The sequence below is a fragment of the Osmerus eperlanus genome, chromosome 15 (genome assembly GCF_963692335.1).
Source record: "Osmerus eperlanus chromosome 15, fOsmEpe2.1, whole genome shotgun sequence".
In the NCBI taxonomy this organism is placed as follows: domain Eukaryota; kingdom Metazoa; phylum Chordata; class Actinopteri; order Osmeriformes; family Osmeridae; genus Osmerus; species Osmerus eperlanus.
In genome coordinates, this window is record NC_085032.1 from 6,627,276 (window position 1) to 6,767,340 (window position 140,065).

General features: G+C 47.5%; 9 protein-coding genes across 20 annotated transcripts in view; 4 read left to right on the forward strand and 5 right to left on the reverse strand.

Moving 5' to 3' along the window:
- olfm3a (olfactomedin 3a) overlaps positions 1-1,668 on the forward strand; it is an 11,440-nt gene extending 9,772 nt beyond the window's left edge. Inside the window, exon 6 of the mRNA XM_062480266.1 lies at positions 1-1,668. This exon is cut by the window's left edge and continues 151 nt beyond it. Within this exon, the coding sequence (XP_062336250.1) occupies positions 1-527 (527 nt within the window). The 3' untranslated portion in view covers positions 528-1,668.
- A 12,524-nt stretch (positions 1,669-14,192) lies between these two features.
- tecrl2a (trans-2,3-enoyl-CoA reductase-like 2a) lies at positions 14,193-22,596 on the forward strand. Its single transcript, XM_062479397.1, has 13 exons — positions 14,193-14,559; positions 17,918-17,968; positions 18,067-18,118; positions 18,311-18,355; positions 19,030-19,133; positions 19,242-19,357; positions 19,643-19,748; positions 20,046-20,118; positions 20,216-20,259; positions 20,363-20,420; positions 20,541-20,629; positions 20,828-20,873; positions 21,001-22,596. The coding sequence occupies exons 1-13, from the start codon at positions 14,536-14,538 to the stop codon at positions 21,126-21,128; spliced, it is 936 nt and encodes a 311-aa protein (XP_062335381.1). The 5' UTR covers positions 14,193-14,535; the 3' UTR covers positions 21,129-22,596.
- On the reverse strand, positions 22,216-53,662 carry LOC134034784 (retinal-specific phospholipid-transporting ATPase ABCA4-like). 3 transcript variants are annotated; one of them, XM_062479392.1, is made up of 51 exons: positions 53,510-53,662; positions 52,390-52,500; positions 52,105-52,198; positions 51,812-51,953; positions 51,223-51,362; positions 50,063-50,190; positions 48,237-48,434; positions 45,921-46,010; positions 44,563-44,812; positions 44,115-44,254; positions 41,773-41,889; positions 40,810-41,007; positions 38,765-38,970; positions 38,444-38,620; positions 37,929-38,151; positions 37,334-37,555; positions 36,828-37,032; positions 36,565-36,642; positions 36,289-36,441; positions 35,181-35,358; positions 34,874-35,005; positions 34,539-34,678; positions 34,314-34,451; positions 33,946-34,130; positions 33,639-33,729; positions 33,270-33,475; positions 33,056-33,110; positions 32,672-32,728; positions 32,045-32,202; positions 31,763-31,887; positions 31,220-31,318; positions 30,442-30,631; positions 30,225-30,319; positions 29,826-29,858; positions 29,485-29,590; positions 29,283-29,357; positions 28,780-28,949; positions 28,371-28,548; positions 28,108-28,223; positions 27,796-27,943; positions 27,399-27,522; positions 26,623-26,752; positions 26,129-26,249; positions 25,834-25,896; positions 25,323-25,429; positions 24,983-25,124; positions 24,569-24,703; positions 24,359-24,462; positions 24,109-24,201; positions 23,668-23,917; positions 22,216-23,132 (listed from the first exon to the last, which is right to left on the reverse strand). In XM_062479392.1, exons 2-51 carry the CDS (start codon positions 52,453-52,455, stop codon positions 23,013-23,015), a joined length of 6,891 nt encoding a protein of 2,296 aa, XP_062335376.1. In that variant the 5' UTR covers positions 52,456-52,500; positions 53,510-53,662; the 3' UTR covers positions 22,216-23,012. The 3 variants fall into 3 exon arrangements, with proteins under 3 accessions (XP_062335376.1, XP_062335378.1, XP_062335379.1); XM_062479394.1 differs by lacking the exon at positions 53,510-53,662 and adding an exon at positions 53,265-53,465; XM_062479395.1 differs by lacking the exon at positions 32,672-32,728.
- A 295-nt stretch (positions 53,663-53,957) lies between these two features.
- Positions 53,958-87,906, reverse strand: arhgap29a (Rho GTPase activating protein 29a). 6 transcript variants are annotated; one of them, XM_062479130.1, is made up of 23 exons: positions 87,742-87,906; positions 86,533-86,932; positions 70,619-70,762; positions 66,869-66,965; positions 66,612-66,684; positions 66,354-66,414; positions 65,839-65,979; positions 65,184-65,248; positions 64,960-65,070; positions 64,751-64,831; positions 64,175-64,333; positions 63,767-63,904; positions 63,368-63,558; positions 62,291-62,454; positions 60,894-61,022; positions 59,671-59,769; positions 59,225-59,388; positions 58,411-58,599; positions 58,058-58,195; positions 57,565-57,797; positions 57,031-57,358; positions 56,602-56,707; positions 53,958-56,124 (listed from the first exon to the last, which is right to left on the reverse strand). In XM_062479130.1, exons 2-23 carry the CDS (start codon positions 86,849-86,851, stop codon positions 55,154-55,156), a joined length of 4,101 nt encoding a protein of 1,366 aa, XP_062335114.1. In that variant the 5' UTR covers positions 86,852-86,932; positions 87,742-87,906; the 3' UTR covers positions 53,958-55,153. The 6 variants fall into 6 exon arrangements, with proteins under 6 accessions (XP_062335114.1, XP_062335113.1, XP_062335116.1 ...); XM_062479129.1 differs by having other exon boundaries at positions 56,602-56,710; XM_062479132.1 differs by lacking the exon at positions 70,619-70,762 and having other exon boundaries at positions 56,602-56,710; positions 87,742-87,905.
- An 837-nt stretch (positions 87,907-88,743) lies between these two features.
- On the forward strand, positions 88,744-98,634 carry abcd3a (ATP-binding cassette, sub-family D (ALD), member 3a). Of its 2 annotated transcripts, none has more exons than XM_062479593.1 (23): positions 88,744-88,938; positions 89,399-89,435; positions 89,524-89,622; positions 90,140-90,228; positions 90,973-91,042; positions 92,151-92,248; positions 92,387-92,510; positions 92,716-92,772; positions 93,101-93,243; positions 93,353-93,422; positions 93,530-93,599; positions 93,785-93,882; positions 94,764-94,855; positions 95,042-95,133; positions 95,253-95,328; positions 95,462-95,525; positions 95,781-95,858; positions 96,154-96,219; positions 96,363-96,452; positions 96,556-96,675; positions 96,934-97,038; positions 97,212-97,268; positions 97,491-98,634. In XM_062479593.1, exons 1-23 carry the CDS (start codon positions 88,829-88,831, stop codon positions 97,566-97,568), a joined length of 1,983 nt encoding a protein of 660 aa, XP_062335577.1. In that variant the 5' UTR covers positions 88,744-88,828; the 3' UTR covers positions 97,569-98,634. The 2 variants fall into 2 exon arrangements, with proteins under 2 accessions (XP_062335577.1, XP_062335576.1); XM_062479592.1 differs by lacking the exon at positions 90,973-91,042 and adding an exon at positions 91,549-91,618 and having other exon boundaries at positions 88,746-88,938.
- Positions 98,635-100,313: 1,679 nt separating this feature from the next.
- Positions 100,314-103,956, forward strand: acp5b (acid phosphatase 5b, tartrate resistant). Of its 2 annotated transcripts, none has more exons than XM_062479318.1 (6): positions 100,314-100,605; positions 100,861-101,051; positions 101,523-101,650; positions 101,829-102,020; positions 102,820-102,967; positions 103,241-103,420. In XM_062479318.1, the coding sequence occupies exons 1-6, from the start codon at positions 100,539-100,541 to the stop codon at positions 103,268-103,270; spliced, it is 756 nt and encodes a 251-aa protein (XP_062335302.1). In that variant the 5' UTR covers positions 100,314-100,538; the 3' UTR covers positions 103,271-103,420. The 2 variants fall into 2 exon arrangements, with proteins under 2 accessions (XP_062335302.1, XP_062335301.1); XM_062479317.1 differs by having other exon boundaries at positions 100,342-100,605; positions 103,254-103,956.
- On the reverse strand, positions 103,953-108,157 carry f3a (coagulation factor IIIa). Of its 3 annotated transcripts, XR_009932265.1 has the most exons (7): positions 107,784-108,156; positions 107,530-107,638; positions 106,864-107,057; positions 106,537-106,718; positions 105,963-106,137; positions 105,175-105,382; positions 104,526-104,994 (listed from the first exon to the last, which is right to left on the reverse strand). XR_009932265.1 is itself a non-coding variant. In XM_062479320.1 (6 exons), exons 1-6 carry the CDS (start codon positions 107,854-107,856, stop codon positions 104,082-104,084), a joined length of 804 nt encoding a protein of 267 aa, XP_062335304.1. In that variant the 5' UTR covers positions 107,857-108,157; the 3' UTR covers positions 103,953-104,081. The 3 variants fall into 3 exon arrangements, 2 of the variants coding, with proteins under 2 accessions (XP_062335304.1, XP_062335303.1); XM_062479320.1 differs by lacking the exons at positions 104,526-104,994; positions 105,175-105,382 and adding an exon at positions 103,953-104,152 and having other exon boundaries at positions 107,784-108,157; XM_062479319.1 differs by having other exon boundaries at positions 104,526-105,382.
- Positions 108,158-126,848: 18,691 nt separating this feature from the next.
- On the reverse strand, positions 126,849-136,841 carry cnn3a (calponin 3, acidic a). Its single transcript, XM_062479403.1, has 7 exons — positions 136,591-136,841; positions 129,739-129,860; positions 129,299-129,365; positions 128,905-129,042; positions 128,647-128,763; positions 128,401-128,547; positions 126,849-128,035 (listed from the first exon to the last, which is right to left on the reverse strand). The coding sequence occupies exons 1-7, from the start codon at positions 136,645-136,647 to the stop codon at positions 127,694-127,696; spliced, it is 990 nt and encodes a 329-aa protein (XP_062335387.1). The 5' UTR covers positions 136,648-136,841; the 3' UTR covers positions 126,849-127,693.
- A 1,342-nt stretch (positions 136,842-138,183) lies between these two features.
- Positions 138,184-140,065, reverse strand: part of alg14 (ALG14 UDP-N-acetylglucosaminyltransferase subunit) — an 8,457-nt gene continuing 6,575 nt past the window's right edge. Inside the window, exon 4 of the mRNA XM_062480080.1 lies at positions 138,184-139,488. Within this exon, the coding sequence (XP_062336064.1) occupies positions 139,258-139,488 (231 nt within the window). The 3' untranslated portion in view covers positions 138,184-139,257. The remainder of the gene's footprint in view (positions 139,489-140,065) is intronic.

A 140,065-nucleotide genomic window follows, 5' to 3' on the forward strand; every position in this document is an offset into this window, starting at 1 on the left:
ACAACAAGTACCAGAGCAACATCATCGTCCGGTACAACTTTGAGACGGGCCAGGTGTCGGCGCAGCGCGCCTTGGATCACGCAGGCTTCCACAACTCGTATCCGTACACGTGGGGCGGATACTCCGACATCGACGTCATGGCCGACGAGCTGGGCTTGTGGGTGGTGTATGCGACCAATCAGAACGCGGGGAATATCGTCATCTCCCAGATCGATCCCGAAACCCTGGAGGTGCTGAAGACCTGGAACACGGAATATTCCAAGCGCAACGCGGGGGAGTCTTTTATGATCTGCGGTACCCTCTACATAACTAACTCTCACGTCACCGGAGCCAAGGTCTACTACTCGTACTCCACGAAGACCTCGAGTTACGAGTACACTGATATCCCCTTCCACAACCAGTACTTTCACATCTCCATGCTGGACTACAACGCTCGAGAGAGGGCGCTCTACGCCTGGAACAACGGCCATCAGGTGCTTTTCAACGTCACTCTTTATCACGTCGTCAAAACCGATGACGACTCTTAGGCACTGGAGGATGGGGGACTTGACACGACAACCAAGCACTGTCGTTGGAGATTTAAAAAAAAAGGACCTCTCGCTCATGTTTTGTTTCCTATACGTCCTTGTGACATCTTTCAATGACCACGACTTAAAAATAAATTGCCTTCTTTTCGTTTCAAATGTTTTCGGAGGTGTATTCTGAGGGGGGGGGGCAGGAGTGAACCTAAGAAGGGGAGGTAGAGAAAGTATATATTAATTGGATGGAAAATTGTTATTCCATTTATATATATTTATACATATATTTTACTTTTCCATTGCTGCTAACATGACAAGGGAATGCCTTATTTACTATTTTGTTGTTTTAAAAGCCAAAGGTATACAAAAGCCTTGGTGCATGAATGTCTGTCATTTTTGTCTGTAATTCATGATGAAACAGCTGTGCTTTGGTTGAGAACATGTTTCCCTCAAAGTGTTGTCAATGACGTCTGTTTAAGAGTATTTCAATCTTCAGAGTGATATCTTCTCTATGTATTTGCTGCCATGTATCGCTGGTTTATTACCGAAAAATCCTTGTGGACATCATTTCAGAAAAAGTATGTAAAATATCAGAAACAAAACCAAACATTGTATGTCTTTATGTGAGAATTAAGTTCATATTTTTTATAAAAAATGTGACCCTAAAAGGCTGACTGTGGTTTTTCCCTCCTTCGGTTCATGTTCTTAGTTGTTTTTTCAGATTCACTTTGGATTTAATCATCCGAAATGTAATTGAAAAAAAATCGAGCTCAAAATCATGCATCACACCCACACAGACTCAGTAACTCTGCGCCCAAATGAAAATGGCCTGGATGATGGAGAAAGATCACAAGGACACATTTCTGAATGATGAAGATGATGATGATGATCGAAGATTGGAGCAATTGGAATTCTCCGGCAGCAGTTGTACATTTCCCCCATCTGAAGGGTTGAGTACCGTCCTTTGGCATTTCAATCAGGTTGTGGTGAGGGTGGAATGATTCGACGGGCTCGCGGCAATCTGCTCCCCGCCTCACGCCCAGCCATCACATCCCGCAAACTCTCTTTTTGCGTCACCTGATGGGGACTCTCTAATGCATATCAATGCATGTCTTTATTGTTTGAATGCATCAACGGAAAAACACAGATGTGCATGTGCACTTCCCAGCGGCCTCCTCAGACCCCATTTGGCTTCTATGCCCCCCTGGCAGGACGTCACACAAGCCCCCCCCTCCCTGTTCCATCCCCCTCTCCTTTACCGGTTTAAGGAACAAAACCAGTAAACGGCCTCTTCACCGTCATAAATCCTTACTGATTTTCTCTCAGGTCCCAAAACGTCAAGTGTTGCCTTGTGTGACCCCCCCCCCCCCTTCCCCCTCCCCCCTCAGACCCCTGCCACCCCTTGAACAAAGAAAGAAAGAAATCTCATCAGCAAAGGCTGTATTAAATCAGAAATAACTCTTCCAGGAAACTTAATTAGCATTGATTTTCCCACAATTTTCACCCTCTCTGCCTACACACTGCTGGCTGTCTGGTTTGGTTAAAGGAGAGCGATTGCTTGCGGCGTAACCTCCAACACTGTCTGTCTGCTTTCGTCTCTGCTCTCCACACATCCAGATACTTCCTGGCAACTTAGACAGCTGATACAGGTGTCATATGAAGAGGAAATATTGATTCAGGCTGGATTTAGAGAGAGAAAGAGAGATTCATTTCATGACACTCCACTGCCATGCACAGTTGGGACGCTACATAGTTGTGGAAAAACGAATATGTTTTCAAAACAGACTTTTTTTGTTGTTACTTAGTGATTCCCTTTCACCATTTGTGACATACATTCCAGTAGAAGCCAAGTTAAGCTGGTATTGTTTTATTGTTAGAAAGCTAATCCTTGTTATTGCCATGGTCCAGGATTTAAAAAGTGTTCTTTCAACACACATTGTAGACAGGTCCTATTGTGGCTAGCATGGAATGAAGTTTGAGGGGAATATCAGTCTTGATTTATCTTTTCGTTATTTCCCCTGGTTTTAGAGGTGCCTTTGAAGTCAGAGTTCAATCTTATCTCAGCTGTATTAAAAGTTACTGCGATGAAAAACACATTTTGTCCACTTGTGGCTACGAGTATCTAGTATCTGTCACAGACATACCATCTTCATGATTCACCTTGATAAAACATCGCATTCCGAAGAAGCTGAAGTTCCTACCAAACTTAAATCCACCCCAAAAACCTCCAGATAGCATATGTGATAGTTCTTTCATCAAAGAGCTATGTGGATTATTTAACTGTATTAGATGCACACAGTCAATTGCTTTAGGGCCTCTGGTTGTTTAGCAGTTCAATCTAAAGTGAGAGAACCACAGTAAATTTTTGGTGCTTTCGTGAGAGTGTTATCTTCTTGAGGCGAAGAAGAGGATATACTGTACTCAACACCTGGCGAGAGAAAAAGATTCTCTTTAATGACAAACTCCCACTCCCTGAGAGAGAAGCAAAATGAAGCAACGGAGAGTAGGATCCAGGGTTTCTGTGATAAAGACTAATCCTATTTTGAATCTCTCTCCTCATCCCCAAAGCCCTAATGTAATACACACTTTATTACTGGAGTATCCAGCTCTGCCAGCCTCACAATCTGTCTTTGAAAACCACCAACAGAGAGTGCAAATCCTTAATTTCTTTTTGTTGGGCTTCTTAAATATTACCTCATTCCCCTTTTGTAATGACTTGAGTTCTCCTGCCATAGACAACACGCTGCGAAATTACCTGAGGCCCCGAGAAATTACCGGAATACATGGTGGCGCTTTGTGCCGTGTGATTACTGTGTAATTTGACAGAGTCATGTCTCTTCCTTGACTGTGGCAGGTTGGTCGTGCTTAATGAGACAGGAGAGGCTGTCGGAACCTTGGAGAGCGGACAGAACTGTGGGTCAGAAGACAGGAGAACTTCTTTAGCAGAAATACATCTTAATATAGAATCTGGATCGATCCCGGTGTCATGCAGAGTGGTAACAAATTGTATTGTTCATGGAGTTTACCTGTGTTCAATGTCTGTTATTTCCGCGATCCTTTTGTTGTGAACGTAATCGCCCACCAGCTTCAGTTTGACGTTGGTAATAACAACCTTTCAAGCCTATCAATCATGTTCTTGTTTAGCAGGCTATGGAGATAGGACACTTTGTAATTTGCCCAGCTATCACAGTTCTTCAGAGTTCTGCAGCACTTCCTGTTTTTAGCCACAAAAATGTTATTGGAATATTGAATATTAGTTTATTGTATCAAGGTTGGTAGGGGCGCCGCTAAAGATGTTGGACCCCATGAGATGAGATTGCAATTTGGACCCCCTCCCCTTCCACATTTTGGTTCGGTCCGTTTTTTCATTCAACACATTTTCATTCCAAGCTTTTCTAGGACGTTGAAGTGGGGGGGAAAAGAAGGACTGACTACCCCCCCCCCCCACACACACACACACACATACGCACTTCGATGTCCCTGAAGGTTGGCCAATGAGCACCACGGAAAGTGGTGCTCATGAAAACTACATTTTCAAGCCGTGCCTCTATATTTGATCAATATTGTTAGTTCAGCGTCTATATGCGCACTCATTCCTGACAGGCCCAATTCTATTAAGTCGCGCACAACCCCCCGCGAGCAGCCCTTGTTCAGAATATGTCCCCGTGATTTAACAAACCTCTCGTGTGTATGGAAGGATGTATAGGAGCGGTATTAAATCATACTGCTTCCCCTTTAATACACTACCTAGCTAAAACCTTAACCCTGACAGGCGACAACTCACACGCCCAAGTGAGACTGCACAAGGCCCCTTGAGAGGGATGCAGCCCTGCGAAGGATTAGACTCTTGTTTGTTGTACTTGCCGGTGATCAAAGAAAACGCTGATCACGTCAGGGTAGTCTTTCGATCTGGTCCTGCACTTCATTCATGTCAATATATTCCCCCGACCTCATCCAGTGTGATATTCATCTACAATGATAAACCCCAGCAGAGACCTGTTTTCCAGATATCTCCCTGTTCTCTCCCAACCTCATCTGCCCTCTGTGGTGGCTGCTGAGGCTGTCCCTGAGATTCAATCACACAGTCTAACCAAGAGCCCAAACACATCCAACCTAAATCAACAACTTGTCTGTGGTTTCATTTCGGGTTGAACGGCCGTTTGACAATCCCATGCTGATTTCCATATTTATCACAGGACCTTGTTATTCTTCTTTCAGAGAAACCTATTTGAAAGTTGGAATTGCTGTTTGTATTATTCTCTGTGACACGGACCTTTCAACATGCCCCTCTACCATATCTGGGGTTTTTACTTGAACAGGGAAGATATGAAGTCCACGGGAATTGAAACGTCTTGCCTTCGCTGAAATGTAATTTGGCCAGATGGTACGATACCTGAATGATACAAGTCGTCACATTTAGGTTTTTGGTGATCCTGAAGACCAGGATTAGCATTTTCCAGATTAGTCGTAGTCATCAAGACTTCTCCCCATTGGACAGCGTCTTTCGTCACTGTCCAGCGTGCCGTTGTCAATGTTCCCCCTTTTGCGTGAGAGTGTGGAGGGCGCGTGAGAGGAGGTGAATGTGGCCCATGTCAACGTTTCAGGGCAGGGTTTACGTCACCATGCATCTGTAGGCAGGATTTAATTAAAATGACACAGCAACTGTAAATCACTGAGGAAACATCATGGACACGAGGTGCATCTGAAACGACACCCACACTGAAAGGAACCAGCCTGCACCAGCTGGCTACCTTCACAAGGACCACACTGCAGTCGTTCAAGATCACACCAGGGGCATAGGTTTCATGATACATATCCCAGCCAATTTTTGAAAACGACCAATCTGTGTGTGCCCCCCCCCCCCCCCCCAGACACACACCTTGTTATGAAGAAGATTATATAACGGCTGCATCTTTAGCTATTAAGAAAAACTGTTCCACCCACATTTGAAAACAGATCCACACCCCTGAATCCCACGGAAGAGGAAACATGAGCTGTGTTAATGATTGTGTTTCCGCTGTGACCTGTTCAAGCGAGAAGAAATACAAGCATTCAACTCCCCCCCCAACAAGTTGAAACTTCCTGTAAAAAAAAGACATATAATCACAGTAAAAAAAGATATATAATCACAGGTCACCGTAATCACGAATGTCACCGTCCATGAAGTGAAATGAATTAACGATTAATTTCGAACCAACGTGCAGTTGATTTTACCAGCCTCTCCAGCAGGACACTCTGAAGTCTCCCCGCCCACCCCCCCCCCCCCCCAGAGTTTTGTGGGGCTCTGGAGGCAGGGAAACATGTGGCCGGCAGCCAGCTAGCTGGGGGTGTCACAGTGTATTGACAATTGACAGAGGTGTTGGCTCCACAGGGATCCAGAAGGACGCTGGCCAACGGAGCAATCGATAGCAGGACCCCGGGGTCAGTGCTGTTCACTTACGTTGTGGCTAACCCACTAGCACAGAGCCACTCAGGCTACAGAGAGAGAGAGAGAGAGAGAGAGAGAGAGAGAGAGAGAGAGAGAGAGAGAGAGAGAGAGAGAGAGAGAGAGAGAGAGAGAGAGAGAGAGAGAGAGAAGATAAAAAACGCTTCCAACTTTCTTGTGTCATCTTCCCCAGACAATGTTTCCTTTTATTTCAGCAACATGACAAAGGAAATATGTGTGTTACTGTAACCACATGTGTGTATATTTCCTAATGTTCTCCTGTCGTTTCAAGGTAGTAAAGGTAGCGTAGGTCAACATGTAGTGTGACTTTTGCCATCTGATTAGAAAAGTCAGGCCACGTCAATCCAGGTATCTGGATTAACTCATCCCTCTTATGGACAGTCCTTATCGCTCCAGTAATAACCAGGTGGAGAGTAATACCATTAGTAATGAAATCTGACTCTGTTTATTCCCAGCCTCCACTTGGCATTCTGCACACACTTTCAGGGCTTCTCCCTCACGCAAACAAACATATCAGCTGTTATTCACCTTCCGTTCATTAAGAGTTGCTTTCCTGAAACGTTCTCACACAACATTCCTCATGATGGGGCTTTCCTCAAGGTTTTGGCCGGGCACAGGCTTGATAACCAAATCTTCTCCTTTCGGTCTTTTCATCCAAATCCCGGCTGCTGAGATGGTAGTCCCTCTCTTCATTGTTTTACTTTCCCTCGCTCCAGACAAAAAATACAGCCCTTTGTTGTCTTTTTTTTCTTCCTTCTCTTTCTTGAAATGCTTTGGTTGATATCGTGCAGTCCTAAACACGTCTAAATAACCCTACTGAATCACTATAAATGCAAATGGATATAGAGATGCAAATGCCATCGCATTTACATCCAAAAGGCGTATTCTGTCTCTTGTCTTAATTGGAAAAGAGTGGCCTGGGCTTCTTTCAAATTGGTTGGAATCAAAAGACGATTGTTGAGAGAGAAACGACTGACTACTTCAGGTCGCTTCATACAGGATTGTGAGGAAGGTCAGTTGAAAGCAGTTTTCTGGCAACATGTATACCGTACAGTGATGTATTCTTAGTAATTGAGTCACTGGTCACTCAAAGGTTACTAACAGTATTCTGCCTTTGGGGTGTGCAGTAGATGTGTGATATACATATGGGGATTACTGTCAGGAACACAGCAATAGGGACAGACCCACCATGTTGTTATGCATCCTATGATCCTGCTAGTTCTGGTCTGTCTGTCTGTCTTTCCTCCAGTCTGTCTGTCTGTCTGTCTTTCCTCCAGTCTGTCTGTCTGTCTGTCTGTCTTTCCTCCAGTCTGGCTATCTGTCTGTCTTTCCTCCAGTCTGTCTGTCTGTCTGTCTGTCTGTCTTTCCTCCAGTCTGGCTATCTCTCTCTCTCTCTGTCTGTCTGTCTGTCTGTCTGTCTGCAGGACTGGGGCAAGTCCAGGATGGACTGCTATCTCACCTCCCAACATGGCCGGGATCCCTAGGGGGCGACGTCAGAAGCTACGATGTAGTACAGATGTGCCAAATGTATGTGTATTTGTGTTGGTCTGTGTGTGTTTGTGTATGTGCGTGTGTGTGTGTAAGTGTGTGTGTGCGTGCGTGCGTGCGTGTGTGTGTGTGAAAGACAGCGAGAGACAGACAGTGCCAGGCTTCTTGTCTTTCTGGAACACGACTCTATAATCCCCTCGTTGGCAATTATTTATCCAAGTGCCAAGGCAATAACGGGGCCCTTGAAAATGTCACTTCCAAAAAAAGAAGAAAGTGCTGAAAGGCTGTCTGAAAAGGGCTTTGCTTAGTGGTGGGTTATGTTTGTGGTGTGTGCATGTGTGTATGTGCGTGTGTGTGTGGGTGTGTGTGCAGGTGTGTTGGTATGTGTGTGTTTGTGTGCGGGTGTTTAGGTGTGCACGCGTGTGTGACCGTGTGTGCACGTATTTGGCACAAACATTTGCCAAAAGATTTCGATTTAGCTAATCTCCCACTTCACCTGTGAGGTCTCTATTTTCCTATTTAATCCATGTCATGTTCAAATAAATCGATATTGATAGAATGGGGTGGGGATGGAAAAGAGTAAACACTGAGTTAATCAAGGCAAGTAAACTGAAGCAGCCCTAAATAAGTTAATACGTCCCAAAGAAGCATAAACTAGATGACTGTGGGTCGTTTATCTGGAAATCTGGGCTTCTAATCATGTTTACTCTCTTCAGCGTCCCTTAGCCCAACGTAATTACCCTTCACCGGACTGTGACTGTGCATCTGGGAGGGCCGCTGGAGGCTCAATATGACCTGAATACATTAGCTCATCGATGTGTTGTTGGGGCGACAGTCTCGTGTCTCAGTCGAAGGCTACTGGAACCGTTGAAAGGGGGGAAAGACTTTGTTGGTCGCCATGATATTTTCAGGGTCGAAGTCAATGAGAAGGGGAGTGCAGAGACAGAGAAACGTCATTATGGTCCCTGTTCGCGTCCGCTTATCTTTCACCAACAGCCTTGGAGAATGTGTGTGTGTGTGTGGGGGGGGGGGTCTGTGTGTGTGTGCATATGTGAGCATAAATATGTGTGTGTGTGTGTGAGAAAGAGAGAGAGAGAGAGAGAGAGAGAGAGAGAGAGAGAGAGAGAGAGAGAGAGAGAGAGAGAGAGAGAGAGAGAGAGAGCGAGAGCGAGAGAGAGAGGAAGGATGTATTTACTGTCTTTACTTAGAGGGCGTCTGTATTTCTTGCTAGATTCCAGAACACATTACGCTGTTGTTCCCTTTAGCAAATAAATACCTATTTCAAGTTTACTCAATTCCATTACCATCAGACCCACTACCAAAATGAGTTCAGCAGTAAACCAGAAAAACTGATATGATCCCACTGTCACTTCAGTCTGGACCAGAATAAATCACAATGCCTCTTCTGCCTTTCATTAATAAAGGGAGTCTTTACCTAGAATTAATGTGTGGCGTTCATCTTGTGGCAATTAATTTCCTCTCCAGGCTGAGTTAATGAAACCAATTTACCCCAAGTTACAAGGCCATTACAGGCGGTAAAATAATGGAAAAACGCACCCTCCCCCCCAAAAAAAATCTAACGTGAGTGCACCTTCCGGAAACAAGGTTCAGCGATGTTGATTACAAAGCACATACGATGGCACGCTCCTGCGTCGGTCGAGCGCCGGCGCCTACGCTGTGTGGAGACGCCACTGCAGCCGCGGTGGAAGTGAAGTAGCACACTACTGTGCATAACATATATACCAGTGTGTGTCCTACCTCCAGTCCTGGGGAGCCTCCCTGGGGCGGTGGCTCCACAGCGATCTCGTACCACCATTCTGGTTCTGTTCAAGGGAACCCGCCTCCAGGGGACCTAAGCGAGTCTCTCTTCCTGGTCGGGGATGTGCGGAGTGTGCTGACGTGCATAACAAAGGCAAAGAAAGAACTTGATGTTCTTGCCTTCCGCGGCAGCGCTTCCTCTACCTTTAAGCCGCTCTTTGACTGGCTCGTCTGTTCTCCCTCCGTCTGCCGTCCTCTGGGATTGGGGGAGCACACCGAAAAAGTGAGGGACCCCGTTGAACTCCGGCACTGCCATGGTAACGCTCTGCTTTTCCTACGCGTATACGCGTGAACACACGCGCACACACACACACACACACATGAACACACACACACCGATCCATTTGCGGATCCACACATGCACACACACACACACATACACACACATACACACACACAGGCAGGCAGGAATAGTGAGGGGGAGGCCAAGTGAGCAGCAGTCCTGCTGGCTATAAACACTGAAAGAGACACTGGCCTAACGATGCATCATAGCCACTGACGACGACACCATTACAGATCCACTCCACCTCCGAGCGGAATATTTCCCAATGGGGTAGTCACCGAGAAGCAGATTTACGGTGTCGACACACAAGCGGTTTTAGCTCAGGCTTCTTGTGCAGCATTTTCTGCTCATTCGACGCAGGAAATAACCAACCCCTTTGAGGAAGGGGATACAGGAGGGTTTGAGGCTGTTTAGGTTCATCCCAGTTAACTTAGCAGTGGTTTGCCTTCGACTGAATTCGATCGAAAGTGTGGGTTGATCGGTGCGATTCTGGGTCGAACTGCGGTCATTACGCCAACAGCAAGGTTCTGCAGGAGACATTGCAGGAGACAACTGCATCATCTCAACTGACGAAAAAGACTGCCTATCAGTACAGCAATATATCGTCGAGAATGAAAACAGTTTCTAAAAACCACAGATAGAAAAAAAGTTTTATTTCATTTTTATTTATTTTTTTACATAAAAATGTACACGTCTCAAACGATGTCACCTGTAGTGGATTGATTTGTATTCAGAACCTGTGCTGGGTGAGATGGAACAGCCTGAGGCTAAATGCTCTGTAATGGAGGTTCTCTGTAGGGTTCCCTTTGCACACACAAACACACAAGTGAACAAGCTGCACAGTTTACACATGGACACACACACCCACACGGACTGCCTGCTTTCAAGAGGGTCCACACACACTCCTGATCCATGTTGGGGAATGATGAAATGATGTATGGGTATGGATCGGATTCAATCAGTCAAAAGATAAAAATCTATCTCATCCCTGAACTTCTTTGATTTGAGTGAACTCGTACACCCACAATGCACCAGTCCTGCAGCTGCCTCTCCCGTCAGGAAAGACTGCCTGAGGCCACCATCAACCCCCCCCCCCCCCCATGACCATCAGAACCCCTACCCCCCGCCATCACAACCCCACTCCCCCCGGGGCTATCGCAGCACGCCCCTCTTCATCACAACCCCACCTCCCCCCACCCCCCCACCCCACCCCCCATAGAGTGCCGATTGCATTTAGTGATAGCCTCCGGTCCCTTCCATCTGCAATTCCCCTCTCAACTCTTCCAAACCTCAGCCAGCCTGCCTTCGGTGGGGAGGAGAGGAGAGGGAAAAGTAGAGGAGGGTGAGGAGGGCGAGGAGGGTGAGGCGAGGGAGAGGAGAGAGAGAAGAGGGAGCCGAGGGAAGTGATGGTTCATGGTCTCCAACAGTACTGTTGAATCTAGTTACACCTGGATAGTTTTGCAAACTTGCTGTTATGGAGGAAGGTCTAGATTAAAGACTGGGTGGGGGGGGGGGGGGGAGGAGGCCCCAAGACTGCGTCACGTGACACCTTGGGAGGGTTGAGGATGAAGCCAGCTGATGGGGCAGATGCGACCGGCTGTGTAGGCCTTGCGTAGACAAGTCTGGGGCAGAGGAGGCCTCTCAAAAGTTAGATGGTGACAGGCAGTTTGAACCTCCACTCAACACCTTCTTCGTCTCTATGGAAACCTAGGGATTTCTCTACTCCCCTCTTCCCTCCACCCCCTCCCACCCTCCCCCCTCTCCCATCCCCAACCTTGACATTCAAATTCAAATGATGTTAATTGGTCTAAATGAAGGGCCCTCTAGCTTTCAGCTTTCTACTCATTGGTAATTATCCCAACTGCCTCTTCATTTGATTAGTCATTTGAAACAGCGAGAAAAGCTTGGGTGGAAAAGGCAGCATTTGGACAAGTGGTTTAGCCGTACCAAAGATATATAAATCACAGCAAGATATGTTATTTAAAACATCCAATCGATTATTTTACCTAAATCGGAAGCTTGAGCAAAGCACGCCAATATTCCTCCAAGTCCTCCAATCCCAGCAGAGGGTGCTGTAATCCCATGTGGTTTCTACCAACCTTGTCTCAGGCCTCCGGGGCAACGTCAACCTTCACCCACGGTACTGATCACAGATCTGAATAAACACACATAACCTGTCGTCACAAACAGGGAAGGGGCAGAACGTGAAACTGATCCAAGAGCAGAGGGCACATGCCCAGGCTAGTTATCCTCTTATTGGAGAGTTGATAAGCGACGTGTGACAGGAAAGGCAGGGAGAGAGAGAGAGAGAGAGAGAGAGAGAGAGAGAGAGAGAGAGAGAGAGGGGAAGACATGCAGCACAGGGCCAAGGCTGGATTCAAACCCAGGTCACCAAGGTTATGATCTGCACACTCATCGGGTGAGCTACCAGAGCGCCCCTGAGGCCGGACAAGGCTGTCCCCACAACCCCCCCCCCCTGTCCTTCAGTGCTGCACCCCGGGGGGTCCGGGGCGGGCCGGGGGAGGGCGTGACGGCGACAGGCTGACAGGCTGACAGCCTTGAGTGCTGCCTCTGCCACCACCCTGCTCACACTCATCTCTCTCTCTTACTTCCACCGGGCTGAGTCTTCAAGAGCATCCGGTCTTCACATCCCTCCACACACAGGTGACCCTGGAGCACACACGCTCACTCTCGCACACAAACACACACACACCTCCACTGAGACAGATGCATTGGGTTGTGTACAAGTCAGCATCCGCCGGGGTTTCTCTCCACTGTGAGAGGTACACACACTGTTCTCATTAGAAGTTCACTGTCCCCAACAGCATGAGGGAGCTAACCAGCTCCGGGGCACCACACACACACACACCCGCATACTCATAAGTAAAGGCTCTTTCATGCCCTCACGTGGCCAGTGGGTGGCGTTAGTGCTTAAAATATGGTTCTCAAGAGATAAACAACACAGGTGGAGAAAGAGAGAGAGAGAGAGAGAGAGAGAGAGAGAGAGAGAGAGAGAGAGAAGGAGAGAGAGCGCAAGAAGGAAAGAGAAGGATTTACGCTAATGAAGGCAAAGCGGCACACTCTTTTTTCGTCCCGCATGGCGGAGAAGGAATCGATTGTCATCGACGCGACCCGCTTTGTCGCGCTCGATAGCAAACCACGTTACTCTCTCTCTGCATGATTTCCCTCATCGCGCTCAGAAAATGGACACCGTCATAAATCGTAGAGCGCAAGTGGTGTGAGCTCCCTGCTACGAATAGCCCCCACCTGTTTGAGTATTCCACATGCTCTGTTGGCCTGCTAACGAGACAGCCCTGGGTGCTAGCTTAGCTGCCCGCTAGCTTAGCTGCCCGCTAGCTTAGCTGTCCGCTAGCTTAGCTGCCCGCTAGCTTAGCTTCCCGCTAGCTAAGCTACCCGCTAGCTTAGCTGCCCGCTAGCTTAGCTGCCTGCTAGCTTAGCTCATGGCCTATCCTCCCCTGGTTGGCCGGTGCCTGGAGAGGTGTATAAGGCACGGGAAAGCATGTGGGGGGGGGACTGTGAACACGGCTGTCACCGCCTCCCCCCCTCGCGGCCAGTCCAAACCCCCCCCCCCAGCCCCTGCTCGCGTTGCGCAACACACACACACGTAAACACGGGGGAAACTAGAGACGGAGGGGAGAGACGGGGGTCTGTGTCTCTGTCACCTGCTGCTCCCTGCTCCCCCGGCTCAGCCCCCCCTCTCACACACACACACACGTGGTAACGTTAGCTTCATGATCCCTGTGCTACAGACAGTGATTGATATGGTTCCAGGACAAGGTAGCCTGCTTCTACAAGTACAAGTTGTACAGAGCCTCAAACACATGTGGACTGTTCTTTGTCTGTGTGCATAAAACCAAAAAATTCCACTCAGAAATGCTGTGTCTGTGTCTTATTAGTTAAAGAATAAGTGTGTATGCAGTTCTACACCCAGGCCAGGTCCTCGTCCATAAATGTGCAGTGCTAGACCCTGGCCTTGTCCTCGGCCTGGTGCAGATTTGTCTTCTGCTGCAGAGCTGCAGAGAAGTAAAGACCGCTGTTCTACACCGCCCCTCTCTCTCCCTGGGAAGATCCACAGGGATGTTCTGGAAGGAGCCAGATTATTTTAGGTTTCTCCAGTAGGGAATTCACTCTGTCTTTCTGGCTGTGTCGGCTGTCTGTGTCTCTCCCTGTCTTTCTCTCTGTCTTCATCTCCATCTCTGTCTTTCTCTGTGTGTGCAACAAGCTCTCTGTCTCTCACTCTGTTTATCTGTCTCTGTCCATCTCTCTCTTTTTCTCTCACACTGTTTGTGAGAGAAAAAGAGCCATTCTTTCTCCATATCTATTTATTGATCCATCTTTCTCTCTCCCTCTCCACGATGTTCCTAATACGCCAGACTGTTTCCTGTTTCAGCCAGCCTAGGCCATGCCAAGGGCTTCCCCCGAGCCACCCTGGCAGATTGAGAGGGGGGGGGGAGAGAGAGGGGAGAGGGGGGAGAGAGGGAGGCAGGTGGAAGAGGGGTGGAAGAGGGGTGAGGGTATAGGGTTTCTGAGGAGCTTGTGGTACCCTGCCCATTCCCTTCAGCACATAGGGAAGAGAGAGAAATGGGGAGAGAGAGAGTGAGAGTGAGAGTGAGAGATTGAGAGGGAGAGAGAGAGAGAGAAAGACTGAGAGAGCGAAAGACGGCGATAGAAAGAATGAGGGAGAGGTAAAAGGGAGAATGAGAGAGAGAGAATGAGAGCAGGAAAGAGATAGAATGAGAGAGAAAGAAAGAGAGAGAGAGAGAATAAGAAAGGGGGGATGATTGGAGAGGGGGAGAGAGGGGATAGGGAGAGAGATGTGAGGATAGAGAGGAGGGGGTCATTGCTGAATTGCTGAGATGGTTTCTGGGGCGGCAGGGCTTGCGGTGTGTGTGTGAGAGAGTGCATGTGTGTGAGAGCTTTCTCTCTCATTGAGAACAGAAGAACAGGACAAACAAGCCAAGATGAGCAGAACTACCTTCTTTGAGGTAAGACTTTATGTGCTTATTATGTTATGTATTATGTTGCCTATTTTGGTGTTAAAATCTAGGTAGGATATAAATCAGTGACAGGATTTCTTTTTTTTTATGCATAGGTTCATAAGGCCAATGTACAGTGACACATTGAAAAAACAAGTCAAAACTTATTACTTTGAGTAATATTGGGTCACATCCTTCCTTTACTGTAATGACATTTAAATTGAATGTGTGTTTGTGATTGTGAGAACTGGCTAAAGCGAATTCAATATTTTAAAAGTGTTCCTCGATGAGAAAATAGGTGGATTTTCAAAAAGTCCTCTTGTTTCAGTTTGTTTGAATATAAATCAGTTGTTTGATATGTAGCCGTCAAGACCAACCTATTGCCACGGGAAGTGATTGTTTCAGCATTTAGCTTTTGATTAATTAAAAAACTTTGCATTGGTTCTCCTGGAGGACATTTCTCGAATTGTTAAAAACTCTGCATTGGTGCGTTTGTGATGATGGAAGCTCAACTTATTTTAAGATGGGGGGGGACCCAATTATGTCTCTCTGAAATCCAAACCTGAACTACAACTCCTCCCTTTCCTCTCAGAAACTTAACCCCTTTTTTCCCAATTTCTGACTCAAATTCTTCATATTACATCACATCATAATGCTACTGGCCATTTTCCTTATTGCCCGTCTTGTTTTTGATGTGTGTGAGTACTGGGCAGCACGTGGTTCTATCCGTAGGGCCTAATCGTAAACAAGTTGATGTGTAATTCGGTACAAGAGCAACAGGCCTGCTTTCCGAGGTTGATTTACAGCCAGCATTTTTTCAGTGCAATGGAGCTGGAAGCCAGCTCACATTCCACCCTTGAGCTGAACAGGCTACTATTTGAAACCATCAAATATTAATTTTGGATCATGCAAATGAAGGAATAAACTGAATTGAAACATTCAAGAAAGGGGATTCAGAAAGTAGATTTTTTTTTGTACCTGTTTGTCGGTGCACCATTTGGGGTGCTCAGGCATTTTTCTGAGCAGAGAAACACAAGGTGGTTGCAGCTAACTAGCATGATAGCGCTCGAGTCTCCTGTCAGAACTGTCAGTCATCACTTTGAGCATCATGCTGGGAAGGTCTTGTCTATCACTCATCATTACTGGTGTATTTACAACAGTGAAGGGAAGGTTCTGACTAAATTAAGAAATCAACTGAGTGCTTTTATCGATTACTCCTCCCGATTGAAAAAAGAGCAGATTTACTGTGTGTTCTAGTTCAGGCCACAGAGGCTCTTAATGCGAGAGCAGACACACCTCAATCATCTATCTGTGTCTGTGGAGGATTCGGTAAACTGGGCATGCAAAAAGCCATTTAGAAAATTGGTCAGTTCATCTTATGGACATGTTGATGAAGACGTAAGCAAACGTATTGGTGTGTTCTTTGTGGATTTTTTCTGGTGAATAAACAACAACTTCAGTTCAAACTTTCACTACTCTCCAAGTCAAACCTCTCCTCGGTATTTCCTCCCTCAGAACAAAAACAAGAAGTTGTAAAATATTTGTTTACATTTGCAAACCCACTTAAGTACCTGGATATGTTATAATGAGTAGGCCTACATGTTTTTTTTATCATAACTTCAGTACGTCAGCTCTCTCTCTTTCTATCTCTCTTTTCTCTCTTTCTTTCTCTCTCTCTCTCTGCCTCTCCCCTTCCTCCATAACAGCAAATTTACAAAACGGTCTCAGTGTAATTAGATGTGTCAGTATTGTTGCAGACTTGCACCATGAACTATCACTTCCCTCACCTCCCTCTCCTTTCACTCTCCTCTCCCTCCTCTCCTCTTCATCCCTCTCCTTCCCCTGTCCTCCCTACCCCTCCTTCGTCCTCTCCTCTCCCTCATCTCCTCTCCCTCCTCTTCTCCTTCATCCTCTCCCTCTCCTCTTCTCCCCCTGTCCTCCCTACCCCTCCCTCCTCCTCTCTCTACCTCTCAAAGTGCGTCATCAGCAGGCTTCTGTGGTTCCCTGAGGGAGGGAGGCAGACATCTTGGATAATGAGATTTACAAGGGCACAGCGACACAGGGTACAAACAGCATTACAAGACACAGGTCTGATGACACCCCTGGCGATCTGCTGGCTTTGTAGGACAAACAAAAGCCCCCATAATGCAGCTGGGGTGGGCAGAAAACAAAACACCCAAGATGTCTCTGGTGACACAGCAGTGTCAGGAAAAACAGAAGAGGAAGACAGCTTCCGTCCACTATGGAAACAGACCTCTCCATTTATCTCTTCTCCTTGCTTTTACGCTCTCTCTCTCTCTCTCTCTCTCTCTCTCTCTCTCTCTCTCTCTCTCTCTCTCTCTCTCTCTCTCTCTCTCTCTCTCTCTCTCCCTCTCCCTCTCCCTCTCTCTCTCTCTCTCTCTCTCTCTCTTTCTCTCTCTTCAGCTGTGTATTCAGCAGATCTTCAGGTGTCCATTAAGGGGTTATTACACTCTCCAGTAAAGGGCCCATTTAGATAAGACAGCTATGCTGAGCAGAACAGTTCAGAGTGCTTTCAGGGCAAATTGCGTCGGCCAACCACCTAATCCCATCTATGCATGCTGTAGATCACAACTGACACAACATAATTAAGATTAAAAAGATCAGCGTTGCAACCTGGGGATGGGACTTAATAATATCTATCTTGGAGCAGCCAATGATTCACCCCCTGTACCCACCCAACCTGACTTGAAGGGGTGCAATAACACACACACACACACACACACAGAAAGGTGGTTCTTTTGAATGGTACGAGTAGAGTTGGTTTACCACAGCTGTGATACTGTACATTAAGATAACATTGATATTGGTGTCTGCAGAGATTCAAGGCACAATCTAATGCTTGAAAATAATGAATAGACAATTTTTATGAGAAGAAGTACAGGTCATTTTTAAATGAAGTGAATGAAAGTCTAAATGAAATTAGAGTTAAACTGTGGTGGATTTGATGTAGCTGTCAGGTTTGCTTGTTAGTTATTTCATGTACTACACCAGACACAATACAGAGGACTGCTACATCTATTTATAGGCTGTGTTGAAGCCCGTTCGTCTTCAAGTACACCTTCAAGTCCATGCTCAAGTACATCACGAAGGCGCTCCTCTCAGGATGGAGAGCTGTGCTGCTGCAGTAGCATGTAAAGGGTGAGGCAGACTGCCTATCAGGAGATTTGAAAGCTGACATGCTGATTTATCACTGGAAGAACATTTGAAGGCTCAGTGAACTGGACTCACGAGCCAGTTCCTTCTTTTACCGGAGACTCTGCCCCAAAGGCAGCCTGCAGTCTTCATGATCAGGCTTGTGAGTTCACTAGGAAGCCATCTTGACTCATGGTGGCTTTGTCACCCACAGGTGGAGATACTGGACGCCAAGACAAGGGAGCAACTTTGTTTCCTAGACAAGGTACAGCCTCTGGAGTGAAGATGTCCAGTTATTTACCAATAGATATATAAATAGATCTAGAATTGTTAACATCCCTGATTCTTGAATTTCCATCCCAGGTGGAGCCCCACTCAACAATTGGAGAGATCAAAAGTCTTTTTTCCAAATCATGTAAGAATTCATTCATTACACAGAATGTCCCGTGAACATAGAAACTTTATACCAATTGTTTCATGAAATTGATAAAGAAATATGAAGAGTACTACATAGTGATTAATTACTATCAGGCCTGAAGCCAGTGTGTGTGTGTGCGTGTGTGTATGTGTGTGTGTGTGTGCGTGGGTGTGTGTGTGTTTTCAACAGATCCTCAATGGTACCCAGCCAGACAAGCCCTTAAACTCGACCCTAGTAAGTCAAACATTTTCTGTATATTCCCTGAGATATCTCCCCTTATCAATGTGTAAACATGTTAGGTACATCTATAAATAGAATGACACAGAGTCGTGGGGTTCAAAGAAAGTCCAATAGTAAAAAGTTTACCAGCAAGGAGACAAGTTTGGTTGCGATACAAAGTTGTCTGAGTCTCTAATCATCATGTAAGACCATTTATACCCATTGGTGGAAGTTCCCCTCCACTGCATTGCAGCTGTCTCGGTGATCGATCCCAGAGTTTTCGCGCGCGTGTGTCCCTTGCAGTGGAAATTTACAACGTTTCTGACCCTTCTAGGCTGACCAACTGGCTTACTTAGTACAGATGAGCTAAGCATGTTTATAGCATCCCTAGAAAGATAAGGGTCAGCCTAGGTCAGCTTTTTTATGTAAGCCTAGTGTTACCTAGAGTTCATGTTGGAGAGCAAAAGACTGTTGAATAGCCTAATTAAAACAATTTTAAAAATACCAGAATATGGGTCAGTCTCTAAAAATGTCTTTCAATTACTGCTTGTCCTGTCCTACAAGACATAGTAAGGAGCAAGGTCACTTTGACCTCCTAGAAATAATTTGAAATTAAAAATGGATGAAAGCATAAGAGGCCTGTCCCTTAAAGAAGGTAAACATACTTCATTTCCTAAAACATTTTTCAGAGGGAAAACCTCTGAGAGATGATGAAATACTACAGAACCTGCCTGTAGGAACCACAGCAATGATGTACTTCAGAGACCTCGGGCCACAGTTAGGTTGGACCATGGTCTGTACACCTGGCCATACACTTCTCCAGTCATGATGAAAATCAACTGAAATTTCAGTTGGAGTGCTCCTTACTCAAAGTCAAACCATGTTCTGTCTCGACTGGCAGGTGTTTCTGGCTGAGTACATGGGGCCTCTGTTTATCTACCTGCTCTTCTATTTCCGTATTCCGTATATCTACACGCACAAATATGCCTTCACCTCCAGCCCCTTCCCTGTCGTCACGTAAGTTCAACATCTGAATCCCCAACAAATCGCAAAAACATCAGCTGTGATTCAAACAGTTGTTAAACCCCATCTCTCCCTCTCTCTTCCTTTCCATCTTTCACTCTCTCTTTCCTTTTCCATATCTCCGTCTTTCTCTCCCTTTCCATCTCTCCTGCTCTCTCTTCCCATCCCTCCCTCTCTCTCTCTCCCTTTCCATCTCTCCCTCATTCTCTCTCTTTCCCTTTCATCTCCCTCCCCCCCTCTCTCTCCCTCTCCATCTTACCCTCCCTCCCTGTCTCTCAGACTCGCCTGTGCCTGTCATAGTTGCCACTATGTTAAGAGGTTGATTGAGACTATCTTTGTACATCGTTTCTCTCACGGGACGATGCCACTCAAGACTATAGTCAGAGTAAGTATAAAACACAATACGCGCTGTCTGCACTTTCACGGTGTTGATAGACAGAGCTGTCCAACCCTGTTCCCGGAGAGATACCCTCTTGAAGGAACAAGGTGACACAGCCACGGTATTCAACATGACCTTTAATCATCCACTGTTTCACTCAAAACAAGGATTTCTGCTTTTTGAAACACACCAGGGTGAAGTTCTTCTTCAGCGAAAGAATACATATTAAAGTCCGATTTTTGGGGGAGGTTGGCTGGATATGTGCATTGATGCGAAACAAACGGAAACAATGTTTTCTTTCAGAACTGCTTGTATTACTGGGGCTTTGCAGCATGGCTAGCCTACTACATCAACCACCCTCTCTACACGCCCCCCTGTAAGTTTCACACAGCATCACTGCCTTTCACTGGCTCGTTGACAGACTCAAACAGACCAATGGCGTATTTACTACTCTGCTGTGTGTCTCCCTTCAGCCTACGGGGAGACGCAAGTGAACTATGCTCTGGCCATATACGTGGTATGTACCGATGACAGCTCTGTTCATAAACTCATAAACATGTTTTGAACGGGCGTATCTTTGAAGCGCTGGCCGTGTGCTGTTTGTGTTTTGGCGTTGACAGTTGTGCGAAGCTGGGAACTTCTCCATTCATCTGGCCCTCAATAACCTGCGAGGGGAAGGTCGGTTCGCGTCACTAGTTTAGGAGCGTATACTTTCTTCCTCGATACGTTTGGGTGTTTGGTATCCAAGTGTAGTATTTTGTGCTTCATCAGAAGTTGGTTTTGTGTGTTACCTCACAGGACCCAAGTGCAGAAAGTTTCCACATCCGACTAAGAACCCTTTCACCTGGCTGTTCTTCTTCGTCTCCTGTCCCAACTACACCTATGAGGTGACGCACCGTCACAGAAATAAGGATACAACAGTTGGTGTGGTGCCGGTTGTTGTGATTTAAGATGTTTTACACGGTTTAAACTGTGTGTGTGCTTGTGTGTGCTTTTATTTGTTTGTGTGTGCGAATGTATGCGTATATGTGTGTGTGTGTGTGTGGTATGTATGCGTGCCCTCGTGTGGGTGTGTGTGTGTGTAGGTAGGAGCCTGGGTGAGTCTCTCAGTCATGACCCAGTGTCTACCAGGTCAGTCACTCGCTTTCCACCTTCCTGTCACACATGTATGCACTTTAATACATGCCCTTATAAAGCATAACCCATGTCAACCACTTTGACTATCACCTTGCAGTATAACCGATCTCCCTCCCAACAGTGGCCTTGTTCAGCTTCCTGGGTTTCATCCAGATGACCATCTGGGCTAAAGGGAAGCATCACACCTACGCCAAGGAGTTTAAGGACTACCCCAGCCTCCGAAGCGCTATCCTCCCTCTTCTTCTCTGACACGAAGGAGTGAGGGCGACAGGAATGGTCTCCAGTCCTCCTGGAACCGTTCATGTTTAATTGGAGATAGGAATGATCTAGGGCCCAGGATCCGATGGTGGATGAGACACGTTCGTTGATTACCCCTGAGCCTTTGCGTATTTTGTGGAAGTAAATTGCTAATAGACACAGACATGCTAGCTTTGGCTGGCTGAATGCATAATGGTGGATGGCAACATTAGCTCAATTTGACCTTAAGGTGTATTGACTGGTGGTGACTGTATGTGTCACATTTAGAGTTATCCAGACGGCTCTCTCACCTGCCATCATGGTATGGTAGATACCATAGCCTACTCTACGACTTTGCACAGGTAAACAGTTTCATTGGTCTTGAGGGTGTGGACTCAACCACCAGTGTCTGTGTGTGGATGTGATTTTTAAATGGAGGTTTCATGGGAGTCATAACATTTTATGTTTTTTGAGTTGATAATACTCAATATATTTGTTGAAATACAACTTTGCAGTTCTCCTCATAAGAAAATATTAAACGTTATTATGTTCAGGGCTTGATGGCATTGATCTGGTAACTGATGGAGGTAAAGAAGTAATGAATGTTAAATATAGTCCCTCTCTGGGTCCTCGTAACATTTAAAAGGAGTAATTGAGGTCACTCTATGGCACATCATTATGACGTACCCATGACCTAGGGAGTCCTTGGAAAGAGTTTGATAGACCGAGTTGTGTGTGGGGGGCTTGTTTGAAAAAGAAAGTGGGTGCTAAACTGTTCAGAAAAGATGTATTATGACAGCATCATTTCACATGATGGTGTTATTTCTCTGTATCAGTCCCTTCTCCACATGTCAGCTGTTGCTACTATGAGTGGGCCTGCTACGGAACAATGTTGTGGGACAGTAATTACACAATAAATGTGTCTAATTCAATTTGTCACAATTAATTAATAAGACACTATTTGCCAATTCTCAGGTGTTTACCTATAACCTTCTGTATTGAAAGTGTATATATCAGTAAAAAGCCTACTTTTAATAATTTAAATAGCTTAAAGAAGTTATTTTTGTTTTCCAAAAACAGACAATTTGTACAAAGGTGACCGAAATTTAAAAAATATAGTACATTTAATTTACATAAAGCTCAAAATGGAGAAAATTTTACAATTTTGTCAACATTCTCTGTGTGGCCGACTAGTCAGAAAACCAAAGCACAAGTGATTATATTTTTCATTTGGTACAACTTCAGTTTGCACACATGATTAAGCGCAGAGTTACAGTACATTAAAAGCGTACAAAACACGTCATCATATCCATATGAATTTCATAGCAGCAAATGCAAACATCTATATTGCACTAATAGATTTGATCAAAAACCTTTGTAAAAAGTAAAGAAAGTGATGCAGGCATTAATAAAGTGCCACGACTACACCTTGCTCTAAGAGTATGCTTATTGTACACTTCTAATAAAAGGCCAAACAAAATGGATTGTCTTTCTTGGCATATAAAGCAGATACAGGTATATCTCTGCTTTTAACCTTCGACTGCACCTTACATTGCGAAGTCTACGCAACTCAGCCATATTCATCAGCAGTCATAATTAGTGGTAGGCTAGCACATGGTCAGGAAATACTTCAAAAGTAAAAGTTGTCTTTACGAACGTCAGTTGACCTCATCACAGCCGGTTCAGCTCAATGTTCACATTCCTTAAATACCGCACCGCAACTAACCTGCTTATTTATTTCGGAACATTCACATTCTCTTTTTACTTTACAAGACATGCCAAGTGGGTGGAGTCCCAAAATCGTTTTTCACCTTCTGCACCTAATAAGCAAACACAAGCATGTGCTCTATCACAATTTGCCAAATCACATGTCAATCAAAGCAGATGTATTGACGCTCACTTCCCCAGGCATGTCATGGGCTTGACCTTGATGTCCCGCCTCGCCCCGGCGGCTCGCGGGTGCAAAACGATGGAGTCGTCCTCGCATGACTGCTGCTTGGCAAAGTTGACAAACACCTGTGTAGACAGAAACCAGAGAGTGGGTACAGACCCAAGATGGCCAAGACAGCATGAGGCAGGGGTATTCTGGGTACGAGACGACAGCAGATGTGGAGTTTGAGGATGACCCCAGAGTGTAGCTGTCACCTGAGGAGGGGGGCTGAGTTTGAGTAAGGGTCAAGGGTCAGATTACAGAGGGGTTTTCTCACCCGTATAATTCCCGTGGCCTTCTGAGTATATTTAGTCATTTAGCAGCAGAGTATATGATGCTGAATGCGAGAGTAGACATATGCAGGGAGAGGACTCTCAAGTCTGTTCTAGTTATTTGGTGTAACATGATATGTGTAGGTCAGTTTTAAAAGCGCTGGTCAGTGGAAGTTCACCAACAAACGAAACTAGTGTCTAACTTCCCTGGTTCAACTAACTTCCAGACTTCTCATTTCATGTGAAGCAATCCTAGATTTCCTGATTCATCCCGTGTCAGAAGCACTTCCTGTCTCTCCCGGCCTCCCTCGTGCTCACCCTGGGAGGGGGGGGGGGGGGGGGGGCATACCTGGTCCAGGGTCGTCTGGGAGACGGAGTAGTCCTCAATATCCAGCCTCTCCTTGTTGGTCAGGACCAGCTGGAAGATGCGGGCCAGCGAGGAGGAGCAGATCTCGTACTGCAGGGTGTTGTGGTGCTTCTCCCTCTGGACGCACCCGGGGAACGTGCTCTCCATGAAGGCCTCGGCAGGGTTCAGGTCCGGGGGCAGGCCGGGCCTGGACGTGCCGATCTTCATGGTCACCACGTAGCCATCTCCGAACCTGAGGTGGGGGTGAGGGGAGGGGGGGTGAGGGGGAAGGGGGGGGACGATGGACAGGAGGGCAGATTTGCATGACCACCTGGTTGTGTGTTACAGGGTTAGTAGGTGGATAGGGAACAGAGGTGCCCCTCTAGCAACAACACCACGACACGAGGGTTTCGGACTGAAGGAAGAGTGGAACTGAGACCGTACTTGTATTTGAGGTGCTGGATGGTGCCCAGACACTTGAAGGTGCCGTTCACCATGATGGCCAGCCTGGTGCACAAAGCCTCGCACTCCTCCATACTGAGACACACACACACACACAGTGCTGTTAGAACATTGGGCTGAGACAACACACAAAGATGTACACACGCCTAGACACAAACACACACACATATGTAAACACAGAGATGTACACACACGTTCACACATCCACACACTCGCACACGTGCACACTTGCCTGTGTGAGGTGAGGACCACAGCTCTCCCGTCATCGATCACACTCATGATGGAGTTCCACAGGAAGCGTCGGGAGTGCGGGTCCATCCCTGTGGTGGGCTCGTCCTGGAGGATCCCACACACACACACATCACACAAATATACACACACACACGTTACACATATACACACACCCACGTCAATGTGCGTGCATCAACGCCCGTGCCCTCACCAGCAGAACCAGGGCTGGGCAGCCAATCATGGAGATGGCAGTGGAGAGCTTCCTGCGGTTTCCTCCGCTGTAGGTGCCGGTGCCGAGGCCAGCGTACTCCGACAGGCCCAGTTTGTAGATGGCCCACTCTGCCACCTGGAGGAGAGGACAGGGACCACACTGACCCCCGCTGGTGTGGAGGACTCGGTACAGCTGGGAGGTGCCTGGGTAATATCACTACGTGAGACTGAACGCTATTGTGACCCACAGTAAGGCAGGTAATATTCATTCTAGCTCTGACCCCTGCTGGTCTGGAGGACTCATTACAGCTGGGGATACACAGTTGAACTGTGCCAGTTACTGTGCAAACGTCTCTGGCACCCAAGATCCTTCACATGAATATTGTCTCCCCTTTTACCCCTGGCACCGTCTCACCCTGCTGATCTCGCACTCGGGCACCCCTCGCAGGCGGGCGTACAGGTGGAGGTGCTCTCTGCCCGTCAGAAGATCGTCCATGGCGTCAAACTGAGGGCAGTAGCCCATGTTCTGGTGCACGTCCAGGATGTTGGTCAGAACGCTGCACAGACAGGCAGATAGACAGGACGACAGAGAGGCAGACAGACAGGCCGCCAGACAGGCAGGCAGACAGACAGACAGACAGATGTAAGTGGTAGGCTCTGGCCTGTGATAACCCTGTGATCCCTCCTCCTTCTGGGATGCCCATGCACATTAGGCGCACTGGATATGCACTGCTTGTGCAGCCGGCCTGCTGTACCTGTGACCTGCTACAGAGGCTTCTCCCGACGTCACGTCGATGTCTCCGGTCAGCATCTTGAAGGTGGTGGTCTTCCCTGCTCCGTTCACCCCCAGCAGACCAAAACACTGAGGAGGAGCGGAGAAGAGGAGGAGAGGAGAGGAAGAGAAGAGGAGGAGAGGGGAGGACAGGAGGAGGAGAGGGGAGGAAAGAGGAGAGGAAGTTAGGGAGGAGATGAGACACGTCTACATGGTTCTACTTTCTCAACCCTGATCCTCGGTACCGTCAGCCATGCATGTTCTAGAAGTTTCCCTCTTCCCCAGTGTGGTCTCACACATCTGATTCATTGACATGGACTTTATCAAGCTCTGCAGAACCCTAAAAATACATAAATACCACTTCATCTGAACAGGGTGTTTTGGAAGAGTGAAACATCTAGAAACTTGCAGGGAGGGGTCCTGAGGACTAGGGTTGAGGCAGGCTGGTCTGCATCACATCTGATAGGCCTGTACGTGCGACAGGCCACACCTACCTCTCCAGGAGCCACGCCCACACAGATCCTGTCTACTGCCGGTGAGGCCGCGTGTGTATAGGTCTGGAGTGAGAGAGAGAGGGGAGAGAGGAGGAGAGGGGAGAGAGAGATAGGGAAGGACAGGGAGAGGGAAGATAGAGTGAGTGAGGCGGGAGAGAGAGAGGAGTGATAGAATAAAGATAAGATGACATCTATGTATGTACAGATGAAAAAGAAAAAAAAAAGAGAGCAATCCATCCGTGCTGTGTGTCCCGCAGGATTACCCACGATGCCTCAGGAGGGGCGGCGGCCTCACCTTGGACAGGTCTCGTATCTGAAGGATGTCCCTGCTGCTGTCGCCGTGGGTGACACGCTCTCGCTCCTCGGCTACATCCACGTCCTCCTCCACCACCAGGGGCTTCTGGAAGTCCGGCATCCTGTCACAGGTCAGGGGTCAAGGGTCAAGGGTCAGCTGTGGTAAGCGGAAGTCAACAGCTACCTGGCGAGTATTGTTGGGTCGTTTGTGAGGAAGTGTATGGTGATATCAGTCGGTCATGGGTAATCTTCAAACAGGTTCAAGCCCAGGCCACTGCGGTAAGGTAAAGGCCTCAGGGTGGTGAGGGAGGTAAAGGCCTCAGGGTGGTGAGGGAGGTAAAGGCCTCAGGGTGGTGAGGGAGGTAAAGGCCTCAGGGTGGTGAGGGAGGTAAAGGCCTCAGGGTGGTGAGGGAGGTAAAGGCCTCAGGGTGGTGAGGGAGATGTGGCGTGAGGAGAGGAGGGCTGAGGGGTGAGGGGGGAGGAGGAGTTACGTACCAGTGGTCCATGAAGAAGCGGTACTGGATGAGGACGTTGATGAAGAAATACACAAAGCCCTCGGCAGCCATGAAAACCAGGTTCTTCCCCAGAAAGTCCCAGCTGTAAGGGTCTGGACTGTACTCCTCTCCTGCGATACACACACACACACACACACACACACACAGACATGCACACACAGACAAATACACAGGCACAGACACACACACACACACACATTGATTAATCGTCCAATCTGACAGACATGAGAGAGAGCGTGATACAGCATCAGAACAGCAGCATTCTTCATCCCTCTGCTTCTCCTCACAGACAGCTGTGACATCCATGCAGATGAGAAACTCAAATTCATCTCCAGACCCCAAGCACCAGCACTGTGACCAGGCTTCTGCCACACGAACCACCGCAGGTTAAAGAGGTGTTATCAGATTATGGAGGCTGGTTCAGACCCTCAGCCTGTTCCCGGAGGGTGCTGGAGGCGAAAGTCTGACTAAATGCCCTGCAGGGTCAGGTTTCTGTCACTGCCTGGCTGACTGGGGGAGGATTAGACCTTCCCTCCACGGAATTCCCAGGAGAGTCCTGACCCTCCAAAGATGTGGGGGAGGGAGGAGGGCGAGGGTTGGAGGAGGGGGAGAGGGGTAGGGAGGAAGGCTAGGGTTGCTACAACTGGTATGTGGTGTGCGACCATTCAGGGAGAGGCCTTTAGGCCACACAACAAGGTTGAGTAGGACTGTGGGTTTAAAAATAAGTGTGTGTATGTGTGTGTGTGTGTGACTTACCGAAGCGGGCGTAGACCTCGGTCACAGCGTGGTTCATGGCCATGTCGATGAGGCCCCTGCCCAGACAATAGTGGGGGAACACTAGCAGGATTCTCTTCAGGAGCTGGTTACACTTGTACAGAGGCTGACACACAAAGGAACGCACACGGGTCATCACCTTCCAGAAGCTCCCGGTCAAGGCCCAGTGTGTGTGTGTGTGTAAGCATGTATGTGTGTGTGTGTGTGTGTGTGTGTGTGTGTGGGGGGGGGGGTGTTAGTGTGTGTGTGAGCATGAATGTGCGACCGTGCATGTGTGTGTGTGTGTGTGTGTGTGTGTGTAAGCATGTATGTGTGTGTGGGTGTGTGAGTGTGTGTGTGAGTGAGTCCATGCACCCGAGTGTTTCCGTGTGTGTCTTACGGTGGTGCTCTCAAACAGGTCCAGGATGAAGGTGATGGTGCTGCTGTTGATGCCGATGAAGAGGTTGATGCAGGACAGGGAAACGTAGGCTGTGCTGGGGACACTGAACACGTAGGACAGGGGGTACATCATCGGCGTTACCGACCACCTGAAACACACACACACACAGACACAGTCTAAATTGACCACTTCTACAGGCCAAAGAGAAGTTCAACTGTACATCTCACAGTAGAACGGAAATGACCGTTCAAGCCTCCAGGGCTGTGACGGGACCCCCCCCCCCCCCAGAGAGGTGAAAGGTCACCTACTCACCCGTACAGCATGAGTAGGGCCACCAGGGGCTCCAGGTTCCTGGGGGAGCTGTAGCACTTCTTATCGAACACCATGAAGATCCCCACCACCATCGCCACACTCGCAGAGTAGTTCACCTGACCAGGTCAAAACGCGAGTTGTTTACGTAGGAATACACAATCCGACCCGTACACGAGATAGAGGACATGAGCAAAACGGGAGGAAATGCTGGAGGACGTCAAGAAACATGGGAGGAGGACAGGAGGTAGCGTGTACACACTGACCATGTCCCACAGGAAGTTGGCCAGCCAGTAGACCAGGGGGCTGACCCCGCTGACGAACTGCAGGTGCTTGGCCTGGGTGACGCGCTCCTGGATGAGGTAGAGGAGGAAGCTGGCCGGCACGAAGGACATGGCGAAGATCACGCAGACGGCCACCATGGCGTCCACTGACGTGCTCAGACTGGGAGGGAGGGAGGGAGGGAGTGAAAGAGAGAGGGGGGAGAGGGAGAGAGGAAGGGAGGGAGAGAGAGAGAGAGAGAGAGAGAGAGAGGGAGAGAGAGAGAGAGAGAGAGAGAGAGAGAGAGAGAGAGAGAGAGAGAGAGACATTAACGGGGTCTTCCAGTAGAGAATGCGCCCTGACCCCAGATGAAGACCCCGACCAGGACAGGATCCCTGGAGCCTGATCACTCACATGGTGATCTCAGACAGCTGCTCCTTGGTGAGGTTCAGAGGGTGGTTAATGGCCGTGATGCCATACTCGTCCAGGCTGGTTCCCCTGGGCAGGCTGGCTCTCAGGATGGCGTTGTTGGCCACATTCATGAAGGCTACCATGGCATGCCAGCCCTTGTTGTTGAACCACACCTGTCAGAGGTGAACCAACATCCCACTTCAACACCAGAGTGGTTGTGGATTCGGGAGTGCAAGTTCTGCACAGTACTGTATTTTTTTAAACATTGTTCATGCTTTATTGGAGAGTTAAAGTGAAGTGACAGGAAAGCTAGGGAGAGAGAGAGAGAGAGAGAGAGAGAGAGAGAGAGAGAGAGAGAGAGAGAGAGAGAGAGAGAGAGAGAGAGAGAGAAGGGCCAAGCGGCAAAGGGCCAAGGCTAGATTCATGTTGCAGTACTACTATAAATAAACATTAGCTTAGTAACTGTAGATTCCATGTTCTGTGTTGGCTGTTAAACATCTACTTGCCTTGACATTGTTTTCTGTCTCCATGTACTTCAGGAACTCTCCTACCTCCTTCAACGTCTGCTTGGAGTGTTTACCCTGCGTTGAGGATGGGAAGAATGACCCGAGAAAGAGAAAGTTAACTGGAACGCACAAGCACACACACTCGCACACAAGCACATGCACACACACTCACAGACACACACACACACACTCCGAAACGTACCCCAGTGACATTGAGTAGGCTCCCCAGCTGTGAAGCAACATCCTGGATGGTCTTGGGCTGGATGTCCAGAACAGGGAGCTGGCCGCCAACAGATATCCCTCCATACCTGGACACCAGAGAGGGGTTAAAGGACAGACAGATCACAGGGCTCCACAACTCTGCTGTACTGCTGCCTCCCAGCCACTAGAGGGAGATACACCACCACTGTCCAGCAGGGTGTGCGGGTGTGGGACGTTTTAAAGGTACAAAAGGTAACATACCGACTGTGAAAATGACTGTGATTTACTCAAAACGAATTTAAATACTTCTAAACTATAACATGGTATTAAATAGAAACATACCTTTGTTCATTCACCCAGTATTTGCTCTTCAGACTGGAAAAGAGAGTTAACAAGACGTCATGTCTTTCGCTCATGTAGTTTGAGTGCAGCAGACTGGGATTAAGATGTTACTGTAGTTTCGGTGTTAATAGGAGTGTTAATAGGAGTGTTAATAGGAGTGTTAATAGGAGTGTTAATAGGAGTGCACACAGGGAGAACCGCTTCACAGCTCGATAAGCGATATTGCTGTGCGTCCAGCTGTGTGTCTTTGGGTCCTGAGCTATACATATCACCTGTCAACTAGCTTCATACAGTGCCTGGTACGCAAGGTAATCCAGCCACAAACAGACAGAGATTCATGATAACACTGCTGTTTTCCAAGCAGCCATGTTTGAGATTGCGTAGGTAGGCCCGCGGTACCTGGTTCTGATGAGGGCGGGGTAGGTTTTCACAAGGTAGTCCGAGGTATTCCTGCCTGTCAGGTCCATCAGAACATCCCCAGTGGATTGGATCCTCTACGAAGCACAAACACACATATTTAATTGTGAGGAGTGTGTGTGTGTCCACATGTACACTTGTGTGTATCTGTGTTCGTGTGTCCTTGTCCATGTGTGTGTGTGTGTGTGTGTGTGTGTACCTGAGGTGGCGGTAGCCCCCCAGCTCCGTCGGGGCAGACAGGCAGCATGGTGAGCTTCCTGGGGGTGCTGCACTGACAGCTGGGGGAGGGATGAACGAACGTCCACTCAGGGCCGGCCAGCATGTCGATGAGGGCCGGGTTCACCAGGGGCATCTCCCACTCTGTGGTCAGGTTGTTACAGGGGAAGTCCCTGTCAGGGCAACACACACACATTTATACACAAACACATGTATATACACACACATGCATGCATAGATATGCACACACACATATTTATACACACATGTATGTACATACTGTATATACACACACATTAGAGGGTCATGACAATCAAAACTAATAAACCCTCATTAACAACTTTAGCTGTGCCTGTATACTGGTCCTGTATTCTGGTGTACTGGTCATGTGTGCTTGTGTACTGGTCATGTGTGCTGGTTCTGGTGTACTGGTCATGTGTGCTGGTGTACTGGTCATGTGTGCTGGTTCTGGTGTACTGGTCATGTGTACTGGTGTACTGGTCATGTGTGCTGGTTCTGGTGTACTGGTCATGTGTGTGGTGTACTGGTCATGTGTGCTGGTTCTGGTGTACTGGTCATGTGTACTGGTCATGTGTGCTGGTTCTGGTGTACTGGTCATGTGTGCTGGTGTACTGGTCATCTGTGCTGGTTCTGGTGTACTGGTCATGTGTACTGGTGTACTGGTCATGTGTGCTGGTGTACTGGTCATGTGTGCTGGTTCTGGTGTACTGGTCATGTGTACTGGTGTACTGGTGACTTACTCCAGAGGTTCATCCACCATGCAGCGTGTCCCGAAGCCAGGCTTGTTCAGCAGCACCTCCCCAAAGTACCTCATCTCTGCCGTCAGAGGGCGCTCGTTACTGCAGGACCACAAGCATAGGGAGTCAGGTGGCTGAGCGGTTAGAGAATCGGGCTAGTAATCAGAAGGTTGCCGGTTCGATTCTGGCTGTGCACAATGACATTGTGTCCTTGGGCAAGGCACTTCACCAGGAAACTGAACATCACTTATTGTTTAGTCACAGCTAAACAGAACGTTTTACATTGTCAAAACTGAACAGAACTAATTACACCATCGAAACTGAACTCGACTTATTGCGTAGCCAAAACTAAACGGGCGTTTTTGACTCATCAAAACTAAACATAACTTCTCGCATCATCAAAACTAGGCAGCTAGTCCACACAGCCTGGTACGCTGCTAAATGAAAACACCACCAACTAACCCTTCACATGGTTTTAACCACGCTCACAACCAAACCATCAGCCGTCTGGTGATCAGGGATCTGGCCCAGTGGGGCGATGCCCACCTGAAGAAGGTGAACTGTCGTCCGTACATCCAGGGGCTGAGGGTGATACTGGGGTACTCCCCGAACGGAGGCACCAGGGTGGTGATCAGCAGGGCCAGGAACACAAAACTGGCAGGCAGCACGATCTGCACACCCAAGAGAACAGCAAAAAAGAGAAATTGTCCTGTTCAAATCAATGAAAAATAAGTAAGGTACCTAACGAAACAGACACAAGATTATACAACCAAAATATCCAGATACACAAAACAACATTGGAAAACTACACTTTGAGGGTGCGTTTACCTGAGCACAGAAGTCTTTGTGTGAGCGCGTGGCGTGATGAAACCTCTTGATGAGCAGAGCGAAGAACTGCTTCATGATCAGACACACCCCCTTGACCTGGTAGGAGCCCCGCCCACTTCCGTCCAGCCCACACGGCCCCTGGCCGTTAGCGTCCGGTTCTGCAACACAAACCAGACACACCCTGGGGTCACAACTACACACAGTTCAACACAAGATTCTCCTCTGAAATGCACGTTGTCACACGAAGCACAGAAAGCTCTCCTGTGAGGGGAACGGCCGCGAGCATGGCTTGGCGTGGTTCAGGCTGGCTAGTAGAGGGCAGAGGCATGTTCCAGGCTGGCTAGTTGATGGCAGAGGCATGTTCCAGGCTGGCTAGTCGAGGGCAGAGGCATGGTCCAGGCTGGCTAGTCGAGGGCAGAAGCATGTTTCAGGCTGGCTAATAGAGGGCAGAGGCATGCTCCAGGCTGGCTAATAGCCTGGCTAATAGTCTTGACTAGCCAGGCTGGCTAGTCAAGGGCAGAGGCATCTCCCAGGCTGGCTAGCCTAGAGTGGGGGCCCTAGCTGCAGCTATAGGGGTGGAGCAGAGCTGAAGCAGCTGGCAGGAGGAGAGTATATCTGGAGTGTCACCTTGGGCCACTTTCCTGTCTCCTAGGAAACTAGCTCGAGATTGCAGGAGTCTAGGGTCTGGGGAGTCAGGATTTACACAGGTCAGATTTACAATATGACACACTCGGGGACACACATTTACACACGGACACACACATTAACAAACATTAACACAGGCACACACACGGTGACACAGACATTAACACACGGATACACACATTAACACACATGGATACACACACAGACACACACACAATGAAACGCACGGATACACACACATTAACGGAAACACACTTAGACAAACAGGATGGCGCCCCCCAAAACAAATCTTCCAATCCTGACGACTGCTCTACAAGAACAATTAATGGCGCTTGACTCTTCAGATATTGTTCGTTCTTTTCTCACCTGCTGCACATTTGCGAATTGTTAATTCCCCACCAGCTGTGACTTTCAGGAATATCTGCCGGAAAACAAAAATAAGGATTTGAATAAACAACATTTTCACATCAGTGAAAATGCATTATCCTGGGTGAGTGTGCGCGTGTGCATGTGTGTCTGTGTGGTTCTCATCCTCTATGTGTGTGTGTGTGTGTGTGTGTGTGTGTGTGTGAGGACCCACCTCCTCCAGGGAGGTGTCTGAGACCCCGAAGCTGCTGAGGCCTATGTCGGCCAGCGTCTCCTCCAGCTCCCTGAACAGGCTGGCGTACGCCCGCGGACGGAAGCCCTGATTGGGCAGCAGGTACGTCAGCTCCTGGCCAATCACCTCGATCAGACGGGCCTCCGGAACGTGGTGGTGGACCAATCCCGTGATGGTCTCCAGGTCACCTGATCAAAGGTCATAGGTTAGGAGGTCAACTGTCGCTAGGAAAACACTGAGATCCCAGAGACTGTTTTTTTTCAGCCCAGGCATGATTAGTCGAAGCAGATCTGGATTCAGACGAGCCGCGGTTAAACAGGCTCCTCCTCTTCCTCCTCTGCCTCATCTTACCCTCCAGCTGTCTGTCTGGGGCTGGGGGCGTGTCCTGCTTGACCTTGGTGCAGTTGGAGCCCTTACAGGAGCACCCCTCTTTACAGTCACACTGGGGGAAAACACACACACACACATTACACACTGGTAAAGGGTTAGAATGTATTAGGCACACACACACTTAGACCCACTTACACCCTGTCACAGGGTTTAGTATGTATTAGACACACACACACACACACACATACAGACCCACTCATACCCTGTCACAGGGTTAGTATTCGACACACACTCAGACCCCCTTCCAGGTCCGCTGTCTGGCGCCTACCTCGGTGTTGGGCTGGCGGGTGGCCATGCGGCGGACCAGCGTGAGGTAGAAGCCGGCGCTTAAGCAGTTCTTAAGGAAGAGAGGAGAGCCGCAGCAGAGCAGACGACCCCGGGAGATGATGGCCACCCGGTCGCTCAGCAGGTCCGCCTCGTCCATATGGTGGGTGGACAGGATCACTGTCCTCCCTGGAGGTGGAGAGGGGGGGAGGGGGGGGAGAGGGAGAAAGAGAGAGGGGGCGTGGAGGGAGAGGAGGGAGGGAGGGAATACCAGTAATGATGAGAGAGAGAAAGAGAGAGAGGGAGAGAGAGACTGGACACAGTGTCTGTGATGGTGTAGTTGTTGCAGCCTGGGCCTGCAGGGGGTGGTACCTGCGCGGTACTTGAGCAGCAGGTCCCAGATGGACCTCCTGGAGTAGGGGTCCACCCCTGAGGTGGGCTCATCCAGGATCACCACCTTGGCTCCTCCCACAAACGCCATGGCGACAGACAACTTCCTCTGCATGCCCCCTGTGAACAGAGCATTGAGGCCTGGTACTCTTTGAGTGTGTGCATGTGCGCGTGTGTGTGTGCGTGCGTGTGTGTGTGTGTGTGTACCAGACAGGTTCTGGGCCTCCTCATCTCTCTTGTGGGGCAGTCCCAGGTCCTGAAGCAGGTTCTCTACCTCCTCCTCCGCCTCGCGCCACGCCCGTCCCTTCAGCAGCGAGTAGAACAGGATGTGCTCCGCCACCGTCATGCTGGGGGGGGGGGGGGGGATGGGGGGGGGCGAAAATATGACGACGAAACGAAGACACTGCACCTTTTGATGTGTCGACTCCACACAAACACAAGTAAGCGGACGTGCCCTTACGCACACACACATACGCGGCACACAGAAACATACATCAAAATATACACACACACACACACACAGCAGGCGGGAGAGGTCGTACTGCCTGAAGAGGATGTTGTGCTGGGGGCACATGCCCAGAGACATGCGGATGGAGTCCATGTCTGTCCTGATGTCCTTCCCATACACGGTGGCTGTCCCCGATGTGGGGGGGAACATGCCTGTCAGGATGGACCTGGCACACACACACACAAACACACACTGAGGACGGAGGCACCACTTGTGTGCTTAAGCTTGTGTATGCACATGTATGTATAGTTGTGCGTGTGTGTGTGCGTGTGCGTGTGTGTGTGTGTGTGTGCGTGGTGTTTGTGCCTGTGTGTGTTCTGGAGCGTGTGTGTGTGACGTACAGAGTGGTGGTCTTCCCGGCCCCGTTGTGTCCCAGGAAGGCTGTGATCTGGCTCTCGTAGAAGGTGATGCTCAGCCCGTCCACGGCTGGCTTGGAGCCGCGGCTGAACACCTTGGCCAGGTCCCGGACACACACCCCCTCCACCAGGCCCTCCGGCGCCGCCTCGAACAACGACTGGTCTGGGGGTCACACAGGTCACCAGAGGTCACCAGAGGTCACCACAGAAGTCTGTTGGAAATATTTATTTTATGATGCAGATCTCTCTCGAATGGATTGATGCTGATAAGGTGGTGATAACCGATGTGCATGACAGGAAAAATACTGCAACAATCATTCAATGACCTACCAACCCGTTTTAATACACACAGAATCCAATGAACATCTCCTTACTTGACGTGACCCCGAAGGGCAACACTGTTTCAATTCGGTGTGAGCCGTTATAAAGAGAGAGAGAGAGAGAGAGAGAGAGAGAGAGAGAGAGAGAGAGAGAGAGAGAGAGAGAGAGAGAGAGAGAGAGGAGAGAGAGAGAGAGAGAGAGAGAGAGAGAGAGAGAGAGAGAGAGAGAGAGAGAGAGAGAGAGTGATTAAAAGAGTAAAGAGTGTCGGTGACATCAGGGGAAGAATGCTGTCGCAGTGAATGAGAGCGCACGTGTCTCCATCACATATTAACTAGCTCTGCCAGGGGGACATGTGGCCAGGGCGTTCGCTCAGAGCTGCCAGACAGAGCAACACACACGCAAGGGCACCGAGTTCCCACTCACCATGGAGGACCGAGACAGGAGGGGGAGAGAGAGGGCGGGGGGGGGGGGGGGAGTGCGGGAGGGATGAGATAGAGAGGGAGGGAGGGAGAGAGAGAGAGATATGGAGAGAGAGATAGGGAGAGAGAGAGGGAGGGAGGGGGAAATATAGTTATTGTTTAGAAGTTCTAGGAAAAAGCTTGAAGAAACTTCAAGCATGACCAGAGAGAGAGGGTATGAGTGAGAGAGAGATAGCGGGAATGGAAAGGAAAAGGAGGGAGAGAGCCGTCTAAATCTAAAACAAGGATTTGAATCCCCCGTGATGTGCATGGTTAAGATGTAGACCAGAGGCTGTGTTCTCCTCTCTGTTTACCATCCTGAATCTCCTCCTTGTCGTTCACCTCCTCCTCTTGAGGAGCTGGCTCCCCCTCCAGCTTCTTCTTCTCCTCCTCCTTCTTCTGCTCCTTCTCGTTCTGCTCCTGGTTAGCCAAGCTGTCAAAACCTGGTTTGTCCGGTTTGGGCGTCTCTGTTCCAGTAATGAATACACGTGTGTAAATATACACTTCTTAAACGGGGGTAGATATAAGATTACAAAGCATTTTACATTTTATTACGGAACACTTTCACTCTGTGAGAATTCCTGGCTCACCAGACGCAGGAGCCCCAGGTCCTCGCCAGTAGGATATCTGGATGGGAAAATAAAACGGCCGACCAATCCCATACTGCCCTGCAGGACGACAGGGAGGTCAGAGGTTAAAGAGAGGAAACGAAACCCTCAGCCTTTCGAAGTTAATCGTTTACAAAAGTGGGGCCTGCCTCGGGAATTTACGACATTGCTATTGTTATTTCAAGAAGGTCACTACATATCTCTACTAAGAAACGCCTGGTCATTGCGTGTGGGCGCAGGGTCACCTGGAAAGACGTGGTCAAGGTACCAGGCGAGCAGAGCGTAGACCACGGTGTCCAGAGCCATCAGGCAGATGGAGGACCGGAAGGAGAACTCGTCGCCCTCCAGAGGGCTGGTCTGGATGTTGTCCCACTGCAGGCCCAGACCCTGCTCCTCGTAGCGGGAGAGATACTCGGTCCCGAAGCCAAACGCTACCTGGGACAGCAGACTCTGAGAAGGAGAGGGAGAGGAGGAGAAGGTGAAGAGGAGGGAAAAGATGGAGAACGATGAAAGAGAGGAAGTAGAAGGAGGAGGAGGAGGAGGAAGAGAAGGAAATCGAGAAAGAAAGAGAAAGAGATTTAGTCTTGTAGCGGTTAGTCAACAGTTAGCATCGAGGCTGTGGGAAACATCTCCACACATCGACGCTTCTAAGTTTGGCTTGGTTTGAAAACTGCCCCAAAGTGGAACCACAGGGTATGTATGTGTATACTTTACAAGAGGAAGGGGGGGGACACATTTGAGTGCAACACACCGCCAGGATCTTCATGTCCTTGGTGATGCGGTCCTGCCAGGCGAAGCAGAGGACGTGAGGCAGGTAGAGGCTGAAGTAGAGGATTCCACAGCAGGCGGACGCCTGGTTGGCCTTGTTGAAGAACACGCTGAGCAGGAAACACTGCATGATGGTGGCCGTGGTGAAGGTGAGGAGGAACAGGAACAGGATGAGAGGGTTGCTGTAGTTGAGTACCTGTCCTCCCTGGAGGAGACATGGAGAAGGAGAGGAAGGTTGAGGTGTTTGGTTGAAAGTCCTTCCTGTTCCTGGAGAGATACCCTCCACCCCTGCTCCCGGAGATTCCCTCCTGTAGGTTTACACTCCATCCCTGGTCCCGGAGAGATACCCTCATGAACTGCTCCCTGCCTATTTCGCTTCGGAACGGGGATTGAAATACATTCTACATACCTTCTATCTCTCTCTACCACCAGGGGTCACAACAGTCCATTCCAACTGAGCTGCTGAGTCAGAGAGGATCAGGTCAACCAGGGTGAGTTGACCCCTGCAGACATGGGCCACCCCCCGCAACCCGCCCACGACCCCAGCCCCCCACCCTCCCCCCGCCAGCGTCCCTCACCATGATGATGGCGGTGAGGAGGGCGGTGCTGGTCGCCATGACGATGAAGCTGTCAATGAACCAGGTGACCCAGAGGACCTCGTTGGTGACCCCCATGGCCTTCAGGGTCTCCTTGAGCCGGAGCTCCTTCTCCAGCACGATGCTCTTCACCGTCATGGACACGGAATAGACCCAGGCCAGCACCATGAACACCGGGAAGCAGCGGTTTAACGTCAGCATGAAGCTGGGGGGAGGGAGGAGAGGAGGAGGAGGAGGAGGAGGAGGAGGAGGAGAGGGGATGGAGGGAGGGAGGGAGGGAGGGAGGAGGGTGGAAGAGAGAGAGAAGAAGAGAAGAGAAGGAGGGTGGGAGAGAGAGAAAAAGAAAATAGGACAAGGGTGGGGGAGGGGTCGTGGAAGGAGGAGGGCGGGACAAGACAGAAAGCGTGGAGGAGACAGAAGCAGAGACACGTTGATTGACACATTGACCGGCCAGTCGGAGGAGTGACAAAGCGATGCCGTAGGTGGGCTTCACTCACAGGTCGTCCACATAGCAGGGGTAGGGCATCTGCTGCAGGTACACCCCCAGAGGAGACTCCTTCCCTGTGTGGGTCCTGATGATCCCATGCTCCACCATGTCCTGGAGGTAGGCAAAGCCCCCCCAAATGTAGCGGAGGTCATCCATGGGGTCAGCTCTGGGGCCTGGGTCCCAGTACCTTAGCCAGGAAGGGGAGTTGGGATGGTGAGGGGAAGGGAAGAGGGTAGATCAGAGCGTTGTGTAACTTTCTACTTACATTTAGTCTCACGAATGGGTTGCACTTGGGGCACTGTGAATATGCCTCTAGCGGCCAGACACCAACCTGTCCTTGATCTTGTTGGTGCGCTCCACGACGTCGATGTCCATGCGGATCTTGAACTTGACGTGGGGCGGTACCTTGGTGGTCCAGGGGAACATGTCTACGAACACCAGGCCCGCCCAGAAGCGCCCCTCCTCGATCAGGCTCAGGGCGCGGTGGGTGAGCTGGTTCTCGTCAGACACGCCCACAAACTTATCCAGGACCAAACACTGGGGGGGGGGGGGAGGGGGGAGAGGGCGGCCGTTCAGCACGTTGGGTTAGACCAATCCACGATCCCAGGCGAGTGAGTCTGGGCTGATTCGATAAGGTGTTACAGAAGAGTGTGTGTGTGTGTGTGTGTGGGCATCAACACAGGGGCAGAGCGCAGGGCTCAGGTCAGTGTTGTTTTGGCGGCCCCTGGTAGGAGGTTCAGCCAGACGCTCATCTGCTGTGACACCCACACTGGGGCCTCCTTCTGCAGGGTGTGTGTGTGTGTGTCTGGGCTGTAGGCAGAGTGTGTGGGTGTGTTTGTGTGTGTGTGTGTGTTTCTGAGCTGTAGGCAGAGTGTGTCTGATCAAGCCTTTCAGAGCTGCCTGGAGCCAGGAAAGGCCTGAGATGACACACACAGACTTCCATTATCACCCTCGAACCTAAAAACGACCCCCCCCCGTCCCCTCTACTGATGCAGAGCCCGCTAGACCACCACGCTGCCAAACAGCCATCCCTCTCCTCTCTTTGTTCCTGCTCCGAGCAGCCGAGAGGCTGGACTGACAGCTGTAGCTAATCCAGCTCAATCGCTCCGGGCCTGCCCTGTCACCACCAAGTGCTGTAAGCTTCGTCCAGGACAAAGACCCGGGGCACCCACCGCCCTGGCCCCTGTTGCCGCCCTCACCCCCCCCCCCCTCTTCCCACCCTCGCCGGCCCGAGGGGGCCTCTCACCCCCATTAGGATCGAGGAGGTGGAGGGTGAGTTTAGGCGCCTGGCCCCTCTCGTATGGAGGGCCCTCGGTTTTCGGAGAGAGGCTGGGGGTGTTTTTGTACACGCCACTAGATCAGACGGGTGTAAAAGGGAGCTGACAGCTAGTTTGTTGTGCCCCCCCCCACCCCCCCCACCCCCACCCCCCCCAAACCCCCACCGCGGTGGATTTACATGTCTTTGGGGGCCGGGGACAAATTGGGGGGCCGTTGGTGGATTAGACACCATGCTATGGTGCTGTTGAGTGTGAGGTGTTTTTTGAGCACGTTAACATCTATTGTGGGCGACGACAACGAGTTGGAGAGCTGTCCTACGATGGATGTTTGGGAGGGGGGGGGGAGGTGGGACTCATGAGAAAACAGCACGGGTCCATGTTGGTGGTTTGGGTTTTGCATAACAAGTATCAAGCAAACAGCCATTCCCAATGATAAGATAACTTACAATACCTTAAAAAGACTAAAAGAAAGAACCTAGGACTGAAATGGTTCGGCTCACCTTTCCATACTGGTTCACCTCTCCATACTGGTTCACCTCTATATACTGGTTCACCTTTCTATACTGGTTCACCTATTCATACTGGTTCACCTATTCATACTGGTTCACCTCTATATACTGGTTCACCTCTATATACTGGTTCACCTATTCATACTGGTTCACCTATTCATACTGGTTCACCTCTATATACTGGTTCACCTATTCATACTGGTTCACCTATTCATACTGGTTCACCTCTATATACTGGTTCACCTCTATATACTGGTTCACCTATTCATACTGGTTCACCTATTCATACTGGTTCACCTCTATATACTGGTTCACCTATTCATACTGGTTCACCTATTCATACTGGTTCACCTCTATATACTGGTTCACCTCTATATACTGGTTCACCTCTATATACTGGTTTACCTCTCCATACTGGTTCACCTCTATATACTGGTTCACCTCTATATACTGGTTCACCTCTATATACTGGTTCACCTCTATATACTGGTTTACCTCTCCATACTGGTTCACCTCTATATACTGGTTCACCTCTATATACTGGTTCACCTTTCTATACTGGCTCACCTCTCTATACTGGTTGGGCTCACCTCTCCATACTGGTTGATCATGCGGATGACTCTGTCCGTGAGGTTGAACACGTTCCTCCAGTCAAAGTCGTCCATGTCCTGGTCTCGGTCCTCTGGCGGCCCGCTGAACAGGAAGTTGATGATGTGCTTGGAGGAGAAGGGCGCTTCCGCCAGGATCCTGTCTATGTAGTCCATCACGGTGGGGTTACGGAGGGTGTTCTGATGGGGGGGGTATATGGAAGAAGGAAGGGGGAGTGGGAAGAGATGGGGGGAAGAAAAGGGGGAGAGAAAGAGGGGGAGTGAGGGGGGACAGATGGGAGAGAGAGAAAGAGAGAGTGGAGGGAGAGAGAGAGAGAGAGAGAGAGAGAGAGAGAGAGAGAGAGAGAGAGAGAGAGAGAGAGAGAGAGAGAGAGAGGGGCAAAGAGATAAGGCAGAGAGATAAGAACTATTGAGTCAAGATAAGGCCTTGCATTACGACAGGAAACTTCAGCCCTGGTCTTCTTTAGACAGCGTGTGAACCCCAGACCCAGCGGAGACATATTAGTCAGGAAACAAGCACACAGGCATCATTCTGTTCAGAGAGACCAGAACGAGGACGTTATTCCCGGTTCTCTTAAGCAGACATTGTTTTACCAGCCAATAATGTTAAACTACAATTAAAATCACAAATGGATCTAAACACAGCAGAGGTGGGTGAACCTTAACTGTGCTCAGTTTTTTAGGGTAACCTGGTGTTTGTACTTGTATGACACACCGCATGGATGGTGTCCCTTTTCATAACTTGGCAGGGTGTCATATCCACCATTAATCCTTGTTGGTTTCTACACTGGCAGTTGTCAACCTTGGAATGTTTAGTATCTGATATGAACTGTAGTCTTGGGTTTGTATCCATGGAGCCACGGAGAGCAGTTGATAAACACTGCAGTGTGGGGTTTGTAGTTTTGGATAGTAGTTGATATGGGGTTTGTAGTTGTTTTATCTCACCCGGATCATGTTGATCTGGACTCCATCTTGGAAGAAGGCCCAGATCTGAGGGGCCACCTCTTCCCAGGCCCTCCCCATCGTCCTCAACCTCTCCAGCTCCTTAAATGTGGTGTTGGCCTGTCCCACACACACACAGAAACAAAACACACACCGTTTGTTCGTATTCATGACACACACACACACTGATGGTTTCTATACGCGCGTCTTTCTCTCTCTGAGTCTCTCTCTCACACACACACACACACTGATGGTTTCTATACGCGCGTCTTTCTCTCTCTGAGTCTCTCTCTCACACACACACACACTCCCTCTCACACACACACACACACTCCCTCTCTTACTAATCTCCGGTCACATACCGTTCCCACATCACAGTGCCTGTGAAAACAAGCTCTACAAAGACAACAGCTCCACACAGAGAATTCCCATAGGCCTGCTACCGCACCGGAGCGCGCACCAAATCTGCTCCGTAACAAATGCGCAAACACACTGGCTTGTTTGCTCCTCGCGATAACCTTGTACACAGCCTGCGTACAGCATCGCTACAGACACAGAGATAGAGGACAGACATAGGTGTGGAAAAGCACACCCAATTAAACACCTTCCTCTTGTACCCGGTCAGATCTTGGGTGACAAAGCGGACAATGGCAGGGGGGGGGGGGGATGACGAGGGTCGTTGGTGACAACTGGCCGAACTCTTTCAGCGTGCTTACTGAATCTATCAGTTCCCACAGAACCAGCGCTCCCCAGTCCTTCAAGCAGACAAACAGAGATAAAGAAGGTGAAACCAGAGTCGTTCCGGCCCTTGGGGCGAGCGAAGGGGATGTGGTCCAGTGCCCGGGGGTGAGGGACCTGAGGCAGGCCCCCGTACCCAGGAATCCGGCCCTTTCTCTGGGGGAGGGGGTGGGGATGGACCTGCATGTTTCCCCCCTCCCTGTCCTTCACCTCTGGGTGACTTCTAAGTCCCTTACAGGCTGTAGCGTTCACAAGCGGGGGTCTCGATCGTGGGGCTCAGATTAGACTGGAATACTATACTGAATAGTCTTCAGGAGGCTACGCTAGCTTGTTGGGCAATGCTGTGCGTCGCTACTTTAACTGACACTAAGCTGGCTGTGTAATGGGGGTTCCAGAGGGAATTGACACGCGACCGCGCTGAGGTCAGGAAAACAGTGGTTTCAAGGCGGAGACCAGCTGGAGCGCAGAGAGAGGCCATGTTTTTGGTGTCGCTGAATAATGGCCTAACCTTTTACCTCTCCCCCGTCTCAGCCATGAACATCCTGCTCTGTGGGAAGAATGTTCCGGCTCTGGAGAGAGGAAGCTGGCGTGTGAGTGTGTGGGTGTGCGTGTGTGTGTGTGCAGGTGCGTGTGTGGGTATGTATGTGTGTGTGAGGGTGTGTGTGTGTGTGTGTGTGCATGTGTAAGAGTGTGTGCATGCATGCACGTATGTGTGTGTGTACAGGCGTGCGTGAGCTTCACGGCCTGCTTGCGTCCTGAGAAAGAATCCGAAACAGCAGAGCCTGACAAGACACTACGTGAGGCGATCCAGGTATTTGCTTCCGTTACGACACAGTCACCCACGACTGTTAGCCCCTGCAGGCATTTCACCAACAGGTCCATACACTTACAGGGCAGAGTCATACCGAGGTCTTAACCGGGAGAACAAGTCGACCACGTCACCAAGCAGTGAACCACAAACAGACGCTTAAGACACAATCCCTCCATTCTGTACCTCCAGTCATCTGCTGGTCCTTCCTGGAACACTAATCTGACCACATGACCAGCAGCGATGGTGAAACTGCCTCCAGTCCATTATCCGTTTGGTATTATCAGTTTAGTGAGGCCCAGCTCCAACCAGGAGTGGGAACAGGAGGATTCCAAGGAATCAGCCTCTAGGGTTAGGGTGTGGAGGGTCAGGGTTAGGGTGTGGAGGGTCAGGGTTAGGGTGTGGAGGGTTAGGGTGTGGAGGGTCAGGGTTAGGGTGTGGAGGGTCAGGGTTAGGGTGTGGAGGGTTAGGGTGTGGAGGGTCAGGGTTAAGGTGTGGAGGGTCAGGGTTAAGGTGTGGAGGGTCAGGGTTAAGGTGTGGAGGGTCAGGGTTAAGGTGTGGAGGGTCAGGGTTAGGGTGTGGAGGGTCAGGGTTAGGGTGTGGAGGGTCAGGGTTATGGTGTGGAGGGTCAGGGTGTGGAGGGTCAGGGTTAGTGTCAGGAGGGTTAGGGTTAAGGTGTGGAGGGTTAGGGTTAGTGTGAGGAGGGTCAGGGTTAGGGTGACGAGTGTCAGGGTTAGTGTCAGGAGGGTCAGGGTTAGGGTGTGGAGGGCTAGGGTTAGGGTGAGGTAGGCCATCTTACGTTGCGTACGATCTGTCGTACGGAGGGCGAGTCGGGCGAGTAGAGGATCTGTCCCATCAGCATGGGCTTGACGGAGCTCCACACCACCTTGGTGATGGGGTTAGACTCCATCACCTCCATCAGCTCATTACAGAACGGCGCTGAACACACAGGAGAAGAGAGGAGAGGAGAGAGGGAGAGGGAGAGGAGAGGAGGGGGGAGGAGAGGAGAGGAGGGGGGAGGAGTGGAGAGGGGAGGAGAGGAGAAGAGAGGAGAGGAGAGAGGGAGAGGGAGAGAAGAGGAGAGGAGGGGGGAGGAGAGGAGAGGAGGGGGGAGGAGTGGAGAGGAGTGGAGAGGAGAGGAGAGAACATTTAGAGAACTGACTGGAATCTGATGACAGGGCCACGTTGTGAACGCCTGGCGAAGAACACCACAGTCCGACTGCGGCACGGAGGGAGCCCAGACTCACTGGCGGCGTGGTCGTAGGAGTACTCTCCCTGCTTCGTGGTGCTGTTCACCCCCAGGAAGGCCTTGTAGTTGTTGTCCTCGTACCAGTTGAAGGAGGTCACCCTGGAGAAGGCTCCCTCGGTGTACCCACACACCAGGCTGGAGGCTGCAGCCATGATGTGGCTGAAGGACAGGCTCTCCTGGCTGCTCTGAGCCTGGAACAGGTGGGACAGGACGTGGAGCAGGTCTCTGGAGCTGTTTCTCCCCGCAAACTGCAGGCACGACCACGACAACAACAACAACAGCGTTAGCAAGCATGAAGGCATTGAGTTGAATTGCATTATGTGTAGTGTTGGTGGTGGCTTGGGAGGGGAGGGCGTGGTGATAATAACAGAGCGCTGTCGCCAACAATAATCACGCCTGGATCTTTTCCTCTCGTGCTTTCTGGAAACACATTTGTTTATTTGTCACTCTGCAGCGTTCCGAGTAATTAACGAACCATCTGAGGTATGATATCCACCGGACCACCCTGCGTTTCCTACAAGCTGAACGACAACAAACAAATCAAGCCGCGGCCCCGCTGGTGAAGAGTGTTGAGTGTGGGGCCGGTATTCCTCCCTCAGGGGCCATTAAGAGAGAGAGAGAGAAAGAGGGTGCTGAAAGCACGCAAAGTGATTTGACTCACCACTCCTTAACCACTCCCTCAGCCAATTAGCAGTGGCTTCCAGTACTGTAGGCATTTCTATAGTCGACAGAGGAAAATATATACCTATATTCTGTTTTTAATGCCTCTTTGGGGTTTTACCAGATCTGCGAGAGAGAAGCAGCACTTCCGCTAATGATTCTGAACTGTCACAGCTTATTTTCAGTGTCCGTGGTGATGCATAATCCGGCAGAAGTGGAATTTGGGAAATGACTAGCAGGCGTCACGGTATTCTGACAGACAAGAATCCTCCCCCGCCAACAGGATGTCACCTCAATAGACTGTCCCGCCCTCCCCCCCCCCCCCCCCCCCCCCCCCCCCCACACACACACACACCCTGTAATCAACATCAGTAAGGGTCAGTAAGGGTCATAAACCTCCCCAGTTAACCTTTGACCCTGGAGCCTCACCTGTGTTCAGGCCCTTCCTCACGGCTGGCCGTACAGACCGCCTGATCATTTATCTGGACTGGGACTAAAAAGAGAACCGGCTGCATTTAGCCTTCCTCATACGCACAACATGATCCCCATGCCGTCCTGTGCGTGCGTAAAGGCCGGCGCTGGGGGGAAGCGACGGCTTCCTGAGCTAAAAATACAGGATGGGCGACCGTTGAGGGGAGGGAGGGAGGGGGGGGAGGGGGGAGGGAGGGAGGGAGGGAGGGAGGATTCGGACGGTACCTCTTGCAGTTTCTCGGAGGCCGCAGAGAGGACTCGGCCCCAGAACAGAATGTCGATGCCGTTGGAGTGGTTGTCCAGCACACGCGGAAGCTGTAGACGCCAAGAAGAGAATCAGATGTCGGACATCCCAGTCTTACAGTGGTGCATCCATAACCCCTTCATCTAAACAGATAGTTAACTCCAAAAAGCTGGAAAAACACACAAAGCACGGTTGGAGCTTTTCGTTGACTTGGGTTTTAGGTTCACAGAAGTGAACCAGGATTTAGCAATGTGCCAACTTACACTTTTCACCTGGGGTGGCAAGGGGGTGGCAGTTGTAGAGGGGCATAGAGGCATGGAGGGACAGTGTGACTCCATCCCAAATTGTTGTACCATTGTAGTTTATATGATGCCAATATAAATAAAATCTATATTAATGAATGAAATGTACTATGCATGTACATGTACAGTACTATAATATACCCTTGCCACTCCTTGTATCCACCAGCAGTGCCAACTGATGATATCTGTGAGTAAAGGAAAAACTATCCATGTCATTCGTTTCGACACAAAAGGCCTGGAAATGTGCTGAGTCGTCCTTTGCCGTCACACAGCAAAGCTGCTGCTTCCTGGAGTCCGGTATCTCCTGGAACAGCTACTTCCAAGGACGGCTCGTTCAGCGAGGGATCTTCCTGGCAGCCCGCTACACAATGGGCTGGCGAAGCAGGAAATGGAGCCGGGCAGACACCTCAATCCTGAACAAGACGTGCTTCCTCCCTGACATTCCTCTCTTTCTCCTGAGATACGGACGTGCGTGCGAGTGTGTGTGTGTGGACGCGTGTGTGCATGTGTATGCGTGCGTGTGTACATATGAGTGTGTGTTTATGTGTGTGTATGTACGTGTGTGTTTGGACGTGTGTGAGTGTGTGTGTTTGTGTATGTGTGGGTTTATGTACGTGTGAGTGTGGGCTCATGTGTGTCTTTAAGTTTGTGTGTGTGTGTGTGTGTGTACCACTGACTCGGCTAAACGGCCCTGAAGCACAATCTCGTTCCCTGTCCTTTCAACTTCAGTGTCCGGTGGGGTTTGTGTGCCTGTGAGCGAGGCCTTCATCCCGGCCTGCTGTGCCTGCCAGCCAGCCGGTTGCAGAGTCAGCGCTGAGTCATGCTGGAGCAGCCCACACCGGCTGCGCTGGCTCTCTCCTCCTGGTCGGGATGAGCGGGAAGGAAGAGGCCGCTCGGAGCTCTCCCCTGAACGTTAAACACACTCCCAGGGTGGAGATTACCAGCTCTCCTTCACTTCAGTCTGGCAGGGGGAGGCGTGTCTGCGGCTCTAAGCTTCTTATCGAACAAGGCCAAGTCTGCCTGCTGAGACCGTGAGGTGGACAAATGCCGAGCCTCCCTTCTCTCTGCCGCCTCAGTCGCAGCCAGATTCGCAGAGTGGCATTGTGGGTATTGTAGTACGACAGGGGCACAGGCAGTTTTCGGCTCTCGTGTCACTGTGTTGGAAGCCCCCGTAGTTCGGCTCTCTGTTGTGGGCTACTTGAGCCTGTGTCCACGGACCTTTGAGACGTTGTTTCCCAGCAAAATCACCCCTCCCCTCTCGTGCCAACGTCCCCCCCAGCTTCCCCTGGGGTCCTCCAGGGTGTGCCAGGCAGTCGTCAGGATTCCTGCCAGCTCTGCTCCACCCAGGCCTAAATGTGACAGACACAGTGCTGCTCCCTCGACAGCCCTTTCAGACAGCGTATCCCTGTGCTCAGCATGTTATGAAAGTCTGTTTGAGGAGCACTAAATCATGGTGACAGCTCTACATGCTGCGACAGACAACATGTGAGAGTGTGTTATGGGTATACAATGAGGTCTTAATACTGGCTGACGGATGTTTCAATGGAGAGAAAGTGGTTCCAAAGGTCAAAAGGTCAGTCACTGGCCTCAGACAGAACACAATAAACACAGACAGACAGACATCATGACACGCCTCACTAATTCCCTTAATGCATGAGGATCGAGCGTTAAGCAGAACTTCACGTCCTATCTATGGTCAGTCAGGGAGATTTTGAGGGTGCTGATGCAAGACTACAGGCGTTGTCTTGGTTACCCAACACCAGACAAACTCGATCCAAAGAGTTCATGGCGAAAGCACACCAGTTGTCTGCTCTCATTGCATTAACACACAGACAGACCAACAGAGAGAGAGAGAGAGAGAGAGAGAGAGAGAGATAGAGAGAGAGAGAAAGAGAGAGAGAGAGAGAGAGAGAGAGCAAAAGAGAGAGAGAGAGAGAGAGAGAGAGAGAGGGGGGGGGGGGGGGGAAACATCGAGGGGGAGGGAGAAGGACCGACCAGGCGGAAGAGCTTGAAGAAGTCCACGTTGGCGTAGAGTCTGTCCTCGATGGTCTGCAGTTTCTGGGGGGTGAGGACACACATGGCGTTGTGGACCAGGTAGAGGGCCCTGCGGCCAGGGAAGATGAGGAAGCGCTCCAGCAGGGTCTGGCTGCAGGCGATGTCCTTCAGGTGGAGGTCAGGCACCCCGGACGCAAACTGGAAGGAGGGGAGAGGGTCAGAGGTCAGGGGTCAGAGCAGGCTCTGAGGGAGCGTTGTTGCCGTTTGCATCAAGTGTCCGTAGAATCCTGGTCTACTGAAACAGCAGAAGCTTGGACTTCTGGGTAGAATATTGGTGAATTTGTTCCCACCTGTGGCACACACACACAAATGCACAAACACACACCACATACGCTAACACACACACAGACGCACAAACACACAAAACGCACATGCTCACACACACACACACACACAAACACACACACAAGCACACACACTTTTGGACAGTACACAATGGAGCGTCAGTGTGTGACATTCCGCAGCCTCTCAGACGGAGCGCAGCGACCCTGGAGAGGTCATGCCCTGCGCTGTCGCCCTGCCAACAGCCGGCAGCCTCGCTAAGTGTGTGCTTTTGTGAGCGAGTGTGCGTTTCAAGGGTAGAAGCCCAATTAAAAGGGCCTTTGTGTGTGCCGGGCATGCATACAGCAGGTAGTCTGCTGAAAGTAAGCGCCGCGCTGGTGAGTGTGTACGTTGACATGCCGCAGAGTTATTATGCGTGTGTGTCATCACCATTCACGGCTTTAACACGGCGTCCCGTCCTGAGTATTCCAACTGATTAGTCTCTGGAAGTCCTCCAGCCAGTGGATCCCAGAGGCGGGCGGTGTTGGCTGAATGAGCCGGCCCAGAGCGCCGGCCTCTCTGGGTCTTCTTTGGCTATTTCCATCTGAAAGCTGGGCCTGAGGACCATCGGGATACTGATGTCATTGCGATGTGATGGGCTTTTGTGGGGATGGGTGGTAGGTCGGCGTCGGAGACGGCTTTTCCCGCACCCCCTGGCGAACGAAGACGCCACCTCGGGATCAGAGCACCGCGAGGCGGGCGTGACGCTGCAAGGGCTTTGTGAGGACAGAATGCTCACACACAATAAGAGTGCCCAACCCCAAATTGAACTGGGACTGGACCAAGCGCGTGTGTGTGAGAGAGAGCGTGTGCGTGCATGTGTACGTGTGAAAGAAAGGGTGTGTGTGTGTGCGAGAGCGCGTGTGCGAGGGAGAGTGTGTGTATGTGTGAGAGAGTGTGCGTGCGTGCGCGTGAGAAAGTCTGTGTGTGTTAGCGTGTGTGAGAGAGTGTGCGTGATGCGTGTATGTGTGTGAGAGTGTGTGAGAGAGAGTTCTTTGTGAACTGTATGCAATTGCCAAAGGGCCATTCCTGCCAGTGTGAGGGGGGGTCCAACCCACAGCAGACTAGATTACTAATCCTGACACACTGGAAAACTCTCTCAACAAACCTCATGTGGATCCCTCATACACCGATTTCACTATTTCGAACTCTATTGCTATCAACATAAACGGACAGCTCACATCAAGCAATCTGACTCTGGTTCCATAGACTAGGACTATTGTCCATCTCAAATATATTTGAAAAAGTCCAATTGAAGAGTGAGTTCAGATCTATTATTTTCGGTGACCGTTTTTATCCGGCCACGGAATTTGCGTCGGACCAAACATCTCCCCTTCGTTGTGATAGGATAACAATATACCATGGCCTGTTGTGAGCTATTGCTGAAATATATATATACACACACACACACATATATGCTGTATGTTCATATGGCAGCCTCTCACCTCCTCTGGTCTGATCTGGGCGTTGACCAGCTGGAAGACCACAGACTCAGGGAGCCGTACGTCTCTCAGGAGATAGGACGTCAGAGTCTCATCATCCTTCAGTATGTCCTCCACCTTCACCCCTCGACCTGGAGGGGGACAGTAGACACACACACACACACACAGAAACACAACACGTATACCCCCAGTGAGTGAAGAATCACCAAAAACCACAATGATTAAAAGGGTGTGTGTGTGTGTGTGACCGATGTTCTGGAACCCTGAGGGCCACGGCATTCCCACATTCCACTGTGATGGGGGCAGACTACTCCTATGGAGAGATTGTGACCCAGGTTTTTAAGAGCATTGTAAAGGGTCTTATAGTCTCCTGTGGGGATATAAGACTTGAGTATCTATACAATTTTTTCCCTAAGGATATTTAAACAATAAAACAGTATCAGTTGTTTTAGGAGTTTGTTTGACATATCTGGTTTTAGTTATGAACATAAGTATGAATCTTGACTTTTGACAAAGATGTATTGTTTAACATATAAAGGTCATACGGCCATTTTAGAGGGATTCCATGCGAATCAATCACTTACTCAGTGGAATACACTCAGGCGCATACCAATACACACATCAATCATTCAGAAGGATTTTCCAAATCTGGTAGACTTTGAGGTTGCCTATTCTTGTGAGTTGTCAGCATTAGGAATGCTTTCAGGAAGCACACAGGAACAGCGCGATGCCATCAGTTCCCAGGGAGGAACGATAGTACGAGACTCAGGAGCAATTTGCTCTATTTCTGGAGCATGGGCGTTTAGACAGAAACAGACACACGAGTTCCCACCAAACAAACAGAGCTCTGGTGAAAGTAAGCAGCTTACAGTCTCACTACGGATGGCCTCACTTAAGCCCGAGTGTTGTAATCCCATCACCTCACTCACCTGAAAGCACCCAGGAAGACAATTCCTGGGAACCAGGGAGGTGTCGGTCGGGACGGCATGTAAACAAAGCTCACCCAACACAGAGCGCGGAGGTCCTACGCCATCCTGAAGCCTTCTTCAAGACGTTCAGAAGCACTGTTGACGACCAGCCAGCCACCCACCCTTCCCCTACCCCCCACAAGGCCCTCGCGTCTGAGGGGGTGTATGTGGGCGTGGGGTCTGTGAGGGACTGACCTGCGACCTGCTCTGGGTTGGTCCTCAGCGTGTCCATGAAGGTGCTCATGGTGGTCAGCTCTCTCCAGAGCCGGCCCAGCTGAAGGAACTCTGGGTCGGACAGCAGAAGCTCCTGGGCGTCGGAGTAGAACCGGGCAAAGCTGAGGGGAGGTCAAACCCACACACGGGACAACACACACAGGCACACACGGGACAACGCACACAGACACACACACGGGACAACGCACACAGGCACACACACGGGACAACGCACACAGGCACACACACGGGACAACGCACACAGACACACACACGGGACAACACACACAGACACACAAACGGGACAACGCACACACAGAGAGGGGACAACAAACACACATGGAAACACACACATGGAAGTACAAATACACACGCAAACACACACAAATGGGAGAACAAACACACACAAACGTGAACAAACACACACACACAACAAGTATTTTCATTATGTGTCTGTGTGATTTATGTACTAAATAAATCAAAAAGGAAACTCTCATAGAAAAATAACAGGGGGCACAGAATTCCATTCCCCCCCCCCCCGGAGCCGACCCTGTGTCCTCGGCATGCTCACATGGAGTTGTTGTAGTTGGAGACCAGGCCAGGCGACTCCCCGCGGGTGGAGTACTGGAAACACGGGTTGTTGGCATTGCAGACGATGCCCTGGATCCAAGGCAGGACTCCAGCGGAGGGCATGGCCTTGTTGGGAAAGTGACCTGTTCCAACAGAGCGGAGCAACACAGCACGGGCATGAGGAAACACCGGCACTTAGGCAGCAAAGATAGTTCAAAATGATGCCAACTATTGAAATATTTGGTGAATTAGCGAGCTCCTAAATGTTGTCGATGTGGAAACGGTAGTTCTTACATTCGTGTTGGCGGTAAAGAGGGTTAGCTCTTCGGAGCCACACCAGGCCAATGAACAGAAACACAGGCCACATGATCTCCATGAAGAACCGGACCTGAGAGAATGACCAAAAAAAAACGTTTGGTCAGAGGGAACCAACCCCCCTCCCCACACACACACACACACACACACACACACACACACACACACACACACACATACACACACACACTTTGCTGCCCCTGCCTGTGAATATTTCCAAACTTCATCAATCTCATCACAGGAGTGAGGGGAATCTTTGTTTACCTTTTGCCTCTTGCGTTGGGTCCAGTTCTTCCACAGTAACAGTCGGATCTGACTGACTGTCCTCATGGCTCCTCCACTGACCCCCCAGGGGGCGTCCAACAGGACTCAGGCCTGAACACAATCCCCCCCAAAACCACGTCAGAGTACCACACAACCAAACGACCTCAACCATACAACCTATTCACAACAACCCTATTGCGATCATAAGCACAGCCCAGGAAAACTCAACCAACGATTTTTGCTAATTGGATTGGGAACGTCTGGAACTTTTCCCTTTCCTGTCTTTAAATTCAGATGTAGTTTTCTTTTCTTCTTCTATGCAGTAGGAGAGACGTCGCCCGTAAACATTCCCAGTGTCCCTTGATGCTGACTGAACCAACCAAGTGCAGCAGCAACAGAGAGGAGGGGTGTAGCGAGAGTATGGGCCGATGAAGGCCTTTTCTAGGTCATGCCAATCAATTTCAACAATGGGAGTCTCAACTCCCAAGTGCGGCTGAAAACATAATCTGAATGATGGGTCCGACCCACCGACAAAGAACAGCGCAAACATAAACCACTAACCACAGTAGAAGTTGTTTCAATCATATTTCCGTGCATCATACTTGAAAAACTATTCATAGACAACAATTGATTGTTTACATTGTTAGGTCAGCCAACACAAATATTGAGTTGTGACAGGCACCATGTCTTGTTATGATGAAATGATTATTTATGGAGAATTTCAGACATATTTATTGTTTCTTCTGTTAAAAAAAGTCCAATAAATGCACCCTTGTAAAAGCAAAGGACATTAGCTCCACAAGGACTCAACACATTCAAAGCTTGAGCAAAACCGTACATTGCGAAACAACTTGTTTTGCATCCAGCACACTCACCAATACTGAAGGCTGTAAGATTGATCTTTAACACTTGAACAATGCCGAATGCAAGTCTTGACAGTCTTATTCTGCTAACATCATTTCCTCACAGTTTCCTTTAATGTGATTGCTTTCTGCTGTCTATAAAAACACTACAACACTGGCATTATGCAACACTATGCAGGCACTAAACAGTCCCCCTCCAGTCGAGGTAACAGCAAAACACATCAGAGAGCCTCAAGATAGTCAATCATATCACATACCTCAGAAGAACAATCTAATCGTTGAGTGACATCTAAAGTAAAACACGTAGCCGTTTACAATCTCCTGTGTGCTCCATGTTAGCTTACGCAGTGAGTTCCCTAGACCTTGCGAATAGTTAAGCAGATTGATATAATCTTCTTTCTGCATGCCCACAGCTTGCTAACTCCACTCATCCATTCGCTGAAGAGACCGACATGACCTAACAAACAACAGACCACTAATACCAGACTCCATTTTCATAGGTTAATCTTGGGTCTCATTAGGTCTAGATATTCACTTAGAAATGACGAATAGGACAAACAACACTTTTATATCATTTAGGATGCCCTACTTGTGGACATAATAGCATGTACAGAGTGTAACAGCTAAATGGACCTAAAATAGCTTCTGCATTTATCATATCATCACACTAATATAACTGTATAACATTAATGCCAGTCAAAAATATATATTTGGAAGATGTAAGCTTTATTTTAATAAGTTACAAAAAGGCGTATGTTCCCATGTACCTGTTTGTACACAATTGCAAAAGTAATTTAATACACAGAAACATTCGTTCACCATTCATAAAATACAGACAGAAATACAATTTACAAGAATGATGCACCTACAATGACTTGGGTTGGCCATTGGGGAAAGGCAATTGTATCCCTGTTCACCGCTGAATAACGTAGGCTTCCTCTTAAACAGCTTTGGCCGAGTTTAGCTTTGTATACGTATGTGCTTTTTAAACCTTGGTGACATCCTTCTACAAGGCAATACATGGGCACTGGAAGCTTCTTACAGTTTGTATACAAAAAACTAAAGCAGAATTATTTTTTCTTTCAACAAGGTGTTACTCTGTAACATATTTCAATGTATTTACATGCAGACACCATGTACATTACTTACGTGTCAATCGAGTGAGTGATGAGGCCATTTTAACATGATGCAACATGTTAGGTTGTGGAACACTTTATACATGACTAACATAACACTGCAGTCTGAGTAACAACAGAGAATTCAGAGACAAAAAAAGGTGTAAGATTAATTTAAGGTAAATAAGTGCATCAAACTGAATTGGATACGGTAACAGGTTATTCCCATTTTTGGCATAAAACATATGAATGCAGAATGTAAATGTAATGTAAGTTGTTCGATGGGTAAAATAATGTTTTTGTAAAATGTATTTGCACAGTTTAAAAGATAAAACAGACTATGTTCTTTCATCAATGTGTATTGAGCAGGATGGTAAAGAAACTGTGAGTGTGATTTCAACTTATTTAGAATTTGACCAATTACACACAGCTTTGTTTTGGTAAAATTACTTATTTTTTCCTTTCTTATTTATATTTTAACAACTTTTAATCAGAATTCATGTGAAGTAACTTAAAAACAACATAATAAGTGCATCCTGTCTTCAATTGTAAATCTGTTACTCACAGCGCCAAACAAAAGCCTGACAGATATCAAGAAATATATATTAATATATAACACTTCCATGGGTACATTTTTCACAGTTCATGAAATTCTTGGTGTTTTTTCGTCTTCAATATGGCACATATTATATCCATCAGACCTCCTTGTCCAAACGTTTATTGAACCTTGAACTTTGACCCTTGAACCGTGAAGTGAGGGAGGAGTACCTCAGAGGGTGAGGGAGGCTATACGAAGTGAGCCTCCCTGTGTTCAAACTCCTGCAGCCGTCTGGGCCGTAGTCTCTGGTACAGAGGCTTAGCGTCGCCGTGACTCAATTCCTCGGGGCTGGAGCGGGGGGACTGGTGGCCGGACGAGGCCGCCCCGGCCTCCTCACATGGCTCATCCACAGACACCTCGATCTCAACCCCCAGCTCCTCCTCCTCCTCTTCTTCCTCCTCCTCCTCTTCCTCAGCGCTGTTAGCTGTCGCCGCCGCACTCATCTTCGACCCCGCGTCTGCGAAAGCCTTGGCCTTGCTGCCCGACGGAGGCTTGTAGAAGGTTCCGGGGGGGGGCTGGAGAGTTCTGGGGGGCCTCGACGAGGTGGACACTGGGATGTACTCGCACACATTCTCCTCTCGCCTCAAAGTCCTGCCTGCCCTCACCGCGATGGTGTACGGTCTGTTGGGGTAGGCGGCGACGGCGACGGGATTCAAACTGCATCTCCCGAGAGAACAGGCAGACGCGGACGACGTCACAGACACGGACAGACAGCCGGCGGCATCGTCCACGTGGCCCTCCTCCTCGCTCGGCAAGCTCGCCACGATCCGGGCCGTCCTGGGGGTGACGTCGTAACGCTTGTACTGCTTGTCCCACGTCCTCCGCAGGGTCTGGGTGTCGATGAACGTGCTGCGGTAGTGACTGCTCACTCGGGTCCGGGGCCTGTCGTCCTCCGAGGCCTCCTCGCAGGCCCCCGGCCCGGGGCCATCCGGTTGGGCGCCGTCCGTCTCCACGCCGTTCGGGGTGTTCCTCTGGTCCACGCCGCGTAGCGTGGCCGGGGGGCGCTCCGCGGGCAGGCTCACAGGCCGGGACGACAGCTTGGAGCGAGGGGCGCGGAGCTGTACCCGGGAAGTGGGACCCGGCCGGCTTCTCTCCCCCGGCCTCGGAGCCTCGGGGACGTTCGAGGATTGGAAGCCGTTGACGTCGTCCGAACCCCCCGCTGGGAAGAGAGAGAGACGGACAGTGTTTATTTCTGATGTCTATCACAGCACATGCTGATGCAATAACACAATGCATTGCAGAATTGCCTGTCAATACAAAGGCTTCTGAGTGTTAACTATGGGTCTAAACTTTTTTTTTTGCACTGTAGTGTGTAAATGACATTGTGTTGCTACGCTGAAGTTGAGATATTGTTACTGTTGCACTCTTGACTGAGATGTTATTTTGCATCGTGCCTGGGAAAATATAGACTATTCCTTGAGTCTAACCACTGAAATACAGTTAGAACTATGACCTTCTGATCCATGATCTTCTGCCGTACGTTCTATATCACATATATATATATATATTTTTTTTTTATACATAAGCTATTGTTGTACTATACTGTACAACAATAGCTACATATATTTTATTTTTATTTTTATTTATACATAAGATATTGTTGTACTATACTGTAGTATTGTTGTAGTGTACTGACCAGGCTGAAAGTCCATCTCCTCAGCCATGGGCTGCACCTCCCTGGCCTCTTCCAGCAAACGGCAGGATGGGATTATGGAGGAATGCCTTTTATACACTTTGGAGCTCTGCTGTAATACAGAGACAGTGACAGGAAACAGAACCCAGAACAGGAAACAGGAAGGAGAGAAGAGAGAATGTTTTTACAGTGGTGACATTGATGGTGAAGTTATTTGAAGAACACTGTGTTGAATCTTTCCTCTTTATTGAGCATAGATTTCCTAAGAATACACTGTTAGTTATGAACTATATGTTCTCAGATTAACTTCCGTTTCTTATTTTGTGAAAAGTTGGGAGCACATTTTGGTCAACTTTCTTAATGAAAAGACTTGCGTGGGCTTTCTTTTTGCACTTCTAAAAGTACAAAACAAAATATTTGTTTTCCCCTCACCTCTTTGATGTCTCCCAGAGACTTGGAGTGCCTGTTCAACTGCATCTCCTTCTCCTGGGCGGTGAGGCGGTGGGGGAGGCCGGGGGCCGGGCCGGAGGGGGCGCCCTCGGCGGTGGGCGAGGCGGCGGGCAGGGGGCTGAAGGGTGAGTCGAAGACCACGTGCTGGTGTCGTATGAGCAGCTCCACGATCAGGGCCTGGTAGGGGTAGTCCACCAGGGAGGAGAGGGACACCTCGGCGTCCGTCTGCCTGGGCTTGATCAGCGTGGGCCCGAAGATGATCCCCAGGTTACTGGCGGTCATCTTGTTCTCCTCCGCCTGCTCCGTCACCCTGGGGGATGAGGGGACGCAAACAAGATGGACGCCAGAGGTTTAGACAAGCGTCTGGGTTTAGACGCTCCGAGAATTGATGGTCTAGTTTGGTGTTTGGGTTCATTCAAATCGATCTTCTCCAGCCGAAAGCAGGGCTTTCTGTTTGACACTGTCAGAGGGTGTGTGTATGTGTGTGTGTGTGTGTGTGTTCCCTGCTCATCCTACCGGTGCAGGTGCTGAATGAGGAACTGCAGGGTCTTGTACTGGGCCGGCGGCAGCTGCCTCAGGAGGTCTCGGATCTTGAACAGCACCCGGCTGAGCTCCACGCTGACCTGCTGGGTCTCGGAGGCGGGGCCAGCCCGCAGGGTCTCCACCTCCTCCACGATGGCGCTCTGGCTCTCCTTAGCCAATCCGATGAAGTCATTGTAGTAGCGGAACAGGATGAGGGGCTCTGGGAGCTGGGCAGGGAGAGAAATAAACAAGGAAGTTAATTATAAACTCAGGAGGCTGAAATATGAGGACAAACACACGGAGGGGATGAGATTAGAAGCGAGGAGATAAGCATCCCGGCATTTTTGTTGACAGTAAAAGGAGGAGGTATGAAAAGGGAGATTGGCCGGGCGGTGTGGGGGGGGGGGGGGGAGGGGCGGCGACTCTGCAACAGCCGAACTCAGTTGACTTTATCTGGAGGTAATGTACGAGGCGGCGGCGGACTCACCTGGCGCAGGTAGAGCTTGAGCACGTTGCTGATGTCGTGCGGGTAGAGATCAGACAGCTCCACCAGGTCTTTCCCGTTCTCGAACGCCTGGCAGAGCTTCTCCACCCGAGACTTGGCTCCGTTGACGCGGTAGATCCCCTACGGGGGGGGAGACAAACCAGACGACACGGTCCCTTTAGATTCCAACAGAACACTCCAGAACAGTTTGAGGAACACATTCCACATCCAGACACCCGGCGAGTTTCCCACGGGTTTCAAAAACGGATCTCGTCCGGGGGGAGGGGGGGGGGGGGGTAAGATTCAAGAGCAGTAGCCTGGAGCAGGAGCAGGGCCGGATGTTTTAACGGCGTTACCTTGATGTTCAGAGCCCGGTGCTCGATCTCAGACGTGCACTTCCTGATGATGAAGGGGATGCCGTCGGGGTGGCTCCGGGCCGCCTGGGTGAAGTCCACGCCGAACAGGTGCAGGCGACCCTGAAGCTTCTTATGACCGCACTGGATGGCCAGCAGCTCCAGACACTTCTTATGACAGGCCAAGTAACACTGGGGACACAGTCACAGAAACAAATGCGACAAGTCAGGCGATACGCGGTCAAGTCACATGAGAGAAAAAAACACACAAAAAAAGAAAACACCGTCAATGTAATTTAGTCGGTCAACTTCATTCAGGGAGCGTCCAGTTCAGCCACGTTGGACTGTGTGACGCAAACGATCCCGTCGCCAAACCCAGTAACCCTGTAGGACCAACCCGTTCTTTGTCCTTCTGAATGTATCCAAACATTATCTTAGGGTTTTTATAAATATTGAATGGAACTCGTTCTAAAATAAGCAGAGTGGAGAGAACATCCAGGAGAGGGGGAGCGGGGCCAGCTGAAGGCCTCTGGTTTCCATTGCACTGAGGGAGGATCAGACACATGACTGATGTCTGAGTTTGGATCTGTTCATGGAACTCTGGAGTGCTTCCCCCCCCCTCGCTTACACCACCTGTCTTATGTATTTAACATGGTTGCCAACCCAAACCCTCCATGTGGAGGGCCGATGGCTTTCAGTTTGAGTCCAGTTTGATCCCATGCACAAGGAACAGAGTGATTGAGCCTCCCGAGTGTCCGAAACATTGGTTACCAGGAGCCAGAAGACCAGAGAAGAAGAAGAAGAAGAAGAAACCAACCTCCTCACACTCGGCCCCCTGGAACACCACCAGGCTGTCACACTCCCGGCACTTGGACGGAGCTCTCAGCTTCCTCAGCCGGTGTGTCTGGGCGGCCTTGGACATCAGAGTGTTCCTGAAGGGGCCTGGAGAACTGGCCATCTCCATGACCATCTCACTCAGACCTGGAGTGGGGGAGAGACAGGGTGGGGGGAAGAGAGGGTGGATCATGGTCAGTTTCATCCCACACTGACAGTCGGTTTCATTCCAGCCACTTTGTCTTATTTATTTTAACGCATGACAGCTCTTCTGTTGTAGCTTCCCTTCTCCAACATCCCAGAACCCCTCGCGACACCAACGCACGACCTCGACGACCCCGCCGTCGGACATGGGAACGAGAGACAAACCGTCTCCCTCCGGGGGGCCCCCAGGACGAGTTCCCATCCCCCCTCCCCCCTCAGACTCACCGTTATCTGACGGCGACGGGGGCTCTCTCTCGTCCAGGTCGTCCGCCGACGACATGGTGCCTGTGGAGGGGGTTCTGGGTAATCTCCTCTTGAAGTCACCTGTGCAGGTAAAGAGGATACGCCAGTGAGTTCTCATGGCCGGGGCGGCTTCTCTCTATACTAAACCCTGGACTGAAAAATAAATAAATAACGTTTCGCTTATAAATGTGCCGCGGCGGGGCGGGGCTCATTTTAGGTGAAAGGTCAAGGAGCCAATTGGAGACCACCATAAAGGCATCATGGGTGATTCACACTTCCATTCAGTGATCAAGCCCATTGTTAATCCTCCGTATTGTTCCCATAAAGGTCTGCGTGAGAGGCCCATCTCAGACAGCTACTGAGAACGTTCTGGAAAACATCTCCCGGGCATGTGGAAAATGCAGTTAAAGGGAGGAAAGGAACAGAGGGAAGAGAGGAGGAGGGGAAGAAGTGTCTAGATAAGCATTTCAAGCAGCTCCACCGTCCACCGTCTCATTTGAAGCTTGGCCTGCTGCAGTGTCTCCTGCTTGAGGAACAGCAGGGTGTCGTACCGGGCTGGGGCAAGCTGAAACATCGACAGCTCTCGGGGGAATCCCGGCCAAAGACGAACCAAACAAAAGAAAAAAAAGGAAACCTTCCTTCCGACGTCTCAGTTAAGCAATGAGACGCGTTCCAGACCAATAACAATCTCAGACAGCAGGCTGACTGTACCGTCTGCGGTCTGACAGGGCGGCTGTTATGCCTGTGACATAAGGGCGGTCTGTCTTGTTTTCCCTCTCCAGGTGGAGAGAGACGTGACAGCTGGGGCATGTTGGAGGGCGGGCAGCAGGTGCGGCCGGTTGTTATTGCGCATGCCAGTCATCAGGTGCAGGAAAGGTTATGAAGGGACAGATAGCAGGTTAGCGAGTACAAACAAGAGGACTGCCAGAAACTACAGACCTTCGGAAGGAGATATACCATGTTCTTTGTTTGAAATACCGTGGTAGGAGATGCTGTGAATACTGCGTATATTTCTTTTATTTATACATTTATTTATTTTATTGGGGCTGCTGTGACGTTTGAATTTTCTCGTCAGGGGTGAATAAAGTTTGATCTGATCTCAAATACGAGCAACCGGAAGTGGGATAACAGGGACAGGAAATGGAGAACAGGAATGAGGAAGTGGTGGGACAATGGCATGATTGGGCAAATCCAGTGGGTCTTACCAGGACTGGCGGTGGGGGAGTCCATGGAGCGGGACTCGCTGCTGCCCCCGGCGCTCTCGGAGTCACTGCACATGCCCCCACCCTGACTACCCGTGGCCCAGGCTCGAAACGGGCCTTGGATCCTCAGAGCTGGAACAAGATTCACAATCACATTTGACTTTTTCGAGTTTACCAGTACATTTAAATGTAGTCATTTAATATAAATGTAATCATTTATATTACATATCCAAAGCAATGTACAAGTAGCGGTTATAATAGATGCATCAGATCATCAAGCCAGAACAGGCCCGTTTCTACAAAGGGAGGTGCTGAGTAACAGGCTGTCTTTTACCAGACTCAGCGACAACTACGATATTCTACAACCACAACAAGACACTTCACCATGTCCAGCTCTCCTTCCCATCTCTGCTTCACCACCTACATCTCCTCAGAAAGAATATCCTATTAACATGTCAACGAATATGTACTTTGTCATGGTGACACTTGAATGCTAATATTGCGTCCAGGCGTGACGTATCCAGTGTGTTTACATTAACATGTGATTAAAAAAGACACTTGTGTCGGTTTTCAAATGACGTCTTTGTAAATGTAGTCACGGAAGCTTGACCGTCTTACAGTGTGAGCTGTGGCTGAATTAATTCTTGATGTGTTGCCACCCTCAGGATAAAAACCTTTCTGATGGGTGATTTTGGCTGCCGTAGCAACACTTAATCATCAAACACTAAATCATGGACAGAAAGGGGTTGCACCTGAAACCTATCAGGATATTATCATTCAAATGAGGAACCAAACCACAAGTATGATCAAACAGCTGTGTGTGTGTGTGGTGTGCGGTGTGTGTGCGTGTGTGTTCCGTAAATAAGAGTCACAGGAGGACAACTGTAATCTCCAACCATTTATATCCACAAGGCTGAGCCTGCATGGATACACAAACACACACATACACACTTCTGTGTATTCATACATGGTACACACAATTTCCATTGGGATCCCAAGCAAACGACACAGTGCAGGTACGCTAACATCCACAAACACACACACACACACTCCTTCTCTCTCTGCCGTCTTTTCTACTGAAATCAGATCCAGTTTCATGTGTGTGGCCCTTTTTACAAGCTCTGTCACAGAGGGGTTCACATCATACTCTTTGAACTGCATTTAACGACAGCGGTCGGAAACAGGGCCTGAAGCATCGTTACCAGGCAACAAGCCCCAGACACCACTGAAGCAGTGAGCTGATGCCAACACTAAGAAGCGTCAGAAGTGCTTAGTGTTGAGCCAGTGGCGACCAGACCAGACCTCTACTGTTGGAGGGCTGGAGTGGTGACGTCTGAAACACGCTCCCTCCGTGTGTTTGGGGCGTCAGTGATGCACCTCCAGTGCGTGCGTGTGCTTACCCTGGATGTCCGTGCTGCTGTTGGAGCGGCGCTCCGCTATCTTGGCCGGCCGCGTGTGGGCGGGGCTCTCTCCGGCGCCCGGGAAGTCCGACGGCAGCGAGGCCTGCGATAGGTTCCCGTGGGACGAGTGGCTGCCGCTCAGCGACCTCTTGGTGAAAAGCATCCTGGGGGAAACGCAAAAGGGAGGTGAAACTCTCTCCGGTGGATCTGGAGGAAAGTATGATCCAACACTGGCCTGTCTGAAACTTGGATTAAAACGCGGAATGTCCTCGATCTCTAAGGGTAATATTCACTCAACACCGTTCTCATATTCCTAAAGACATAACACCGGCATGATCAGATCCGGACTATAAACAGTGTAACTAGGCTATAGGTGGCCCTGGCTGGTCCACTCCCACGCCACTGGCTATGGTCTCAGGTTGACTTGGATCTCTAAATTTAACCCTGTGACGCGCGTGTGGTGTGTGAGAGGTGTTGATGTTCAGCTTCCCATCTGCACTTCCCCAGCTCTGATCAGACGAGGGCAGGGCGGGGAGGAGATGTAAACAAAGCCAGAACAAAGCTGTCCTCTCCACCTGCCGGCTGTGTCTCTCTGTGGGCACTTCCAGACCCAACCCAACCTGAACCACACTGGTCAGCACAGACAGAGCTTTTCCACCGGACTAAGACATAACTGTTGGGATGGGTTTAGCTCAGTGGTAGAGCATTTGACTTCAAGATCAAAAGGTGTCGGGTAAATTCATACATTGCAAGTGTTCCTAAGTATAACATGTAGTTCGATAGTTGTGTTGATCCAGATCCAGAGCACAGAAGAAGTTATCCTTCCTTCCCCACTCCTCCCTCGCCCTCCCCCACACTCTGACTAGTCACTTCCTCAGGAAGACATGTGGCCTGCACTCAATTGTGTTACGCTTTCTAACACAATCCCTTTCTTTTTCACAATCTTTTTCTCTGCAACCCCCAGCCCCCCCCCCACCCCACTCCCCCTCCCCACGCACACAAACAGCTGCATTGGCCGCTACCCTCTCTTTCTCCCAGCCGCTTGCGACCCCCCTGGAGCCCCCCCTTTCCCCTCACCCCGTGTTCTGAGTGACGGTGGCGTCGAAGGAGAGGGACTCCGCCCTGGCCTTGTCGGCCGGCAGGCTCCTGACGAAGTCCACGTAGCGCTGCCCCGGCTCGTACAGCTTGGCGCTCTCGCACAGGACCTGGTGGTTGACGGGGAGGGGAACGGCCTGGGACTGCTGCAGCTGGAACCAGTTGACCGTCACCTGCACACCACACACACACGCGCGCGATGACATGGTCACATCTGAACGTTTCGCGGTTCCGTTCGTTCGTCCGACGCTAAATAAGGGGAGATTTTCGCGTCTGTGTCCGATCCCACGGAGAGACGGTAGACACACGCGAATACCTCACGGACGCCGCTGAGATCGAAAAAGCAGGTGGGAGAGGGGACGCCGGGTTTGGGGGACGTACCGCCTTGAGAGTCAGGTCGCACTGGAAGACCATCTCTCTGAGCTGGGTGAGGACGTCTCTCTTGGTGGTGGCCAGCTCCACCCTCCTGACCGCCACGTCCGTCTGGCAGGCCTCGCAGTGCTGCTGGGCCTCCTCTGCCTACCACACGGGGGGGGGGGGGGGGGGGGGGTTACAGGGGCTCACGTCAGCTCAGCATTCGAACAAGAACAACTCGAGGGGCCTCCTTTAGGATCGGGAGGGCATTCGTTCGAATTGAGGAGCCTTAGTGATCTAGAAGCTTCCGGGATAATCTCAAAGAGATTTTTTGGAGGATTTAGGGGCCTCCACGATAAGCTAGGGCCCTCCTTGAAAAGATTCTAGGGGCCACTGGGGGGGAAGGGGGGGGGGGGGGGGAGAGGTGTGTGGTACCTTCAGCAGGGCCTCCTCCTCCAGCCGGCGTCTCTTGTCCAGCTGTTTGGCAGGCTGCTCCTCCTCCGCCCTGCTGGTGGACAGCCTGGCCTTGTCATGCTCCTCCTGCCTCTGCACCTGCAGCGCCCGCGCCTTCCTCAGGGCGCTGTCCGCCTCATGCTGAACACACACACCCCACGTCGGAAACACGCCCACACACACGCCGGAGACACATCCACAAACACGACCATACATACACATACATACATACATGCACACAGACATAGATATACACACACACACACACACACACAGAGAAGTTACAACACTTTAGTGCTGATTCAGCGCTACTGGTTTGCTCTCCTTCTATTTCTGTCATTCCTGTAACCACCCAGTCGGAGATGCAGTAGAGGAACCACACACACACACACACACTGACAGCACACTGACTGACCTCGCTGTTCCTGTTCACAACACCTCGTCAACTACATATACTAGAATCCATGCCCTCAAGGTCCTAGTGCCCGAGAGTTCCCAGTCCCACTCATACAGGCAGCAGCTCTGGTGTGTGTCAGAGGGCACATCATGTCCACCCACCATCTTCTTCTGCTCTCTCTGCCAGCGCTCCTTCACCTCCTTCCTCAGCTTGTCCAGATCGCTCTTACGACTGAGAAGAGGCTGGGGAACACACACACACGTACACAGACACATTCCAGTGAGTCAACAAGCAGACACCTCCATCATTTGATTCAGATGGTGTTCCCTGAAGACCGGAAGAGTGTGTGTGTGTGTGTGGGAAGACTTACCTGCATGAACTTGTTAGCCTGCAGTGCCGCGGCTGTGTGAAGCAGGAGTTGGCTGTACTCAATGTCGTTCTTGAACGCCGACATGTAGATCTTGCGAAATGGCATGAATTCCTGTTTAGTGACACAAAAACGAATGAATTCTCGATTTAACGCGGAGAAACAGTCTCCCACGTTCTGTATGAAAGTACTGCACAAGGACACAATGAAAACGTATGTTCAGTCACCTGTTGACTAGCCAGCGTCTTTGCCGATTCGGCCATTTTGGCGTAGCTCTTCGCACACTCGACATCTGCAAACACACACACACTAGTCACAGAACGTTCCCCGGGCAAAGAATGAAAGGAATAAAAATCCAAGTCTTATCCAAACAAGATACGTTGCTGAGTTATGTCACACCAAACCCCTAAAGGTTGACCCGTCACTGTATGTGTGCTTACAGAGTGATTAAGTACACAACCCCGAACTATTCTGTAACTTATTACAGCATACTTGTCACTTGACAGTAGCTCGATCATGGAATGACAGCACACTGCTATGAGCCAACTCTGGGTCTGACAGTATGTCCTTTTCAGGAGCCTCATGTAACCTAACACACACTTCTAACTGTGTGTGAGGCTCCTATTCTAACTTAATCCTGATCACTCAACCTACCCAGTGCCACCTGTCAGTCCCAATGACGAGTGCTAATGCTAATGTAAACACAGTCAACCTGCCGCAAACGCAGTCCATTTCAAAGCGTCACTTTAACACCAGGAGTGCCTTCTTATGACAGTGGACCTGCATACGCACTCGACGGGCCAAACAAACTCTCCTTTCGGGGGATTTCCAATCCAAACACAAGATCCTCACACTAAGGTGTACAGTTTTCGTGTCACTCACCGGCGGCGATCCTCCGTTCGGCCCAGGCGAGCAGCTCCTTGCTGTATTTGGACCAGGCCTTGGCGTACAGCAGCGCCGCCTCCACGCCGCCCTCGCTGCCCTGCAGCGCCCCGTCCACCTCCTCCGCCCGCGCCGGGGGACCTGTGACCACCACGGAGATGCCGCACGGGACGTCGAAGAAGAAGGGTGTGAGCGTGGTCCCAGACCGCCCGCGCCTCAGCGAAGCCGACATAAGTGTGTGTGTGTGTGTGTTTGTGTGTGGTTTACGGGTGCCTGTGACTGAGAGAGTGCCACGTAGTAAAGCTTCTTCCCGACCTTGGCAACGGACGGGCTGTAATAGCCTTAGAGCTGAGTGGTTGTGACAGGGATTGGCTGTATTAATGTGCATTAATATGTATTCATCTTACTGAGCCCGATAGGTCGTAGTGACTTTGGTGGGCAGAGAAAACCACACGTCTAAAATGAGCTGTTCTACGCGAGCGACAGGATGTCCTGTTGCGGGACACGAATCTCACCTGGAGGGTCGTCCCTTTCCAGGCTGGATCCTCCGCATTCGACCGACAGGTTCTCTGACGACTGAGGAGACAGAATCGAGAGGCCCGCCATGAGGAACAACACACAAGTCTGTTTCAGGCCAAACGGGATTGAATTTGTGCATTCAAAACCACTTTTGCTAAAAGGCTAGGGGTTTCCAAAGCAGGCGCTGTATATGTACACAGGGTTAGGTGGAGGTTGTGTAGGTAGGTGTATGTGTGTATCCCTGGTTCTCTTACCCTGCTTCTCCTAGTCAGAGGGAGCCCCAACGATGAGCCATTCTCTACATCGCCCATAAGGAAGTCCGACACTCTGCAAGGGAAACCAATGTAAAATCATCAACTGCAGGTACAGGTCGTTCTTAAGCACTGGTTCAAATGTTGTTGTGATGTTCAGGTTTAGTGGCTAGGCGAGGGCTAATCCAGTAGTGAATAGTAAAACTGAGGAAAAGATCCCTTTATTGTAATATTGCAATAACCCGAGACATTGTACTCACACATTGCCAAATGTGAAAGCTAATGTGTCGATGGAAGAGTAGATCTCCGAGAAAAGCTCCTGTTTGTTGTCCTCGTTCACGTCCTTGAAGTTCACACCTGTCAGGAAAGGAATAGACAATTGTCCTGAAGGGTGAAACTCAAGAACGGTGACATTTTATATCCCTCTAATACTGGATAGGGCATGTACTTAAACCCTTGATCTCTCACACACACATAATACAGACAATTAAGAGGAACATGATCAGGTTCATCCTTTTCTGGTTTCTGAACAGGCATGTGAGAAAGTTGTGGAAGTGTTAGGACACTGAGGCATTTCATGAAGTCATATCAAGTCACCTGTATTAGACAAAGAATCCAGTTTCCCAGACGCAGAATAAACACAATTCTAAACAAGACAGAAAAAGAGGCTTTTCATTCAGTGGGGCCTTCACGCAAGACTAGGGATGGAGGAATAGGGAAACAAGCTCATAACTGAGGTGGCTGATTTCCTAAAAACTCAAGAGAGGCAACAGATTTCCTGACTCAAATCTAAACACAAGTGTCTTAAAAATAGAGGAAGGAAACGCAAATGTAAATACGTCTATAATCAGTCTCCATAACAACCTTCCTGTCACACGCAGATAAAATAATCTAGCATTAAGCTGGTTAGGAGTCCAAAGAAATTGCAATCAACAACCAACAAACTTGGTCGTCTTTGTGACTAACAACGGCCATTTCCAGAGTTGAGAAGTAATCTGAGCGAACAGTATTGATTCTCGATTCCTAAAGTCCTTCTTACCATGCATGACTTTCTCTTCCTCTGAACTCCTCTGAAATCTGTCAGCTAGTCATAAGACAATCCAGTTTGTTACTTAACTGTTGTCTTTGAGTGTAAAAAGAAGAAGAACATTCTAAAACAAGGTGCAGTGTAGTAGTCATAGGTCCAGTGTTCTCCATCTAAACAACCGTTTTGCTAGACAGGACTTGATAGGTGTCCATTTTAAAACTCCCCGTGACACAGTCAAGTCCGGTTCAACAGTGGACCTGAACACACAGACAGAAGAAATCAGCTAACCCTAACCCATCTGCACAGAAAGCTTCCTGTGTTTACGCCATATGAGGAACCAAGCAGTGACACACACACACACAGCACTGAACCACCACTAACCCACCACATGGACTTCCTGTCCAGTGTGTAAATCCATTTAAATGTAAACAGCGATGTTTAAAAAAAGGTCACTTTGAAGTCCACAAACCTTCCCGTCAAAGCTGCGCCTCAACCATCTTTGTATCATCGGTCTTCAGGAACATACAGAAGACCCTAATCATGTCTTCAATGGAACCAACATCCCAGCCGAAAGCTTGGAGCACAACACCAGCAGCAAGGTCTTGGTTTTTCATTCGCGACTTCCAGCCATCATCGTTCCGTCCAGGTTAGGGAAGGAACGACCCTCAGAGCCAGGCTTCTGTCTGCTTGTAAATCTCCCAGCAGGTCCCCCAAACTCAGGGTGGCAGTCGGAGAAGAGGGGGGGGGGGGGGGGGGGTGCTTCTAGGAACCTGTGGAACCGAGACTTCCAGAGAACGTCCAGGGTTCCCAGGAGGTGCTGTGAGCCCGGACTAGCCGAGCGGTCTGGTCTGTGACTTAGTTCAGTCCGACTGTAACCCTCCCCCTATCCCCCCTCTCCTCAGGACATCCTGAAGCCTGCTGGAACACAATGCCAGCGCTGGCTCAAACCTCGGCCAGAAGGGCCCGCCGTGGAAGTTACATCATCGCTCAGAAATGGCATTGTTTTCGCCGGGAGAGCGCAACGCTCCTGAACGCCGCTCCAGTCCCCCTCGCCTGGCTCTGGAGGAGAGCGGCGGAAGCTACCGGACTAAACGGACGTCGCGGCCCAGACAGGGTGGCCTGAGGGGTTCGCCTCGGGGGTTGAGATGTAGGAGGCAGGGTGAGTCTGTCGACAGACCGACGACCTGATTCGACAGGTGGAGGTGCCGAACGTGAATGACGTCTACCGCGTGTGGGGACAACTGAGTGACGGTAAAGCCTCCGGAACTATGATCGACCCTCCGCTTCCACAGGAAACCAGTGCTCTCTCTCTCCTCCTCTCTCCCCCTCTCTCCCCCTCTCTCCCCCTCTCTCCCCCTCTCTCCCCCTCTCTCCCCCTCTCTCCCCCTCTCTCTCTCGCCAGTTCAGTGGAAGTCACAGCCCCCTATGCGAGCCGACAGACAGGCGAGCCCGCAAATGAGCACGGGTGCCCTCATCTCTCCTCCAAGCCCCCAGACACTCAACAATCCTACCAATTGAATCAGCCTACCTGAATTGATTGTTTCAGTCTCATTGTTACACAGAGTGTGCATAGCTTGTAGCCACAGGTATCTTGTGAGTGAATGTGTGTGTGTGTGTGTAGGGTCAGAGCTTTGATTAAAAAAGACCTTGGAGAGTTGGCACCACCGAGTGAGAAATTCTGGCCCCCTAGTGGTTGTAAAAAGCCACAACATGCCATTTGCAGTTTGTACCAAGTGGTGCTACAGTACAGAAAGGAATCCTGCTAACTAATGTACCAAAGCCATGACATCTCCAAACAGTACAATCATCACAGACTGTCTAGGCAAATACAGTCAGTGTAAAATACTGTTAATATCAAACTGTTCCCTGGAGAACGCCTGTCCAGCCCTGACAACAATCCCCCTCATTCAGTAACATCACAGGAACATACAGGGTCCTGTATCCAGTCTGTCCTGCTGTCAGAGGAAAGCACACAGATCAATAGCACCACACACACACACACACACTCACACCCCCACACACACGCCCACGCACACACAAAGACCTCTTCCTGGTACTGTACAATGGCTTCTTTCAGACGGAAGCCCTAAAGTATTCATGCTGGATACATTTTAGCTAGCATCTCCCACACAGGCTCGGGATTGATCTGACGAAGATGAAGAAAGATCCTGTATGACAAATACAGTTAAGCAATGTCACATTCACAGAACGTAAACAAAGCCTCATGCACATGTTCAGCACACACACACACACAAAACGACACACACACACACACACACATGTTTAAGGATGTCACCCTGTCAAGGTTCTTCATAAACTCGGGCCTTGCCACAGCAGCTAAGCCAGAGGGCCAGCAGGGTGCAAGCGGAGAGGAGGTGGACTCTGTGGGAGTCCGAAGCCCCCCTGCCGCGCCCGGGAGGACCGTACGACTGTCCCCTCCGTGTCTGACGGTCATCTCAGGGGAGGGAGGGCTGGAGCGCTGCTCCTGTCTCCGTCCCCTCAGGGCTGGACGCAAGCACACAGACCCCCCCCCCCCCCCCCCCCCACCCCTCACACTGCTCCCTGTCTCTGTCTCGCTGCCTTGAACGAGGATTCGGATTCAGACTAAATAGCTGCTGTTATTGTCTTTGAACCCTGATCAACAGAGGTCTTTATGAAGCCGGGATGGGGTTGTACCAAGCCTTTTGGGACGTTTTTCTTGAAGAACGAAAAAAGAAGCTTTTTGTCGACTGAGGGTTCACTGTGGCCCTGTGCTGAGAGCCTCATCCTGCACATTTCTGTGACACGGTGGCCTGGAAGCCTTTGAATGTTTCCTTTGTTTTCTGTTAGTCGGAATAGTCTAGAAAGGGAAAAGGGTGGGATTGGGAGAGAAGGGGAGAAAGAAACTTGGAGAGATGGTGACAGAACAGACCGACAAAGGAGACGGAAAACAGAGCCGAGGAGGAGAGGAGCGCGCGAGGGAGTGCCGGCCAACAGGACTGACCTTTGACCCTGGCGATGACGGTTCCCGCCGCGCTGAGGATGTCCACGGAGTTGAGGCTCTGGTGTTTGCCGATCACGGCCTTCAGCACGCGCAGGACCTCCCCCAGACGCTCGTGAGCCACCTGGTGCAGACAGTCCTGGTGCTCTGGAGGAAACAACCACTCTTCAGATCAAAACAAACTTTATCAGTACGGCCCCTTTCTACCGGCTGTGTCACGGAACATAAGCACTGCACGTAAACCAAGCAAAACCCTCAAGGAAGACATGGAGAAAGTCCCAGGAAGTGAGGAAAATAATTGAAGAAACCTCGGGAGGAGCAGTTCAGTGAGGGGTCACGTTTCTTTGGTGTATTTCTATTGTTGCACCGGGTGGATTCTACAACCTGCTCAGCACACAGGTGGTCTTGTGTACGTTTTACAGGGTAACCCACGACAACTGTGACAGGCCAAATCATTACCATGCATGTCACTCACCAGCCCACCCCCTCTTCCTGACAACAGTCGTCATGGAGTTAGCCTCTGAGCCACGGAGCAGACACATTTGTGGTTTTACTGCCTCAGTGAGTCCCAGATAATTCCCCAGAGAGCTGAAAAGTGCATTCCAAATGACAACTGCATTACTAAACATGACCCGGTAGTGTTACAACATGTCATTATCAGTTAGCTGTTGAGGTATGCCTCGTCAAATGGAAACTCAGTTACAGCTGTGGTATGAGTACATATGTACAAAAGGGTCCATTAGAAACAATTAGTCGCCACAGAAGAACAGAGGAACAATAAAGATATCGGATATCAAGGTACCTTAGTTGTGTGCACTCACATACTTAAAGAGTGAAGTCATGAGAGTGCAGCTGAATGAAGGGGAAATTGTGAGTAATCTCCCTGAAAAAAAATGACAGAGTCTTGTACTGACAACCACAGGGGGGTGTGACACAACTCTGACACAACACACACACACACATCCCGGAACCTGGTGAAACAAGGGGTCACAGTGAGGGCTCTGCACACACACACTAACCATACACACACACACACACACACTGACACTAACCACACACACAAACTACATAACCATACACACACTAACCACATTTCCACGCACCCAAACAGGTATGAACAAACACATGGCTGGCACACTCCTCTCACAAACACACACTTCTCACGCACGCACGCAAACCCACCCGAACAACCTCACACACACACACACGCACACACACAGAAACAGGCAGTCAAAGCCAGATTTGTGCTGACCGTCGCTCCTGGATTACCCTCCGTATGGAAAGGGGGATCAGGAAGACTTTAGCGTCTCCCCGTCTTTCTGTCACCCGTCCCCCCTCTTTTTAGGAGCGGGACAAAAAAACCGCGCTGGAGCTGATGTTGCTGGGCGGGCCGAGCGGCCGGGGACAATGACCGCGCCGCTTCCACCAGGAAATCCAGCTGACCAGCAGGTGACCGCTGACCAGCGGCCCCCCAAGTCAACAAGCGTTGACCAAAACAAAAGGCCGGCACAGTGGTACGGATGGTGACCAGGAGCGACAGGTGAACCGGGGGTCCTCCCCCCAGCCGGTCGCACACGCACGGGGCCCGGGGGAGGGACTGGCTTCAGAGACGCGTGCTTGACGAGGACGATGTCACAGATCCATGAATGGCGCGAATGTTTGCACGTGTCGAATAAAAACGCTCAAAGAGCCATAAAGCGACAGATCTGTTTTCAGCGCGTGTAGAATCATGGTATTCACAAGCAGAACACACACAGCTCAGGTGGGTAGGTACAGACTACCACTTCAACAGAACATCACAGAACATGAACTGATACTTTTCCCCAAACAGCCCTAGAGGGTCACTTCCCAAGCCAAGCCCGACGGATGTCCAAAAAAGTGGGTCGTATTGGGGACAGGCTACTGCCTCTGCCTCAGATGGGGACAGCAATATGAGGCCCGGGTCGTACTCCGACACTCCACAACACAGCAGCTTCTCCTCTGCCGACCGCCTCACCAGTCCATCTCCCTGGCAACCATCCCCACTACCCTGCTCCCTGGCAACCATCTCTCCATCCATCTTCATCTCCCGTCACAAAAGATGTCACTTCCTGTGCCGGGGCGGGATGGCGTGTTGCGATGGCTGCCGCTGCTCGTCGTGTCTGGGGCCCTGGCTGTCCTGAAGGCTGGCTCGGCGGAGCGTCATGCTGGGACATGTGACCCGCCACACACTCACTTTTTACGTCTTTACTTAGCGGACGCTTTTGTCCAAATCGACGTACAAGAGGGGGAGATTTGACGCTCCACTGCTAAACTGCACCCATCCTGTAAATGAACCGTATAGTTACTGTAACTTGAATCTGAAGTGTTGCAGGCTTGTTTGCGTTGGGAGGATGTGCGCTAGTACCACCGTCCGGTTCTCGCGACACACACAAAGCACCGCCAACCAACATTCACACAGTCCCACCCGAACCATCCATCGCTCTGAGAAGACCCCGTTATCTCCCTGGTGTTTGTGTGACGGACCTCTGGCAAATCATTATCAGGTGGGTCAAAGTTCAGCGCTAGCAGGCCTGAGCCAGAAGCCCTTTAATGGGTACTGGTCAAAGTGGAGGCCTGTTTAAAGACATTCAAATGTCTAGAGACAATACACACACAAAGGCTGGCAGGTTCCTGTGTCTAGAGCCTCATACAAAGACAATGTGACGGGGTGAGGGGTGAGGGAGGAGGGAGGGGGGGGGGGTTAAGGTATATAAGGACAGAGGGGCTAGACGTGAAGGCCAGTGAGACCCAGGGTCTTCTTCCTTCCTGTTGCCCTCCACACAGGCTAATTAGCAGGACCCTCCCGTGCCGTCAGCCAGCCCAGCAGGGGGCAGGGACGTGTGGGGACGGTCGCTGTCAAGACTCCCTGTCTGGCCGTACAATGGAGAGAGGGGGAGGGGTCTGGTTCCCACCAGAGAAGGTCTGCCCCACACGCTTCTCACCAGAGACTGGGGCGGAGGGCGTGGGTGATGGGGTGGTGGAGAGGTGGCTGGTGGGGGGGTTGGTGGAGGGTCCACAAGTCACCAAAGGGAGGTTTTCACCACAAAACATAAATCGGACTTTCAGGAAAAAATTGCTTTCAGTCTGCAAACTTTCACTGAACACAAAATCACAGAACACAAAAGGCAGAGATATAACAAGAAGACTTAGCAGCTGCCGGGAAAAGTAGCTTGTTTCTCGACCGGGGAGAGTGTGGGAGTGTGGAGAGGGCTTGGGGGCCGGAGAGCAGGAACCTTAGGAGGTCTTTTGTCCTGGGAGGCCGCTAGCAAACAGGGCCTGTCCCCTCCTGATGGTCGCTTCCACGTGAAGCATTTATGGAACAATAAATCACAACGCCAGCTTTTCACTTCTCACAGGAGGAAGGGGGGAAGTGGTCTGTGTGTGTGTGTGTGTGGGGGGGGGGGGAGTGGTGTGTGAGTGGGGAGGAGTGGTGTGTGTGTGTGTGTGTGTGTGTGTGTGTGTGTGTGTGGTGGGGGGCGGTTTTGGGGAAGAGCGGTTGTTGGTTGAGGGAAAGAGAGGGAAGAAGCAGAGGAAGGGGGGGGGTGTTGTTTGGTAGCAGCCTAGCAGAACACCATCCCCAGGGTGTTGTCCCAGACTCATCCTGACCAGGGGTTGTGGGAGAAGAGGAGAGGGTCCGGGGAAGAGGTGGTCTCTCTGGGGGAGAGGATGTAAGGAGAGGGGGGGTCCGTCTCTGGTCCTGGGGAGGAGCTGGAGGGCGAGAGGCAGGGGTCTGCCTCTCGCCCTCCAGTGAGACACACTGCATCATTCTTACTGCCTCAGCGTCATGGAAACCATGGCATTCCTGAGCGACTGTGGTCGGTTCTGGAAGGTGGGGGGGAGGGGAGTGGCGGGAATGAGGGAGAGATGTGCGGAGCGGGGCGGGGGGGGGGGGGGGGGGGGGTGTTCGGGGGACTATATTAAAAACCTTGCTGCCTTCACCGCCAGATGACACCTCAAAACTTAACACCAGGGGCTTGAGTGAGGCCTTTCATCAACTGCGGCTCCTAGAGGCACCTACCCTGCCAAACTTCAAGAGGGTCACAAACACTAACTCAGTCTTGTGAAAATTGACAAAAGTACATCGCACAAGAGCCACCGTTGTGAACGAGGCAGTTCAATCCAAAAATAACTAACTCCAAGATACAGTACAATCAGACTGGAATAATCCAGAATTGTATGACCCCGGTGTCACAATCGGTTTGTTACACACAGAACATTCAAACTGTCTTGGATAGGATGTGACTTGGCAACATTCCTACGCCCGCGCCCCTAGCAATGTTCAGTCATGCGTTGCGGATCTCGGGGGTGAAGTATTATTTATGCTTCGCGACCTCCAGCAGGACAGAGGGGTGCTCGCTGACACAAAGCACGTGTGAAATCACTAAACATGTCACAACTGTGTGTGGGGATCTCATTAAAACGCGAGGACCTCATAGCTTTGCGGGCTGGATATGGTGCTGGCTACGACGACACGATACATTTCTAAGCGTTCATTTCACCCCCAGGAGAGCCCCTCTCAAGAACGGACCGATATGAACACCCCCACAAGTCAAATGAACGATCCTGGTGTTTAATGAACACTTTGAAATGTTTCGCTGTGTCCCCCCCCACGTCCATCAACGTGTCGAAATGTGACCTGACGTGTCAAACCACTGCTGGGCCCTTTGATGACCTAACCCCTGAATGCCTAACCAGGCCGGCCATGATGGCTGTGTTAAGAGGAATGGGACATTCCTCACGTGCAGCTTTGTGATCCTGCAGAAGCTGGAGGGGCGACCTTTGAACCGAATCCAACGCAGCACAAATCAGGCCTCTCTGCTTCATGCATCGAGACCCTGTCACACCTTGAAGTAAATAAAAACACAAATATAACATCGTTTTTTTCTTCAGACTTGTCTGACCATGCGCACACAGTCTCGACAGTTGGCCTGAAAGAGCGCCGGCCGCCCGCTGCAGAAGCGATGCCCGAGTAAACATGCCCCACCACTGCTGCCCAGGGTTGTCAAAAGTGGACCCACTTCACCTCCAACAGGGCGCTTCCGTCGTAAAGGCTTCCCAGATCAGTGGACTGGTGCCCAGTCTGGAGAGACGCCCCTTCCCGGCCATTTAAAGATGTCATTTTTCAGGTTTTATTGGACAGTTTGAAGTGAAGTGTGACACAAAAGGAAGGGAGAGACAGGGAGGAAGGGTCCAGGCCGAACTCGAACCCAGGCTGTTGCAGTAAGGCCTCATACTGCACAGTACACTCACTTATCCGGTGAGCTACCAGGGCACCCCTGCCCTCCCCTCCCCTCTGAAATACTTCCTGTGGCTAGCGGGCCGGGCTCCGCCCCCCGATTGGTGCGACCGCCGGCGGTCCACAGCCACGGATCAGCAGATTACACGGCCCCGGAGTGAAGGAATGAGCGGGGGACCTCTTCCTCTCCAGACGTCCCTGCTCACGCCAGGGCGACCCCCGCGGCTCCACCTCTGAAGCGCTCTTTCCCATGACTGCACACACAAAGAGCCAGCGTTTAGACGGAGCCTCCGGCCCAGCACACAGCGTCGTCCGCCGGGGTGGGGGGGCAGCTCTCAGACCAGCGCTCAGCGGGTGAAGTCTCAGCCAAGCAGGTTAGCGATTAGCATGAGAAAAAAGAACATCATCCTCTCAAGAAAAGGCTGGGAATTTGAGGTTGCAAATGTTTTTCTGACTCTGGATATTGACTCTGAAATAGTATGATCGACTGCCAGTTCCTGTCAGGCTGTCATGATTCCGAATCTTTTTTGATGAATGTTTTTACAGTTCGTCAAGATAATAGCAGTCTGAAACCGTTGAGTTGTTTGGTCCGTATATCTTTTCTTACAGTCTATCCTTTTGCTTTAATGGGCTGCACAGGCCCGGGAGCAGCCCCAGCTGTTCTCTTTCCTTGTAAGATTCCACTGCTCCTCTTTGGAGCTACGGTTATTTATGAATACTTGAGAGCCTTCAGTGATCAAAACTCTGCTGAGTAAACAACTTACAGTGGCTGAAGCTGAACACCACTTAGACCTTGAGCACAACACTCCCTTACTTGGAGGACCAAATCCTCATAATAAGATATTCCCAAACCTCCTTTTCCAGCCAACGGCCATGTTTACCCTTGGATATGGCTCTCCGGACCTTAGCATATCAATGAGATGCTTAGCGTGGAGTCAAGAATTTGCTTTTTTCCTCCTTTCATTTCTCCTCTGGGCTGTCCATCACAGTGAAGGAAGACAGGCAACCTTTCTCTACTGATACCCCCCTACACACACACACACGCACGCACACACCCTCTGTTGATGCAAAGCTCTGAAGGCTGGCATTCCAACTATGCTTTCTTTAAAGAGAGGCTGAAAATCCTGCTCAAACCCCCCGCTGGCTTCCAGAGCTGTGCAGCGCTAGCCTGGCGGGAGCGCCGCAGCCAAGCTAACGCTGACTGACTGGGGAGCCGGGCGGCTTTACAGGCCTCAGAATGGCTAACCAAGCAGGCCTCTTCAGCACACCTGTCAAAGGGAGAATGGGGGGGGGGGGGGGGGGGAGTGTAGCTTTTCAAACAAGAGGACTTTGTTTAGCTTTGCTAGCATCCTAATCCTGAATGAATGGGGATTGTGTGACAGGAGGCCTAGATGTTTGACTCGGTCCTGAGCCCTTAAAACATGATTAGTCTCATAACCGTCAACCGGTCCTGTTGTTGCATGTGGTAGGTTGCGGTGGTGAGATGTCGTCAACAACACGGGACGGAAAAAAGCTATTCCTGTCAGGAGTGAGCTTTCTACCTGCGTCTGACAAACGCTTTCCTTCCTCCAAATGAAGGGGTCTGATTGTGCTGAAATCAAATTCCCTTTTTCAAAGGAGCCTCCGATTTGGGTGATGACGCAAAACCACTCCAGGCATCAGAGGTTCCTCTTGAGAAACAAGTTCAAAGCCTCGGTTCAGGGCCACCCCCGCTTCAACCCTTAATGATTGAAGCGGACCTTGTCGATGCTCTTATGTCCAGGGCTCCTCTCTCATGGTCTTCTGGTTCTGGGTCGACAACAAAACACAACAGCCCATGGACATGCAGCAAAGGGCCTGGGGCTGGATTCGAACCCATGCCGCTGCGATGAGGGCTCAGCCCATGTGACACGTACACTTACCCAGTGAGCCCCCCTGGTCAATTCTTCTGACGGTGGAAGGAGCCACCACTGAAAATGGATGAAGAAACAGATCGTAACAGACATTTGCTTGCGTGAGTGTTTGGCCTTAGGAGATCACACATCATGCTGACCTCTAAAGGCAGAATGAACCTGGACCACCATGTTGGTGGAGATTGAGGGATTTCACATTAATACTACCTGATGCTATACAGCGCTAATCCAACGTGGGACTCCCCAGCAGCAGATTCAGGGGATTCCTAATCTCATCCATGGGATAAATTGGCCATCTTGGATTCCAATCCTTAATCTAGTATAGGAGCCAGGTGGTTTTAAATTGGGTCAAATCTGCCCCCCAAAATGTGGAGATACATCAATACTTTTTTTCTACTTTGAATGGTAACTCATTTAGCAAGAGTGCAAAACTAATAACACACTTGTCCATTTAGGAGTAATTCTAAGATTTAAAAAAAAAACAGTCATGAGACACGAGATAACAAAGACACGAGGTCCGACACAAAAACAATGGTGTTTACCGAGCAAGCTGCTGTTTGCAGTGTGAGGTCCACAACCCTGGAGGAACAAAGCTAACATTCTCACTTGTTCCAGTTTGAGAGAAGTCAAGCAGCTCAATAGCAGGGATTGACAGCATGTACTGTAAGAGACTGTTCTCTATTGATGCCAACTGACCATATCAATGGGCCCTGTGGAAAAAAAAACAACTCAGATCTTTTTCCAACAAATGTAATCAATGCTCCCAGGCCCTGGACAGAAACGTAATGGTGACAGCTTCAAAAGACAAATCTACAGAAGAAACCCGAGTTTAGCCTAGCATGACATAACACCCTCTCAGCAGCGCTGGTACATGTCGCTGGTACATGTCGCTGTATGTCACTCTCCAGCCGTGTTTAACCGTCAGACGGGACGAGGTCACAGCCGCAGTGTCCATGTTTCTCGCACACTGTGGCCTGCAGGGGGCACCATACGTTGGGGCCCATACGGTACAGCCACCCTGGGACACATGGGCCGAGGCAGGGGTCCGCTGAGGGGGCTGGTTTGAGTCCTGTGCAGGTCTCTATTCCCAGCAGAAACGTACTTAAACTCAAACAAGGCCCATAACTGTAAATCTAGTCACACAGGCAAGCAGGGGTACAGGGGGGGGGGGGGGGAGGGGGGATGGAAGGAGACAGAAAGAGAGAGAGAGCGAGAAAGAGAGAAAATAATAGGGAGAGAGAGGGAGAGTGGGCTGTTGGGATGGGATGGGAATTACTCCCAAACGTCCTCAACTTCCAGCTTGGAAAACAACCTACAAATCTCTGCCCTTGAGTGTGGTGGGGCCATTAAACTTTACAAATCAGCATGAAGCTGCCAGAAAATGGCCACCCGCGCCCAGCACGCGCACACTGGGAGGTTTATACCAGTCACTGCTGTGTTTAAGTATATTTCATGCTTTGTTTTACTCGGAACAGGGATAAATACTCCGGACATATGTGAAGCTGTCACCACATTTCCCTCCCCTGCCGGGACAGTAATCTTCAGAACCAACTTCTGCATTGCACTGCCTGTGATACGGCTATCGCTTAGGTTTAAACAAGACTACTAAAGGAAAAAACCCAAAACAATTACGCTAATGCAAGAAATCCCTTCAAGGAGATTAGACGTGATGGGGTCTACACGCTTCAAACGAGATCTGTATCAAACACTCAGGAACCATTTACAAACAAGACCAGGATCTTTCGTCTGATTATAAAAAAAGGTAGAAGTTGCTAGAGCAACTAGATCTTCAAAGAGCAGCTTGAACTAATCAAAGAGATCCATTCTAGGCCGGGCTAATTTACAGTGACTGGGATCCGCACAAAGCAGCCATAAAAGGAGCTTTTTTGAGGGTGGAATGGTCCTGAGATACTGTGCCGCAGAACCCTGGCCCAAAGGGATATGTAGTCTAAACAAGGCTCGCCATCAGCCATTGAAAACCCTGGAACTACCGGTCGAGAGGATGGACTGGGGCTAATTTTAGGTTGGTATTTCACAAGGGGTGATTTCGACCACAAATCACTAAAACAGCATACGGGTTTCTCTGAGGAGCCGTGGAGGGGCTCTGTTCCCACAAAGCTTTGGGATCGTAAAGGAGGGGTACCTCCCAACCACAAAGAAGAAGAAAAAAAAGAAAGCTGTTTTTCTCTCATATAGTTCTACAATTAGAAAGTAAAAAAGCACCAGCCATAAACCTAAACAGGAGAGAGAGAGAGAGAGAGAGAGAGAGAGAGAGAGAGAGAGAGAGAGAGAGAGAGAGAGAGAGAGAGTAGATCTTAAATTAAAAGCTTGCTGTCCACTGAATATAAAAATATATTTTTTTTAAATACTAAAAAAAGATTTCACCCGAAACACTCACACCAAAGTAGTCAGGAAGGATTGAGAATGATGTATCATATGAGATAAGACAGAGTGGCCCAGTGTGTTACACCATCCCTGCAATCACCCTCCAGAGCTACCTTAAAATTATTTAAGTTAAATATTAAACCGGTGCTCCGTGAGGTGCTTATGGGGGCTCTCTCTTATCAGCACAGGAGTGGATGAAGTCATGCGGTAATGAATGACTCATAAGTGATGCATAAGTGATGCAAATGCAAGTGACTCAGAGTCCTACAGGCAATAAAACGGTGAGTGACATCATAGAAAAAGGAGGAAACAAAGGAATCTGGAAATCTAGAAACATGTTTACTAGAAGGAGATGACCGATCTCTTTTTACAAGCAATGTCACAGAGGGCTTCACATACACCCACAGTACCACCCCTGAACCAACCTCAACCCTTAGGACAGATGCACCTGTAAAATATGGAGCGATAGGTCCAATGTGAATGTGAGGCTTTCCATTCTGAAACCTGATTATCTGAAGCACATCTGAGGACTGGATTCCCAATTAGAAATGACCTCTAAGAGCAGAAACAAGCACATGACCTCATACACTCAGACCTCAACACCCACACAGCCAACATGACTCCCCCTCGCCAGAACCACTCGACCCACTTTGCAACAGGGGGGCAGAAAATCACCTTTAGCTGATCAGGCGGACCCCAATCTCTGCGGCATATTGTGGCGCAGCCTGGGATAGTGGAGGTCCCTGCTAATCCTCTTCATACACTCAGTCTGCTCCTCACAGTGTGTGTGAGCGAGGACCCTCCACAAACACACACACACAAACACACACACACTCCCAGAGCCCTGGTGGAAGGGTGCTCCAAGGCGTTCTCAAGGAAGTCCCTTCAAAGTGTAGCAGGAGAGTCTGGGGGATTAATTTACTTCTTCTCTCACACAAAAATGAGGACTGAATTAAATATCAATGGAAACTCAATGGCTTCTCAGGGTAAATCTCCAAAGGACTTAACACAAGAGTAATAATTGACTGCGTGCCTACGTTTTCTGTACTTAGATTTGGTTAGATCTCCATTAGAACTCAACCTCTCTGTTTGAGGTCAGGGAGAGAAAATTGAAGTCCTCGAAATAGCTTGAAAGAGAGAACCCTATTTCATTATGACAAAGTAATTTCGCTGTTTGCGAAACGGGAGACTCATTTGTCTGTGACACCCACCATCTTCCACAAGAAATGATAAAACACTGAAGCGTATGTCTACCAGTGACACAGAGAGCTCCCATTGAGTTTATCACACCCCCTATTGACCCCCTGGCCCCCTTAACTCATCCAAACACCCTCCTAACCACAGCCAAAAACCACCCAATATTTTCAATGGGTCAAAGCACAACTATTATGGAAGGCTTCACAAAGAACATTTGCTTTTGTGGCTTTCCACAACATTTTTGGTCCTATTTTATTCTTTTACTAAGTGTCCTGAATTTATAAACTGTTGATCTAAGGCACTAAAGCAACAAGTGAGCATTTGTTCTGTAGGAATGCAGAGTATGTGAAAAGGGGGGATGGGAGGGAGCGAGAGAAAGAGAGGGAGAGGGGGGGAGAGGATAAAACCAGGAGAGGACCTGCTTTGCTGTCCCTATCAAAATGATTAGCTTGGCTTGTGGCAGTCGCAGCTACTGCTTCAAATTGATAGAGCATTGAAAATCAAATAATATGTTACCTGAAATATGTTTTTGCCGCTGTCTGGTTGCAAAAGTCAAATGAATCTTTCAAAACTAAATTGATAGAGCAGTTAAAACTACATTCAGGTTCCCCATGAAAGCCTTCCTGGAAAGGGAAGGAGAGATTTTTCTGATCACAATCTGGAGTTACGAAAACTTGAACGGAAGGATTCCCTACAGAAGCAAATAACATCAGCATGACATCAGTCAAACTAATAACAAATCATAGAAAATAAGGCTGAGCAGGGAATTAATTATTTACTCCATAAACCAATCACGCATCACATTACAGAGACAACGGCGTATTCGGAAGCACAAATAATTTTTTCTACCTACTTCTAACTGGCACAGAGCGCTGAGACACGATACAAACCAGAGACTGAGTCCCAAGTGGTCCACCCTCATCCCTCAGCCAGGAGCAGGACAGAGAGACAGTCTAGACTGTACTGTCTGCCCTCGGAGATGTTCCTGTGGGTCTGGTTCTCATTACTCACTAGACCACACTTCAGCTGCACGGACCCCTGTCAGACCAGACTGGCCCCTGCAAGACCTGGGACCAGGCTGGTCCCTACCCAAGAGATGGTACCAGACACTGGCCCATACCCAACATACAACCTGCATACTGGATCACTGCCAACTGCAAAATGTACAATGTGACACCTCATTATTCCACATCAGTTAATCACATATACAAGGGGGGACACTTGTTATATGGATATTGAGGAGCAATATATTTTGTAAATACTAACAAATGTACATAAATTACATTTTAAACTGTGAGACCATCAAGTGCCGTTGTTCATGCAATATGTTAGCAACACGTATGGCACTGGTATTGCATATAGTTGTCATTTCTTTATGTACAGCGTTGTTGTTATGTAGTGTTGTTGTATCGTATTGTATAGTGTTATGTGTTACTGCATGGTGTGTCGCCTGAGTTCAATTGTTTTGTACATTTGTGTTTTACCCATGTCCAGCCCATTTGTAATGATAACCTGTTGATTTATAGTGTTATTTTGATCTGGATTGCTGTAACGCAGCAATGTCTCCTTTGGATTACTCAAGTACCTGCCTTTTCCTAGTAATATATACCGACACTGGTGGTGCTGTATTACATTCACAAATAGGCTGACACGCAAAACAACAATTATTCTGCTTCACCAAGTTCACAATAATATAAATACCACTGACGCACTATGTAACCCGAGCAAAAACACACACTGCACACACACACTCTGCACACACACACTCTGCACAGGCACGCACTCCATCTGCACACAGAATCTGGAGAAACACGCTCTGGATATAGATGATCTATCCACAACAATCCTTTTGCGAGGCCTCAAAATACTTGAGTACTACAATACATGTAACTAAAACCTGATTATGCATTCTTATCTGAGACAGAGAGAGAAAAACAAGTATGGTATGCAGCGTCACACAGTAAAACGACAACAGCTCGTCAGAAATTAATATTTCACAATAGTCCCCAATGATATTGTTGTGCGAAGAAAAAAAGTTATTTTAAACATATTGAGGTCAAAGCCCTTACCTCCCTAATCCCAAAAGTAAACAAGAGTGTAATGCTTATTACCTCTAACACAGAGTAGAACTGATCCCCAAAACCTGTTACACCAAAGAATGACGGCGGTGACCCCGACTAGGCCACACCGCAGAATAATCCCATCCAATTACTGACATGTCCTTCACAAGTGGGCATCTGACAAGGTCGTGACCTCTTTGTGAAATGAAATCCTCTAGGTTGTCGAGACATCATCATGAAGACTGTCTAGAAGGTCCGACTGCTGTTCCCACAATACAACAAACAACTAAATCTAACTTTCTACTTGACGACCACATCCAAATGTTTTCAGAGACACTCGTATAAAACAAAAATGGGCGGACACAACTCTCTCCTACTTGATACAAGCTGCAACCAAATTAAATTACCATTTAAGGTGACATGCCTCCAAAAAAATAAAGCTGTGTTTAGAAGAAGAAGGAAAAAAACGAGGCATTCTTTCTGGGACCGTCTGTGGTGTCCCCCAGGGAACTGTCCCAGGACCACAGCTATTCTTAACATGGGAAACTATATTTTCAGCCAAAACTGCCAGTTAGCATGCTAGTCTGCAGATGCTTCTTGAGACAATGGTCGTCATGCTCACTCACTGACCATGAATACGCCAACTGTAGCAAAGATCCAGAGTCTTGAGTTGAATATTACACTTGACTATTGGGACTGCGTGGCAAAGACAGCGCTCCCGCTCATCATGAATGGCTTGGGTAATGAGAAGCTTTAGCTTTGTTGAAGCACAGCAGAGACAATACAGTCATAAACTGGTGGGGGACTTAAATCACATCCAATCACACTTTAAGCCAGTGATTCACAACAGTCTGTTGTTATGCTCTGGTAAGGCCCCACCCCACAAACCGCCACCAATTACACTTTGAAGATGTTTGTTGACCCATAAAACTCATATACAACCGCTATCAGGAAATTCATTTCCTCAATATCCATAACGTCAGATATCGTAGATAACCAAGTACTCTTTGAATCATGTGAGAGATGAGAATGTCATAAGCATGTTCAATTCAGTTTAACTTACTTTATCCTTCTTCAAACAACAAACACAAATACATTAGGCATAAACCAAAAATGTGCTAACAAGATGGTTTGCATTTCGCATGATGTGCAATGCATCGTGAACATCAACAAATGAAATTATTAGTTTTCTGTCAAACATTCTCTAGAGTTGTCAATCATCGTCCGGGTTAATCTTTCTTTGAGGCAAACAATTCCCGAGCCTTCCTCTCGGTCCTGTTACGGATTCAGTTTCCCGTGGGGCAATTAGGCGAGTTTCCCAAAGCTGCCCTTTCCTGTATTTATCCTGAATGCGGTTAAGATTACTGGAATACTGTGCCTCCAGTCAGTAACACCATTTACATCCTGATGCATATGCTCATCTCCAGCAGCAACAAGATCATGATTAATTTACTCACAAAAGTTCCGGAACTGGGTGAATCCCAACATCCAATGTGCAGTTGATGAATTTCAAAGACTACACGGCTGATTCAGTAAGCGCTGATGTGCAGGGCTGTTTCATGTAGTTTCATGTTGTTGAAATACGAGCACCGTAGCACGGTGCCACTCACGGACGTGAGTGTGCGAGACGCTGGGGAGCTCGTCTGATGGTATGAATCACATTTGTACTATGACAGCAATGCAAACCTGTCACATAGCCGAGTGCCTGTGTTTGTGTCATGAATCCTAATTAGTGTGGCATGAGGAGGACATGACAGACAAAGCAAGCCTCTTGACAAGGTGGTGATTGTTCTCAATGGAAACTATTTTTAGTAAACCACAACAACAAAAATGTCCTGTACACAGTAAACTGAGTGCAGTTTGCCAAACCTGACAGATTTATTGCTTTGATCTCCGGGCCAGTGACAGCCCATTCCAACCTCTCTAAACTGCTGGACCAGCCGGGCAGGTCAAGCACCCTCACTGACCCCTCCAGACAAAGGCACAGATTCCTTCCAGGTCTGGACGTCGTTTCAGAGTTTTCCCAACAGGAGAGAAGGGTACCACCATGGCTGGAGACCCCCCTTCCCAGAAGGGTCTTACCCAGAGAAGGGATTAACCAACCTGGGCTCAGTCCAAAGGGCTCGACCCAACAGCACCAGCATAGGAATGCAGTAATCACACACGCAAGAGCAATCACCCCAGCCTTAGTCCGCATTTACTCTTTCATTTCAAAAGGGTTTTAAAACGGTTTAGGAACGCTCCACTTAGAGATTTTGAAAGGGGAAGTAGGGTAGTCTATTGATTACCCAAGGAGAGGAATTATTCTGTTAGAGGCTTGGATGGAAATAGTTCTACCTGAAGATGACCTTCATTATCAACTCTTTTGTAATTAAGAAATGTTTTGAAGAATCCTCAATGAAAATAGTTTTGTATAGAGTTGTTTGACGAGATACATTCCTTTATTACCCTACCAAATATCATGCCCTATCCTTCTGAAACAGAACCAAGGACAGACATATTCCCATTCTGGATCCCAATGAGCATTCATTGACAGGAATGTCACACAAAGCACATAGTAACAAACACAAACACTAAGCTTTGACAGTGTTATTACTTCGCAGCGTGAAAACAACAGTATTATTAGGCTGCAGTGGCTTTACCCATCTTGGAAATGCAACATGATGTAACTGCTCTGTATGTGTGGAACTCAAAGTATTTTTTGTGTATACGACATCATTTCCACAGAAAAAAGAGAGAGGCAGGGAAAAGGATAGACAGACAAAGAAAGATAGATATTTGGTGAGAGATATACGTTATGCTGTATATAAATACAGAAAGAGATACCTAGATGAAGACAGATAGAAATAGCGAGATAGAGAGCGAGAGAGAGAAAGAGAGAGAAAGAGAGAGAGAGAAAGAAAGATATGGTGGTGGGTGAGTGACCGTGCAGCCAAGGCCAGACAGAGCAAGACTAAATAGGTAGCTTTGACTGTGTACACTACAAGGACAGGCTAACTGTGTACACAACATTTGACAGACAGCCACGCTAACTCCCCATTCCATTACAATAACTTTTCCATGATGCAACTGGAGGTGCCGCTAGACCCCCCAAAAGACAACCAGCGAAAACTCCTCCAAACTCACCTTTGGAGTGGAACGCTTCCTTCAGGTGAAGAAGGACGTCGGCAAACTTTCGCACGTCGTTGACCAGCTGCATGATGTAGTCGGTGTCTGCGGTGGGAGAGTCCACGCTGTCCGACCCAGAGCTCACGGAGCTTTGAGAGCTGCTCTTGGCGCCTCGATCCACGGCCCAGGAACCCGTGCTGGTGCCTGCCGTGCCCGTGCCAGCGGACATGGGGAAGAAGTGTCCATTAGATAGTCGGGAGAGGCCCAGGGAGAGTTTGTTTCCGTTACCGCCGCCGCCGCCACCGCCACTGCTCTGCCGTAGCATGGCAGACAGCATGGCCTAGGACGTTTGGTCAATCTCCTGTTTTGGGGTTCGCTTCTCAAAGGCCAGTCGGGTCCAGAACAATGAAAAGTGATCCTGTGGAACCAGAAATGTGGTTTAGGAAAACAGTCATGGCTCAAGGTGGGATGTGCATGGGGATATGCATGGCCCAAGGTGAGATGGCCCCATAGCTCATCCACAGGATGTAGGTTAAACATCCCCCCCCCCCCCCCCCCATCACCCCATACCTTGATGTCACTTTGGATAGAAGCGTCTGCTGAATGAATACATTTATTACAAAGTACCTGACTTTGGGAGTCAACAACGATAGTAACCATCCCCTGTTCATTCAGTTTATTATTTTTACTCAGTCCAACGAGTTTGGCTATGTTGGATGAGAGTAGTAGACTGACTTCAGAATAAAACTGCTTTGCTTCTTTTAGTAACGTTAACTTTAGGCATAATACGTGGTTAGGGATGCACCTTTTAGTCTATTAGAGAACGGACAGACCAGTCAACGTATGGGCTCCATCACCTAGAAATTACATCCCTCCATTGTAGCTCTATCTGGGTCTCACGCAACAACTTTCGCAACCGAACATTATTTATTTACTTGCGTAAAGACGACACAAACAGAAAGTCCTACATTACAAATAATTATTCCATCAGTTCATTACCATCTACCTGTACATGCTATTTACACACACAAAAAACATAACTGAGACAAGCCTTGCGTAACAAAGCTAAAATTAGATTATATTCAGACTTTATTTATATATTGAATTGCTTTCGGCGTGACTACATTTCACTATTATTATATTGAGAGCGTAGCCTACTCATCCTTAACCGCAAAAAGTCCGCAAACCGTTCAGATACCGTATCGCAGCACTCACACACATACTCACCTGCCGTAGAGTCCTGAAACATTGCAGTTTAAGAAAATCCCGTTGTAACTGTGTCGTGAAGTGAACTGCGACAGTATTAAATCCGCAACATCAATAATGCTCCATTCCCCCAAAAAACTTTGAGGCGCTGGAACTTTGGGACCGCTGTTCAGCACTGTCTGCTCGTCGATCTCCCCCTCAACTCACGTGATTAAAAAGGTAACTTGTGATTGGCTCTTTTTAAGGCAAATGTGGAGGAGATTTAGACCCCCTCCCCCTAACAACAGGTGTCCCGTGTTTTGGTCCTATGTTGCATTTCAAGTGTTTTGTTTTAGGGACAGTTTGTTGTTGGTCTTGTAGTACTTGTGTTGATCTCTTAAATCCAGTTATTTGCAAATTGTAGGCGTAAACTTCAAATTCCCTGGAAGGTGCAAGGATAGGCTACAGCAAACATTTTTCTTCTACTGTGTCCGTGTCTGGTGACACGCTCCGAGCACCGCAATTTTGACCGCTTTACTACACCATCTTTAGGCTATAGAACACTTTAAAGCATAGGCCTATGCCTACACTGTATCAACCACGCACTAAAATCTGTTGGGAACGCAGCGTCTGTCTGTCACTGCCACCTACTGAGAGTAAAAAGAAAATATCAGTATTTTAAAAGCTACATCGAGGCAGAAGAGCCATAGCACATGAATCCATCTAGCGGTAAAATGTATGAACATGCTCGAGTGTGACTCATTGCCATAGGCAATTTAGGATATGTATTTGGTTGAATGCCAAGCCCCGATCCATGCACATTGATGTAGCCTATGATTTTACTTACAAAACGGTAGGCCTAGGTTGCTCCTACACGTGGATGTCCTAATGGCTAATTAAACTAAGTGTAGGTGTTATGGATGTTAGTCAGCTTGGATTGGGCCTCGTCTCATTGTACTTTATTTGACTCAAGTAAACTGCCATTTCAAACTTTCCAAATTCCAAGGTCAGTTCGACTGCTCTTATCGTTCAGGTTGCGTGATTTCTACACTGAGGCGCTGCTGCCAATCACTCTCCGCTTCCCAGCATGCTCGTTGTTCGTTGTCCAGTCAGGTTGTAGCTGGGAAACATGGCGGCCGTCAGTAAATACCTGACAGCTAAAAACTCCTCCATAGCTGGCGGTGTCCTTCTAGTTTTATACATATTGAAGCAAAGAAGACGAGCGGCCAAGTTAAAAGGGTAAGATGCTGATCAAAATGTTGATTCGTTTAGCTGTTGGCTGTGATGTCGCAGGTTAACCGGCCCCAGCCAAGTGTCTGACACCCTTGTTAGAAAAATGCCTTGGGCGACAGCCAACTAGGTCTTTTGCAAGATAGAACGGGGTGATTTTGTAAGTTTTCTACTCTACTTTAATAAGGTAGTTCGGAATAGTGTGTGTGGATGTTGGTTCGTTTTGGCATGTACTGTACGTGAATTATTGGTGTGACGCTTATTCTATTATCTTCTAACAATGAAAGTCTTTATAAACGGGTTACAGGGTTTAATCGTGCAAATGCTAGATTAGTTAGCCTACGTACATTGTTGCAAGAACGGTATTATTGGCTGTTATTTGTTCATGAATGCAAAGATGATAGGCTATTCCTCATTGCATGTAACTGTATAGCTGACACTAATATCCAAGTTATTTGTTTGTTTACAGTAAAAAGGGAAGCTCCGAAGTATTGTTAAACAATGAAGTAAGTGGTCAAATCAAGTTTCAAATACACAACCACTGTCTTCAGCTGTCACAAAACTGCATCTCAGAGAATGTATTTGGTTTTGTAGAAAGACAGCAAGAAAGACCGCGCCGCGGTGGATAAAGACTTCATCCTCAGAATCTTTCGTATTTTGCGGATTATGGTGCCACGGTTTTTCTGCAAAGAGGTTGGTCGCATTAAACAAACAATATTGTTTCCCTTAACACAGAATATGAATAAACGTATATATTTCCATATGATTTTATTAAATTGACAACAACAAGGTTGCATTTTCCAAATGAAGTCTGAACCACTGAGCATCCACGTGGAGGTCCTTGACATGCCCTGGTCGAGACTTGGCTCAACTCCTGTGTTGCGTCAGGATGAATTTGAACCTTGAAGTAATTAGCTTCACTGATAAAACGATACAGGGCCTGTGGTCTAGAGTCCATGCAGCCTATGTTGCTTCACTTTACACCCTAAAGAATGTCTTCATAAGTCCTGCCTAATACATCTCAGTGCTTGGACCTGAATAGACGAATACAATCATTCACAAATACATTCGAATGTATTTGCTGTTGAAATGCACTTTAACGCTTTGGAACTGATGTGTTTTGTGTTGCTGTCTTGGGTATTATTTCCATTAAAGCCGTAAGAACTAGCCTGCTGTGATAACTCTGTTATCCTGGTTGTCCTCTTCATAGACCGGGTACCTGTTGCTCATCGCCGCCATGCTGGTCACCAGAACCTACTGCGACGTGTGGATGATCCAGAATGGCACCATGATCGAAAGGTCGGAATGCTGCTTGTGTTTTGACTGTGTGACCTGATTACAGTGGTGACAGTGAAATGACCCTGTATCCATTTTATTTTTTGATGCCTTGTGAGTGGAACGTTTTTAGGAGAATTGGTTCTGATGAATATCTTAAAGGCAGACTTTTCCATCCTTGACCTTGTCCCTAATGCTGAAATGTTGCCACACCGTGGCTTGAGTGTTAGAAAGATGACGCCATTAGAATCTTTAGAGCAGTGGTTCTCAACCCTGTTCCTCAAGTACCCTGTTCCTCAAGTACCCGATGTCCTGCATGTTTTAGATGTTTCCCTGTTCCAACACACCTGATTCAAATGAATGGTCGTTAGCAGGCTTCTGCATAACTAGATAACGACTCATTCATTTGAATCAGGTGTGTTGGAGCAGGGAAACATCTAAAACATGCAGGACAGGGGGTACTGGGGAGTCAGATGTCTGAGCGGTGAGGGAGTCGGGCTAGTAATCTGAAGGTTGCCAGTTCGATTCCCGGCCGTGTCAATTGACGTTGTGTCCTTGGGCAAGGCACTTCACCCTACTTGCCTCAGGGGGGAATGTCCCTGTACTTACTGTAAGTCGCTCTGGATAAGAGCGTCTGCTAAATGACTAAATGTAAATGTAAATGTACTTGAGGACCAGGGTTGAGAACCACTGCTTTAGAGCATACCATTTTCAATGTATATACCTAAACCCACTCCAGTATTGATATTTTGTTTCAATTTTCCACAGTGGTATCATAGGCAGAGATATCAATTTATTCAAGAAGCACTTTTATTTCTACATTGCTGCCATACCTGGGGTAACTGTCCGTCACCTGGTTTTCATATAAGTTTAATCCATACCTATCCATAACTGTGTTGTCACATGTCTAAATCCATAACGCTTACAAACTGCACACTGACCAACACAGTGGGGCTGTAAGCGCCGGTGGGCCTCCTATAGCTCCAGTCTATAGTGAACAAGCTAGTCATAACACATAAAAATTATAATAATGTGTTACAAACTGCACACTGACCAAAATGGCGGGACTGTGAGCGTCAGGGGCCTTCCTGTAGCTCCAGTCTATAGTAAACAAGCCAGTCATTACACATCATAATAATAATAATAATGATAATAATAATAATAAACCCATCAGAGCTCCTCTGCTGCTATGTCCTATATGAAGAGAGCACTCGGCATCAGGTATCTCTCGGATCCAGGTTCCCCTCCCCCACATTAACTCCAGGTTACAAGGATCCACTGATCTCCTGCCCATCTGTCTGACCCAGACACCCGGCTCATACCTGTGTATGTTGTGGTTTGCAGTGCAATTATCGGCCGCTCCACTAAAGATTTCAAGACCTGCTTGTTCAGCTTTATCAAATTCATGCCACTTGTAAGTGTGTTTTTATCTATTTTGTCAAATCTCATCAGTCGTTTATGAGTTGCTGATTCAGAGTTACTTCTCTTCAGACAGTTGGAAGTCTTGTGGTCGTTTGATAGGATGTGCTACTGAGGCCATGTTCACTGGCTGTCATTTCTTATATATATATATATTATCAGAGGGGGCCTGATATTTACACCATAATATTGATACTAATACATTTATAACGGTTCAACACATCATTTTTCTAACAAAATAACTGCATGATTACTAAATAGTCTTAGATAAAGGCTACACTAAACATGGAAAATGTAGCATATGCATTTGATGTAAAAGGCTTGTGGATACATTTGTCTGCTGAATAGTTTCATTGCTGCATGCTCCAAATCACTGGTTGCTCTGCATGGCAACCTTGGCAACAAATGCGCAAATGAAATTCAGTTGCACGGCGCACATCCAGATTTGATCACAAGACGTTTGGAAAACGGTATTCAGGAGACATATATTGGGATTTGGAGCCATGAGGTGCTTGTTTGTGTGACAGATTGCCCTGGTGAACAACTTCCTGAAGCTGGGTCTGAACAAGCTGAAGCTCAGGTTTCGAGAGAAGCTCACCAAGCACCTGTATGACGAGTACCTAAAGTAAGCCCCGCCTCCACACAACCGCCTGGAGAACCGCTGTCTTTAAAGTACCATGAGGGTATTTGACACAATATCACTTTTTACAGGATTCGCTGTATTTCAAGTCTTTAATGGAGTATTTGGCTGTTACTGCTTTAGGGGCTACACGTATTACAAGATGGGCAACTTGGATAACCGCATAGCCAACGCTGACCAGCTTCTCACACAAGATGTGGAGAAGTTCTGCAACAGTGTGGTGGACCTGTACTCCAACCTCTCCAAGGTAGCCCTGAATTACCATCAGAACCGCTGGTTCTTCATCTTCTGCTGGTACTATACGCACCATTTGTATGTCGCTTTGGATGAAAGCATCTGCTAAAATGAATGAAATGCAGCCAACTCCATCATTTGTTAAGAGCTGTTTTTCCACCATCGATCACACACGATCCTCATCACACAGTATCCATTTCTTCCTCCTTCTCCTTCAGCCCCTCCTGGATATCGGCCTGTACATCTTCAAGCTAACCAGTGCCATCGGTGCGCAGGTCAGTGTAACATCCCATACCACACAGTGTGACCCCAGGAACATTCCAGTAGCTTTGTGAGAGTGACTGAACGAACGTGCGAGCGTAATGCCAGGGGAGATGGGGTTGAGTGACTGGGAGTGAGAGATGCTTTGCTGAAGCAACAGTTACAAACCCAACATTGAGCTATCTTACGTAATGGGAAATGTAGCAATACTTTCATTTTGAAACTTTATGAAACAATGGCAGGACAAATTAGCCTATGGCGGGACGCCCCGGTTAAGACAATGAATGGGAAACACTGGACATACACCTGCGTGTTTGGCAATAACATGCTCTGACCCCTCAGGGCCCAGCCAGCATGATGGCCTACCTGCTGGTCTCAGGCCTGTTCCTGACCAGACTGAGGAGGCCCATTGGGAAGATGACCGTCACCGAGCAGCGCTTTGAGGGGGAGTACCGATACGTCAACTCCCGCCTCATCACCAACAGGTAACCCTTTCTACACCGTGACTGCCACGGGGGGGGAGGGGGGGGGGGGAATAGCACAAAGCAAAACATAGTTGGGTTGTGTCAAATAAACATCTTTGTTTCGTTCCAGTGAAGAGATAGCCTTCTACAATGGCAACTTGAGGGAGAAACAGACCATTCACGCGACATTCAACAAACTGGTTTGTACATTTTCAAATGTGGTCACGAACAGTCCACAGCAAGGTACAGAGGAGGGGCTGAACGTGCGGGGAGCGATGTCTGGAAGCTCACCTGTTCTCCTCCCCAGGTCGACCACCTGCACAACTTCATCTTCTTCCGTTTCTCCATGGGCTTTGTGGACAGCTTGATCGCCAAGTGTAAGCGTGTGTGTGTGTGTGTGTGTGTAGGAGTGTATGGCGTCATAAAGTTAACAGACTGCATGTGTCATTATGGGAGTGTGTTTGTGAAGGGTATATGCCTTCAAGATCTGAATTGTAATTTAAAAATGCCCCCCCCCCCCATTGCTGAGTCAGTGTGCTGACCTTTGCCCCCTCACCCCCAGACCTGGCCACAGTGGTGGGCTACCTGGTGGTGAGCCGGCCCTTCCTCAACCCGTCCGACACCCGTCACCTGACCAGCACACACTCGGAGCTCCTGGAGGTGAGACCACCAGAGATAACCTGTGTGTGTGTGTGTGTGTGTGTGCTCTGTAGGACTACTACCAGAGATAACCTGTGTGTCTGCTCTGTAGGACTACTACTACTAGAGATAACCTGTGTGTGTGCTCTGTAGGACTACTACCAGAGATAACCTGTGTGTGTGTGCTCTGTAGGACTACTACCAGAGATAACCTGTGTATGTGTGCTCTGTAGGACTACTACCAGAGATAACCTGTGTGTCTGCTCTGTAGGACTACTACTACCAGAGATAACCTGTGTGTTTGTGCTCTGTAGGACTACTACCAGAGATAACCTGTGTGTTTGTGCTCTGTAGGACTACTACTACCAGAGATAACCTGTGTGTGTGTGCTCTGTAGGACTACTACTACCAGAGATAACCTGTGTGTTTGTGCTCTGTAGGACTACTACTACCAGAGATAACCTGTGTGTTTGTGCTCTGTAGGACTACTACTACCAGAGATAACCTGTGTGTTTGTGCTCTGTAGGACTACTACTACCAGAGATAACCTGTGTGTTTGTGCTCTGTAGGACTACTACCAGAGATAACCTGTGTGTCTGCTCTGTAGGACTACTACCAGAGATAACCTGTGTGTGTGTGCTCTGTAGGACTACTACTACCAGAGATAACCTGTGTGTGTGTGCTCTGTAGGACTACTACTACCAGAGATAACCTGTGTGTTTGTGCTCTGTAGGACTACTACTACCAGAGATAACCTGTGTGTTTGTGCTCTGTAGGACTACTACCAGAGATAACCTGTGTGTTTGTGCTCTGTAGGACTACTACTACCAGAGATAACCTGTGTGTTTGTGCTCTGTAGGACTACTACTACCAGAGATAACCTGTGTGTGTGTGCTCTGTAGGACTACTACCAGAGCGGCAGGATGCTGCTCAGGATGTCACAGGCTCTTGGGAGGATTGTATTGGCCGGCCGCGAGATGTCCCGCCTCTCAGGGTACCACCTCTGCTCCAATGATCACATTTACATTCATTCAGCAGAATCTTTTATCCAAAGCGAAGTGCAAATAATGCACATGGAAATATGAATGGTGTAAATCTAGTATATCAGTTGTATATATCTAGTACTTGAGTTTGATATCTAGTTTGGATTTGTAAATCTAGTACATCACGTCTCTTGCAGGTTCACCTCTCGTATCACAGAGCTGATGAAGGTCCTTAAAGAATTGAATTCTGGGACGTACGAGCGCACCATGGTCAACCAGCCCAACAACGGTAAACAAACAGACTCTGGGGTCATGTCCAGACAAGGTCCAGAGGGTCAGAGGTTAACTTATGTTGAGGTAGTGACTGGGGTCGTGTCAGAATTTAACCTGTGTTGTTCATGTTCCTAGGAGAACTGGAGGCTGAAGAAAAGGTCACCTTGATCCCTGGAGGTGGACAGATCGTCAACATGGACAACATCATCAAGTGAGTTGGAATTCAAATATTAACTATTCAAGGAAATGTCTAACTATGTTTCCCTCCACTGAAACACTGAACATTTGGTATTATGTAATACATGGTCATCAAGAGCAGTTTTTTACTGGGTTTTGGGTTGCAGGTTTGAGCACACTCCTTTAGCCACGCCCAATGGAGACGTACTTATCAAAGACCTCAACTTTGAGGTAGGTATACCAGTTCAAGTGTGAGGTAGATATACTCATTCAACTTTGAGGTATGTATCCTCGTTAAGGTTTGAGACAAGTACCTTAGTTCAGCTAGTTTGACCTCACGTACTCTCCTGAACTTCTTATGTCTGACAAACTGGACATTTTGGAGTGGAGCCAGCAGATTCTGGGTGGCTGTTGATCTGGTTGTGTTGTTTGAGTTCAAAGTCCACACCTGGAGAAGGTAACGGGGATGTGCCTGTCTCTCTGCAGGTGAGGTCGGGCACCAACGTGCTGGTGTGTGGGCCCAACGGCTGTGGAAAGAGCTCTCTCTTCAGAGTGCTGGGAGAGGTCAGACCTGATTACTGTAACCTTGGAGTTTGGAATTGTTACACACACAAAAAAAAAATAATATATATATATATATATATATATATATATATATACACACAGCACTGTGCAGAAGTCTTCAGAAATCACAAAAAATGCTTTAAGAAATAACAAAATGAAAAAGCTAAATGATTTTTCTCCAAACTTTTTTGTACAGTACCAAATATGTGTTTTTCTAGATCCCATTTTAGAACATATCTTTCAAGATCACGCAGTTCTAGCATGTTTTGACCTCAGACTTTGCACCACGTTTCAGTTGTGGCCGCTATTCGGGGGTCAGCTGACCAAACCCGAGAGAGGAAAGTTGTTCTACGTTCCCCAGGTAACCACCCCCACTCCCCCCTGAACCTAAAACTTAAATACATGATCAAGTTCACCTGGATGATATTCAGACTGGTGTCCGTGTCACAGTAAGTGTTATGTTAGTAAGTGTTTGGATGTGTAACCGGGCCTATGTGATTGTAGAGGCCGTACATGACCCTGGGGACCCTGAGGGACCAGGTGATCTACCCAGACACCTATGACGACCAGAAGAGAAAGGGCATCTCTGACCTGGTACGCCTGACAGCCGCACAGACCTCTGCCTTGCCTCCACACAGCCCTCTTGAAGCAGTCACTTACTGTGTTGGTGTGTCTGTCTGTACTCCTGTGTGTGCAGGTGCTGAAAGAGTACCTGGACAACGTGCAGCTGGGCCACATCCTGGACAGGGAGGCGTCCTGGGACACGGTCCAGGACTGGATGGACGTCCTGAGCGGAGGAGAGAAGCAGAGGATGGCGGTGAGACCAGGAACAACCACCACACCTGTTTGCAGAGAACCATTTCGTTTCTCTCTCCTGAGAACCGTTATCTCGTTGCTTTTCACATCACTAAGCACGGCACTGTTTCTACATGAGATCCTGTTCATCTATCTACAGAGAGGGCCAGCCAGCTGTTACGGTTACAGGATCGGTTTTAAACTGGTGCTGCTTAACGAGTAAACACGCCACAGGGTCTTGGTTACTGCTTGACTGAGCCCCTGCTTTCTCTCTCTCCAGATGGCCAGGCTGTTCTACCACAAGCCCCAGTTTGCCATCCTGGATGAGTGTACCAGTGCTGTCAGCGTGGATGTGGAGGACTACATCTACAGCCATTGTAGAACGGTACAAACCTAACACGCATACTAACTCTGTCTCAGTAGCATACTAAGTCTGTCTCAGTAGCGTACTAACTCTCTCCATAGCATACTACCACCATGTCTCCTAATATTTTGTGTGTATTTATTTTCATGAGTGTGTGTTCCCCTGGCTCTGCTGACTGGGCTCCTCTCTTGCAGGTGGGCATCAGTCTGTTCACCGTGTCACACAGGAAGTCCTTGTGGAAGCATCATGAGGTAAGAACTGCAGCCTCCGGGGCTCTGACTGGAGCAAGGGGGGTTGCTATGGTAGTGGATAGATTTTGTGGATAAGGGGGTGTGTTGTGGTAGTAGATATGTTGCTAGGGTAGTGGGTAGGGGTGTGTTGCTATGGCAGCAGGGGGGGTTGCTAGGGCAGGGGACGTGTCACTATGCTAACAGGGTGTGTCACTCACGGCGTGTTTCTCACCCTGTCTCTAGTACTACCTCCACATGGACGGAAGAGGGAACTACGAATTTAAACCCATCACCGAGGAAACGGTGGAGTTTGGTTCCTAGACGAATGTCAGACAGTAACTCTCACACACACACACTAATTATGCACTAGAGACAAGTTGTAAACTAAAGCTAGACAATATTGTTTTTAATCAATGTGATATCCGTTTTTTTTGTTTTGACAAAGCTGTATTTGTTAGTCTAATTCATTATTTGTCCACGGTGATTGTAAATAACTTGTAATTTATGGTCCAATTCACTGTTGACATTGGGCCAAAACTTTGAGATTTAATGGGAAAATCCAGATGAGCTGAAGTTTGCATTATATGCCTGCAAGCAAAATTATGTTTTGAAATTATTTCAGTCACTATATTCCAATGGATTAACCCAGAGAGCTAAAGCCAGTGGTCCTCTAATTGTCTCCCTGAGCGTCAGTATATGCATCTGCCTTTTTTATGAGCAGTATGCAAGTGGAGCTCCTGGTTGCCTTTACTGTAATCTAGCCTGTGGTTGGGAGTGCTGATGGCGGAAGACTCCACGCTGAAAGACTTCTGTCTTCTCTTACCTGAAGCGTCACTCGTGTGGTTGGAATGACTCTCCTGGCTGTGGTGATGTCAGCGGGAGGGGAGGAGCTCTAGTCCAGCTCAGGCCCTTCCGTTTGTAGCTGCCCAGTGGTGACGGTGTGTGAGGGAGGTTGAGGGCTATACAAATAAATTTGATTTGTTGAGCAGGAGAGGATTCGCTTCAGGGTGGGGTTAAAGTGATTGAAGCACTTTATGAATCATGAACAATAAAGTGTTCGGGAGATTGTATTAAAGCACCAACAAGGACTGTCTTGGTTTACGATGGTGCACAGAACACGATATCCTAGAAGCCTTCATTCTCCACTTTTGCCATTGTCCCGTGTTGCCTAGCTACCTGACGGTTTCCTGTTTGTTCTCAATGACGATGATAATAATAGTACTTACAAGTCGGATGTAAAATCACATTTTGCAACTGTAAAATCATGCCTCCGGGTTGGTTTTATTTTCTGAAACCAATGTAGACAGGGTAATAGGCACAAGAAGTGCATTGACCTGCATTAAACTGTATGACAAATGCATTTTCATTAAAAAAATGTTTGTCCGTGGTTTGTTTTGATTAATTTGGGGGGGAAGTCTGAGTCGGTGTTTACTGCAGAGCTGCTTGTGTCCTTAACCCTTGTGTTCTCCTCGGGTCGTTCTGACCCATCAGTCATTGTGACCCACCGTCGTATTGCGACAACTTTACCGCATACAAAAACAAAGTGAAGCATTTTCTTTGAACCGTCGGGCTGTCTCAGACCCCCCACATTGCGAAGGTTAAAAGAAAAGTATTTTTATTTGTTTTTGTATTGGGTAAAATTGGGTAAACACAATGATGGTTCGTTATGAACCTTTGGGTCATGTGACCCGAAGGCAGCACGAGGGTTAAAGTGCACCCTGCGAGTGTGTGTGAGAGGTTGAAAGTGGAGAGAGTGTGGCACAAGGAAAACAGAGGATGACGTGTCCTGGCTGTCCTGGATAGCTGGGTGAGAGGTCACACTCAGAAGACTGGAAGAAGAGCTCTGTCTCCAACTGAACTGAATGTGAGTCACAGGTTAGGTCCTGGGATTATACGTACTAGACAACCGGCTGATTGGAGAGGGAGACTGAAGTGACTTCAACGTGGAAATGACTAGTTCAGATACACAGCTGTACTAGCAAAGTCTCTCTGAGGCACGAAGGTCAGAGGAACAATTTTATAGCAGAAAGGGAAATGCAAAGATAACAAATGGCCGACAGGCGTTATTCAATCATGCAGATACTACGTTACAGACCCGTGACATCAGAACATACTAGGTTACCGTAGGATATGAATGAATAATAAGACAATACAGGATCAGATAAAAGAAAATAGCTGATCTACTGATTGTTATAAATGTAAGCACGAGTCATTTCTCCCAGAGTACAGAACATCATTTCACTGTCAACTGTTCAGGAAGTCTTATCTAACCCACCCGTAGAAACTCCCTCACCTTGAAAGGGTTGTGACACAAACTGCTGTCAGCTCCGGTGTTCCTATTCTCTAGCAGTGACAGGCTGTCCCCCACCCCCAGGCCCAGGTGAGGCAGCAGGGGGAAGTTATTCAAGTGTCAGGCTCCATACCTTACCGGGGGAGAGGTCGAGGGTTGTCTTAACCCTTGTGTTATCTTCGGGTCATTCTGACCCATCAGTCATTGTGACCCACCGTCGTATTGTGACAAATTTACCTCATACAAAAACAAAGTGAAGCATTTTCTTTTAACTGTCGGGCTGTCTCAGACCCCCCACATTGGAATGGTTAAAAGAAAATTATTTGTATTTGTTTTTGTATTGGGTAAAATTGGGTAAACACAACGATGGTTCGTTATGAACCTTTGGGTCATGTGACCCGAAGGCAGCACGAGGGTTAAGAAACAATGAACCTGTCTACTGTCTTGGGCTTTGAGGAAACGCAGTGCTTGAGTTTCCTTAACCCAGAGGAAACAACATTTTAGTGCCTATTGACTGTGCCGGTTTATTCTCTACAGTTTGTTAACGTGTGACATGACATAAGAGACACACAGCAGGGTTAGATGAAGTTAAAAGATTTCGTACCTCACCACATTAGAACTCATTTTGTGGGTTTTAGTATCAATATAGTACTCATTAAACTGTAATAAACTCTCCGGATTCTTGGTTTCTGTGTGCTGCTAGTCAGTTTTGGGAGGATGATGTCAGCAACTCTCAGCCAGTCGTAAAGAGGCAAGGTGCATGACCGTTGACTCGATGGAATGTTAACGTTTGACTGTGTCAGCTGATGCCTAACCCTAAGCAGGAAGTTATACTGAAACCACAACAACACTTTGCCATTTGCTCTATTTCAGCTTTGACAAAAGAGTAAGCGAATGTCAGGGCTCGCTCGAGATCTTGTCTGTCTGTGTCAACGCTGACTGTTCAGGGATTGTTCTGGGCTTGCTTGGTTCCTCGTCAGCGCCAGGACAGGTGTTCCACCATGGCTGGAAAGGACCTGCTGCTTTTGCTTACCTGCATATGGCCGCTGAGTCACTCCTCCGAGCAAGGTACAGTCTATTGCAATTCCTCAGGGTATCGCCCCGATTGCCTCGTGAATGCTTTCACAATGGCGACTTGAATTCAGAATATCGTGTACCGTCATCCGATATGCAGTCAGCCCAGCCCAGGTGCCACCAGAGAGAGAGAGAGAGAGAGAGGGTGGACGGGAGGGGGAGAGAATCATGTCTGTGCAGTGGGTTTGTGGTTAAGCATGGCTGTTTCGTGTTTGTGTTTAAGCCTGGTTGTGTTCCACCTCTCCCCAGCGGCCCTGCGCTTCGCGGGCCTGGGGGACTGGGGTGGCATCCCCCTGCCCCCCTACCACACCCCTCACGAGAGCGCCATCGCCGCCAGTCTGGGGGCGGTGGCCCAGACCACAGGCCTCGACCTGATCCTCAGCCTGGGAGACCACTTCTACTTCGACGGGGTGAAAAACGTGGATGACCATCGCTTCAAGGCCAGTTCACAGTCTGAACACACCGTCTGCATACGGGATTAACACAGCACACAATATGTCACGTTATGATTCATGCACAGTCTCATCTGGGAGGAAAGAGGGTTGAGGTGTCTGGTTTTATGACACGGTTGGTAGAAGATGTGTTTGGCACAGTTGTTTTAAACTGTCACTTCCTTGTTTCTTGCCGCTCAGAGCAATAACACGGTATCTGTCATTCCACTGAGTGGGTTTCGATTGGGCATTTAAGGGGAACTGAATAGAGAATAGGGAACACAGTACTGCGGCTCAACGACTGCTTCTTACCTCAGAGAAACATTGTGCGGGCTTCCTGTCTGAACAGTGAAGCAGGTGCCCTCTTGTGGCCTCTCGTAGCAGGTTTAAACATGACGCCTGCTTCACGAGTCAGCAGCAGCCACCTGCATCCATCTCTGTCGTGTTCCTTTAGATGTCGTGTGTTTGTCTGGCCTGCAGCACACCTTTGAGAACGTGTTCTCCCTGCCCTCCCTGCGAGGCATCCCCTGGTACCTCGTGGCGGGGAACCACGATCACCGTGGAAACGTGTACGCCCAAATCGCCTATTCCAACCAATCAGAGAGATGGTGGGCTCCCTGCTTGGAATACTTCCAGTGAAATTGGAAATTGTTGTTTTTAAATATGTAAATGTGTAGTATAAGCGATACGTATATACTAGAAGAATATTCATATTTTATCGATTGATTTGACACAGCATCATATTCCCACTAACGCTCGCGGTGATGATTGTGTGGAACTCTGTAGGAATTACCCAGAGCTGTACTACGAGCTGAACTTCCAGGTTCCACACACGAACGTGTCGGTGACGGTCCTGATGATAGACACGGTGGTGCTGTGCGGGAACACCTACGACCGCCTCCAACCCGGGGGCTGCCAGGACCCCCGCGCTGCCGACCTGCAGCTTAGCTGGATCAACTCTCGCCTGGCAAACAGCAAGTACGATACAGGACTCTTGGTTGTGTTTCTAAGATGACTCGCCGATGTTTAGCATCGGGGATCAAACGTAGACGTGACTTCCCACGCGTTAGAGCCGCGTGGATGTCGTTTGTGTTCCGTCACAAATGTTATCTGCAGAAATGGGGTGAGTTGAGTTTCCCCTATCATGCAATGCAAGCCACTGCCAACAGTCGTGTTGCACAAAGCATCCCTTTTGGCAAAGCGAAGAGTTGAAAAAACAACCCAATTAGTGTGTGTGTAAATACGGATGATTGAAGATCCCATAAGGAGTAAGTGACGTGCTGTTGTTCAGGTCTCAGAGCAGGAATGTAATAACAGTAGGGCTTGTTCTCAGAAAGCCTCTCTCCCCTCTCTCACTCCTCCAGTCTGAAGTCAGCGCTACTGAGGAGCTGTCCTCCGAACTGCTACAAACACACATTCCTGCTATGTGATTATGTTGGCTCACTCCCTCACACTGGTCAATGTGAAAACCCAGATTTTTGACTGCGTTTATCTAGGTTGGTCTAGGTTGCCTGCGAACAGGACTTTGGGTTGATAGCGACGATTCGCCCTAGCATCCTCTAGGTTCATGGTTAAAATTAGTTCCGTATAACATCAAATAAGACATGTTGTCATCGAATCTAGGCCTGGGTTCGAATCTAGCCTGGACCTTTTGCTGCATGCCTTCCCCTGTCTGTCTCTCTTTCCCTGCCTTTCCTGTCACACTTCACTTCAAACTGTCCAATACAGCATGACAAATGCAAAACAAAATCCTCCTAGCTCCGCCCCCCTCCCACAGGTCAGAGTTTGTGGTCGTGGCAGGGCACTATCCTGTCTGGTCCATCGGTCACCACGGCCCCACAACATGCCTTGTGGACCGTCTGAGACCGCTGCTGAAGAAGTACGCTGTGACAGTCTACCTGTGCGGACACGACCACGACAACCAGGTGAGCAGGAGGACGACGTCCTAATGTTGTCTCGTCATCTTCTCCATCTTGACAAGGGAAGACGAGCCCACAGCTTGTACGGTTCATCTGAATTCATCTCTGTTGACGTTATGCTTTCGATAACCTGATTTTACTTGTCGTTTTTACCTTTATTTGCTCAACCTAGTTTTGAGTTTTATGCCTACTTCTTTGTGAGTACGTTGAAAGCAGTGTAAAAACCTGAGTCAGATTCCTTACGTATTTACACATACCTGACCGGTAAAGTTGATTCAGATTGTTGCATCAGTTTATCAGAGAGGATGATGGGAGTTCCTACGTGGTCAGCGGGAGCGGGAACTTCGACGACCACGACTCCTCCCACCAACGGAGCATCCCGTTGTCCTGGCAACGGTTCTCCAGCGCTGTCAATCAAACGTCCGGAGGATTCGCTTTCTTTGAAGTCACAGAGACGGAGATGACGGTCAGCTACATTCAGACAGACGGGAAATGTGTGTATCAAACAAAAATGGATAAGCGCAAACTGTGAACAATTAAGAGGCCTGAGTGGAGAGTCAGCTGTGTTTACAGTCTGGCATATAGCCTATAGTACTGTACAAAAGTCTTAGGCACAAATACAAATTAAATACTTAAAGTAAAACAAAAATACTTTGGGAAATAATGAAATAGAAAAGACGAAACAAAAAGGTTCTCAACGTTGCACTTTATACTTTAGGGTAGTGATTCAGAAGACAAAACATGAATATGTAAGATCATATTTATGTAAAATTATTAGGTGCCTAAGACTTTTGTACAGACCTGTACGTACTGTATGTGAATGTTATAGTGATTATAATTTTTTTAATTATAAACACGTCAATTATAGTGTTTTATGTTTTAAAGTGTGAAACCACTTGATTGTACATTTCAAGTATGAATTGAAAATGTTCGAAGTGATGAAACGTATTTTTTACGTATGTAAGGGTGGTCAAATACAAAATAACCCAAATGAGTATTGCGGAATGGAAAGTTTATTAACGAACAACTGAATATCACACAAGCAGAAGGCGCGGAAAACAAAACGGTAAATAAGCCGTAGCAGGTAATTTCAAAGGGTGATCCGTAAAACGGTGTCAGTTCAGGCAAGGTCCGGGATCGGTAAGGCATCCCATAAAATCCAGGGAAGTGTAGGAATGCGTCCCACGGTGGCTGGAACAGAAAACATGTCGCACGATATGGAACACGTCAACACCACAAAACTCTTCAGCAAAGAAGGAGGGAAAACAGGATATTTATAAGGTGTGTAATCAGCGCACAACAGGGAACAGGTGGTGAGAAGAAGGAAAAGGGTGCTGATAGAAAGATGCACTTCAGCTGAGCGCTGCCGTGAAAAGAACAGTGACCACTAGGTCATCCCTCAAACCCTTACAAGAAAACCCACTCTATGTTCCAGGGTTCCAGCGTAGTACCACTTTCTGCCTAGAATTTTTTAACCTTTTATTTTAGAAATACAAAGCAACGTATGACTTTGCCTTAATTTTTCTAAATTTCTATAAAATAAATCAATAAATTAATTTGTCAATGATTTTAAAGGTTTATTTTGATGGAAACATACTGATCATTGAAACCTTTTTGAACAAAAAGTAGAAATACATTAGTGGCAGCACAGTCCAATAAAAACTTTTTAAATACAAAAATAAAATATATCATTCTATTAGATTTCCCACAATACGATTCAACAATCTCCCAAAACCATGTAATATTTCCCAATTATCTTTAAGTTAGAAAGTACAAAATGCAAATATATTAAATAAGAACCATAGGGAGTGTTTGTAAAAAAGGTAGATGTCACTACAGCAGTAAATGTACAGTACCAGTCACCTAAAAATATTTTTCAGCATTTAAGTGTTAATAATTTTAAAAAACTATTAAAATATATATTTAGTGGTTTCACAGAAACAAAATGATTCCAGTGTTTGACAAAGGAATGTGAACCAAGACCTCCTTTGAAAGGCAGATCTTATCCAGGTGTATTTTTTCTGTCCCAAAGGGTGTGTTAGGTACACATTTAGCAGACGCTCTTATCCAGAGCGACTTACAGTAAGTTCAGGGACATTCCCCCCGAAGCAAGTAGGGCGAAGTGCCTTGCCCAAAGACACAACGTAATTTGGCACGGCTGGGAATCGAACTGCCAACCTTCAGATTACTAGCCCGACTCCCTCACCGCTCAGCCATCTGACCCACACACTCCTACTCCTTCTGTTCCAAAGGGTGTATTAGATATACACTCCTACACAGCGCGGAGAGGCACTCCCTCTTTCTCCCTTTGATTGGCTCTCCTCCTGCTCCTTCTGCAACACACCACGGTGAATGCAATGACCGCAGATATGACTGCCACAATGATGAGGAGGCCAAATGCGATCACGCCAATCCCATACTCTGTAAATTAAGAATGACAGGGATAAGTGAGAACATCCAATATTGTTTGCCGTTCTATCAAGAACAAAAACAAATTCTATTGAGAATGTTGTTCTTGACCCACAAAGTGCTAAACTGCACAACTTGCTTACAAGGCAGTGTCCAGAACAGAAACTAGATTTAGCGAACAACTAGAAATGGACAGAATCTTAGAGATGGCTACAACACTGGGAGAGCACCACAGAAATGAAACATAGTTCACATTTTTTGCAATACTTGTGTGGCGTAATTGATTGGGTGTGCCGATTCAGCTCGTGTTGTATTACAACACACTGTAGATGGGATAAATCTCTACCAATAATGATGTTGTGATCAGTGACACAGCACCCCTATCAACAAAACCCCTACAAATCAAATCCTCAGAAGTGTTGGCTAAGTCATAGCCCAGCAATAGAACATTTGCGTGCAGGTTGAGAGATCCCAGGTTCAAATCCTTCACGTCGCTTTGGGTGAAAGCATCTGCTAAGTCAGAGGTCTTAATCCCTGGTCCTCAGGGCCCACTGTCCTGCATGATTGTCCCACATGATTTCATCCTCCTTACCCTCGAAGAAGGTCTGTCCTTCGTCCGGGGAGCAGACGGTGTGGCTGGGCTCCCCCAGCTGCTGGTCTGGGGAGCGGGAGGGGATGAAGGCCTGCACGTTGAAGCAGTTGCTCTGGCCTCGGTCCTCGTTCCTCAACTCGATCACAATCACACTGCTCTCCGACGTCGTCACTTTCTGGACGGGGAACCAGGGCGGGGGGAGGGGGGGGGGGGTTACAGTGGTTGATCTACTTGCTGTATTCCGTGTTTGTATTTGAAGGCCGCGATGAGATCCAAAACAGGGAAGATTGGGATGTTCCCACATGCTTTAATGTGGACATTCTATCGGAGAGCTCAACTTTGTGTCTCGAATGTGTTTGTTTATTCGGAACAATTACAACAAGTGTACAGGTGCCTTGGAAATCTAGGTCCTACTCCTCTCAAACGTTTTCTTGACGTCTACAAAAGACAAGAACAAAGCCCTGCGTGGTTTTTAAATGTTCAATTCTTAATAAATCAATCCTAAATACGACGTGACCTAAATATTCTCAACATTCACAGGTCCCCTTCCTTTGACTCCCCCTACTGGTCCTACCTTGCCAGTGCTCTGAGCCTTCCTGTAGGTGACTCTGTACTGGAGGTCGTCAGCAAACACGTCCCTGATGCTCAGAGCTCTGCTGTCCCTGAACAACGCCGTGAGAGGGTCTTTGACGTGCAGCGTGATCTTCCTCTTGTCTTCGCTGACCTCCACCGTCACCTCCGGTCTGCCTATTTGAGCTGGATGTGGAGGAAACGGCAGGAGTTTGTCATGCTTGCTTGCCACCTGTCACACTTGGGGACACAGGCATCTCAAACAGTCAGTGGGCTCTGGATGAAAGGCATCTGGTCGAGTGAGTCGTTCGGTCGTTGCCGGGATACCTACTGTCTTTGTAGGGACAGAAGCGTTCGGAGCGCGTGTGCGGGAACTCGATGATGTCAGAGGTCCCACCGAGAGGAGGTTCTGAGAGGACGTCGGCTGAGTAGGTGGCATTCATGTCGGTCAAAGAAGTGGTCAGGTCACACTCGGTCTCTGTGGTTCTGATGCAGTGGGGGTTCGTCTGTCTGTCCTGACCGAGGCTGAGACACAAGAGAGATCCTCATTTTAACACTCTGAAAGGTTTCTTACTGTTGGACTATTGGATTTCTGAACAATGAGGCTCGTTCATTGGGTGTGGTTTTAAAGCCTAAATAAGTAACTGTCACCTCTAACTTGACCATATCCTGAACTCTTATCTTGTTCCTAGACATTTATTACACCTGTTTTAGGACTTAATATCCCATTGATCTATAAACCAGACAAAGGTGCATCAATTACAGTAAAAGCTTTTAAGGGATCAATATTGAAATCGTATCAGTGTCAAGAGTAACCTACATAGAAGCAAATGCATTCTCAAGGTCAATGAAGCATTCAGACAGTAGTGAACATGCATTGTGTAATCATGTGTAGGCTAAGGTATACACGCACTGTTAAATAATTAACAATCACTTGTTGTATTGCGAAACATTGTCTTCATTGGGAAAGTAAGACTATGAGAAAATATATACTTACACTGAATATTCAACTGTGTAGGAATAGTTAACTGGTTTAGGACTCCACATAAGCAGCGTTTTGAAGTTGAAAGACGACCAACTGACGTTTTGTGCCTTTGGATACTCTCCTACAACGATACAAAACAAAAGAAAACTTCAATGCTCAATGTTATGTATTAAGCTCTAGCAAGCAAGGCTGCATAACGCAATTAAATAACAATAGAGTTAATCCGACCGAGGGGCCACTTTAGACAAATCACGAGTGTTACATACCTGAAGCTATGTCTGTTAAGAGGACGGTCATAAACAATGTCATAAGGCAAACCATTTTTCCAGTTTTCAACATTTTGCTTTGAGGAATGTAAAACGTTGGCGTAAGTACTGTTGAAAGTGGATTTGGGTGAGGCTTTATCCAGGTGAACGCAAGCAGCTTTAGTTTCCAAAAGGTATCTTTCTGAAGTAACACTGCAAGTGAGCATTCAACAGAAGGCTCTATCGTCTTGTTTAGCAGGGCAAATTAAATCCAGACACGGTCCAGTCCTGTAGGTTGGTTTTGGTCAGTAATTCAAACTTGTTAGTGTAAATGAATTCCGTTCTGCCGCGGACAGCTTTATAAATCTGTGGAATAGGCTTTTGTGTCTGGAATGAAAATGACGCATCGATTTGCCAAATAAGGCACGTCGGTTGCGCTCTGTGTCGCTTAGTGGGATGGGCTTTTCAGTACAGGCTTGTGTGCTCATACTATTTACGCTAAACTCATATCAACCGCAACTCCGCCATCGAAATGCCCTAAAGATAGGCTAAACATGTTATTTTCGTATTGTTACACCTGTTAGACCAGTGTCAGCGATGCCCAATTTTAATTTAGTGAAAATGCAGCCAAACCTCATTAAAATAGGCTACATCCTTGAAACATTTTGTGCTGGGTTGCAGTTGCCTCGCATTTACTGTCTTGCCCATTTCAAATTAGGCTACATTTACGACTCATTTTGTCATTCATTGGAAACCGATAGCCTATAATCTTTGGCCTGTGCAGGAATGGCTGACATGTTGCTATTGGCAAGTCAGTCTCATATCCACATGTACCGTAAAACTGCATGATGTAGGCCTAATGCTGGACTTTAAATCCCTTACACGACTAGCCAGACAATAGGTATACTGCAAATGTCATCACGGGAAAGTAAGATAATTTCTAACAGAGAAGGCATGCACTGCCCTTCACATCCTTCAGCATAGAAGAACATTGCTTTTATTTAGAAGTTATGGGAAAACACACAAGAAGATTTTCCTAAAGTTTACAATCAAATGACAGCCTAATCATATTGTGTGATGCCATGGCAACATGGTTGGATCCATTCATGTGGTCGCCTGACAGTGGAAAACTGCGTCTTTTCTAGTCTAAAGCGACCATGGAATACCAATGTGTTTGGCACCGCTGGCAACCTCAACTGGGACATCATGCCAAGCGAAACTTACTTCAATAGAAAAATATGCTAATCAAAGCCCAGTCAGAACTTTGGGTTGCCTGAGGCTTTGAATGCCCTGAAAGTACTGACTGAAGAGGCTGAAACTAAGACTAACACTTTTCATTGAACGACGCTCAGAAAGTCCCTGACAGGTGGTTAAATATGTGACCACGTGGTCCACTGCATGACTAGCACTGACTAATGCTAAATGTGAACGGTCCCATGAATTAAATAAACCAAACAAAATGTGTGTAAGCAAAGTCCTAGTCCTATATACAAAGTATATAGGACTAGGCCTTCTGTACACTGAACTATAAGAAAGTAGCATTTCTCAGTGGTTGTTTATTTGCATTTATTTTATGCAAGCATAGGCTAATTATAGGCACTATATATTGAAAGACTTGCACTCCTGTTGATGGATTGAGAAGTCCGACAGAATAACACAGTGATTCACACATTTCGGCACTTGCAAGATGCTGGGGAGTATTGAATTCTGTTTTCTTTTGATTAACAAAATAACTTGTTCCCAAACTAAACCCAGCAAAGCCCAAGGGAATTAACTGTACAGTATAATACAAATAATAGTTTCAAAGGAGCCATTACTCAGACAGCTAACACCCTAACCAGCGTTAAGTCTCCATTCATCCTGCATTAATTACTGCTTCCATTTCAGACCGGAAAACATCATACACATGGTCATCCGTGGATGAAAAACTATTGTGGTCCAATTAGCTACAGGAATTTCACATTAGAATGTCATCACTGGCCTCTTTCTATTGTCTTAATATAGAACATGGTCATGCTTATTGAATCCTCTGTTCCTCACTTTCCCAGGCAGCTAAGCGCTGCACTGGGCGCACTGCGCTAATTACTTTACCCGTCACGTCCCAAAGGGACTGCAGGAAAGCGTGATAATACTCGGGGAGTGTATTGGGGAAACTGCACGGTTGCTCTTTTCTCTGTCTACCCGTTCCAAAGCCCACGCAAGGGAAGATTGAGCTCCACACCAGCTTCGAATGAGAAAACGAGGGATTGCTCTGAATTAAGGGTGAATTCCAACTTTTCTCCATACTTGGGAGATTCGAAGTGAGTCACAGAAATGCGGTCAATGTGGGGTTTAGATTAATGGATCTCTGCGGATTTTGTGTCATAATGCGTAATGGAACTATTAATATAATCTAGTTTTGCAGAGATTGCTGTATGATGTCCAGTCATGCTTTAAAGTCTATTATTGTAGTTGCTGGCAGGGTTGACGGTTATTCCATGAGCCACATAAAGGAAAAACAGGTTATAAATAGGGCATGAATATGGCCTGGAAGATTATCAATTATACAAATTGTAAAAACACATATGTCTTCCATTGTTGGTGGTGTCAGAAGATAAAAGGGCAAAGTGTGGCTCATTTTCCTGTTTAAAGCGTTAGCGAAAATATTCCTTTAACCCTTGTGTTCTCCTCGGGTCGTTCTGACCCATCAGTCATTGTGACCCACCGTCGTATTGCGACAACTTTACCGCATACAAAAACAAAGTGAAGCATTTTCTTTTAACCGTTGGGCTGTCTCAGACCCCCCACATTGCGAAGGTTAAAAGAAAAGTATTTTTATTTGTTTTTGTATTGGGTAAAATTGGGTAAACACAATGATGGTTCGTTATGAACCTTTGGGTCATGTGACCCGAAGGCAGCACGAGGGTTAATGTGTTGTCAAGAGGATCTACTTCCAGTAAATGAAAATGTGACTTTTGTCAGTTCATATAATGAGACGATTGACCTCATGAGTAGTCTGCAGTTGGATCAAACAGGCCCGCAGGTTTAAACGGAGGACTGTGTGAAATCACAGGGATTCAAACCAGACCCATGCAATTTATGGTTTAGCCCTAACAATTTTTTTGACTGGGATTCCATTCTATAGAGGAGATGAACAGCTGATTTTGACATTCTCATGAGCTAACTGACAAGCGTTATTTCATATCGCCCTGTCTCCTGGTGAAGTCCCACAACAGGCTGTGGTCCATCGCTGGTAGCTGCTGTTACAACGTTTCTCTTGTTAACACAGGAGTTTAGCTGTGTCCTTCAGTGAACTCATATCCAATCTGAATGGGGCCTCCCTCTTTGTCTCTCTCTCTCACTCAGAGAGATTCCAACTGGTGGGGCCAAGCTGGGGCTTGGGTTGTATTGTTTGAGAGGCCAGTTACATTACCCATTAGTGTTGTCATATAGCTTTCTTCCTGTTAATATTATTACTGTTATTAATTATTCAGAGTCTACATTTAGGGGGACCACAAGGGGATCCAATCACAGGGGCACTGGACCCCTGCCCCCCCCTTAAGAACTGCCCCTGCTTCTCTCTCTCTCTCATTTCTTTCTCTCTCTGTCTCTGTCTCTCTCTCTCTCTCTCTGTGATTCTATTAATATCATTTGACTTTACTGCACAGTTTGTGGTCCTGGTTCCCAGCTGTGTGAACATAATTGTTGACCCCCCCCCCCCCCCCCCAACACACACACACACATCTAATGTTTTCACAGGGGCCTTTGTTCTTTAGGGATGCAAACAGACACGCATCCTGTTGTTGTTAGCTAGTTAGCTACTCAACAGTTACTCTTTTACCTTCTACCTTCTGGTGCGGAGTGGGAGGGTCATAGAGACGATTTGATGGTTGTGTAGCTGTAGGGACTAGACGGACATCCTGTTTACAATGTCAATGTTATGCAACAGGCTGATGGGGGCTGATAGGCTACACTGTGGATGAGGTAGGGCAAGCAGCGGTACGAGTATGAACTTGTCAGAATGAAAATGGAATCTTAACCACATAGCAGAAGCGGAACACCATTGCAGAAGCACCTGGGGGGGTTCTAGAATTACCGTAATTTCCGAAATTCTATAGAAATTCATTTTGGTGCCTATTGACACCAAGACTGATCATCCTACATTCCAAACCATTGCTAGGATTTCATTAACTAGCCAACATAACTTTCAAAGCAAGTTCCGATTTTCTTTGTGAAGAGAACACGTTGCATGGATAAGATCCTGATCAATGATTACACTAAACACACACTGACCTGCATTCCTTCGCTAAATGGAGCAGACGTGCCTTTGCTGTGTTTAGAGTGCTGCAGAGCTGGCGGAGGCAGAGCTTTTCTGTGTGCTGTCTGAGTGTCTGACCACGGTTCACGCAAGGGACAAAGCCACAGAAAAGCTGCTTATTGTGCAGCTCGCAGATGACCGATAGCGATTCAAAAGTTTCAGTCACAGAGGTTTGTTTGCCTTGATCAAACAATACGACTTGCACACGTGCGCTTTCGCACTGATAGACTGCCGCAGTTCAAATCAATGACCTGAATACGAGCTACAACCATCCGAGTGCAAGCTGTGATTACGGCACATGTAGGTTATGATATGCCGATGACTGTGTTGTCACCTCACATCAGGCCCGCTCGTTTGATCTATTGTTAACTTCAAGGTTCCGTTACCACAGCCAGACACCTTCATGTCTTTTTCTTGTACTAGACATACGCACCACTTCTCTTCAGTGAGGTCACAGTCATTAAACATGCCATCCAGGCCAACAGACGCCCAGCTTTTGAAACCACTCTTCCACGTGCACTCCCCATTCAACAAGTGTCCGTTCCTCTAGTCGCCGGTGGGGGTCCGTCCACAGAGGTTGTGGAGCGCACGGATTTGTGAACATGCAGCTGTGACCGGAGATGTCAGAACCCAGAGGGATTGGTTGCCAATAGTTACCGTGCAAAAATAAATGACACTGGACCAGGCAAGAGGCCAGCCCTGTTTGAACTTCCTGGGAGAGGTGCCAGAAGGTCTGTGGTGTTGTGTTGTTTGTACCCAGTATGAGGAGATTAAACCGGGCGAGAGATGGGCACTTACAGCGGTTTATGTGAAGAAAGCGGTCAGTCATGTAGGAGGTCCACAATATCCAGATGCACGGGAAGAGATTTCCCACGCTGTTTTGGGGGGGGGGAAAATTACCCTCTGTAATCCTCACTCTAGTGGTAGATAACGGGCAATACAGAATTACAGAATTAATCTTCCTCATGTTTGTTTTCATTGGACATAATGTACTGCAGCCGAGTAAGCTGGATTTCTTTTGGGGAAATGATTATTTTACAACTTTCCTATTCTCTCACCACATTATCGACTCAATACTGAAAACAACTCTTAGTGAAACTCAAGGTAATGAGAAAGAAATAGTCCAAATGTCAGTTTATTAATGTGTCCCTTTTCTAAGCAATCTGGGTTGGTCGTAAACCGAACCCTAAAAGCAGATTATTTGTTCTGCATAATCTCAGCAATCTTTTAAATTCAACAACTGTGTATGTCAAGGAACAACCACATTCTTTTACTGTGATACTCTGACCATTTAGGAAAAAGCCCTTAAGCCATTGTTATGGTTGAGTGTTTACTGGACACAGCACATTTCCTGCCATGTTTAAGCCTCCACCCACTGCCCAGAAGAAGCCTGGACTCTGGGGAAGGTCCAATTGGCTACGACCAGCCATAGTGTAACATTAAGGCGAGACACATTAGGGAGTGCCTCCGCAGTTTTTATGGTGATCTCTCTCTGCTTCGTCATGACACACATCATCCACAGGCCCAACAGCGCATCACATGGGCAGTGTGCAAACACTGTCAAAACAGGTGAGGAGGCAGAGAGAGCTTCCTGCCATAACAGGGCTGAGTTAGCCCTGACAGAACTCTGTTCTCAGCACCATCTGAGTCAGAGCAGGAGTGTCAACAAGGGGCCGTGTAGGGGACAAACCCTCAACCCTCCCGTCTGACCAGCTAGTACCAAACCCAACACGTCCAGGGTAGCGAGGTTCACGTGTCATTATCTGGTTATTGCTCTGACAAGGTTGCCGCGGGGAGAGTTTTCTTCTTCTTCTGTGCTTCTTGAAGTCCTGAGAACTGGGAGCTAGAATAACAAAGCCTCGGGCACTGTAGACGGCACAGTAATCAGAGCTAATGGTCTTTCACCATGCAGATGCTAAACAAACACCCACACGCTGGGCCCCAGAAACTGATGGATTCAAAGTGGAGACAACTGTTGCCCAGAGAGAATTAGGAAGAAAATGTTTTGTTTTGACATGTTGGTGGATTTGAAAGTATCATTTGAGTGTCTGGTTTATGTCCCAGATTTTTCCACAACAAAAACATGCAGTTAGACCTCCTTTGAGTATAATTACGACACAATATAATGGGTCGTGAACAATAAGCTGATCTGTACATGTGTGTGCGTGCGAACGCGTGTGTGTGCGCGCGAACGCGTGTGTGTGCGCACATGTGTGTGTGTGTGTGTGTGTGCGAACGCGTGTGTGGCATCTCCCCACCATTGCCGCTCGCCCCTGCTTGCCCAGGAATGTGAGGTCTCGCCTGGCTGACGTGGATGAAAGCAGACGAAGGGACACAGGTTGATCCATCCCTGCCGTACGGGTGTGTTTTGAAACAGTTGTCTGCCTTCCAATGCCCTAGACTGCTCTAAGATAAGATATCTCATCAGAGATCCTGTGAGTAACACGATACAGTGGCTAGCTTCCATTGTGTCATGAATGTCACAATCTGGTCAACGATTCCAATCGGTTGGATACCGAGTGGATGGATGATGATTAAGGAGGCCTCGCTAAAATCTTCCACTCACACCTATAATGTCCGAACAATTTTGACTGCTGCTGGATTCCACGGCATGACTTCATTCATCAAAACCCCTAGTTCAGCATTGATCCCGATGACTCAAATGATTCAGTAGGAAAAATGTTTTACTCCCCCCTCTGTGGTAATAGACTGTCCCTCACCCAATAAGACCTACCTCAGTTTCTGTTTTTTGGACCAACCTTGTATAAGGTCATGAGGGATCAGCTAACCAAATATGGGATGCTTTGTTTAAAATGCCTCGAGAAGTAATGGCATAGCGCTATCAGGTTTTGTACAGACATCATTTCACACACCATTTAACCAGACAGCAGAAAATTGTAAACTTAACATGTTGTCCTTTTATGTACAGGGCCTTTGTGAATGTTTGTGATTCAAACTGTGATCTAAAATGCTGAACCAAACAAGAGAACGGTAATGAGTAGTAGTTTATTGGTTGCCGTAAAAGACTTACAACACTCTAATAAGCCACCCAATGAAACCAGATCCGCTAAACCAACCAGATTAGTCATGAAGTAGTTATCTAAACTCATTTTATGGATGAATCCAAAGAATCCACTTCAGCAAAGTCAGAAAAAGGTATTCCTCCAAAAAGAACACGTACAGTGGTAGCAGACCAAATGTTGCTCGACTGCTAGAAAGCGTCTAAGGCTCAGTGTGTGAACTTCCACTTCTGAGGGGATGTCACCCAGACAGACCACGATATGGAAAGGGCCGTGTGTCTCACCACAAAGACATCTAACATGGCGGAAACTGAAGAGCATTAGACTGAACACACAAAGCAAGCGTCATTTGTTTGTTTATATTTGATGTTAGTTTGGTTTTTCTTTCGATTATATAATTCAGAAAATCACTGGCTGTGTAAAGTAACTTCCAGATGTGGAATGTATTTTGGTCTGGATGGGGGCGTATTTTGCTGTAAAACTGACAAAAGCAGAGGAGAGCAGGGGGTGAAATCTGTCCACATCCAGACCTCTGACACTGTTGCACCATGATGAAGATAACTACTAACACATATGGAAAATGATTTGTAACAAATAAATCCTTCCTGACTTCACAGATTTCTTCAGGACACTTTTATCATTGTGTCCTGAAGCCTAATACATACTTTAATTTATTTTCTCACAACAGATTAAAACCGGCAGAACATGATGATAAATAGCATGTTTTAACTTTTGTGATGAATAATGCTTCAAGAGTCTGTTGGGTGTGGGAAACTTTGGAACACTCATCTTGCAGTCATTTTGACCACTGGGTTCAAATCAACAGTCCAAGATGGCCGTCCACTGCTGGTGAAACAGTGTGGGTCCTTACATCATGTGATTTCAGCTACTAACCAGTTATCATGTGAGGTTTCTCCTGTCTGACGTCACGTAGTGAACACATCATGAGTTTATCTGTGGCTTTTTGAAAGAAGAACAGTGTTATACGTCTGATGAAAACTGAAGGAATCAGACAACCTCAGAGACAACCACAAGTCATGTCTCAAGACATGTGTCAAAGAGACAGCACAGTTTGACAGTTGGGATTTTTCAATTTCCGTCGATTATTGAATTCCCTGCCGTACGGGTGTGTTGTGACACAGTCGTCTGCCTTCCAATGCCCTAGACTGCTCTAAGATAAGATATCTCGTCAGACATCCTGTGAGTAACACGATACAGTGGCTAGCTTCCATTGTGTCGTGAATGTACGGCACAGTGACTATACATCTGGTCAACGATTCCAATCGGTTGGATACCGAGTGGATGGATTATGATTAAGGAGGCCTCGCTAAAATCTCCCACTCACACCTTTAATGTCCGAACAATTTTGACTGCTGCTGGATTCCACAGCATGACTTCATTCATCAAAACTCCTAGTTCAGCATTGATCCCGATGACTCAAATGAGTCAGTATGTAAAAAGATGAGGACATTCAGTTTTACTCACCCCTCTGTGATAATAGACTGTCCCTCATCCCATAAGACCGACCTCAGTTTCTATTTTTTGGACCAACCTTGTATAAGGTCATGAGGGATCAGCTAACCAAATATGGGATGTTTTGTTTAAAATGCCTCGAGAAGTAATGGCATAGCGCTATCAGGTTTTGTACAGACATCATTTCACACACCATTTAACCAGACAGCAGAAAATTGTAAACTGTAACATTTTGTCCTTTTATGTACAGGGCCTTTGTGAATGATTGTGATTCAAACTGTGATCTAAAATGCTGAACCAAACAAGAGAACGGAAATGAGTAGTAGTTTATTGTGGAGTCAGGTGGCTGAGTGGTTAGGGAATCGGGCTAGTAATCATAAGGTTGCCAGTTCGATTCCAGGCCGTGCAAAATGACGTTGTGTCCTTGGTCAAGGCACTTCACCCTACTTGCCTCGGGGAGAATGTCCCTGTACTTACTGTAAGTCACTCTAGATAAGAGCGTCTGCTAAATGACTAAATGTAAATGTATTGGTTGCCGTAAAAGCCTTACAACACTCTACTAAGCCACCCAATGAAACCACATCCGCTAAACCAACCAGATTAGTCATTAAGTAGCCAGAGTTAACTAAACTCATTTTATGGATGAATCCAAAGAATCTACTTCAGCAAAGTCAGAAAAAGGTATTCCTCCGAAAAGAACACGTACAGTGGTAGCAGACCAAACGTTGCTCGACTGCTAGAAAGCGTCTAAGGCTCACACATCATATGAAAATGATTTGTAACAAATAAATCCTTCCCGACTTCACAGATTTCTTCAGGTTTCTCCTATCTGTTGTCACGTAGTGGACACGTCATGAGTTTATCTGTGGCTTTTCCAAAGAAGAACAGTGTTATACGTCTGGTGGACTGAAAGACTGAAGGAATCAGACAACCTTAGAGACAACCACAAGTCATGTCTCAAGACATGCGTCAAAGAGAGAGAACAGTTTGACTGTTGGGATTTTTACATTTCCGTCCATAACATTTTCTTTTTGGTGCCACAGTCATTGTAGGAGCTCGAGGAAATTCCCCATAAGACATACCATAACGTGATCAGTCAAGCCATTTTTCTCAATAAAATTCTACCTTCTTTCTCCTAAAGAGCACAATATTCACTTGCTAGAATTATCAAAGATAACATAAAGGTACAATATATATATATATTTATATTAAGATAGTACATGTCCCCATGCATTCTGGGAGCTAAACTTTTATTAACCTCAGCTCGCCCACTCATGACTTGGGCTCATCTGGGAAAACAGAAATGCCTCGTGTTTGTTATCCAGAACTCTCTCAGGATGCACTGCACACTGTGAGGCACTTCATAATTGTTATTTTCTCTCTGGACTATTTTTTGGTTTATTTTTATTCATTTAACCTTCATAAAACCAGAAGGGGCTCGTTGAAATTTGAAAACTCCTCCTGGCCAATATATGGAGATATGGATCCAGGAGATACAGGAATAATATTACAACTAAACAATTTGTATGTTTGTATGTTTCTATCACTAAACATCCTCCTCTCCTCTTTCCAATCTTCTTCTTCTCTCTCTCAGGCCAAGGTTAGTTACTTCCAGGTGGCTGTTAACAACGGCCTGTAAATTCTCTGTAACCCCCCACGTTAATTACAAACAGAAGAAAAAACAAAGCGAGGGGATACAATTACACTAACAGCCTCTTCCTTGAATAGGTTCCATCTGAGTCCTCCTGTAATCTCACATAGCTTTCATTCCAAAGGACAATATTTTTGGGTCTATTTTTGATCCTGTTCTCTGCAGACACATGCTCAGCTATCAGAGCATGTGACTTATGAGGCTGAGCTCTCATTCTCATCGGCAGAAGCCAAACATCATCTAGACTCCTTCAGTATGCTGGCAGTGTGGAGGGAAAGCGATGAGAAACAACACTTCTGTCCCGCCCAGACTGTCAGTCTGGCCTTCCTCACGATCTCGGACACCTACTCTACCTCTACGTAGTTTACATAACGACTCGAGTGCTCTTGGGTGACCTCATGAACCCTGAAACATGTTCTGTATACAAAGGATAAATCAGGTTGAAATTATTCCTTTTTCCTCAGATTCAGGATGGAAACCAACACACAAAAGATGTATAAATCAATGTTATCTTTCAAACAAAAACACAAGCTCACACCGATGTCGCGCTACTTTCAGCTTCTGAGTTTGTGTAGCAGATCCTGTTATCAGTGCTGTGTGGAGTGTTTCCACATGGAGCAGTGCTGGCAAGGAGCCCTGCATTCCTCCGCCCACACCAAACAAAGGTCTCTGTGCTCCGAGCAAGACCCAGATTGTGCAGGTGACAGGGGTGTGTACCGTGAACACAAGTTTCATGAGACTGAGTGACTCATTGCTCTTTCTTTAAGTTTTGAGACATGACAGGACACAGCGAACGGCCTACCTTTCAGATTCCATTCATTGAACCTCAGCCTTTTCCCACAAATTGATTTGTGGGAACATTTTTTAACAAATGTTTCAGTCGGAGTTATGGGAATATTCTAGCTGAGCTCTGTATAATATAACAAGTACTCAAAGACTTACTTTGACTTCAAACGTTTGAATAAACACCATAAATCCACCAAGAAGAGGACAGTGGTTCCCAGGGTGGAACGTGGAGTGGAACCTCTCTCTCTCTCTTTACATTTACTCATTTAGCAGACGCTCTTATCTAGAGCGACTTACAGTAAGTACAGGGACATTCCCCCCAAGGCAAGTAGGGTGAAGTGCCTTGCCCAAGGTCACCACATCATTTTGCACGGCCGGGAATCGAACTGGCAACCTTCAGATTACTAGCCCGCTTCCCTCACCACTCAGCCACCTGACGCCTCTTTCCCTGCCTTTCTTGTCTCTCTCTCCCTGTTATTGTCAAAATTAATAAGAAGAAAATGCACCCCCCCCCCCCCCAAATATCAAAATCAAGAAGGGATACATATCTGTTGGACTTCTTCCATCGTCCGCTCATGTCCCGTGGTCAGGGCCGGCCCTAGGGTTTGGGGGGCCCTAAACAAAAATAGTATATGGGGCCCTTTTGATTGAGGTGCAGACTGTGCCATGATGGGGCTGCCCCCTCCTCCCCTCCTCACTCCTGTGTGACCTCCTGTCATGGCCGTGAGAATGCCCAGGAGAAGCCGGGAGACCGCCATGTCTGACACCCCAACGTCTAGGTGTCGTTCCCTAGCTGGGCCCCATCCTGGATAGCAACAGTCACAGAGTATACAGAGCTTCCGCCCATGTCTTTTGTATTGCAATGCATGTTCAGGTCACATAGTGTTTTTTTATGTTATATTGACAAATCAAGTGTGAGTTTTTCCTGTAAATTGGGTATATGCTGCTGTGCCAGGTCTGTGGAACGAGTGCATTGTGTGTGTGTGTGTGTGTGTGTGCGAGCGAGCGTGCGAAAGTAAGATGACACTACCTCCAAGGTGCAGAGACAGGTACCTACTCCGATCTGTCAACAGGAACAGGTTGTTCCTCATGTCTGTGTCCTCATCCACAACACACAGTAACATACTGTTGCATGTTTGCTCTGAGACAGTGAGGTTGGCTCAGAGGGTGGATCTGAGAACTATCTGTAATGTAAACATCACAGAGAAAGCGTGAAACATTTGGAGACAGATGATATCACATCACTGGCACAAAAGCTGAGAAGCTGCACCGGCCAGTGAAATATCACAGAGCAAACCCATTAATTTTTATGGACATTATTTATTTTTCTGAAACGGCCATAAACACCCATCGTGTATTTCATTTGAAACCAAAATGTGGTATGTACGGAATTCAACGCAAAGATCAAGTCTTGGCTTCAAAGTGAAAACAAAGTGTTTTAAAATAGCTTTGCGTTATTGTAGTCGCTCTCACGGTGTATGACGGTTCAATCTTCCATAAATCTTGTGCTGCTGTGAGCTGCAAGGTCTGAAGGTCACAAGGTCTGAAGGTCACAAGGTCTGAAGGTCACAAGGTCTGAAGGTCATAGAACCACGATCCTTTTCCACACTCATTTTCATATTTTTATAAATACCGTGAAAGACACAACAGACTCAGTTCAGGCTTGAATTTGTTAAATAGCACCAAAGTCAGTTAAGGACCTTTCCGTTCTGTCATTTTGTTATTTTTACCTTAATCCCCTGATCATCACATGCATACATGAAAAGTCTGCAGCCATGTGGCCACTTTGGAAATGGTTCTGACCATGTGAACTCAAGTTGGCCATTAAGGCCAAAACACCACATGTGCACAGATAAGGCAGATATAAGCCAAAAATCCAGTCCTGAAAATGGTTGAATAAAAAACAAAACAATGGAAATTGGATTGGGTTGCATTATTGAAAGCTAGAGGCTATTAATCAGGATAATCATATTAACTACGTTTTAACAAACTGCTAACTTGCTCTGAGACAGGATTTACTGTTTTTTTTAACAGTTTGTGATTCAAAACAATAGTCAGACTTTTTAAGAGAAAGGGTGGTAAACATGGTTTGCATGAAGAATTCTCCTCAGTCCAAAATAATTAATCCTTCTGCTTCTATGAACACACCTCTTAACAATCCAAGAATGCTAATCGGATATTTAATCTGATACTTTTGAAATCAGTTTTTGGTCTATTTTTAAGAAGGGAAAACAGGTTTATTCTGGCAAGGATGTAGGCCTGCTGTCTGTGTTTATATGTTCTCAGAGACCCACGCTACGCAGTCTTTATTCTAGGGGCACAGTCAGATGTCCTAAGTAGGGGGACTTTGGGAATGCAGAGTCCATGACGTCTTAGTGGAAGTACGACCCAAACAATACACATGTGCAGTTGGCCGTACTGGTGGCTTCATAGTTTTTTTCCAAGTGGAGAAATCCCAGACATTCTGCATAGTTTGTAAACAGGAAAGACAAATTAAATAAATACATCTACTCAAGTCCGGAGAGGGGCCCTCCGTGATCGGAGAATTGTATCTTGTTTAGGGGGGCGCTTCAGTGCCCATGGACTCTTTGTGGTACTAATCTGGCCTTGCATCTACTCCACCACAAAATGTGTACGTGCATCTGTGTATGCCTGCTAGGAATCGGATCCTTCCTTCTCGAGTTTGAGAAGGGATCACTTTAGCAATTTATGACTTTTTAGGCTACTTGTTGACACCACTCTGTGTAGCCTGGTGTTTCAATAGCTTCACCCTACCCTACCTGTCCATTATTTGAAAGTCAAACCTTTGAGGATCTTTTCAAGTCAGATCGTAATATGTTCATTAGTTGAGTACAATTTTGAGGCCACCAAACATACCAAAGAAAGTTACTTGAATGACAAACTGTGATACACTAATCGTGCCACAAGAGGTCGCTATGCTCACACATTAGAGGGAAACAAATGGTTTCCTTTCAAGATGTTACAAATTTGACACCACATTTCCTTGAGTATCCTAATGTCAACAAGCAGGACCCAGGAACAGTAACTGAAATGTATCCAGACTTGCAAATGATGATACAAGTTTCTTTATGAGGATAAACCTCTTGAGTTGAACCATCTCGTTTTTGAGGGGTCCAAACTATACAAACAAAAACAAGAAACAAAGACATTCATGTGCATGTGTTGTGTGTGAGAGACAGGGCTCTCAAACAGAGTTAAATGCCATTCAGAAAACATCACAAACGTTGACAGGTATGGTAATCACACGCAAAACTCTCGATAACACTTGAGAGACCTAGAGTAGAGAGAGATGGAGAGCGAGATCTTTTCTTACCACGGCCCACCGTGATATATTTAGCTCTACTCCACGTTCCGGAAACACATGACCCACACTCATTATGATGATTAACAGTAATCCATTCAGCGGCAAATATGAGATGTTAGTCACTTAAGGATGATGTGAAGACTAACTCAATAACTCTGCCCTGTCTCTTCAACCAGCCCGGGGTAACAACCCAGAGGGTCGGGTAATTCAATCCAGCAAAGCCCCTCTTACCTCCAGGAGCTGGGCTGGGATTGAGGGGGGGGGGTCTTTGCCTTGTTCTCCTCAGTGGTCAACCTACCGATCGACTGTTTGCTGTCTTACTATATTAGATTAGTTTTAGGAATTCACTCGATCAGATTGAAAACACCAGCCACGGTCTCTGCATGAGTTGAATACTCTGTCTCACTCTCTGCTGCCAGGCTCCTGAATGTGGCACTTCCAAGCTCGGGATGATTACGATCTACCGTGTAGTTTTTCTATCCTCAGGTTAGAAAATAATATGGGTTTTTGTGTTAATGCCACATGCATCGGGAGTCATATAACTGGTCGTGAAGAAGAACATTGAGACATACTCTACACTAAGTTTTTATAAACCCTTCCAAACACAACACACTCAAAGCTAAAGATTGGTCTCAATTTATTTATTTCAGCTCCAAATTAATATAATTATTGTTTCATTAGGTGGAGGTAGTGAGTTTGTGCGTCTGTGTGAGTGTGTGTCTGTGTGACAGTGTGCTTGTGTGTGTGTGTGTGTGCGTGTGTGTGTGTGTGACGAAGGAGGGGAGGAGGGAGAGGGAGGACTGTTGTTTTGGCTGGATTCTACTGGCAGCAACAAAGATGGATGCATTTGTACCTGGCTCTTTCTCACTATTTCACCAAAGCTTCCTGACGTGTCTATATCGATGGTCTTCTGCAAGTGGAGAGACTCCAACATGCACTTCTCCAGTGCTGTCTCTCGTAAACCATATTCCTTTCTTGTTAACAAAGTGGTCAACTTCACCTCTCATGTATTTCTTTTGCCTCGGTATACTCAGTACACCCGCATATCCAAACCGTCAGGCTCCCAAACTTTGGAAACCCTGGCTGTATTACTACAGCAGTCAGTCTCCATGTCAGTCATGTTTTTGTGGTCATGGTGATTTTTCGATAAGAGCTCCTTCCATACCTAACATACTAGACCTGCTGTGCAGTTTTGTATGTCAGGGGCCAGAGCAGTAACTCACTAATTGCTAGTAAAACAGAGGAAGTCTTACTTCTTGTTTTATTGCCTCAGATTGAACCTGAGGTATTCAGCATCTCATGGGAGAAATACTGGATCCATTGTTCGCGAGCGTGCCCGCTGTCACACATTCAGAACGTGGCGTTTGGTTCCTACAGAAACCAGATTCGCACTTTTGGTTTCACTGTGGTGAATGTTGCCTTGTCTCAACCCACTGCCAACGTGCGTGAGGAATTAGTCTTAATTGCGCACGGAGAAACAAGTCATTTGCCGATAATGGCATATGACTCTCATCCCGGGCCAGCTGGTTCATATTATCAGCCCACCACAGCGCCCTAGACGCTCGTCTTCTCCAACAAAGAGACTCAATGGGCCTCACGCATTCGCCAAGTCCTCCACATGACAGACGACACTCTGGGAGGTTATATAACGTAGTACCCTACTCTCATGACGCATCCAGAACAGGTTTTAACTCCTTGTCAGCGGGTCACCCTGCATATTCCCAGAGTGTTGGGAATGTGGGTGTTTATCTGTTAGTAGTTATCTAGTGGCATGTGAAAAAAGGATAGGGCTTGAAGCTCTCTCCAGCAGTAAGCTGTACTGTGTGTAGTCTCGCAATGTCCTCCACAGAACGTAAAAAGCCAAACAAACATTCGTTAGGCATTTTGTAATCCAGTTGTATAGCTGAACACTTTGTAGTAATTGGTTGACAGTTTCGATTAGTTATTGACAGCGTGCTCAGAGATGAAAACAGAAAAAAAAACAAGCACATGCAGCGCAGGTAAAGTTGTCAAGCTCATTAGCAAATTCAACTTGATGATTTGATGAGAAAAAGGTCTAAGTGAACACATTATCCAGTCCCAACCAATAATGCAGGCACCATTTAACCCATGACAAGGTCACAGACATTGCGAGGAACAGGGTGCAACTCACCTCCAACCGGTCTGAGAGGGAGAGGGCTGGAGCGTTCCTCCCAGAACTCCCTCTGGTTCTGGACCAGGGCCCAGCAGGGCCCGGCAGGGCCCGGTGTTCACTGGCAGGGGCCTTATCTCATGATGATCAGCAGCCTGTCCGCTGCAGGAAATCGACCCCCACCCCCGCCTCCATATGTCTGCCAGAAGCCCAATATATCCTACTTTTCTATCCCTAGCCCCCCCTCCCTCCCTCCCGCTACACACAGCACACACACACACAGATATTCTCCTATCCCAGCTGAGGTGCGTTGAGTTATGGCCCGAGGAGCAGCTAGCAAGAGCTATGGTCTAATAAACTCCAGACCTTGAGCCTGAAACTGTTTTCACAGCGGGGGCCCACGGATTCTGCCTCTATTGTCTTTGGAGGCAGACAGTACGCATCACGAGTCACTGGACCACAGCCTGACTCGATCACATTTCCTCCTCCAACCTGGGTGCTTGACAAACACAGAAAATATATCAGTTGACAAACACCTGTATAATTAGTTGATGTGTGGGGTTTATATTTAGCATGTTATTGTAATTCCTCTTTGAATGCTTGAGGTAACCTGAGATTAGATGTTTTTCAAGGTAGGCTGATGGTCTATGGAAACAATGACTGCTTTAATGAGAGCTGTGAAACGATTTTCCATACAGCTGTAACACCAGACCTGAGCAGGCTAGGCTACTAATCATAGTTTTATACCCGAGTTTGATGTTACCTTTTCACCCTATAGGTGAATTTCTGTTGGTTTGGTGTAGCCTTGTTTGTCAACACCACATAAAGAAATGTAATCAGGAGGGTCCCAACAACGCTTACTCAAACACTACTGGGCCATGGCTAGGCCTACTGAAACTCCACCAGCTATGTTTATCAAGAGCTTCAGTAAACAGTCTGCCTGTCACGGCTTTGACCCTGAGCGGGATCTACAGTAGAGTTGAGGTTGAAGGAGTATCTGTTTGTTACACTCCAGACCCGCTGGACTGGAATCTGTCTTCGCTTTAAAGGCCGTGCGCGGTTGCTGCGGTAACCGCCTTTTTGGACTCACTCTATAATTGAGTCTTTCGTTTTCTCCCCGGATTCCACAGCTCGCACAAAGCAGTGATTATTTCCAAGCAGCGGACTGCGGTAGGAAGGAGGGGAGGGGGGGTTGACAGCTTTTGAATGAATACCATGCCATTCTCATGAATCTCATTGGCTACACTCTGTCCTCAACCTTGCTAAACCCCACAATGGCCGAACCGGTGTTGACCGAATGTTTGTTTGATCGTCTCATTACAGGCCATATACTAACAATGAGAGTTCAGCAAAAATAACCGCGGCGCTACTGACACAGCGCTAATTTCAGTTGACAGCAATCAAAGATGAAGCCCTTACCGTGAACCAGAATGTAGCCCAGTCATTGACCCCAAATGAAATGTTTAGTTCATTCTCTAAACTTATACTCCAATGTCACGACTATGTTATGTTAATGATGCAAGTAACACAAGACGTGAGGCCATTCAAAGTCAGTCAAACTAGTTTTGCAGCTCTTGACATTCTTTCTAGATTGCGACCTTGAGTGAATTACCATGCCGCTGCAGACCCGGCCAACATAAACGTATGGCCTACCTCACGGACTCCGTCAACCGTCTGAAGGGAACGCTGTCTTCTCCATCCATACAGACGCACATGCTTTCGAAGCCTTTCTTCTGACTTTCATTCGGGGGAATGAAAGAGCAGCTGCGGTAATTCAATGCTCTACACAGTTTGATGTTCCAGATTGATCCATGGATGTTGGCTGAACTCATATCGACTCAACGGTTGTGTATGGGCCTATTTGCTTGCCTTGGAACCTCAAACTGTGACAGTTCAAGTTTGGACTGTGTCTGGATTATGAAAATCATCCCCATGAGGCAAAGTAGGTTCTGGGGGTCCTCCTTTTGGATGCTCAAGCATTTACAAACAACAGTAAGGTTTTTAATGATTTAAATGGTATCCTGAACTATGTGGGGCCCCATTCTTCTCTTTGCATAGGCCTACTCATTTTTCCCTTGAGGACCGTTTCTTCCACTTGGTCTGGTTTGACAGGAATGCGTTTCTAGAATGCAATGGGAGATCAAATTTACAGGGTTTCTCAAAACCTTGTTCGGTTAGCCTCAAAACTGAAGATTTTAGGACTGGCACGTTGACTTATGAATTCTGAGGTCTTCGCACCGACCACAGTTCAGCAACACACGGCCGTGTTACCAGGCAGAATTACGAGATGGAAAAACAATCTTTTAATTAAGGTTAATCATGTTTTTAAATAAACTGCAGATGTAATAAAATAATGCTTTCCAAGTAATGACAGAATGCAAGAGATTAGGAACTACAATTGGAGATGCTTGGAAAACCAAGGTATTCAAGGCTTTATTTATAACGTACAATTTCTTCTTAAAAAGAACCGTATAACAGGTGACTGGTTTATAATGAGAGATATGGCAATAAATACAGAGGATGGAAGGGAGGGGGGGGCGCTACAAGAACAGGAGGCAGGTCTTGACATGTCTAGCCCTATACAAATAGGCCTAAGCAGAATCCTGTTAACTCGTTTGGTCATCTACTTCATACAAATAGGCATTAGAATTAACTCACTCAAAAGGGAAAATAATCTGGTGTCAGTGATTCAAAACCTTTAAAAAAATGAAAAAAAGGCTGGTGAGATGAAAGTAATTGGTCCACACACTTCACCGACGTTCTGCATATATAAAAATATGTTTTGTTTTTTTTAAGGGTAGAAAATTTAAACGATAGTGAACCTTTAAGACTTGTAGGTAAGAATTCATTTAAAATGGGATACATTGTTGGGTAAAAACACATAAAAGTGGGGTTGTAGCATTGAGTAGATGCTACAAAGTTGGTCAAAAATTAATCTCTACTTCACAGTGTACCATACTTCAAAAACACTTAAAACAGTAGATTTTAAAAAAAGGAATGTTCTCAAACAAAAACCAAGATCATTCTCCAACATAATCTCACCCGTTCTATGATTAACTACAACCCATGAAACCATTGGCGATCAAATCGAAGAGTTAGGGAGGTGAAGGAGCAATGTAACATTTCTCTTTTTACGCATCAATAAAACAAAAAAGGATAGCGAGGATAGCAAAAGACTTGCTCTGTTGTTTTTCCAGATAAAAATAAAACAAGTTAATACTGCTCCGACTAGCGAATCGACCCTGGCACTAGTAGTCGATGCCTTGGTCGTTGTAATGGGTGCTGTAGTCGTCCTGGTAACTGCCTTGGTACTCCTCTTCCTGGATCTCGGCCTGATAGTCACTGTCGCTGATCTCGGAGCCATTGGGGCCCGTGCCCTGGCTACCGTTGGCGTGGATGACGGGCTCTGTCGGGGTGGCACAGTACTTGGGGTCGTACACCTGGCGGCCCAGGCCGTACACGCTCATGCCCTTCTGGGACGCCACCTTGTTGGTGCCCATCTGGAGGGAGATGGTGGAGTTATCCACTGACTGCCCGGCTGCCTTCTGGTCAAAGATGTCCCGACGGGTGCCCGGGGCTGACATGCCAGCCTGGAGGGCAGGAGGGAACAAGGGAGAGGGAAGGAGGAAGGGATAGAAGAAGGATGGGAGGGAGAGAAGGATGATGGGAAGGAGGGAGGGAGAGGACGAGAGCTTACATTTAGAGGTCTTGTGAGGAACAGAGACACAACGTGTCACGTGCCCCAGCATCAGTCAAGTTTAAATTGTAGAGAAAAACGTGACCAAGATTTCAAAAATGTTACTAGAAATATCCCAAGAAACGCAAACAAAAACAGCTCCAAACATCGCTCGTTTTCCCAACTTCACTCTCGATGAAGCCGTTTACTGACTGGCTATGGACATCAAACAGGACACTGCCTCTACACGACTGTTGACCTCATCGGTTTTTAGTCTACCTGGCTGGCTCCTTTGTTGGTTCCCATTTGAAGACTGATGGTGGTCTGGTCGTAGGGCTTGTCTGTCTGGGTCTTTGGGTCGTAAAGATGTCTCCTAGTCCCGTAAGCAGTCATACCAGCCTGGCTTGCACACTTGTTGGTCCCCATCTGAATGAAAACACAGCCATTACCACAACTCCCTCCTACAAGAGTGTTTTTTTTTTTATGATGATGGTGACTGCTGGGACCATCGTTGTCATGCATTACCTGTAGTCCAATCACACACTGGCCAGCTTTAATCTTATCGTCATCAAAGTGCCGCGTCTGCTTGTCTGCGTATTTGACCCCGATGTCGATCTTTGAGTCCATGCCTTTGGTCTTGCCCTGTGAAGTGGGAGAAAACTTGAAACATTCTAAACGGAGAACCATTACGACCACCCATAGCAGGGCGTTTTTTTTTAATTCACCGTTTCATCCAAAGACTACAAGTACCAGAATCATTGAAACGTGAGGCGGCCTACTCACCATGCTGGCCAGGGCGAGCAGTGTGGTCTGGACTTGAGTCATGTTCCCACTTTCAAACAGGTCATTGGCCTCAAAGATGTCATTTGGCTTCAGGCCAAAGGCCAGGATAGCTTTGATGAAATTCCCCAGATTTTCCAACTGGAAGAAAAAGAGAGAGGTGGGGATTGGAGTCCGTCCACCAGGAAGTCCAAACGTAACGCAATAAAAGGCAGTGTTGTTGGTGAGAGAGAGCCACATGAATAACCCTACTTATTCTCATGGCTTGACAGGCTGCAGCAGGAAATGAATGAGGAGGCTCATTTGGAGTTCTTTGTGCTTTCTATTGAGATGGATATTATAGCCCCGGAAGGGTGTGAACACCTCTCCCTGGGTTGGTGTCAGAGATCCGTTTTACCTTGTGCCAATTCAGCTGTGACTGGTTGATCTTCCTTATTGACCCCGGCTGCAGTTTGTTAATCAGCCTACGAGAGAGAGACAGTGTGATCAAGTACACTGCACCACAAATGAATACGTAAAAAGAATGTAATCATCCAGCCTTTCCATTTACATCTGAACCCTGCAAAATAAACAAATACACACGCGTATATAAACACACAGAGAATTTTTCTAGGGGTGTTCCCCTTCTCTTTCTGGTCACTTTCGTTTTCTCATAACAGGCAGAGACAGGAATAACTATCATGTTCAAAGTCTTCATCAGCATTTACAGCACACTTGCAGAGCTCAGCATGTAGTGTGCACGCACACACACACACACACACACACACACACACACACACACACACACACCTCTGCAATATCAAGGTCAGTCTCCTGGGAACACAGACACACACTTACTCGCACAGAATGACTCCGTCCTTCAGGCCCTTCTGGAAGCTGTCTCCGATAGCCATCCCCGTCACCTCTTCTATCCAGAACCTCAGCTCCTCCTCCTTCTGCATGTCATACTTCTGAGCGATCTGAGAACATACCGGAACATCCGTCAAACTCCACCCGAAACCAGAGGTGTAGGTTTGTTTTCAAATGTGGGTGGGACAACTTATTTATTTTTTAATAAACTGAGGATGCGACCATTAAATATAATTCATATTTAGTATATAAAGTGTGTTTGTGTGGGGGGGGGATTTGCCACATTTCCATTGTTGTGAGTCTCCTTTGATCTACATCGGCAGCATAGTTTAACTTAATATCCTCAGGATGGTTTCCAACCAGTTATACAAGGTAGGCCTTAGCTGTCAGTAACAGGGTTTCAATCACCTAGTAATTCATGGATCAGAAAAGTTAGTTAAAACAAAGAGTCGGAGAGATCAAAACGTTGACTCTCACATGGGGATGAACAGTCTTGAACAGACTGACGGCTGTGCCTTTGGATTTCTTCAATGTCCCGCGGGTTGCATGCCCTTTGTGCCTCCTGTGATGAGAACTGGCCACAGCAATCCAATAACAAACTTCCCCTTTGGTGAGTCAACCTTCATATTCCCACATAGCTTTGAATTAGTCTACCGTGTGAGATAGTCACAGGAACAACTGGGGTTCCTCAGGGAACACACTCAAACAGGGGACAGACTCAAAAACTCTTCAGCGATGAAACAATTACAGCAGTCAAAGACAACCATGCAGAGCAAGCAGTCGTGGCCTTTGAACTTTACATCTTCTACCCCTACTAAGTAAGGGCTTTAGATGATTTGATTGTCTTTGTAGAGATCTTTATGCTGTAGGACTGTAGTTTACTGTTCATAAACTTAAGAGACCCAGACATTACAGGAGCAGTTCTCCAGAAAGGCTATACTGCCCGAAGCGGGATAATCTTTTCCTAGAACACATAAACCAGCAGAGTACAGTACAGTTCCAGTTATCAGTGATACAGTTGTTAAACAGATCTATTCTTGTCTGGCAAACGACAACAAGGGCAGCCTATGTCTTCAGGGTCAGTGATGTACTGCAGATGTGATACTCCCTACCTCATGGAGACGCTAAGTGGAAGCAGGTGTGAATATGAAGCTGTCTGAGCATCATGTTAGATTGTGTCCACATTCTTTGGCCTATTCCTATTCATGACCTGCAAGATCCTTGGTCAAATACAGGAAGTTAGACACCTTTAAAATCACAGCCCAATCCTGTCGACAGGCTTCTGTTTCTACGGTGACCTGGTTGTAGACAGCACGGCCTTGGAAATGTTAAATGGAGTAAGAAATGTCTTATTGTGTCATATTACCACATATTATTTATGTGATGGTCTTAAAACAAAACGCCTGCCATGCCATGCGTTGTAAGTGAGAAAGGTGTCTCAATACACACTTCAACATTGATTGCTCTAAGCCTACACAAGAAGACACAGTAACGCTGTCTTATAAAACGACACAACATCCTCTGCATGGACACCAAATGGTCTTGCACAATATTACTAATCTTTCCCCCCCCCCTCTCCCCTATGCTTGTCAGAGGATGCTGTATATCTCACGTGTGACTGGCGATTAAGCAGCTGTGGATGGCCGTTAGCTCATCCACTGTAAACAGCACTGCAGAACAGGCCAAGCAGTGTAAACACGGCATCTTTCACAACCATCACAGACACCCGTTCTCATCCACAGTGGAACAAACTCAACTCTATTGCCTACTCTGTCAGGAAGGGAAGATCCTTAACATCTGGCCTCTAACTCTTGTCACTACAGTCCACTCTGTTTGGCTGTTTCATAACCCTGTTAAATGTGGCCTAGTTTCTTAGTCAATATATTAGCCACGTAGCATTAAGTATTGTACTGACCGGGTGACTAGGCCCACTCATAAAGAAACACACATGGGTAATGACAGCGCTTCAGAGCCTCAATGCGAGACTAAAAGCTCAAGGCCCATAAAGATGTAGTCTACTACTATTCCCTTTTCAGCGAAGAAGGGCTTGTCTTAGTTTAAAGGGAGTCAAATCACACACCCCCACACTAAAGCCTGTCAGCTGGAATGTAAAGGCAGAGTCACCAGTAAAAGGGTCCCTCTGAAGGAGTGTGTCCATTTCTCTCTGTGCAATTTGAGGTCAGGATCCATGTGGGTTTTCACAGACAAAAGGACAAATCTTCCAAACAGCCCTCATCTTGTAAATAAGGAAAAAAAAACATGTTGTTTGGGATCCAAATGATGACAACGGAAGTTCTGGGTGAACTTCTTCATGCGTAGCGGCAAGCTTGAAAAGCACTATCATTTAGGAATTAATCAGAGGCCTCTTCTGCAGCTACTGCAAGAGACCTTCAGCTGTGAGAAACCACCCTTGCAGAAAACCTTCGGCTGATTAGAGAGGAGAGATTTTGCTCGCTCTCCTCACCTCTCCCGGCAGTGATTCAGGGAAGACTGCCAAGTGCTGTCCCGGAAAGGGATCCAGTTCTCCTCCTCTTCGTGAAGTTGTTAAAGTGAGCTTCAGGAGGAAAAATCTGGAAAGCAATGGATAAGTAAACCCCAGTGGAATTAAACCCCAGACAATCCCCTCCCCAGAACAAACTTAAACACATCTGGACAAAAGGCGTTTGAGAGAACAGGGCTTAAAGTGTAACTACATTCGAAGCTAAACTACACAACTGTCCTGAGGCACATTTTCAAATCAATACCACATGAAGAATGCAGTATCCTTTCAAGTTTCCCCATTTTAAAAAACAAACCAAAAGAAGTTGTATTTAGCACCATAAGTTATGTTGGCTTCATGTGTAAGACAATGTCCCTGAAGCAACCTCTTGAAACTGGATCAACATATTAAACTGACTGTTGGAACAAAATCCAACTCTCATGTCGATGAACCATTTGCTCAATCATACACATGACCAGGTATTGAACCAAACCTGAACAAATATTCCAGCTGGTACTCATTAATATTTAACTACCCGTTAGTCCTGAACAAACCACAACGTGAATTAAGTGACCAATGGTAAAGGCTAATGTATTTTTAACAAGGAATATCGAGTTATATCTTATCTCGAGTAAGATTTGGCATTAAAACAAAACTAAATTTGAAAGAGGAGGTCGAAATGAAGATCCCTCTACGAAATTTAAATGATCAACCAAATTAGACACACTGTAATAAAGGATGAAAACAACCTTTCCTGTTCATCCAAACCTGGCAAACCGTGGCATTGCCATGACGACGCGCTGTGGCGTAACCAGGGGAAAATACCCACAGTCAGGACATTGCAGAGTAACATTACAACCCTCCCCACCCCTCATCCGTGAGAGCATGGCAGTAAAAACAACAGCAAAATCTCCACTTCAGATACCTGTGGTTACGGCTATGACCACCTCTGGGTCTACCCTTGTTCTGGTCGACCCACAGTCCACCAGTGGCCTGTTCCATAAAGCGAGTTTTGCCGAATAAACAAGGCTTATGGGAGTTACTTTCCCTGACACAAGCCTGTCTTATTTGATAAATATTCTTTAAGGAACAGGCCCCAGCACTACGACATGTCCTGCTTTCCATCAACAAGAGAATCACAGGACAGGAGGGGAGATATGAACAGTCCCAGTCATCACCAGCAAAGTATCAGAAGCTATCTGCAAAACAGCCACTAACCTTTCAGCAGGGAAATGTCCTCATTTAAGCATAGAAAGGACAACATCCAGACTGATTCAACTGAACACATTTCTATAATTTGTTTTAATAATACAAAGGTTGGACAAAATCAATTAAACAAGGCAACACATTAGTAGTTTGGTTGAAAACCACCAGGACTAAATGTTGTATTGGGTTATGCCTGGTTGGACCGCAAAAACCAAAATGACCAGCATTTAAATCTCGAGGTGACAGACCTTTTACATCCCGTTATCTGGGTCCATGGAATCTATTATTTACTACACAATTCATATCTCAAAAAAGGGAGATCATTAGGTTAACCTAAAATAAATTAAGGAGTTTCCTACTGTTCCATTTATGAACTGAAAACACTGCACCAATACACCAGAGACAAACACAATTACACTTGTATTTTTTAATTCTTAAAAAAAAAATATATATATATATATATATATATATATATATATATCAGCCATCGACTCACCCACCAAAGACAAACCACTCGGTAATGGTGACAAACTAAACAAGTCTAATTAATTAGGCCTAATATGGTGGCTCCATCTCTTTCTGAAACTGACTTAGGTCAATTTTCTAACGACACAGGGTCAAAGCAATTTGGGAGAAAATTCAATTTGAAACAAGGTTTGAAATACAATAATATAATTCCAGTTAGTAATTATTGGGGCTATATCCATTACAGGTGCTCATGATTGACTAATACTTGTGGATTTCTCTAAATCTTCCATCCAATGCTAAAGCAAGAAGATATAATTCCTATGAGCAGTCAGTTTGAGAGTATTTGAATGCAGTCATGGCATTCTGAATCAACACTTTCAGGCCAAACAAGACACTAGATCCAGCTACGCATCTAGCAATACTAGAAGAGGAAACAAACCTAATTAAATGAATGAGTAATCTTACAGTACATGACCTGTACTGTCCTGATGAAAAGATATGATTTGAGGCTCAGGGTGAATCCTGTCTTTGGTGTAAACATCAGAGAAGTTACGGACAAGGAAATGCATCAGTCAAACATTTAGCAACACCAACGTGAAACTGGCACCCAAGAATCCGATCTGACTGGAATGTCTGTGTTTCACACACATCTACAGGTGTAAACATTCTGCTGTTCCTTGGAATCCAATGCAACCAACTTCAACTTGGCCAAAATGGACGAATAGATCATGTTAGGAAACAGTCAAGAGTGCAGATGACTTGACAGTTTCTGGTCATCTTAAAGTGGTTAACAAGTATCTACATCTGAAAGGAAGCTGCTTTCCATTACTCTTGTCAGAAACCACTGAATTTATAATCATCAGGCTGCCAATACAGCCTGTGGCTTGGCAATCATTCTGGAAAATAGCTGAGAGCACACAAACATTGGAAGCAGAGCTAATATTTGAATTTTTCATATTTCTGTGGCTCAGTGCAGAACAAGCAGATCAGTCTGACCTCGCTATGGCATATTACCTCACAGAGGCCTTCTCATACTAAAACCGTGAGGAAAAATACAAAAGTAAACGAGAACCTTTCAAACAGGACTGGAACAGCAACAAGAACAGGAGATATGACCCACTAACTTCACAGCTTGAATCACTGACTGACAGGACTTGAGAGCAAACCATCAGTTCTCTGAGGACAGACTGGGTTGCCCAACTGCAGACAAAAAGGCGAAATGGCTACATTTGAACTATCCATGACTGGATACGTGTGGACTAGAGGAAAGAAATGGTCTGAAATCTCGTGAAGGAGACCTGGTATGGATGGAAAGCAGGGAGAAAGGGAGGGTATGCTCCAGGTGTCAGGGACACACAGACCTCTGGAGGGGGGGGGGGGGGGACTTACATTGAGAATTCTAGGCATCTCTGCTATGCAGTTTGGAACAGCATGGTGCAAATGTCACACATTCAATAAATCTGCCACATGTTTTAACTTCAATTTCCTGAATATCTTGACAAATTCAGTTCAGAGACTTATTGTCACAGGAGTCCTGTTGTTAAAAGTGACAAACGTCAAATGAAAGGTGAATGTTTAAAAATGCCTATACCATAAAAAAAAATCCATCAAAACACCTTTAACTGATGACAAGTTTTATGGTTTTCATTTGACCAATTTGTTTATAAATTCTAAGTGAGACTGGGCATTGTAAACAACAACAACAAACTGTAAACAAGGCATGACGTCAATTGCTAATTTGGGGTAAAACGCTATGCGGTCACTGGTCACAGACCATTTAAAATTATCCTGGCAGCAAACTTTTTTTCAAATGGGCAGCAATGATCTCATGAGTTTCCATCGAAGGGGAGTCCGTTTAGAGCCGATGATAACCTTATCACGTTGTCTCCCCAAACCCACCCAGAAAGGTGTTTGTATTTTGCTTCCAACCACATCCACGTTTTTTTCAAGAACGTCTGTACAGTTTTGTTGCATACAGGCATTTACCTTTTAAACTTTCAAACATGCTTGCTGTTGATTCGACGCAATGGACATTCATCTTTCCTCAATAAAGCCAAAATCTAAAAGTGTGGGACAAGCGTCCTCAAGCGGGCTCCTCCCAGCTGTACGAACAATGGGTTGGACTTGGCTTTCATTTAATCTACTTTTTCCTTTCTCTTCAGAATATTATAGAATACAATAATCTAAAACTATGAACATAACAACATCTGCGTCGTTTATTTGACTTTGAATCGCGCGTTTCATTGCAGTTCTCAACCTATCTGCTAGAAAAAAGTCCGTCTCCGGACTTGGCTGCAGCCTACAAATTGTGTTTTAAAGGAGTGTAGCCTATATAGTTAATCAGAACAAAAGTTTGAGGAATAGTAAAAACAACATCTGCGTCTCTTCAAGTTTAGAAAAAAACTTTAGGAGTGGGCAATTTAACGAAATATCATAAGTCTTTCAAGAAATTGCCAATAGAGAAACCTGGACAGAATCACATCTGATGTGACACCGAATAGCCCATATACTTCGCCTTGTACAGTCTTAACTAATTTGCAACATTAAACCAAACACAAATCAAACTGCTCTCACAACAATGAACTTGATTGCTGCTCGCAATTAACTTGGATGTGATTGATAGTGTACATTATACATGTTTAACAATAAAAACAACACATTCTTAAACAATGGGCTAGTATACTCACTTTACTTTTCACCTCAGCCGATAATCCGTAGGCAGGTCCCTTATTGAATTGAGTCATTTTGCGTTTTCAAATTAAAACCAGTCAATCCAAATGAAGCTACAGTGTAGCAAAAATAAATCCTGAGTAAGATTGTTTCAGACAAGTTTTCTGTATGGTTCCTATTCAGACAGTCCAAATGGGAGTTAAAATCCGTGCGTGTGTGTGAGAGAAGGTACGAGAGGGCAGTGGCGATGCGAGCTCGGAAACTTCTCGCTTCACTTCCCAATTTTTGTGCAGAAAAAAAAATGCAAGACGATTGAGCCTTTTGAACCAATCAGAAGCGCCGGTTTCACATTCCCTGTCTCCATTCTCCCCTTTATGACTAAATCTGGACTATAGTTAAATAAATTATTACAACACCCATCTGGTATTTAATTCATTATATTTAAGAGTAAAAAAAATCACGACTACATTAATATCAGCAGAGAATGCAGACAGGTTGAACTCCTGTTTATGACTCTGAATGAATCAGAACTGGGCCATGTGCTAAGTATTTTATAGGTGTAATAAATTGGTCCGTGAATATGATGCACACACTAAATGTGCAGTCCGCAGTGGTGTCTATTGTCTCCTTGGCCCCCAATCCCATGTTAACGTGGAGTGAGAGGAAGCACAATAAACTACAGAGAATTTACTTTGTTAGCGGTTCCTTCTTCTACTGTATACCCACACAGTTAATTGTAGCTACAGTGCCCATTGTGAGTCTTAGATTGTTTTTAGAAGCAGTTTATCGTTGGCTTCAAAAGTTTAAAACTAGCCTCAGGTCATGCTGTTTCCAGGTGCTATTAATCACTCATACGTTATGTCAGCTTGTTAGAAAGGTTCAGTCAGCAAGGATAGCATGATTAATATTCTTGTGTGTGTACGTTTGTGCGTGTGTGCGCGTCATGGGAGCGCTTTACGAGCCCTCGTCAAGATGTTGTCTGTCTTCTACAGTTTCATGTGATGATCATCACTTCTTACAGCACTGAAACTTGCTGATCAAATCTCTGACTGCAAATACAGACATGAGCAGCCACCTTCCTCTAAAATATTGGCTCGGGCTCCTTGTTTCATTCCCTCCGACTTCATACCTCACGGTTGCCAATAACAACATAGGTTTGCCAGGAGAAACAGATCTTGTGTATATGCAGGGAGGTTTGTGTGTCTGTGTGGGTTCTAGCAGTGGGTTCTGGGAGTGGGTTTTGAGTGTGGGGTTCTGGGATGGTGGAAGTCTGTGAAATGACTTGCTTGGCTTCTGGCAGTCCTGTGGGTGGTGGGGTATCATGTGGTTGCTAGGACGGCCTTATTCTATTCTGCAGTGTCCTTAACATGATCACTACATACACAGGACACAGCCTCCCAACATCTGCATATAAACATGTATGTTTCCTGTTACATGTCCAAATGCACAAGCTTCAACATGTGATCTCATCTGCAAATGCATATAATGCCGACACAGCACGTGTTCCTTGAGTACCTTCTGTTTCATTCTACTCATATTGACATACAGACACAAGAACTTCTGTATAAATAGCTTAGCTTAAATGTCAGCATAAAACAAAAGTTTTGTATTCATTTTTTTTATTCTCCTTCTGTTCCCTCTTCTAATGCCGTAAAACAAACCACCATTAGCTCAGTGCTGTTCCTGTCGAGCGAACCCCGTCCAGCAACAGGAAAGCCTCCCACAATGCAAAGACAAACAAACAAGGCACAACGCTGCACCCAAGCCCCGAACACAATCACACAATCTGTTTACAAAGCGTACACAAACGACTGAGAATGAACATCTCGAAGGGGGGGCCACTGATATGGATATTAACATTCAGGGAGGCATTGTGTACTACGAACGTGCCGGTACATTTCAGAGGAATTACCCCGTTACGACTTTGATACATGGGGATTTCACCAGACCGAGGCCACCCGACTTCACGTAAGCACACAAAAATGCTTTTAATTTGCACTTTCTGCCACAAGAGCCAGAGAAGGGGGTTATTACGGGCAGTTGTACAAGTACTTGTCAAGCAGAGTGGGTGGGATGATAAGTTATGTTTCCATGACATTGAAGAACATCACTTTTTCGCACTCTACAGAATGTTTAATTAAATGTACAGTAAAACCTTTCATGGTGCGAAGCATGCCGCTGATTGAGTGGCGAGAGGATGTGAGGTGATCTTGTGCCATCTTGCCTCCTTGTCATCACGCCGTTCTTCCCTAACAATGGCGGTTGTCATGTTTTGAAGAAAGCGTGACAGTTGAGCTCACCCTCCCGTCTTTCCTGTCACAATCATGTTGGATTCTTCTCCAGGGTTCTATTAAAAAACCAGAAAGTCTGGGGTAATCTCTCTGTCCATCTATTCGATGCTTCTTCGACACCTCAATGAGATTCCTTGTATTCCTTCTCTTTATACTTCTGGGGATTAACAGCATGGTGTTATGCGTTCTAAACATACAAGACCAGGCCTCAACCTTACAGCACTCACAGATTACTTGTCTTTTGATTTCATTTTTCGTGTGTGTAGAAAAACAACCGTTTTTTTTTTCTTTCACAACGAAACAAAACCTGTCCAAGTTCAAAAATGTCATCTTTCAAGCATAATAGTAAAAGACTGTCGGTCACAAAGTTACAGTCTTTGGTTGACAGACAGCTTAGACTATCCGTCCCAGGTAGATGGCTTTGGGGTGTTTGTCCTTCAAGGTCGGCCACTGCACGAAGAAATAGTCTGAGAGATGGTAGAGGATCTTTCCGGAAAGCGACAGGGTCTCTACCCTGCAGATGCTCTCGACGTAGACAATCACAACCTTCTTCAATCCCACAGTTCCTAGCAGAAGTCCCGCCAGGCACAGGGGGACACAGGTACCGGGACCGTTGCACAGCACCTGAAAAAATACACACACACAGATGAGTACATACACAGACAGCAGCCTGATACTATTAGTTGTTGTTTTTTAAACACACAAAAAAACAGCAAGTTGGCCCTCCAGTCTCAGAGAAATGGAATGTGCTGAACTCTACTGGCCCTGAAAGCAGTGTGGTGTGAGGGAGGAGAGAGGAAAGCAGGAGGCTACAGGCCTCGCAGGCTGCAGGAGAGTTGGGGAGTACAGTTCCAAGCAGACAGACAGTCTGCAGTGGGGAGGCTGGGCCTGAGGGTCTGGAGAACACATCACGGAGAACCCTGAGCACAGACAGTCTGGGCATGTACACCCAGTTCGTAATATCCTCTCCACAAACCATAGCATGTGCACCTGGAAAAGCAACCCAGTCCATCAGGCAACAGTGTACAGTGTTTCTAGCATTACAGACAAGCATTAAAGACTTATTCAAATATCTGTAACGCGAATAAGGCGTAACGCAACACTTGCCAAATCATTAATAACAGCAGGATTGGTGTTTGTGGGGTATGGAAAACACATAACAGTACAAACTGTACATTCACGAACGGGGCAGGCTAGGTAT

What these genes read in the sequence shown, in the direction of transcription:
- tecrl2a (XM_062479397.1), top strand. Translation starts at nt 14,536, where the DNA reads ATGAGCAGAACTACCTTCTTTGAG. An exon ending in CCCTCTCTACACGCCCCCCT is followed by an intron (nt 20,119 to 20,215) that starts GTAAGTTTCACA and finishes GTCTCCCTTCAG; the next exon opens with CCTACGGGGAGACGCAAGTG. An exon ending in CAATAACCTGCGAGGGGAAG is followed by an intron (nt 20,421 to 20,540) that starts GTCGGTTCGCGT and finishes GTTACCTCACAG; the next exon opens with GACCCAAGTGCAGAAAGTTT.
- LOC134034784 (XM_062479392.1), bottom strand. Translation starts at nt 52,455, where the DNA reads ATGAGGACAGTCAGTCAGATCCGACTGTTACTGTGGAAGAACTGGACC. An exon ending in TACTGGGTGAATGAACAAAG is followed by an intron (nt 29,591 to 29,825) that starts GTATGTTTCTAT and finishes TCTGGTGTCCAG; the next exon opens with GTATGGAGGGATATCTGTTG. An exon ending in ACCTGTTTGAGAGCACCACC is followed by an intron (nt 27,523 to 27,795) that starts GTAAGACACACA and finishes TTTGTGTGTCAG; the next exon opens with CCTCTGTACAAGTGTAACCA.
- arhgap29a (XM_062479129.1), bottom strand. Translation starts at nt 86,851, where the DNA reads ATGCTGTCTGCCATGCTACGGCAGAGCAGTGGCGGTGGCGGCGGCGGC. An exon ending in GCTTTCACATTTGGCAATGT is followed by an intron (nt 66,685 to 66,868) that starts GTGAGTACAATG and finishes TTTCCCTTGCAG; the next exon opens with AGTGTCGGACTTCCTTATGG. An exon ending in ACCGGGCTCTGAACATCAAG is followed by an intron (nt 58,196 to 58,410) that starts GTAACGCCGTTA and finishes CCCCCCCCGTAG; the next exon opens with GGGATCTACCGCGTCAACGG.
- abcd3a (XM_062479593.1), top strand. Translation starts at nt 88,829, where the DNA reads ATGGCGGCCGTCAGTAAATACCTGACAGCTAAAAACTCCTCCATAGCT. An exon ending in ACGCGACATTCAACAAACTG is followed by an intron (nt 93,423 to 93,529) that starts GTTTGTACATTT and finishes TCTCCTCCCCAG; the next exon opens with GTCGACCACCTGCACAACTT. An exon ending in GGTCAACCAGCCCAACAACG is followed by an intron (nt 95,134 to 95,252) that starts GTAAACAAACAG and finishes TCATGTTCCTAG; the next exon opens with GAGAACTGGAGGCTGAAGAA.
- acp5b (XM_062479317.1), top strand. Translation starts at nt 100,539, where the DNA reads ATGGCTGGAAAGGACCTGCTGCTTTTGCTTACCTGCATATGGCCGCTG. An exon ending in TGGATGACCATCGCTTCAAG is followed by an intron (nt 101,052 to 101,522) that starts GCCAGTTCACAG and finishes TCTGGCCTGCAG; the next exon opens with CACACCTTTGAGAACGTGTT. An exon ending in GACACGACCACGACAACCAG is followed by an intron (nt 102,968 to 103,253) that starts GTGAGCAGGAGG and finishes TTGTTGCATCAG; the next exon opens with TTTATCAGAGAGGATGATGG.
- f3a (XM_062479319.1), bottom strand. Translation starts at nt 107,856, where the DNA reads ATGTTGAAAACTGGAAAAATGGTTTGCCTTATGACATTGTTTATGACC. An exon ending in TACACAGTTGAATATTCAGT is followed by an intron (nt 107,058 to 107,529) that starts GTAAGTATATAT and finishes CTTGTGTCTCAG; the next exon opens with CCTCGGTCAGGACAGACAGA. An exon ending in AGGACAGACCTTCTTCGAGG is followed by an intron (nt 105,383 to 105,962) that starts GTAAGGAGGATG and finishes CTTAATTTACAG; the next exon opens with AGTATGGGATTGGCGTGATC.
- cnn3a (XM_062479403.1), bottom strand. Translation starts at nt 136,647, where the DNA reads ATGACTCAATTCAATAAGGGACCTGCCTACGGATTATCGGCTGAGGTG. An exon ending in CGGCTGAGGTGAAAAGTAAA is followed by an intron (nt 129,861 to 136,590) that starts GTGAGTATACTA and finishes GTATGTTCTCAG; the next exon opens with ATCGCTCAGAAGTATGACAT. An exon ending in CCAACAAAGGAGCCAGCCAG is followed by an intron (nt 128,036 to 128,400) that starts GTAGACTAAAAA and finishes CCTGCCCTCCAG; the next exon opens with GCTGGCATGTCAGCCCCGGG.